The 113,000-nt window shown below is 40.2% G+C and overlaps 2 protein-coding genes, 1 long non-coding RNA gene and 2 pseudogenes across 5 annotated transcripts; 2 read left to right on the top strand and 3 right to left on the bottom strand.

Moving 5' to 3' along the window:
• Positions 1-13,763: 13,763 nt before the first annotated feature.
• LOC144581419 (adenosine receptor A2b pseudogene) lies at positions 13,764-15,040 on the bottom strand (annotated as a pseudogene).
• Positions 15,041-23,709: 8,669 nt separating this feature from the next.
• Positions 23,710-83,924, top strand: RHOBTB3 (Rho related BTB domain containing 3). 2 transcript variants are annotated; one of them, XM_035291189.3, is made up of 12 exons: positions 23,710-24,091; positions 24,268-24,493; positions 29,628-29,814; positions 38,654-38,805; positions 42,680-42,791; positions 45,510-45,875; positions 53,615-53,727; positions 58,118-58,238; positions 70,166-70,339; positions 73,844-74,010; positions 76,729-76,825; positions 80,544-83,924. In XM_035291189.3, coding segments are annotated over exons 1-12 (1,833 nt in total). In that variant the 5' UTR covers positions 23,710-24,089; the 3' UTR covers positions 80,660-83,924. The 2 variants fall into 2 exon arrangements, with proteins under 2 accessions (XP_035147080.1, XP_002744804.1); XM_002744758.6 differs by having other exon boundaries at positions 38,651-38,805.
• Positions 58,709-60,881, top strand: LOC144581529 (60 kDa heat shock protein, mitochondrial pseudogene; annotated as a pseudogene).
• Positions 83,925-91,850: 7,926 nt separating the features above from the next.
• Positions 91,851-97,912, bottom strand: LOC128931348 (uncharacterized). The gene is made up of 3 exons (XR_008479626.2): positions 97,869-97,912; positions 95,972-96,107; positions 91,851-94,497 (listed from the first exon to the last, which is right to left on the bottom strand). It is a non-coding gene; the product is annotated as an uncharacterized LOC128931348 (long non-coding RNA).
• A 1,591-nt stretch (positions 97,913-99,503) lies between these two features.
• Positions 99,504-108,914, bottom strand: GLRX (glutaredoxin). 2 transcript variants are annotated; one of them, XM_008991782.5, is made up of 3 exons: positions 108,644-108,914; positions 102,618-102,748; positions 99,504-101,070 (listed from the first exon to the last, which is right to left on the bottom strand). In XM_008991782.5, exons 1-2 carry the CDS (start codon positions 108,848-108,850, stop codon positions 102,635-102,637), a joined length of 321 nt encoding a protein of 106 aa, XP_008990030.1. In that variant the 5' UTR covers positions 108,851-108,914; the 3' UTR covers positions 99,504-101,070; positions 102,618-102,634. The 2 variants fall into 2 exon arrangements, with proteins under 2 accessions (XP_008990030.1, XP_008990031.1); XM_008991783.5 differs by having other exon boundaries at positions 102,629-102,748.
• Positions 108,915-113,000: the final 4,086 nt, after the last annotated feature.

Here is a 113,000-nt window from a genome sequence, read left to right as displayed (position 1 = left end):
GAGAAAGGGAGGAAAGGCAAAATGTTACCTGTAATGTTTGGGGGTTCAACAATTCTTAAAACATATCCATGGACCTCCTCCCACTCCCAGTAAAAAAAAAAAAGCCACATCCCAGACCTTCTTTTAGACTGATTAGTACCAGATCCTTTAATGTTCCATTTGATTCCATTAGGCTATGAAGTCATCCTGAATAAGGAGAGGATTCACTTACTTCCTAGAGGAACTGCTCAGTTGATATGTTCTGGATTTGTGTCCCCACCCAAATCTGATGTCAAATTGTAATTTCTGGTGTTGGAGGAGGGACTCAGTGGAAGGTGACTGGATCATGAGGGTGGATTTCCCCCTTGCTGTTCTTGTGGTAGTGAGTTCTCATGAGATCCCATTGGTTAAAAGTGTGTAGCACCTCCCCCTTCCCTCCCTTCCTTCTGCTCCAGCCATGTGAGACATGCCTGCTGCTTCCCCTTCACCTTCTGCCATGATTGGAAATTTCCTGAAGTCTCCCCTGAGGCAGAATCCTGTACAGCCTGCAGAATTGTGAGCCAATTAAATCTATTTTCTTTGTAAATTACTCAGTCTCAGGTATGTCTTTATTGCTTGAAAGAACAGACTAATACATCAGCAGATATCTAAGGTAGATCTCCTTGACATCAGACAGATAAATTAAGTTGCTTTCCTCCCTTCTCATTCCTTTCATCGTTTAAGTAAATTCTTAAATTCTAATGTTTTTTTCAGTAACTAGAAAAGAGGACAATTTCTCTCCTTCTCAACTTATCTAAACAGAAACTAATTCTAAACAGAATACATTACCCAAACCTTCAACAATATTGATTTTGTTTTATATAAACACACATACACATATGCATATATATGTAAAATTTTATATGCAACGTATGCCTTTACTAATATTTGTTTAATATTTCTGCTTTAATGTTAAAGAGACAATAAGATCCCTGCTATCAGAAGCAAATCTTATCAAGTTACTTGTATAATGTAGCAGAGCAATGTAGAGTTTGGTTTTGCCATTTTAACCCTACTGTTTTTGACCCTGAGGGTATTTTAGTGCAAAAGCACTTTTTAATACAAATATGTAAATCAGAGGCTAACATTAGTGAATCTTAGAACTCTATATTCAGCTAAGGTGTTATTCAAGAATAAAAGTGAAATGAAAAGTTTATTTTCATGCAGAAATAAAAAGAATTTGCCATTATTAGGCCCTAGTTGTAAAAGAACTACTAAAAGAGGAATTTTAGGGACAAGGAAATCTTGGAGGAAGAATGAATATGAGAAGGAATGATAAGAAAAGAGAGTGATTAATACATGGATAAGTTCAAACAGACATGGACCTTTAGAACAAGAATAATGACTAAGTTTTATGGTTAAAAAAAGAAAGCTGAAGTACTAGGCAGCAATTACATGTAAGTTGTTGGGGACAGTCACAGAAAATTTATATATTAACTAATAAATAATTGAGATTCACATGATGGCAAGCTGTGTCATCCAAGAACATGTCTGTCAGATTACATTTTCAAAAGAGACTGTAAGATGACACTCCTCTCATCAAGAAATGGGGTCTATGTCCTTGCTCCTTTAACCTGAGCCATCTTGTCTCTGAGTTGTAACCAGTAGAATGTAGCTGAAGTGACACTGTGTGAATTCTAAGGCTAGGTTACAAAAAGTGATGTAATTTTCTCCTTGTTCACTGGGACACCCACTTCTGCACACCTGAGCCACCATGTAAGCTGTCCAACTACCCTGAGGCCTTTATGCTATGAGGAAGCCACAAGGGCAGGGTATGAGTAGGGAATCTGGGTGTCAGCCCCAGCTCAAGTCCTAGCCAACAGCAAGCACCAGCTGTCAAACATGAAAGTGAAGATGCCTCCAGATGATTCCAGCCTCGAATCATTGGGCCACTTAAGGTTGTTGAATCACCACAAGTCATTTGAGTTTTCCCACCTAAGGCCTCAGACATCATGGAGCAGAGACGAGCCATTCCTGTTGTGTTCTGTCTAACCTCTCACCCACAGAATTTGTCAACAAAATGAAATGGCTGTTTTAAGCCCCTAAATTTAGGATGATTTTATTTGTTATCCTAATAGTAACTAGAGCAAACAGAGAATGCCTTTTTCATGTTCAGTTTTTTTTATTGCTTTTCTTATTAATGTTTAAAGTTTTCCTCATATAGATCTCATGCATTTCGAGTTAGTTGCATTCCAAGAGATTTTATCCATTTTATGACTGTAAGTGAAATATTTTCTCCTATTGTTTGTAAGTGGGTGCTGTTTACATATAGAGATTATAAATTCATTCATTTGTTCCCAGACAATTTTCTTAAGTTTTCAATATGTTTTAGTGGTTTTTTTTGTTGATTCTTTTGGGACTTCCAGGCATATAGTCAATCATATCATCTGAAAATGATGATTTTATCTCTTTTCCCTGATTTTTGTATCTCTATTTTATTTTACTTTTATATTTGACTTGGATAATTTAAGTTCTACACATGCTGAGTTTTCATAAATATATATTTTTAGATAAAGTTACTGAACTTTTATTATTAAGCTTCCTGGGGAATGATCAGCTGGGGATACCTAGGCAATTGGATACATAGGCTCGATGCTCAGGAGAGTAATATGTGATCTGAGAATTTGAAATCTGAGAATCATCAATGTAGGGGCAATCACTGAAGTCATGAGAACCGATAAAAGGGCTCCAGGAGGAACAATGTATAGCAAGAGAAGAGAAAAGAGTCTAGGACAGAACCCTCAGAAATTAACATGTAAGAGACTGACCAAACAAGTAATCCTGGAGCAGAGAAGTTGAAAAAACAAGAGTGTTTTGTAATAGAAGGAAAAAAAGATGGCATTTCAAAAAGGGGGAAAGGTCTGTAAGTTCTTGAGAAAGTGGTGGAATGTCCTTTGGATTGGGCAATTTGAGGGCTGTTGGTGACCTTGAAACAGCGGAGTGACTGAAGTGGTGGAGGAGGAAAATTAGTTTGCGTGAGTTGAGAAATGAATGGCATGCAAGAAAGAAAGAATTGGGGCTGGCCACAGTGGCTCATGCCTGTAATCCCAGCACTTTGGGAGGTTGAGGCGGGTGGATCAGGAGGTCAGGAGTTTGAGACCAGTCTGACCAACATAGTGAAACCCTGCCTCTACTAAAAATACAAAAATTAGCTGGGCGTGGTGGTGCATGCCTGTAATCCCAGCTACTCAGGAGGCTGAGGCAGGAGAATTGTCTGAACCCACGAAGTGGAGGTTGCAGTGAGCCGAGATTGTGCCCCTGTACTCCAGCCCAGTGACAGAGCAAGACTCTGTATCAATAAATAAATAAATGAGAAAGAAAGAATCATTTTTAACAAACTTTGAGGAAGTTTGTCTCAATTATTAGAATGAATAATGGGACTTAGCTGAGTTATGAAGGCAAATCAATTTCAAAAAAAAAATCAACTGTATTTTTATATACCAACAAGAAAGAAGTGGAAGATGAAATAGGAAATCGATTTTTTCCCATTTATATTCCCTTTTTATATTTCCTTTATATTCCCTTCATAATAACATTTAAAAATATCCAGTATGTAGGGATAAAACATTATTAAGAAACATTAAAGAAGACTTACATAAGTGAAGAGATATATACTATGTTTATAATTTGGAAAACTAAATCCCATATGAATTCATAGACAAATGCAATCACAATTAAAATCTTAACTTCTTTTCTTTGTGGAACTTGATGGTCTGATTATAAAATTTATGTAAGATTGCAAAGGGCCAAGACAAGACACATTTTTTCAAAGGTGAAATAATTAAGGCAGCATAGTATTGACAGAATAACCAAGTAGACAAATAGGAAAGCACAGGTCCATGCATATACAGACACTTAACATATAAAATAGATGGCACTGCAGAGCAATAGGGAAAGGATACTGTTTTCAAAAAATGAAATTCAAACAGTGGAATATCTATATGGAGAAAAAGAAAATTGTACTCCTATTTTGTGTTATGTATAAAAATTATTTGCAGGTAGATTAAATAACTACATGTGAGAGGCAAAATATGAAGTTACTGAAAATAATATAGAAAAAATGTTATAACCTCAGGATAGGGAAGAATTTAACAAGTCAGAAAAAGTCCTACTTATAAAGGAAAATATTGATAAAATTGATTTCGTTAAACTAAAGAACTTCAGTTCAGCAAATAATGAAATTAAAAGATAAACTACAGAATGAGAAACCATATGTAACAGATATAGCTAACAAAGATTTAAAATCTAGAATACAAAAAGAATTTGTTCAGATTAAAAAAAACACTCTGTAAAATACAGAAAAAGGATTTCAACAGATACCACATAAAAAAAAGGAATCCAAATGGCTAATAAAATCAACCTTATTGTTGTCAGGGAAATGAAAATTAAAATCATGATGACTCACTGCCCACCAGAACTGGCAAAAATACAAAAGTTTGAAAATAACAGGATGGTTACTTTGGTGAGGATAGAGAGTGACAGAAGTGCTGTGTACTATGGGTGCAGTATAAATCGAAGCTACCATTTTGGAAAATTGTCTGGCATTCTCTCATGAAATTAAATATACATGTTTTTGTGATGTTGTAATTCTAATCCTACATATATACCATAGAGGAAAATGTATATGTATGTATACATACATTTGATATATATATATGCATATATAAAAATGTTCCTAGAAGCATTATTTATGAAAGCCCAAATCAGGAAACAACACATATATTCATCAACACTAGAATGGATACTAAATCCTAATAAATTCATTTATTAGAATGCTATACAGCAACAAAGATGAATGAATTGTTACATACAACAACATGAATGAAGCTTCAGTAAACAACATGGAACAAAGGAAAGAAGACACAGGAAAGTACACACTATGACTTCACTTATTTCAAATTCAAAGGCAGGCAATTATACTGTTTAGGATTGCATGCTTGGAAAGTGTATTGGCATACTTAAGCTGAGCAATTAAGGACTATTTAATAAAAGGCATGGGCAGAATTTAGGAAAAGCTACAAGTAATGGTTCATGACCTCAGGCTTGTAACAGCCCAGAACCATAACCATCCCTAGGCCTGAAGAGTTGCATGGAAAGGTAAGTTTCATAAGAAATGTGGTCTTTTGGGCTGGGTGAGGTGGTTCACACCTGTAATTCCAGCACTTTGGGAGGCTGAGGCAGGTGGATTACCTGAGGTCAGGAGTTCAAGACCAGCCTGGCCAACATGGTGAAACCCCATCTCTACTAAAAATACAAAAAATTAGCTGGGCATGGTGGTCTGCACCAGTAGTCCCAGCTATTCAGGAGACTGAAGCAAGAGAATCAGTTGAACCTGGGAGGCAGAGGCTGCAGTGAGCTGCGATCACACCACTGCACTCTAGCCTGGGTGACAGAGTGAGACTCCATCTCAAAAAAAAAAAAAAAAAAAAACAGAAATGTGGCCTTTAGTTGGTGTGATGGTTAATTTTATGTGTCACCTTGGCTGGTGATATGGTTTGGCTGTGTCCCCACCCAAATCTCATCGTGAATTGTAGCTCCCATAATTCCTCCCAATGTGTCACAGGAGGGACCTGGTGGAAGGTTACTGACTCATGGGGGCAAGGTTTTCCCAGGCTGTTCTCATGATAGTAAAATGAGTCTCATATCTGATGGTTTTATAAAGAGCAATTCCCCTGCATTCATTCTTTTGCCTGCCACCATGTAAGACATGCCTTTGCTCCTCCTTCACCTTCTGCCATGATTGTGAAGCCTCCCCAGCCAGATGAATGTGAGTCCATTAAACCTTTTTTTCTGTATAAATTACAGTTTCAGGTGTGTCATTATTAGCAGCCTAAGAACAGACTAATAAAATAAATTGGTACCGATAGAGTGAGGTGCTGCTGTAAAGATACACAAAAATGTGGAAGCAACTTTGGAACTGGGTAACAGGTAGAGGTTGAAACGGTTAGGAGGGCTCAGAAGATGACAGGAAGATGTGGGGAAGTTTGAAGCTTCCTAAAGACTTGTTGAAAGGCTTTGACCAAAAATGCTGATAGTGATATAGACAATGATGTCCATGCTGAAGAGGTCTCAGATGGAGATGAGAAAATTTTTGGGAACTGGAGTAAAGGTAACTCTGGCTATGCAAAAAGACTGGCATCATATTGCCCCTGCTCTAGAGATCTGTGAAACTTTGAACTTGAAAGAGATGATTTAGGGTATCTGCCAAAAGAAATTTCTAAGCAGCAAAGTGTTCAAAAGGAAGCAAAAGCATAAAACAGCTTGCACGGTGCACCTGGAAAAGCAACAGATACTCAACGCCAGCCCATGAAAGCAGCCAGGGGTAGGGTTATACCCTGAAAAGTCACAGGGGCAGAGCTGCCTAAAACCATGGGAGCCTACCTGTTGTATCACTGTGACCTTGATGTGAGACATGGAGTCAAAAGAGATGAATTTAAAGATTTGACTGCCCCACTGGATTTAAGACTTGCATGGGGCCTGTAGCCCCTTCATTTTGGCCAATTTCTCCCATTTGGAACAGTATGTTTACCCAATGTCTGTACCCCCATTGTATCTAGAAAGTAACTAACTTGCTTTTGATTTTACAGACTCATAGGCAGAAGGGACTTGCCTTATCTCAGATGAGCTTTTGGAGTGGTAGGTGTTTGAGTTAATGCTGAAATGAGTTAAGACTTTGGGGGACTGTTGGGAAGGTGTGGTTGGCTTTGAAATGTGAGGACATGAGATTTTGGAGGTGCCAGAGGTAGAATTATATGATTTGGCTGTATCCCCACCAAAATCTCATCTTGAATTGTAGCTCCCATAATCTTTACATGTCATGAGAGGGACCCAGTGGGAGGTAACTGAATCACGGACGTGAGTTTTTCCCATGCTGTTCTCATGATAGTGAATGAGTCTCATGAGATCTGATGGCTTTATAAAGGGCAGCTCTCCTGCACACGTTCTCTTGCGTGCCACCATGTAAGACATGCCTTTGCTCCTCCATCACCTTCTGCCGTGATTGTGAGTCCGTTAAACCTCTTTCCTTTATAAATTACACAGTCTCAGGTATGTCTTTATTAGCAGCATGAGAATAGACTAATATGGCTGGATCATGGGGTCCATATATTTGGTTGTTACTGTGAAGGTATTTTTTTGGATGAGATTAACATTTAAATTGGTGGATTTTGAATAAAGCAGATTACTCTCCATATGTTGTTGTGACTCATCAAATCAGTTGAAGGCCTTAATAGAAAAAAGATTATTCTCCCTCAACCAAGAAGGATTTCAGCCAGCAGACTGCCTTTGAACTCAAATTGCAACTTTTCCCTATGTCTCCAGCCTGCCAGTCTACCCTGCAAATTGTGGATTTCTTTGAGTCTCCACAATTGCATGAGTCAATTTCTTAAAATAAGTATCTCTCTCTCCTTCTCTCATTCTCTCTCTATTTCTCTATATGTGTGTGTGTGTGTGTTGCATGTGTATACACATACATATCTATTTACCCTCACACACTACACACACACACACACACACACACACACACACACACACACACACATATACACACATCATGTTGGTTCTATTACTCCAGAGAACTCAACTAATACAGTTGATGACAAAGGAGATTCTGCAGGAGAGGATCCAGGGGAAGAAAATATCCTATCTCTTTCTGCTCCTTCTGATCTCTGCATTGACCAAACCTAACTGGAAGCCAGAAGCCAAAGGAACCTGTCAATATACAAGCTAGCTTTCCACTGGATGGAGCAGGATGGAGAAGAAGAAGAGTGAGCCAGAAGGGACAAAGAAAGTTACACCATAAAGAAAAGGTGAAGAATCATTATAATAAAACTCAGGATGATGGTTATCTCTGGAAGGGTGAGAAGATTGATTTAGAAGGGACATATGGGATAGGGACATATTTCCTTGATCTAAATGATAGTTAAGCAGATATTTGTTTTATAGTTATTTATTAAACTATACATTTATGTTTTATGCCTTTTTTATATTTTGTAATTTAAAAGTTTAAAGAAGAAAACAATGCTGAACCATTAAGAACTGTAAAATATTTGAATTCTAGGTGGTAAATAATTTTCCAGGTGAGCAATCTTGTAGCATTTAAAAGCAGTTTGCTTTAAACACTAGAAAATATGTTATAGACCATAATACTTAGCAAGTGAAAAGGTTAAAAACCCTGAACCAAAAGATACTGTCCTTCTTTTTCTCTTCTTAAAAAAAAGTTGCAGCCGGGCGTGGTGGCTCACGCCTGTAATCCCAGCATTTTGGGAGGCCGAGGCGGGTAGATCACAAGGTCAAGAGATTGAGACCATCCTGGCCAACATGGTGAAACCCTATCTCTACTTAAAAATACAAAAATTAGCTGAGTGTGGTGACATGTGCCTGTAGTCCCAGCTACTCGGGAGGCTGAGGCAGGAGAATTGCTTGAACCTGGGAGGTGGAGATTGCAGGGAGCCGAGACTGAGCCACTGCACTCCAGCCTGGCACCTGGTGATAGAGCAAGACTCTGTCTCAAAAAAAAAAGAAGTTCCTTCTAGCCATATGGGGAAGAAAGAATGATAGCCAGAGACTTGCATATGTTTAAATGCTAACAGCGAAGAGCAGTAGAGAGGTAAAAGTTGATGACACGGGAGGAGAAAAAGGAAATAGATGCAGTGCAGTCCCTCCAAGTTAAAGGGCTACAAACACCACTACCAGAGGGATTGGTCTGAAAGGAGATAAGCATTCTTACTGCATTGTGACTGGAGATAAAAAAAAGGACGGATGTGGCAACGTGCAAATGTGTTAGCTTAGTTGTGGGAAGCTGAGGGAAGTTTCCCAGCTGATGCCTCTGTTTTCTCTGTGACAGAAAACATGAGACTGAGGGAAGAGATATCAAAGTTAGAGACAGAGAAAAGTGAGAAGGTGTGAAACACTCTGGAGAGCCAGGCAATACCAAATGCCCAATTGAAGTTGGAGGCCATGAATTTATAGTGCCATCAATATGCACTATTTTGAGATTTTCTACAGCAATATTTTACAACATAGATATGGGTATCAAAAAATCACACACTAGGGTTGTTCCAGGGTTGGGGTTTTGGACTGAAAAACAATAGAGCAAGGGCTATGAGAACAGAGACGAGAGATGCAACATGGACTCTCAGTTGGATAGGGAAGAAAACGAAGACAGAAGAGGGCTAGCAGAGAGGGTGAAAGCAGGGGGATCAAGAGTTAGGAGGTCCCAGAAGAGCACAAGCAAGGAGCAACCGGATGATGGAAACAGGTAGAAGGCTGCGTGTCCAGGTTGTTGTATATTTGAATGCATTGTTTAGATGGGGAGCTATTGTAGGCAGTAATATTATCCAGGGTCTGGCCATGGTAAGGAAGCATGAAGTGGAGTGGAAGTGAAGGTCATCATGGAAAAAGAGGCTGAGATGTTGAAAAGGAGTTCACGAGGACATTGAGATCATGGAAGACCATGGACATATCTGGGGTTGACAGAAAGAGGCTAGATACTGGCATTTAATGAACAATATGTGTGTTGAGAGGCATTAAGTTAGGTGTTTGGGAGTTGGCTAAATGACAGCAACAGGAGAGAGAGATGGGAGTGTAGTCAATGTCTTTCTTGAATCTCAGAAGAATGGAAGTGCTTCCAGAGGATGAAAGAGTAACTATCTGGCTCTCCCTCTCTACCCAGATTGGAATTCCAGAAAGTGAACTAGAAAGATTCGGCAGGAAGCAAAGCATGGGTAAACCTAGATGGGTAAACCTAGATGGCCAAGATAAGTTACAGCTGGGCCTTAATAAGGCTATCAGGGAATGGGACAAGTTAGGTTAAACTGGCTATAAAATTTTCAAGAATTCATTTTAGTAATACCCTGATACTGGGTAGTGAGTATTGGTCTAGCTCTGGAGATTTCAACTTTTCACATCACTACTTGATAAGAAAATCTAATCGTAAAAAGCATATGTGCATTACACGCAATTATTTCCATACCTATTCAGAGAGTTATAAGATTTCTTTGAAGAACCATATTCAAAGACTGGCTTTGTGACTGTGGCTCTTGACTGATCTTTGTAGTTAATGCCATCATGCAGATAGATCACCAGTCTTTCCTAAATGGTTGAATCTGCCAATCAGAAGAGAAAATTTTAGAAAATTGGTCAAGACATAAATTGGCTTAATGTCATTTGCTCTGGAAATGATATCTCTCTGTGATAACTCAGTGTCAATATAGTTCAAATAAAAGTGTTTATAGATGCAAAACATCCTTGGGAGCAAAATGACCTGTACTCTTGGTGTTTAATAAATGTTTATTGAACTGAAAAGATGGTAATGGACTTCCCATCAAGACTTTCCTATAAGGGAAGACAGTGTTTGCTACCTATTGTAAGTTTCTATGCCTTTAATAGTCAAGAGTTCCATTACAAATGAGAAAAATAGTATTCTCGTTAACACACTGACCTCTTATGCATTGGGTTGGCACAAACCTAGTCCCCTGAGTGTGATCAACCTTGGGCACCTTGACAAAATTAAAGTTTCCAGACTTGCAAAACTGAAGAATGAGCCTTGGATAATGTGACTTAACAGGCAATGTCATCCTGAGGCCAGCCTGCGCAGCCCAGCTGGCCTCTCCCCATGACATTTCTAGCTGGATTGTTTTGAACAGCTACTCTATTTAGATCAATTTCACTTCCTGCAATGAAAATCTTTGAGATCATGATGGGGATCATTAGCAAAATATTGTTGTAATCACAGTTAATGCAAAAGGAATGAGGAATGTATATTAGATCATAGTGAGTTAATAAAATACATTGGTTGAAAATATCTCCTAATTCTAGAGTCTAGCATGGAGAGTTACTAATAGTGTACAATTTGTGGCTGTTTGTGGGTAGTGGCCTAGTAACAGACTGTTCCATTTCAAGACTAGCTAGTGAGTATTAAAATGCTTGTGCTGAAACAAACGAAGCAAAGTAAACTCTGCTCTTTTTTTGTCTGTTTTGTTTTGTTTGTATTACATCACACTTCATTGCTTCCTATGTTATACCAGGGCTGCACATTTCTGAGTATCTCATTCTTTTTATTCATAGATAGACTCATAAACTTTTCCCATGATTCAGAAGAGTTAGACATAATAATCAGTAAAAACAGAGTTTTGCCAATATGACAAGCATTCTAGTAACAATGACTGATTATTTTTTTTTCTGTGCACCTACAAAAAGAGTTTTGAACTAACTCATTCAACAAAATGTCTTTTGTTACCATATTTTACTGAAGAAAAGGATTTTCTGGCTCCTTAGAATTTAATAGGTTTTTCTTATGATTTGTCAATTTCTATAGTAGTAAACCAAAGTATATAAAAGTCACAGTATAAATATGGCACATTCTTTAATTTTACCCAGTGGTAATTAATCCTTAATTTTATATTAAATCAATAAGGATACACTATGACTTATAGGCAAAAACCTCAAGAAGATTTTGAAGAAATCAGGGCTTGCACAGCACTACTTAAGTTGCAGCCCGAATGGGAGTTTAGGGATGGGAGTATTGGAGGCTTTGTTCAGGTATCTCTATTTTAGTGGAGAAGTTTGAAAAGCTCTGCTTGCCACTGAGATTAGTCTAGAAACACCTTTGCTTGGCTGTCCATACTTATCACTGAGAAAGGTCTAAATGTCTTTTAAGGTAGATGGAGATTGCTCTTGGCCTACCCAGGTCCCAGAACTAGAGGGAGCTGATAACACGTGAACATGTTGAAGATGAATGCTGAACAAGCTCCCTCATTAGCAGAAACAGAATGCACCTTGTCGGAGTTGTGACAGTTACTGACTGAGAAGGGGGTTTGGATCTGGCTAAACAGATCTTAGCCAGGGGAAAGAAACTAGTAGTATAGCTGGAGAGATGGTGCGATTACACAAGTCCATACGTTTCAATTTGAAGATAGAAGAGGAAAGAATATCAATCAGAGATATTACTGAAGTCCTAGCTTAATATTTTAAATATTTAAAGAGCTCTAAAAAGGAATATATGATTCTACTGAGAGAGAGAGCATTAAAAAAAAAAAAGGAACATGAAGATCAGAATAAGTAAGAATGTGTACAAGGGAATCTCAGGAGAGGATGTCGAGCAGAAAAAACAGAAGTAAAACAATGTCCTTAAGATAAGCCAAAAATTGTTAAATGTTTCAGCTATGTGATCTATCAGAATGCCAAAAGGACTATTCATGAGGAAGTAGAAGCTGCCAACCTAATATATAATGGCATTATCAGGGCTTTTCTCAAAAAAAAAAATCTCTAAGAAAATTTCAATTGCTATTAACCGTAAAATCAAGTTTTTAACTGCAGACAGGATTTATAGAGTGAGAAGTGAAAAGATATAAACAAATTGAGAAAAATAAGAAGGAAATGTATTGTGTGAGGGCAGATGAGGTCGGGGGAAGTGATTTGTGATAGCTTTTGAATAAAAAAGGAAAACAAGTCAAAGCATATTTGTAAAATGTGTCAGTTGGGATAGTACCCAATAGATGGCCATCCACAAATGCATGTAAACAATACAGGAAGCAAAGGAAGTGCAGGAAATGAGGAAGCCTTTTAGTACAGTTAAAACATGACCCGGATTGTAACAATACTGAACAAAATCTATTTTTTAACATAATAGAGTTCCTTGAAAATAAGATATGCCAGCAAAGTGTTATCCCACTTAACTCTAACATGGTATATTTCTGTATGACTACAAGTGGAAAACTTCAAAAAAAATTATGCATAACTACATAATATGCAATCGATGATGCTTGATAACACTTGTATTTATTAATACACATTTCTGGGGGTGATATTTTATAATTTCTTTTCTAAGTTTTATTTTTATTTAACCTCATATACACACAGAGTTAAATAATTTTGCTTAGTAAAATGTTCGCACTTTGGGTTCTAAGAACTTAACCAAATTTAAACTTTGGAGTGAAGCAAAGTTCCCTACCTAGCTCTAAAAGGCAGAATTTTGTAGAAGAGGGATCCCATTTCACCAGCTTTTTTCCCTAGGGTAGTTTTCTGTATATGGAAAAGAATGGAGCTTAAAATTATGTGATCCAAATTTGATCAAAATAGTCTCTTAACTTAAGAGACTATCATTTCCTTAAATTAATACAGCAGTTTCTTGATTGAACAATTATACTTTTTTTTGAGATGGAGCCTCTGTCACCTGCTGGAGTACATGAGGTGATCTCAGCTCAGTGCAACCTCTGCTTCTCAGGTTCAAGTGATTCTCCTGCCTCAGCCTCCCGAGTAGCTGGGACTACAGGCACACACCGCCACGCCCAGCTGATTTTTGTATTTTTTAGTAGAGATGTGTTTTCACCACATTGGACAGGCTTGTCTCCAACTCGTGACCTTGTAATCCATCTGCCTTGGCCTCCCAAAATGCTGGGATTATAGGCATGAGCCACTATGCCTGGCCGAATAATTATACTTTTAATTTTTGAGGTCACCTTCAAGTATACATTTTTAGTACAGCCAACTTTTATTTTTCCATTGCTTCTAAGTTAAAAAATATTTGCATTATAATAGTTTGCAGTGTTTCACAGTAAAATAATTTCAGTAATTTTCCACCATAAACAAGGCAGACTTTTAAAAACAAAAGTCTGTTAGAATCCATTCAAGTTGTCAGCATCATTCGCACAGTGAAAGCAGCTGAATAGATCATAAATAAATTTGCCAACTCTTGGAGTCTACTAGTGACACATACATATTAGCTAGATATGTGGTAGCTCCAGGGAAGTGCTCAGGGGAGGCAGTCCATTTCCTTGTGAGGTGTAGCTATCTTTCACAGTGAGAATCCGCCAGCCGTGTCCTCTGTGTTTACTGTGGATTTATATCTTCTCCTTGAAGAGGCCAGAGCCTAGATCACAGGCCCACACCGATGGCAGGCTGTGCCCCAGTCTGACCATTCCCACTCTTGACATCTATTTGGCAGAGAAGATACCTGGAGATAATTTTGTGAAAAGTATAGCGGAATCCTCGGTTCCGGTAAGCATAGACAATAGGATTGACAACTGAACTGGCATGTGACAGAAGAATGGCCATATTCATTGCCCACTTGGGCTTATTTTTACCCTGAGCTGGCTGGAAAAGAGTGACACAGTTAAGGGCATGCACTGGTAGCCAGCACAGGGCAAAAAAACCCCACAATCATGGCTAGGGATTTGGCTGCATGGATCTCCCGCTGGAGGGTAGTCCTCGAGTGGTCCATCAGCTCAGTTTCGCTGAAGCTGCCTGCAGGCCACCATGAAGATCTTGATGTAGATCACCTGCATTATAAGCAGGGGGAGGGGGAGGGGCAGAACACACCCAAAGAAATTGAAATACACCATGTAGCTCATGGGTACCACATTCTCAAAGAGACACTTCACAAAGTAGCAGTTTTCATTCGTGGTTCCATCCCAGGGCTCTGGGCAGTTGCTGGTGGCACTGTCTTTACTGTTCCACCCCAGGAATGGTGTCAATCCGATGCCAAAGGCAAGCACCCAGAGGACAGCAATGACCCCTCTTGCTTGGATCCCAGTGACCAAAGTTTTATACCTGAGTGGGACACAAACGGCCAGGTCCCTGTCGACTGCCACGGCCAAGAGACCGAAGATGGAGCTCTGGCCTGAGCGCCAGCACGAAGCAGGCGAGGAAGAGGCAGCCGCAGAAGTCAGTACAGAAGCCCAGGCTGCTGGTGATAGCAAAGGGGTTAACGAAGAGCTCCACGGCCGGCCGGGGCCGCAGCCAGGGACACCAGGAAGTAGTTGGTGGGCGTCTGCAGCGCGCTCGCCGTGGCCACTGCGGCGCACACCAGCGCGTTGCCCGCCACCGACAGAGCGGCGATGACCAGATGACCAGCTCCACCGTCAGGTACAGAGCATCCTGTGTCTCCAGCAGCATGGCCCGGCCGGCCGGGCCCCAGGCGTCCCCTACCGGAGCCTGGCCGGGGGTGGGACAGCTGCGTGAATCCCGCCAGGCATGGCCACAGTGCCCGGGCCACACCTCCGCCGGCCGCTGGTATTTTATAATTTTAAAAAGTAATTTTTTTTTTTGAGATGGAATCTTGCTCTGTTGCTCAAGCTGTGGTTCAGTGGCGCGATCTTGGCTCACTGATACCCCTGCCTCCCAGGTTCAAGCGATTCTCCTGACTCAGCCTCCTGAGTAGCTGGGACAACAGGTTCCCGCCACCACGCCTAGCTAAATTTTGTATTTTTAGTAGAGGCTGGGTTTCACCATGTTGGCCAGGCTGGTCTTGAACTCCTGACCTCAGATGATCCTCCCCTCTTGGCTTCCCAGAGTGCTAGGATTACAGGTGTGAGCCACTGTGCCCAGCCTAGAAGAGTATGATTGCTTTTCAAGAGCTAAATAACAGAAGCAGGTATATTAAAGACTGAATTACCAGATTTCTTTGGAGTTCAACCCTTTGAAAAATGCTGGTAGAAACAAGCAGTTCTGATGCAAAGAAGCATGTGTTGTGGTATTTTTAAGTAATATTTTAACTGCAAAACCAAACAGTTGTTTTGAAAACATCACTGAGCACAATGATAGAGGTGGGTGGATAACAGAAATTCAAACAAAGAAACAAACATAGACATTTTCAGAAAGAGTTTAGGATAGTTGGATTTCACATGTACAGAATATTCTAGATCAGGGCTTCCCTGGGCCACACTGGAAGAAAATTGTCTTGGGCCACACATAAAATACACTAACACTAATGATGGCTGGTTAAGTTTAAAAAAAAAAAAAAAAACAGCAAAAGAAAAATCTTATAATGTTTTAAGAAAGTTAAAAAATATGTGTTGGGCCACATTCAAAGCCGTCCTGGGCGACATTCAAAGCCGTCCTAGGCCACATGTGGCCCACAGACCGCAGGTTGGACAAGCTTGTTCTAGATTCTCACTTCAGCTTCTCCAAACACAATTGAGATTACAGCCTTGCAATTTAAAATAAATCAACAATTTAGAAGAAGAGTGTAGATTTCTTCTCTGGGAAGAATCACCCAGGGAATAAAATGAGTAAAGTCAACTTTGCTGAAGACTGACTGAAAGGTTATTGGCCCTGATGAACGACTTTGCTTAGGTCACTCTCATGAAGTATGTGCAAACTCTTAAAAAAAAAAAAAAAAAAAAGCTAATCTTAAATTTTATAATTTTTGGGTAAATTTGCAAACCTTATCTCTCATTAGATTAGTTAAAACAATACAAATACATTTTTCACAGAGCTAATTTCTAGATAAGTGGGTCTGGCGCTTCTCTGTGTTGCTTTTCCCTGTTTGTCCTTTACTTCCTGTCTCGCAGCCTCCCTTACCACAGCAGCCAGCCCCAGTGCCGTGTTCTGCATTCTGGCAGCCCCAGCTTCACTGTGCTGTCCTTCTACATTTCTCCTCCAGAGCACAGCTCAAGGCACCAGCCAGGAGTCTTCGAAGTTTCTGAACCGAGTACCCCATCAGAAAGCAATGTGAGCACACTCCCAAGGGCCTTCTAAATTACATGCATATATTACTATAAATACAACAAAACACAAATAGACCATTTTTAACAGACGAGATAAAGATCAAATCAATCATAGTATAATGTATTAATAATGATACAAAGAAATTTTCCTCTCAAAAGTTATTGTCAATAAAGCTTTATAGAGAGAAGGATAATTGACCATGTCTCATTTTAAAATCTTGGTTTATACTTTATGGCACAGCAATACAGATATCTGGTTTTATGTTCAGTTTATTTTATAAGGCTCTCTGAAAAGAGCTTAAAAAGTTATGTGGAATTTAATGGAAGAATTGCTTCATGATTCTCATTTTTTAGTCCCATTATGCAAAGATTTTGGTTGATATTTGATGAATACATTTCTCTCTTGCAAAATGTTACTCATCTGTTTCTGAAACTAATCAGAAGTGTATTACATGTTTAACACATAGTTTAAAAATTGACTGAAATTATATTTGGAAAACGTTTAGGGAGTTAGAAAATTCTATAAGATAGAAGAGTTTTGATAGGTTACATGCATTGTTTTCAATCACAAACATTACATAATGAAGGAGGTAGTTTCAAACAGTGGGTAAGGGTACAGACCCTGGGGCCAATTGTCTGAATTGGAATCTCAGCTCCTCTACTCACCACTTGGGTAACTGGGATTACAGGCTCTAGCCAGCACAGTTGGCTAATTTTTTTATTTTTAGTAGAGACGGCGTTTCACCATGTTGACCAGGCTGGTTTCTAACTCCTGACCTCAGCTGACCCTCAAGTTTCTGTCCTCTTTTTTCAGGTGGGCAAGTTTCTTAACCTCTTTGTGCCCAATTTTCTCTCCAGTAAATTAGGATAGAAATAGAACCTACTCCATAGAGTGGCTGTGATAATTAAATGAGTCAATATTTGCAAAGCACTTAATGTAATGCCTGGCACATAGTAAGTATACTTAAGTATACAAAGAATTAAGGAGCTGGGCGTGGTGGTATGCCCCTGTAGTCCCAGCTACTTGGGAGGCTGAGGTGGGAGAATCAATTGAGTCTAGCCCGGTCAACAAAGTGAGACCTCATGTCTTAAAAAAAAAAAAAATTATGTGTAGAAAGTTGGACATACACATGCCATGTGACCTAGCACACCCACATACATACTAAATTTTGGAACAAAAGTGATCCTAGCAGCTTTGTTTATAATAGGCAGAAACTGGGAATAGCCCATGAGTCTATCTACAATGGAATGGATAAATAAATGGTGGCATGTATTTTCATTGGACGCAATTCAGCAATGAAAAGGAGAAAAACAAACAAACCACAGCTACATCAACACCACTGAATCTCACAAACGATGATGAATAAAAGAATCAAGACACAAATACATACAGGGTGATCCCACTTAGAAAGAATTCAAAAAGAAGCAAACCAAAATATCTGTTTAGGAATGCACACATAGGTAGTAAAAGAACAATGCAAAATGAGGAAGCATTACAAAAGCCAGGCTCATAACCTCTGAGCAAAAGAAGAAGAGGTCTGTAGCTGATGAGGGCTGCCATGTGTATACACACACACATGCACACGCCTTTGCATGAGCACTGATAATACTCTAATTTTTGGCCCAAGAGACTTCAGTAATGTTTATTTTATATTTATTAAATCATGTGCATAGCTTTTCTGCACTTTTCTGTATGAGTGTTACATTGCACAACAAAAACTTTTGTTTCAGGCTGCTACAAAATTCTTGTTTCTACAAAATTAACCATTTATATAACCTCTTACAGTGCTGCATATTCTGGCTCCAGCTTCTTTGTCAGAATAAATTGCATATGAGATATGCTGTGAATGAATTTCCTGTGGTTGTACTCGTTGTAATGTTAGCTTGGAATTCTTTTCTTTTTTAAAAAAAATGTTTAGTCAAAACAACTAATCCGTCAGTGGTTACAGGTAAACACGTTTTGCATAAAACACAGTTTTTTTTTTAAACAATCAATTATTGTTTACAGTATTGTCAAAAGATGGAGAAGAGAAAATGTCTTCTCTACTACAGCTCTTTTTTAGTGGGTCACAAAAAAAGTCATTTCAAAATGTAATTCATTTATTGAAAGACAATGTAATAAATACTACACTGAAACAGAATTTCTCAAATACCATAAAGTGGAACATATTAAGAACATCTGTGTTTTCAGTTTAACCTTATAATAAACTTCCCACATTGTTTAACTTGTTCAAATACATATGACTTGATGTTTAGCAAAAATTTATATGAATATCCTCAAGGTATTTGCTGACAAAGGAATGCAGTTTTTTTTCCCATTTGCGTTCTATGTATTATTTCAGATATTTTTATCTTGGCAAGAAGAAAACTATTTCCCCAAGAGTGTGTGGCTTTTTGACTTTGATTTTTAAGAAAGCTCTGAAGAGACTGTGTAGCATTTATTCTTGGTGACTTTTCTTGAAAGTTTTGACTCATATACAGTGTACTAGTTAAAAATTAGTGCCAGAAACATTGTTGAGTTTGCCTTCAATACTCTGATGTTTAGTTTTTACATTGCTAGCTAATTGCAATTGGTTCCGAATATTATTGTCTATTAACTATAATATGCTCTTAGGGTGAAATCAATGTTAGCAAGAATAATTGTAAATTCATACTTAAAAGTGTTCTTTATAATCCATTATTATGGTCAACTTCTTGGCAAATCTGATGAGTCATTGGTTTTTTACCTCACAATGTGGCTCCAGAGGAGTGTCAGAAACATCAGCTTGGCTGGTTGTGTTTGCTTGTTCTTGCATTTTTAACACAGTCTCCCTTGGTTCCTGCTGTATCAGTAGTTTACTTAATATCATTCATAAATCCCCTTAGATACAGAAACTGTAACATGTGGCAATATGTTGAAAGCGAACAAAGGAGGCAGCCCTACCGCACCCCTCACTGTGCATCCTGCTGCTGCCACACCCCCAGCACTCCTTATGTCTGCTTACTTACTGGTCAACCTGGGGTACCAGCACCAATCCCAACATTATTAGTAAAGGTTAATTTGTTTCTCCCTTTTATTTTTATTTTTGGTAAATAAAAAAAAGTTTGTGGTTAGAAGTTTATTCTGGAATTTCAGGGATCATCTTCAGTACCCCACCTTGAAGACTCTGGCTCTAGGTAAGTGGTGTTAAAACTTGTGTTTGTTTTTAAACTTAGAAAACCCATCTTTTTAATTAAAATGAATATGAAACTTTAATTTGTTTTTAAGATAGCAATAAGACTGCTCTAATTGGCTTTAAGATGCAGTGTCAGAGTTCAGATCTCACTGCTACTCTTTTTCTGCAACCTCCTCAAGCTGCCTCCTCTTTTTCTGCCACCTCCTAAACTTCTATGGAAACCTAGTTTTTCTTGAAACATGGTTGGAAAAGATCATCTGCTAAGCCTAGATCTCTAGGCCTGCTCTCACCAACCCTTGCTTCCTCTCCAGCTGTTGAGGAACCAAAATATTGTTTAATAGCTGGCATATGAATATTCACAATTTGGGGACTAGTAATAGCCCACCAAATTACTTTACATGTCCTCACTGTACCTTACGCTACATCTTATTTAGGGACAAGAACATCTAATAGAGTGAATCCAAAATGGTGGCATTTTAGCCACTGCAATAGGAAAAAAATATTGCTTGGGTTGGAAGCCTTTCCTGTGTGTTCCCCAGTGACCTTGAGGTTGGAGGACATGTGATATCCATTCTGTTAACACTGGTAAAATAAAATTTTTTAAATGTGCTAATGAGAGAAACTACAAATACACAAACCAAATAAAAGGGAAATGACCATAAAAAAGAGGTCATAAGAAAATTCTGAAAAGATCTTTAAGATATCAGGAAATGGACCATCTGTGATATTCTTTTTGCCAAGATAAATAACAGTAGCTGCAGTAATAATTGACCTCAAAATGTCTGGCTTAACTCACTGAAGATCTATTTCTCACTCCAATCACAGTACAATGCATGCTGTGAGGAGGCTCTGCTGTAACTAGTCATTCAAGGATTGGTTCCACACGGCAATGCTAATAGCTTCAAACACCTGGCTTCAAGGTTGACCTGACTTCATGTGGTTGGGACAGGAAGATAAAAGAGAATGGAGAGACACACTTCTTTACTGCTCAACAGGGATCATATTCCATTGACGAGAGCTAATCATGTGGCTCTACCTATATGCACAAAGTTTGAGAACTGTCATTTAGCTACCTTACAAGAGAAAACAGGTTGGGTGAGTATGTTACCAGGCTTTGTACCAGATTCTCAATCTGTAGCTTGAGTATCACCAGGTCTGACTTCAGAAATCTCTTGGGAAGCCTCCACCACTCTTTTTTCTTCCTGCTTTAATATAGAAGTCTTCATGCCAGCACTAACTTCACCTCTGTCTGTTCCTAAGACGGGATATGATCTTCCAGGTCTTTATAGTTTTGCATGTGATGTCTGTCCAGTTCTTTCAAATACTCCTTCCCTTCTAACCTTTTCTTAATCCAAATCTAACAAACTGTTAATCTTTTGAGACCCAAGACAATGTTTACTTCCTCTATGAACTTCTATCTGACATAGAAAGCACAGATCTCATCTCAACATTCATTGAACTTTATCTTTTATTTTGTACCTATTTTACTGACTGCATAGGCCTATGTCATAATCACTTAAGGAACTAGAATGTTGTGAAAAGGATTGAGTGTGCTAATATTCACAAACTAATTAATATGTCAGAGGCATTTAAACCAGAGCAACTCCATCTTGAATAGAGGTTGGGTACACTAAGGCTGAAACCTACTGGGCTGTAATCCAGGGGTTAGGCCTTCTTAGCCACAGGATAAGATAGGAAGTCAGCACAAGACACAGGTCCAAAGACCTTACTAATAAAACAGGATGCACTAAAGAAGCAGCCAAAATCCACCAAAACCAAGATGGTGGGGAAAGTGACCTCTGGTCATCCTCACTGCTCATTATATGCTAATTATAATACATTAGAATGTTAAAAGACACTCCCATCAGCACCATGACAACATACAAATGCCATGGCAAGGTCAGGAAGTTACCCTATATGGTCTAAAAAGGGAAGGAACTCTCAGTTCTGGGAACTGCCCATCCTTTCCAGGAAAACTCATGAATAACCCCCCATTGTTTAGCATATAATCAAGAAATAATTATAAGTACACTCAGTTGAGTAGCCCATGACACTGCTCTGCCAACAGAGTAGTCATTCCTTCATTCCTTTGTTTTCTTGATAAACTTGCTTTACTTCATGGACTTGCCCTGAATTATTTGCTCAAGGTCCAAGCGCTCTAGGGGTCTGGATCGGGGACCTCTTCCTGGTAACAAATTGCCTTAGCTTCTTGAGGTCAAGGACCAGTCTTAACCTGTCTTGGGATCTTTCATGCCTACTCAGCACAGGCTTGGCTCACATATTGAGTAACTAAGGAAAAAATGAATGCTTTCTCCCTTCCTGACACTTCCCAATTGTCAACAATTTCGGTGTCTTTTTTTGTTTCATTTTTATATTATTTTTTATATCATCATAAAATATAACAATATTTACCATGTTAATCATTTTCTAGTGTTCAGTAGTGTGAACTATATGCACACCTCGTGCAACAGATCTCTGTAACTTTTTCAACCTGCAAACCTGAAACTCTACACCTGTGGAACAACTCCCCTTTTCCCCTCTCCTCAGCCCCTGGTAATAACAATTATTCTACTTTCTAAGAGTTTGACTACTTTAGATACCTTATATAAATGGAATCACTTTTTGTGATTTACAACTGGCTGATTCCACTTAGCACAAGGTCCTCAAGGTTCATCCATGTTGTAGTTTATGAAGGAATTTTCTTTTTTAAAGGTTAATCATCCATTGCATGTATATACCACATTTCCTTTATCCATGCATCCATTCCAGTGTCTTTGTTTTTCATTTGTGGGTTTCTGGAAGAGACCGATGAGAAATATATTTTCTATTAGCCCAAGATAAAAGGTGATCCTGCATGCTGAAATTTTTAAGGATGGTTTAGGTTCTAGAGACTAAAAGAGAAATCATACAGAATGCAAAGGGAAATCAGATTTTTAAAAAATCAGTGACCACGTAAAGAATGTCTCATTATATTCTCTCTGAGCAAGAGAAACTATTAAACTGCTTTCAACTGAGCAAGTCAGCTGTTATCCTAGTCTTTTTTACTGCCTTACTCAATAACCCCCCTTTCATACCCTCAAAACAGCTCAGTTGAGAAAATAAAGTCCAATTTTACAGAAGGGGAAAATTAATAGAAAAAAGGATAAGCAACACTTTTCAACAGAGTAGGGTACTGGTAAGAATTTTAATACTGTATGGAGGAGTCTAACCCCAGAGTAATCAATCCCTGGCCCATTTCTGTGTTAGTAAGTGGATTCCAGTGTTCCTTTGTATTGAGGTAGTTTGAGGCACGTTGGGGATATTCATAACCTTTACTTCAGTGCATTATTATGAAACAGTCTAAAGTATCTTTGCATTCCCATGATCATTCTGTTTCAGTTGGTCTGCTAACTCACCAACACATTAAACCCCCATATGTAACTTCCTTTTAAAAAAATCACACTAAAAATCCCAGCCTTTAAAATCCTCAAGTTTTCAGTAGAATATGCTAAATATAGCTTGAAATAGTAAATAATCCCCCCAAGGCGACATTAGCAAATTAATTGGTGTGTGAACAAAGAACCCTTTCTGTGGCAGCATGAATGTTGCCTTTATTTTTTCTCCTGAGTGTGATTTTAGAAAACAGCTGTAGCGCATGTTGACGAATGACAAAGCGGCAGACGCGGTAAAGCACTTTTGGTCAAGGCCAAGAGCGTGGGGACTCGGGTGGCTGGAGCGGCGCTCCGGCTGGAATCCCTCGCTTTCCTAACCTTCTTTTTCCAGTCCGGAGTGAGCGGGGGCCCCATCGCCCCACCCCTCTTTCCTGGCTCTGGTTACGGCCTTGCAAGTTGAACAAACTTGCTGCAGGCGGATTGGCGGCCCGGAGCTCTCGAGCTGGGACCTTGTATTTATTAATTTATATTCCGCGACGCCCCGCGCGGGCCGCTCCTTTGTGTCCGGCCGCCGACGCCGGAGCTCGGGAGCCTCGGCCGGGAACGCGTCCCCCAGCGTCCGCCCGACCCCCAAGGCCGGCACGTGCTGCGCCCGGTCCGCCGAGGGGGCGGAGGCCCCGACCGATCTCCCCGACTGCCCCCGCCCCCCCGCTCTCTGCCTGGAGGAGGAGGAGCAGCGGCAGCAGCAGCGGGAGGCGACAGCTGCCGGCTGAGGAGGAGCGGCGGAGAGGGGACTGCGGTCAGCGGCGTCCACTCGGGGCTGCGCGGCGGCCTCACGCCCGGCGATGTTCCGGGGCGCTCCCTGAGTGGCGGCAGCGCGCCCCCCGCCCGCTTGCCCCGGCCCCCACGCCCCGGTTTCCTAGCCGGCAGGCGCGGCCCCGGCCCCGCTCTGCGTCGGCCCCGCCGCTGTGGAGGTGCGTGAGGGGGACGCGGCCGGGGATGAACGGATTGCGGGTGAACTCGCCGCCTGGGGGCCACGCGAGGCCGTGAGCCGCTGCTTTTCTCCGGGTCGCCGCCCTGCCCTTGGATTTGAAATCATGTACGTACGCGCCGCCGTCCGGCCATTGTCTGTCTCCAGCGCGTGCCGTGCGCCCCAGGGACAGGGGCTGCTGCCCATCCTGGCCGCGCGCGGCCCCCCGCACTTCCTGTTCCGAGGACGGATCCGCACGCTGACCGCGCTTCCCTTCTCCCCTCGCCCCCTCTCTGTCCTTGCAGGTCCATCCACATCGTGGCGCTGGGGAACGAGGGGGACACGTTCCACCAGGACAGCCGGCCGTCGGGGCTCATCCGCACTTACCTGGGGAGGAGCCCTCTGGTCTCGGGGGACGAGAGCAGCTTGCTGCTGAACGCGGCCAGCACGGTCGCGCGTCCCGTGTTCACCGAGTATCAGGCCAGTGCGTTTGGGAATGTCAAGCTGGTGGTCCACGACTGTCCCGTCTGGGTAAGGAACAGCAGCTGCTCCACGCCGGGGCTGAAGGAGCTTTTTTCCCTCCTCCTGCTTCTGCTCACTTCCGTGAGTGTGGAGTGTCAGCGTTACATGGGTCGAATTTTTAAACATTTTTGAGAAAATCTTTGGTCTTTTGTTTCACTGGGCAGGGGATAGCCCCGTCAGCGCACACTCTTGGGAAGATAAAAGGCCCCAGTGGGAGTGTGGAGCACTTACTGGTACACTTCAGGACTGTGGGTTGTCCCTTGGTAGGCAGCTGACAGTTGAATGTGCCAATTCCAAGGGATGGGGTCACTAAGTTTCACTAGCAAAAAGCAGTGCTTTTTTTTTTTTTAATGCCTACCCTGTGGGTGATAGTGTAATATTGGTATTCTAAAAATACACCCTCAAAGCTCAACACAGGCAAAAATACTTTTCACTGGGACAGTTCAGAAATAGTTCCTCTGGAAAGTGGAGGAAAAGGCAGGGACTGGGAATTAATTTTAAATGACTCATTTATAGCACTATTATTTGAGCTCTGAAAATTTTAATTTTAATGCAAATACTCTTTAAGTATTAGCCATTTGTTTTAGTAATTCATAAATCAGAACATTACTAATATTGCGTGGAAAACTTTTTAAAAAATTTTTGCAATAGTTAAACAAAATTGTAGTGAAGTGGATAAATGGTAGTCTGATTCTTGAGTGTTTGATGAAAGGAAAAGGGAATTTGCTTCCTGACACATGTAAGTATTTTCAGTATACAATAACATGTTTTGAATGTTTTCTTTTAATCTTATTTGAAAATCTCTGATTCTTTAGTGGTATTGGAGTTACCTACGTTTCAGCTAAATGTTATATTTAGTAACAGAAGAAAGTGTAGTGCCTGAAAAAATACAAATTATCATTGTGTGAGATTTCTTATTTAAACAGCAATATTAAAAAACTGAATCAGGGCTATAGGAAACTATCACATCATTCTAAAAAATGTGTAAAATGTACTTAGAAAAATTTCTTATGCAAATTTTCATATAACAGAAAGAAAAGATCATTTGCTCGTATAAGTTTTCAGTTAAAGAAGAAAGTTATGTTAATTTGGTAAAATTTAAAATAGGCCTTTTCAATTAAGAGATACCATTAAACCCCTAGTTATAATAGTGATGACGTTGTTCATAAGAAGTATTGACGGAGAACTTACCGGCCAGAGTCTATGCAGGCAAATGAAACACTTCTTTTGCTTTTGGTCTTTCATCGTGAAAGATCTTACAGTCTAAAATCATAATGGTACAACATGCAGTTGAACAAATGTTTAGTGAATAGAGTAAATAAATGGAGGGAAAATAAAATTAGCTACGTTAGAATGTTAGAATTGCTTTCCCTGTGTTTAATTTGAGCTGTTAACATTTTCCTGTTTATATTGTTAATTTCACGAACAGCAATGCTTGTGATCCCATATACTTTGTCTAGTCAAATGAAATCTTCCAAATGGATAAAATAAGCCTCTGTAGTCGGGATTTTTGCTATAACCTGGTTGTTATGGTTTATTATGCAAATCACTTTTTGTTTGGTTAGACTCTGGCCCTATTTAAGGCACCAAGTTTGTAACCCAGTACAATTTTCTAGGTTATAAAGGTCTTCGGACATGAGATTCCATTTCTAGGGTTGCTCTTTATAAGGTGCTTTTCTTCACTTGGTGGTAAGTAAAGCCCATCAGAGATATTACAACTGATTGCATTAATCAGCTGTTATTTGAGTATGTATAGAATCAGAATATTAAATATAGCAGAGCAGATAGAGTACAGCCTTTGATATCAAAGGATCTGATTTCGGATTCTAACATTGCCATTTCATGCCTGTGTGTCCTTGTTAAATCATTTACCTTCTCTCAGCCGTATTTTCCCTATCTACATCATAATCTGTCTCCTAGACCTGTGCTGAGAAGTGAATGAGAAACTAGCACATGTCAAGTTTAAGTATAGAGGCTGGCTTTTAGTAAGTGCCTGTAAGTGGTAGCTAATATAAAAATTAAGTGTTTGTTATAACTTTAGTATAGTTATGTATCACTTAATACTAAACAAAAGTAAGATTTTCACAGGTCATTCAAGATTTGTACAACTGCAGTACCAGTATGCTGGGGGCAGCGATGGTCATACTTCATACATGCAGCCCCACAATCAAGCAAAATAAAATAGTTTCACTGTAGAAATTCCGGTTTTTTTTTTAAAGATGAGTTCAATTCTCCAAATGTGGCTCCAAGCCTTGTGTTGCATAACCCCCTAGCGGAATACCTGGAACTGATTTACAAGGAGTGGGAGAATTTGATTTCCTTCATAATTCTTTGGAGTATTTTCTCTTTGATATAGTTTGAGAAGATCTGTGTTGTTGTTGCCTTGGAGTTGAAACGAGATAGCTGTGTTTCTCTTCCCTAGTTCTCTTCTATAGATCCTTAGCCTTACCCTGGATCCTTGCCTTATATACTTGGCACTTTTAAAACAAATGTGCTACAGATTCATGAAACGTAGCCCATTATTTAGTGTGTCTTTCTTTCTCATTTCCATCCGTATTTTGGGTATGGTGCATTATTATTTCATTTCACATTTCTGTATCTTTAACTGTTTATTAAAAATACTCCACAAAAAGAAGTGAAGTGGTATAACAGATTCACAGTTTTCTTTGCAGGGTTTGAAGCTCTGATTTGGATTACAAATAAAAGTATTTATAGTTTTCACATCCTCAATCCCACAGAGGTAACAATGCCCAGACCCATTTTTTCATAATATTTTCCCTTAAAGGTCTTCCTCTTCCCTGTATACCTCTCCAGTAACTCTGGAATTTTGAACTATTTTGAACTCTGGAATTCAAAAAGCAGCTACTTTTGATTTCTTTTCTTGGAGTTAAGTGGCTGCTTAATATTGGCCCCACTTTTGTTTAGTTTTTTATCTCGTTTGTCTTCCTTCTTTGTTAAACTTATGCACTCTGTTATACTTGTATACTTTGAACTTGAACGCTATAACAGATGCAGTTGGAACTGAATAAGTTGTGTGGTTTGGGATTTGGCAGTTTGAGAACTCTGCTGGGAAGCTTTCCCATTTTCTTGCACTGTATCCCACTTCCCTTCTCCTCCCTTGCACCCTCTACCAAGTTCAAGCCTTTGCCTTTGTTGTTTATAGTCCATATTTTGCCTTTTTGCTATTGTTGTTCTTTTACCTTCCTTCAGAAATACTCTATGCATCCCAGTTTTGATAGGGTATTCATGACTGAAAATTCTGCAGTTCGTGTAACTCTGAATGTACTTGTGGGAATGGGTGGCTGGGAGCGTATGGGAACTGGGGGAGGCACTGATGAGAAGAAGCTCTCTCTGCAGAAGGGCATTGCTCCGTGATACTCCTCCAGAATTTTCCATCGTAGGATAAAAGCTCTGTCACATAGACCTTGGTTGGCTGATTCAAACACTGTTAACCCTTTTTTAGACTCATATTTCAAACTGTGAACTTTCGTAGCTCAACAGCTTTTGGACCTGTTCGTCACAGCTAGCTGTTTCCTTAATCTAGCTTTATTACATCCTAGAAATATGCACCAGAGGCCACATAAAAGGACAAATGATTAATAGTTAACTAGAATGTGAGAGGAAAACTACGTGTACATATTTGGTAGTTGAATTAAGATACCTAAAGATATTTTCTTTACATCACTATTCATACAAAAACTTTGAAAAATTATATTTAAAATATCAACCCAGGCCAAGCATGGTGGCTCATGCCTGTAATCCTAGCACTTTGGGATGCTGAAGTGGGCGGATTGCCTGAGCTCAAAAGTTCAAGGCCAGACTGAGCGACATGGTGAAATTCCATCTTTGATAAAATACAAAAAAAAAAAAAAAAAAGGCTGGAATGGAGGTACGCACCTGTAGTCCCAGCTACTTGGGAGGGTGAGGCACAAGAATTGCCTGAACTTGGGAGGCAGAGGTTGCAGTGAGCCAAGATTGCACTACTGGACTCCATCCTGGGCCACAGAGTGTGAGACCCTGTCTCCAAAAAAAAAAAAGAAAAAAAATGTAAAACTCTATATACTTAAGGGTTTGTAATGACCCGGTTCTAAATAAATATAAATGTTATTAGCTGTAGCACAAAAGTAAAGATTTTGGAACTAGAAAGGTTTATCCTGAATTTTTAATTTATGTAAGCAAAATACATGAATTGAAAATATATTTCTTACCATGTTAACACCTTGTAATACACAGTACCTTTTTTTTATAAAGAAATTCCTCCCTCACCCCACATACATACTGTATATATACAGTAGTGTTCAAAGGATGGATAAAGTTGAAAAGTATGTATGAATTTTGAAAATATGGGCCAGGTATGATGGCTCATGCCTGTAATCCTAACACTTTGGGAGGCCGAGGCAGGCAGATCACGGAGTCGAGATCGAGACCATCTTTATCAACATGGTGAAACCCTGTCTCTACTAAAAATACAACAATTAGCTGGGTGTGATGTTGCACACCTGTAGTCCCAGCCACTCATGAGGCTGAGACAGGAGAATTGCTGGAACCAGGGAGGCGGGGGTTGCAGTGAACTGAGGTGGAGCCACTCTACTCCAGCCTGATGACAGAGTAAGACTCTGTCTCAAAAAAAAAAAAAAAAAAAAAAAAAAAAGAAAAGAAAATATGAATAAAGTATATGGAACTGCACTGAATTCAAAATGTATTGCAATTCAAAACACTGAAAATCCTGCAGTGTCTAACTGGGTCACAGAAAAAAAGCCTTTGAAGCTTCGCTACTCATACTGTTGCTCTTCCATCTAATGCCATAATGTTACACTTTTGAAAGTATGAGCTGATAAAAATATAGTGTAATTTTAAAACAAAGGGCTTATTTTTAAGTGCAAATATGGAAGAAAGTTGCTTATTTCATCCGACTCTCAGGAATTCCCAGATTCTCATGTTTAACCATTACATAATTGTCCAAGCTACAAGAGTAAGTAAACATCTTTAAAAAGACAGTTGGCAGACTGCAAACACTTTCAATTTTATGTATTTACCTATTTAAAATAATTTTTAATGAATTCCAAAAATTAATACTGTAAATTATTTCAGAATTGATTGGAAGATAAGTAGACTAAAGATTGCTATTTGCATTTTGGTTTAGGACATATTTGACAGTGATTGGTACACTTCTCGAAATCTAATTGGGGGTGCCGACATCATTGTGATCAAATACAACGTTAATGACAAGTTTTCATTCCATGAAGTAAAGGATAATTATATTCCAGTGATAAAAAGAGCATTAAATTCAGTTCCAGTAATTATTGCCGCTGTTGGTACCAGACAAAATGGTAAGTATTTAATATTCTTTTCATAGTAAGCATGCAAATATTATATATATTGTAAATTGGGCTAAGTTTATTAATGAATAATAGGTTGTTTTTGAAAATCAAAGTGACTTTGGTTCAATGCCAGCAGCTATGGCTTCATCATTTGATACAATAAAAAGACTACAAAGGAGAGGATCATGAACTTCTGTGATTCCAGTGGATGCAAATCTGTCTTCTAAATGGCTCTTCTACAGTAGTGATGGAAGTCAGCAATTGTGCTATTTTGACATATGAAAGGTATTAGGCTGATGCTGAGCCCTAGAAAACTCTTTTTGATGATCTAAAGGTCTACTCAGTTGGGAAGGATAGATTGTTCACATGAAGATGTGGGCTTGGGAGCAGGATTTTTAGGTAGATAATGTTGAGTGAGCTGAAAACACTGACAGTGCTTTCTAAGAGAAAGGATTGCTTATTACATGGCTGATAGATTCACTGGGTTCAGGCTGCTTCAGCCATTGCTGCTGTGCATATTATTGTCAGCTATCTTAGGGCCAACTCAGAATTCACTTTGATTTGGTGGTGTTTTATAGATCGTAGTGGTATTTCCTTAGTAAAGCTGTTTTGTAAATTTTATTTTTGTTCATTATTCTAAAAACTTTTAAGTTGAGGCATTGCAAAGTAAAGGACATAATGTTTACTCATCTTAGAGTGCAGCTAAATGCATTTTTACCTATGTATACAGACACGCAACTCACACAGATCAAGGTATAGAACATTTGCAGCACTTGAGAAGGCTCCCTCATGCCTCTTCCCAGTTAATAATACTCCTCCTCAGAGGTAACTGCTATTCTGATTTCTGACAACATAGATTAGTTTTACCTATTTCTGAACTTCATAAATGAAATTATACAGTATGTAGTAGTGTCTTGTGTCAGGCTAATTTCAGTTAGTGTAATACTTTTGAGATTTGTCCATGTTGTGTTTATCTGTAGTTTGTTCTTTTTATTACTTACATCATTCCATTGTATGAATCGGCCATAATTTACTTATCCATTCTTCTTTTGAGGATGCTTAGGTTGTTGCCCAGGAGAGGGATTGTTAGGTCAGAGGGCAGGTATATATTTAACATTAGTAGACACAAATAAGACAGGCGTGACCCACCCATGACCCCACATCCCCTGTACTTCCCTATCTTTCTTTTTATTTCTGGTGATGATTCATAAAAGAGTTATCCACACTTCCTGAGTTCATTTCCTATTTATTCTTCAGTCTACTACAATCTGACTTTGACTTTCGCAATCGCACCAAGTTTGTTCTCACTCAGGGTCTCCAGTTGCTGTGGTCTGAATGTGTTCCCCAGAGTTCATGTGATAGACACTTAATCCCCATGCAACAGTTTTGGGCCATGTGAGACCTTTAGGAGGTAATTTGGGCAAGAGGACTCTGCCCTCATGAATGGACTGATGCTAATATCTCTAGAGTGGGTTAGTTGTCACAGGAGTGGGCTCCTGATAGAAGGATGAGTTTGGCCCCTTCTGCCCTCTGTCTTGTAAGTTCTCTTGTCCTTCTGCCTTCCACCATGGGAAGATACAGTGGTCTCACCAGATGCTGGCATGTTGACGTTGGACTTTTCAGCCTCCAGAACTGTGAGAAATAAATTTCTTTTCTTTATAAATTACCCAGTCTGTGGTATTCCATCTTAGCAGCACAAAACGGACTGAGAAACCACTTACATGCTTGTTGCCAAGTTTAATACACTTTAATAATAATTATGTCTTATTGAAGAGATAAGAGATAATAGTTATCACTTATTAAAATTATTTAAACATACCTCTCCCTTCATTTAATAAAGCGTCTCTTTCTTTCTTTGTTCTTCTAACTCTCTGTCTCCTTTACCTTTCTCCCATCCTCCCACACACATAGCAGCACCAACATACCATGGAATTGTTTCCCAGGGTTCTATCCTTTGGCCTCACCTGTTCTTACTCTTCAGCCAGACCATTAACTTGCTAATCTGTTGCCCTGGTTTCTCCTGCATACACACTGATGACTGTTCAGTCTGTCTCTGGTTTTATTCTTGCTCCTCATGCCTATCTCCATAAAGGCCATCTTCCTCTGGCCAAATTCCTTTTGGTGAATGATGCCAAACCTATCCATTCACGCAAACGGGAATCAGCCTACACCCACCCCATTTCCTCATATCCAGTTAATTAAGAAGCCCTTTTGCTTTTACATTTTAAATAAATCTCAAACTCATTACTTTCTCTTCATCTCCATTGGATTTCACATCCTAATCATTTAATTAGCTGTCATGGTGGCCTTGTTTTTGGTCTCTTTAAAGGGTGCTTTCAGATTTTGCAGGGCCTCAAACTTATACAATTTGGGAGGTCCTTTGTAAGGAAAAAACACCCTATAAAATAACAGATAAATATTTGTACAAAATAAATTTTTGAATGATAAGTGAAAGCACAACAAATCACAACTAAAAAGTTGTCGAATACTACAAGCGTTTTTAAATATATGTATATATTTTTGAGATAGGGTCTTTCTCTGTCCCCCAGGCTGGAGTGCAGTGACATGATCATAGCTCACTGCAGCCTTGACCTCCTGGGCTCTAACAATCTTCCCTGCCTCACCCTCCTGAGTAGCAGGGACTACAAGCATGTGCCACCACACTTGGCTAATTTTTTTGTAGAGATGAGATTCCGCCATGTTGCCCAGGCTGGTCTCAAACTCCTAGGCTCAAGCCATCTGTCCACCTCAGGCTCCCAAAGTGCTGGGATTACAGGCATGAGCCACTACACCTGGCAACAGATACTTTTAACAGCCTGATACTTTTTAAGATTTTCTTATATTTTTTGGGTGACCATAGCCTTTGTCATCTCTTCATAAGATAACCACTGCTATGTTATGGCTGTATCCACACACAAATCTCACTTGAATTGTAATAATCCCCATGTGTCATGGTGGGAGGTAATTGAATCATGGGAGTGGATTTTTCCTGTGCTGTTCTCATGATAGTGAATAAGCCTCATGAGAAGTGATGGTTTTATAAAAGGGCAGTTCCCGTGCTCATGCTCTTTTGCCTGCTGCCATGTAAGATGTGACTTTGCTCCTTCTTCACCTTCGCCACAATTGTGAGGCCTCCCCAGCCATGTGGAACTGAGTCCATCAAACCTCCTTTTCTTTATAAATTACCCAGTCTCAGGTATGTCTTTGTCAGTAGAATGAGAATGGATGAATACAACCACTTTGTGATATTTTCTATAGAGAGAAGAGAATCAGTTTTTCTTTCAGCATATTTCTTCTCTTTCCACATCTTTCTGATCCTGAGCACCAGAGTTTGTGTTGTATTCCTATTTCAGCTCAGCATTCTTGTCATGACACCAAGTCAGTGTGCACTGTGGGTGACAGAAGCATTTCTAAAAGTCATACGCATATTAGGATAGTTATCAAACACTCAACTGTAGGTGGAAGTGATTATAAACAACAAATAATCGCTCACTAAGCCTAAAGTTAAATTCCCCTTAGCAGCTTCCCCAAAATGCCCATGGTTACTCCAGAGCTGTCTGACACAAGTTGAAGTGATTTGGAGTGGAAAGAGACAGTAGTATTGACTAAATATCTTATTTTGCAAATTTTACAAGAGAATATGACCATGTGAAGATATGTTGCCCAGGTTCTTCCTGGGGCTTGGAAAGGATCCACAAGAAAAGAGCCTTGAAGCTTGAGCTTCATCAGCCTCGTGGTAAATTGGCCTCTGGTGTGCTATTCCTGGTTTGTCTCTTTCTGAAATAAATTCTCTCAGAATAGTCATCCTAGAACACAAGTCAGATCATGCCACTCAGTGCTTTGAATTTTTTAGAAACTTTCTTCTTTTCCTCTTATTTTCCAAAATTTCAAACCTAAGAAAATTGACAAGAATGAGACATTGAACCTTAGGACCTTAGGTTTTATAAACACACACACACACACACACACACACACACACTCTCTCTCTCTCTCTCTCTCTCTCTCTCTCTCTCTCTCTTTTTGGCTGAACCACTTGAGAGTAAATTGTAAACATTGTGAGATTTCTTCATTCCTAATTACTTCAGCATGTATAATCTGAGAACAAGGCCACTATCCTATTAAGCCTAATATAATCATCAGTCAAGAAATCTAACATACTATTATATTTTTACTATTATTTAAGATATAATCCATATTTACATTTCTCCAGTTATTTATTTATGATGTGCTTTATAGCTGGGTTTTATTGTTGTTGTTTTTTTCACCAATCTGGGATGCAATTAAAGATTACATATTGCATTTAGTTGTTTTATCTCTCTGTTCTTTTCTTGTCCTCCCCCTTTTTTTTTAGAGACAGGATCTTGCTATGTTGCCTGGGCTGCTCTGGAAATTGGGCTTAAGCAATCCTCATGCGGCGGCCTGCCAAGTAGCTAGGAATGTAGGCATACTTCACCATATCTGCCTTCTACTTTCTTTTAATCTGGAGCAGTACCCTCACTGGTTTTTTGTGGGGAGGTTCTGAGTCTTTCATAACATTAACATTTTTAATGAACCCAGGCCCTTTAGTTCGCATAATTCCTTCATTTATGATAAATGTGCTTGCAAAATAGTGATGTTTCTATCATTCCTTCTACTCTTATTAGTTGATGTTCTTCTGTAGATGGAGCTTTCCTATTTCTCTGCTCCCAAATTTTTCTCTTAGAATCATGATTAATGGATTTGTATTTTAAATTCAGTATTATATAATCTATTCTGATTATTCTTTCCATTGCTTACATTGCTCCATATTTGCCTAGAGAGAGTCATTTCAAGATACCTTTAATCAGTTTTTTAAAAATTATTATACTTTAAGTATTGGGGTTACATGTGCAGATCATGCAGGTTTGTTACATAGGTATACACGTGCCATGGTGGTGGTTTGCTGCATCCATCGCTTTGTCATCTACGTTAGGTATTTCTCCTAATGTTATCCCACCGCCCCACAGATAACTTTGTGACTTTTTCAGATATCACCATCCCTCCATTTTCTCTATTCTCTTCTTTTGGGACTCTTGTTAGATTGATGTTGAAACTTCTGGATCTCTTCTCTGATTCTTTTATGTTTCTTTTATATTTCTTGTTGCTGTATTTCTTTGTGTTGCCTTATGGGAGAAGTCCTGGGCCTTTTCTTCTGGCTTACACATTAGTTCTGCTGGGACTGTTCTGCTAAGAGAACTAGCTAAATCTGGCTATTCAACTCAAGGACCTTTATTGGCTTCCCCTCTTCCATCCCTTGGAATACATGAAACTGTGCTGAGTGCTCTCCTGGTAATTCCCTTGGAACTCTTTTAACCATTTTTGTTTGTTTGTTTTTTGTTTTAAATAGAGATTACGGGGCTGGCCACGGTGACTCACGCCTGTAATTTCAGCACTTTAAGATGCTGAGGTGGGAAGATCACTAGTGATCAGGAGTTCAAGACCAGCCTGGAGAAACATGGTGAAACCCCATCTCTACTAAAAATAAAAAAATTAGCCAGGCATGGTGATGCACACCTGTAGTTCCAGCTACTAGGTAGGCTGAGGAGGGAAGGTTGCTTGAGCCCGGGGTAGGCAGAGGTTGCAGTAAGCAGAGATCATGCCACTGCACTCCAGCCTGGGTGACAGAGTGAGACCTTGCCTCAAAATAAATAAATAAATAAACAAAAATTTAAAAAATAAAAAATGGAGATGGGATCTTGCTATGTTGACCAGGCTGACCTTCAACTTCTGGGCTCAAAGGATCCTCCCACCCCAGCCTCCCAAGTAGCTGGAATTAAGCACACGCCATCACACTCAGCTTCTTGAAAATTCTTTTTAAAATTGAAAAGAATTCAGCAAATATAATTCAGCCTCATTTCTTTCCTTTGTTACACGTTTTTGACAACCTTGACTGAATGGATGTCTTCATCATACTTGGCTCTGAATAAATGTTTGGCTTATACAAAATATTGAATCTATCTTGAAAAACTATTTTTTTTCAGATTTTGCTTAGAATGGATTCACAGCTTTAAGCTCCCAAAGACAGGCATCCTTTCAGTTATTTTTGAAGCTCTGATTGAGCCTGATCCTTTACTAGGCTAGAATTTTTGAAAAGAATTTCTAAAACTGCCAAGCATTGGCAATGTTGTAAGAATTAACCTACAGGTTCCCAAAGCCACTACTTTTCAAAGAGATGCCATTTGTTTGAATGTCAGTTACATTGTTCTTGCTTTTAAAAAATAGACAGCATTGTATGACAACATCTTAAGCATGTAAGGGGACAAAATGTTAGCTAGAAGTGTACTACACTGATTCAGAGTCACGTGACCATGCGGCACCACAGTTTAAAATTATTTTGAGTCCTCTGCTTATTCTGATTAAATGGTTTACAGAAACTGATTTAATTCAGAATTGATTCTTATGCTATGACCAATAAAAGTCAGACTTTTTTACTTGGAATCTTAGGTCATATAGCTGATTGATAAAGGGAAGGTAGCTAAGTGGCAACTACTTACAGCATAATATGGTGTAACTAGACTAATATGGTGTAACTAGAATGACTAGGCATTTTTTTCCTTTCTGGTGAGTGAACAAAAATAAATGTCTTCAGTGACGTAGAGGAGACACGGGCACTTTCTAGGAATGTGCGTAAGTAAGATGCTTACAACCATGTGCAGTGGAAAACCCACCCTGCTGGTATAACCTGAAATTATTTGTATTTTCTCCCTCAAATCAAGATTGTTAAAAATTATTTTACATTATGTTCACTTTGTTTTTCTCCTTGAAACAATCCTGTTTCTGCTTGATTTCTGTCCAGAAATAAAGTTTAATAAGATGATCTGCCTGCCCACTCCATTCCATCAACATAAGGAGACCTTTGTAGATATAAGAAGGCCTCTGTCTTCAGAAAATCAAAGTCGCTGTTTACAAAGGCTTTGTAAAGAATGTGAAATACCAACACATTATTTTTCAAGACAGGCTAAGTTCTCTATGAAAGCTTTATTTGCTCCAAACTTAAAACAATCTTAGAAGAAGTAAAAGTAAAATCTCATATTAGAATTTATGGTATAATTTAGAGAACTCAAGCTTAATTTTTAAATCACCGTATCTTTGGAATCAATAATTCTTTACTCAAACTATATTTTTATTTTCCCTTTTGGTATCACTTTTATTATCAGGTGGAGGAAGTCGCAGTGTTTTGATCGTTTCTCTATCTCTAACCCACAAAGAGACTTGGAAAAGTCACATAACCTCTCTGAGTCTGTTTCTTCCTCTGCAAAATGAGAATATGAATAATGGTCTCTGAGCTCTACAATGCTTTCAGTGAAGCTAAAATTATCTAAGCCATGTGTGTCTGTATGTGTATGTGTGTTTTTACATACATGGTATACACATGCACTAAATATATTTAGCATGTACCCGATATTTACATATATCTGCTCCATCTCTATGCAGTTCATTCATAGGGAAGTTGCTGCATATACAATGAGGAGCAGCTCAAATGCCCCTTCAGGGCCAGTGTACATACTCCTTCAGTTACTGGGTCTTGTTGGCTGCTGGTGGTGCACATCTGAGCCCGTTTCCCTGCATTACTCTGTACTGATGGGAGTGCCTTGCCCAAGTTATGCCTGCTCCAGGGGCTCAGCCCTTGTCTGATTACTGGTAGATTTAGGGATAGGATACAAAGGCTCAGCTACCTCCTTTCCCCAAATGAGGAGCAACTCTAACAGGCCATCTTAAGCTCCAGAGCTCCCTGTAGGATCAGCTTTGGTCCCTGTTCCAATGGTACTGCGGTTCCAATATTCCCTCTACCCAGTCCTGCATCCCTTACCCCCCAGAGAAAGATTATTCCCAAGATCACGCCCCCGCTCACCTCTGCCACACCGCTCTCCATTTTAGAGTCTTCCTTCCCAAGGGAAGCCAGTCTACAACAACATGCATTTCTAGAAATGAATTTACCCTCTTTTGACCTATCTGCCTTTCTGAATGGTGTTACATTTGATGTTGTGGACATGATACATAACAGAGCTGGCTGACAAATGTGGAGTTGAACATGTATTTTTAGCCTTATGAGGGATGTTCTTATAGATAGATTGTTCTGCTACCTTCCTAGCCATAGATCTATACATGGTACAACTGTAAGTCTTGGGATGTTTCACTTTTTGAGTTAATGCTTTTTATTCCTTCAGTTTTTAACTTTTTAATCTTAAAGGAAAAGATAAAGAATCTTCATCTTTTCAGAGAACTTGTTCTCTGAAGTCAAATCATTTACATCATTTCCAATGATGGAAATGTCTGAATTGATAGGAATGTACTTCACACGAAGTTTATAAAAAGAGTGACGATTTTGTTGCCTTGAAAATCAGGTCAAATTGAAGGTTCTGTTACAATAGAAGTATAAGGTGTACTCAAACTTTGTAAATAGATTTAAAATTTATCGTATTAAAAAAGCCAATCCACTGTTCATGCTCTCCGTGGCAATCAAGTTGTTACATTTGTCTTCTTTTCTCCTGGCCTAGAAATATTGATATTCAGGATGTCAAGGTTGGGTAAAAAGAAGCAGGCCCATGATTACTGGTTGTTTGGTAATATCCATTCACCTACTTTTAAATTTTTCTATTTTATAAAATGCTGTTTATTATTCTTGCAGCAAATGCTTGTTTATTTAGGGACCTTTCTACGATCACTGACACTTTTTATTCAGCGTTTAGTGGATAGTGGATATACTGAATGCTTTTGAACTGTGGCTCTGGTATGAGCTTAGTTTGTTGTTTAACGTTCAGATTGTCTAAGTACCTTTTTTTCTGTTTAGTTTGAAAACTCTTTGTTTTAAAATTTATTTTCTCAGAAGAATTACCTTGTACATGCCCACTATGTACATCAGACAGGGGGAGCTGTGTTAGTACAACCGAAGGGATACAACTTGCCAAAGAACTAGGAGCGACCTATCTTGAACTCCACAGCCTTGATGACTTCTACATAGGAAAGTATTTTGGAGGCGTGGTAAGTGGAAATTCCCGTTATGTATAAAGTTATGTGTCTGGTTGGCTCTTTAATTATTTTCTAGAACATCAGTTAGAACTTCAGATTTAAAAGTATGGTTAGTCTTACTTAACCTTGAGTAATAAAATGAGAGGGAGTGGCAAAGCCTTTATTGGAATAAAATTATTATTTTATTTTTCTCTCCAAATGAAACCTTTTCTATTATCTAATATGATATTTTAGAATTTTACATTTGGTGATACTTTAGTACTTTTTGTTGTATGTGTCAAAAGCATGTTTACTTATCCAGACCTGTGATGCCAGTTTTAATAGTCATCTTTATACAGCTGAATGAGCCTGGCAGCCTGAGCCAGCAGGCCCCAAAAGTTCTCTTTCATTTCCATCTCCTGGTTGAAAAGAATAATTTTTCTTCCTCTGTCTGTGCTTTGGCAAAATTGTATATCCTCCTAATCTTACTGTAACTCGAACAGATTCAGAGGAACTACTTATGCAAATAGCTGCTTGTTGGATATGTGGGAGCAGACTTGCTTGCTCGGCTGCAGTGGTGCTTATTAGGTTCTGCAGTTGCTTTGATGCTGATCTTAACACACAGCACCTCCCATATGGTAACATATGGGAGACTGTAACATCCTTGGAGAATACTGGAGTTCTATCATTTAAGAATTTGCTGACACAGAAACTACATTTCCAAATGTCTTAGAAGCAACTCCTCTCAACAGACAAACATACATCATCGAGAAGTTAAAAGCAAAGAAAAGCTACCTTAAGCAGGAGCACTTTGCCACCCCCATCTGTTCCCTAGGTCCTCACCAGGTACTCTTGCCAATATGCCCCAATATTCATTATATAAATTCATGTTGAAATGTTGAGGTTCCACAGAGGACTACAGAAATATCATTTGTGTAAACGGGTAAAATAAAGACCAAATACAAATGGTGCTAATTTCCATCAAATATAAATGGCTTTTATTCACCCAATAATATAAAGAAACATTAATATTACAATGTTAAGGAAGTTATACTCACGGTATTGATATTATCGATGACTGTGAGAAACTTTTGCTGTATTCATTTACAGTGATAAGCAGTGAGTAGAAAGGTGGATAAGAGAGATTTAATCTTCCTGTCAAGCAGACAATATTGTAGTAGCTTTTAAAAAAAATCTTACTTTGATGAAAAATGGTGTATTTCTTAAAATACTTGGGGAGCTGGAGAATAAAAAGATGGTCTGGTTTTACTTGTTGTGAAGGTTCATTTGTCAGATTATTTGGTGCAGGATTTGGTTTCATTTGTTGAGGGGAGCTGTTCCCTTGGGAGCTGCAGTTCTCCTTGCTCCCTGTTCCAGGATCCAGAACCTGACATTCCCAGGATCACTCTTCCCACCTTCCCACTCCCACTTTCTCTCCTCTCTGTCTCTTCTTCTGGCTCCTTTTCTCTTTCTTCCTAATATCTAATGTTGCAATTAGGGTTAGAGGCATGATGAGGATTGATGTGGCCTAGGTTTGGAGAAAGACATGGCAGTTTCTTTTTTCCTTAACTCAAGACCTGATGAGAATATGGAAATAAGATCAGAATGATCTCTTTTTAGACGCTTTACTTTCTAATAAAGTACAGCTGGGATCTTGAGTGTAAAATAGAATGGCATTGGCAGACATATGGATGGAGATGATAATGTTAGAATGAAAGGAGCATTTAAAATCCTGCCTGTAAGGGTCAGGGATGAAGAGCTGTGCAGTACTACTCTCACACCTAGGCCAGAGAGAGGGCCGCCTGCCTTCCAGATTTAGAGAGCTTCATCTGGCGGTCCTCCAGTTGTACCCCTCCCCACAAGGCTTAAGTCAGTGGAGCTGAGGGCTGTATTCACCTGGAACTGGTGGACTTCATTCCTTTCTAGACCTGCACTGTCCAGTATGGCAGCCGCTAGCTGCATGTGGCTATTTATATTTAAATGAATGAAGATAAAATAAAATCAAGTAAAATTCAGTTCTTCAAGCATATGAACTATATTTTAGGTGCTCTATGGCTACAAGTGGCTAGTGGCTACTGTATTATATAATGCATATATTACAGAACATTTCTATCAACACAGAAAGGTCTAGGGAATAGTGTTTGGACTATGCTTCCAAACCCAGAACCCCAGAATTCTCCCACCATTGGTCCTGAGTCTGTTCCCTGGGCTTGTGCAGGCCATTTTGCTGGGTCTGTTCTCCTGATGGTGGCCTGCATTGCTGGTATATGCACCCCTAGTCCTGTGGTATGGCCAAAGGGTGACTCTTTATGGGGAATGGGAGAGGGGAGAGTGGACAGAGCTTGGAAGTCCACTTGTGTGCACAGAGCTCTTTAAGGCATGAGATAGAGCAGGAGGTGAGAAGAGAATGGGTGGTCCTAGGGCTCAGGAATTACAGACCAGTGCTCCCTTTGCTGTATGAATCTCTGAAGAATCTGAGAATGTAAATCTAAATCTTGCCTGGCAGGCTTTCATGATGATGTATTTGTCAAAGCGGGCCTCCCAAGGTGCTGGGATTACAGGCGTGAGCCACTGCGCTCGGCCAGGAGTATAGCATATCTTTTATGTAACAGTTTGTTTTCTTCATTTACAGCGTTTAAATATTTAGCTCTGTGGTGGGTGGACCTCCATTTGTCCTTTTGCCCCAGGCCTTGCAAGCTAGGGCAGAGGCCTGAAGCTATGTAAATGCACCTGAGTGAGATTTTTAATTTGTAAAGTAAAAGACAGATTTTAAAGAAATTTGTTTAAGAGAAGAAAGTGAAGTTTCTTGGCTGATGGAAACATCTGTAGACATAGCGGCAGATCTGTTCCTTGCCTTGAATTTCACTAGTATTAACTGTGGTGGTTGCCCACAGAGAAAATTATTAGCAGCCACACAATTGTAGTGCTTGGCTTACTTGAGTATTCAAGAAAGTAGCTGGGTGGGATGGCAGGCACTTATAATCCCAGTTACTTGGAAGGCTGAGGCGGGAGAATCCCTTGAGTCCAGGAGTTTGAGTCTAGCTTGAGCAACATAGTGACACTCCATTTCTAAAATTAAAAAAAAAATTAAATTAAAAATAGAAAACAAACAATTCCTTCACTTAAAAAAAAAACTTTTATATTTTAGGTTTAGGGGTACATGTTTGTTATATAGGTAAATTGCATGTCACAGGGGTGACATGTCACAATTCTTTCACCAACCAGGTAATAAGCATCATACATGGTAGGTAGTTTGTAGTTTTCTGATCCTCACCCTCCTCCCTCCCACCACCCTCTCAAGTAGGCCCTGGGGTCTGCTGGTCACTTTTTTGCGTCCATATGTACTCAATGTTTAGCTCTGTAGACATAGAGGCAGATCTGTTCCTGCTTTGAATTTCACTAGTATTAACTGTGGTGGTTGCCCACGGAGAAAATTATTAGCAGCCACACAATGGCTGTGGTATTTGGTTTCTTGTTCCTGTTAGTTTGTTTAGGATGATAGCCGCTGGCTCCATCATTTTGCTGCAAAGGACATCGTTTCATTCTTTTTATGTCTGTGTAGTGTTCCATGGTGTGTATGTGCCACATTTTCTTTATCCAGTCTACGCTGATGGACATTGAGGTTGATACTATGTCTTTGCTGTTGTGAATAGTGCATGTGTCTTTGTGGCAGAAAGATTGATAACAATTCGTTCTTGAACGGATAGCCTATGTTCAGACAAGGCACAATCTGCTTCACTAGATTCATTATTTTGAGTAAAAAAATTGTTTATATATGTTTGCTAATGCATACATATAAATGGTACTGACATTTAAAACGTTTGACAATTGTGACCTCAGATGCAAATTTTCATGTTGGAGATATAATTTCGTTCGCTCTTCAATTAAAATTTGATTCCTGTTTTAGTTGGAGTATTTTATGATTCAAGCCTTAAATCAGAAGACAAGTGAAAAAATGAAGAAAAGAAAAATCAGCAACTCGTTTCATGGAATTAGACCACCTCAACTTGAACAACCAGGTGCATTTATTAGCCAATGTCTAGACATTCATTCCTGATCTTTTCTCACAGGTCTGAGAGCAGTTGTTCTCAAACTTGAGCATGCTCAGAGCTTCCCTGACATTCTGATTCAGTCAACCTGGGATAGGGCCTAGATTCTGCTTTAATCAGCTTCCCAGGTGATGCAGAAGCAGATTGGTACTTGAATAACATTTTGAGAAATACTGCTTTAAAAATTGAACCTATGGACTCTAAAAATAGCGTGTGTCATCGTGGGGAGCTGTTCTAGATTAAAGTCTGGTGCTAAATGACAACTAAATGCAATGCGCATTAACCTTGATTGGCTACTGGTTCAGTAAAAACATCTAAAACATGTTCTTGGGACATGGATGAAATTTTAATATGGACTAGAAATTATATCATTTAATTACTGTTAATTTTCTTATGTATCATAATGGCATTATGATGAGTAGGAGAATGTTCTTATTCCTAGGAGATGAAGGTGAAAGTATTTTAGATCCAAGGCATTGTGATGATGGCAACTTTTAAATATTTCAGCTCTGTGTGTGTGTGTGTGTGTGTGTGTGCGCGCGTGCATGTGTGTGTGTGTGTGTGTGTGTCCGTCTGTCTCTCTGTCTCTAGAGATAAGGGAGAAATAGAATGTTAGTAATTGCAAAATTCAGGTGGCAGATATGAGTAAAGGGTATCTGTGTGTTCATTGCATCATTCTTTAAACTTTTTTGAATGTTTGAAAATGTTTGTAATACAAAGTTTGGAGCAAATAAACTTAAACATAAATAAATTATATCAACTGTTACCAGATTTTTGATAGAAATAGTGGAGTAGCACTTTATTGGATTAATGTGCTTTGGAAGTTAAGAGACCCCATCTCTTAAAAAAAAAGTGCAAATCTATAGACCATGAATAATACACAGTTGGCTCTAAGCTTCCTGGTATGCAAAGTGAAAGGGGAGATATGGTCTATTAGGTTGCAAACCCTTGGGCCTTAAATCCTTTCTGGATTAAAGATGAGTGGGAAATGACTAGCTAAATAACAGAGAGTTAGTTAGTTCTCACTTCTTATTAATCAAAAAGACAAAACATACCAGATCTTCAGAGAAAGCAAAACATTACATGTCACTTAGCTCTAAAAGAAATACATTGGCACGGGCGTGGTGGCTAATGCCTATAATCCCAGCACTTTGGGAGGCCAAGACGGGCAGATTACCTGAGGTCAGGAGTTTGAAACCAGCCTGGCCAACATAATGAAACTCTGTTTATACTAAAAATACAAAAATTAGCCAGACATGGTGATGACTCCTGTAGTCCCAGCTACTAAGGAGGCTGAGGCAGGAGAATTGCGTGAACCTGGGAGGCAGAGGTTGCAGTGAGCCGAGATCACACCCCTGCACTCCAGCAAGACTGTCTCAAAAAAAAAAAAAAAAAAAAAAAAAAAGAAAAAGAAAAGGAAAGGAAAGAAAAGAAAAGAAAAATCTTTTGTATGGGTCTTCATGTGGGAGTACTAAGTGGTATAGTGGCCAGGGCCTTCAAAAGGCCCTAGAGCAAATGCAGCCTTAGGGTTCACAAGGCTGTTTCTTATACTCTTCTGCTAAGAGACATGTGTATAACACTAAAGATATCCCAGGGGTTCAGGACAATACAGTCTGGGTACATATTTGGGGCTGATTTGTTCCAAGGATGGATCCTGGGCTCTGGGGTGCATAGTGTTTAGGGTTCTGTGATGGCGCCACAGGCAGTGGAAGGGAGGAGGATGGACTGGGATACAGCGCAGGGAGAGCCTGGCCTCCAAAGGACTTTGTTATTATCTGTTTTATGGGCTGGGGTTTGCTTTGGAATTAAGGATTTTTATTGCTAAAGAAGTTTGAATTTCACTGATTTAGATGGTTGCATACGCTTCAAGCAACCCTTCACAAATATCACTTTCCTCAGCTCCTCTTTGGATAAAAATGAGATGGCAGCTGTTTTGCAGTTAGGGTCTGTGGTGAGGGCCTGGAGTATAGGTATTCAGAGCTGATTGAGGGCTCATCTCTCTTTCCTGGTGATCAAACTAGTAAGCTGAAGGTTATATCCTCTTTTAGAAATGAGGGAGCTGAGTCAGCACTTTTGCTGAAGTGTTTTACTAGAAGGAAAAAATAATAGTTTTGGAATCCAGAGAGTGGTCAAAATTTTCAAACAATAGAGTTCAAGAGTTTGAGCCTTGACTTTGAGAAGTTGCAGAATTTTAACAGCTCTGCCCTCTACCTCTGCTTCTGATCCCAGGAAGAAAAGGGCTTCAGATGTGAGGTTGGGGTCTTCAGAACTTACTCAGTACTTTGAATTTTTAAAATCAAAGGTAGAAATAGAGTGATGAGTACAAAATACTGAAGTTGAGTATTTGGCAGGTTGTTTTATTTTGGGACACACAAACAAGGAGAAATGTTATTTTATTGCTCTGTACATCGTTTGTAGGTTTTCATTTGCTCTAATAAACATAGTATCTGTGTGTCTGTTATAAAATTCTATAGTCCCTGAGTAATTAGTTTATATATGTTTATAAATTAAGTTAAGCTATACAAAATTGCTGTTTTTGTGCATCAAAAAGTGGTTAAATATGTTTCTCATGTTTTAACCTAATAATATTTTTAAATATTATATGATTGTATTTCAAGTAAACATGAAATTATTTGATCTGTAAACCTGAAAGGAGTTTACTTTTTTTATTTTTATTTTTCAAAACAGAAAAAATGCCTGTCTTAAAGGCTGAAGCATCACACTATAACTCTGACTTAAATAACTTGCTGTTCTGCTGCCAGTGCGTGGACGTGGTATTTTACAACCCTGATTTAAAAGAAGTTATAGAGGCCCACAAGATCGTTCTCTGCGCTGTAAGCCATGTTTTCATGCTGCTTTTCAATGTGAAGAGTCCCACTGACATTCAGGATTCCAGTATCATCCGAACAACCCAGGATCTCTTTGCTATAAACAGAGATACTGCATTTCCAGGTGCTAGCCAGGAATCTTCAGGCAACCCACCATTACGAGTTATTGTTAAAGACGCCCTCTTCTGTTCTTGTTTATCAGACATTCTTCGCTTCATTTATTCAGGTATCTTGTCAAGTGGTTCTGGTTACTTACAATCTCATAAACTTTGGAAATGGAATGTGTCTGTGGTGCTCAAGAGTACTGGTTAGTTTTACAGTGATCTTTTTCTTACCATCTGAGATGAGGGTTATACATGAAATATTGTTTGCTTTATATATAGGAGTTGGTCCAAGCTTTCTGTTTTCCTTACGAATCTACCTGCCTGATTCTTTTCCTATCAAATTTGTTTTATTGTGGTAAAATATATAGAACATAAATTTTACTATCTTAACCATTTTTAATAACACAATTCAGTGGTATTAAACACATTCATAATATTGTGTAACCATCACCACCATCCATGATCATAATTATTTTCATCTTATAAAACTGAAACTCTATACCCATTAAACAATGATTCCCCATTCCAAACTCTTTCCGGCCCTGACAGCCACCATTCTACTTTCTGTCTCTGTAATTTTAATTATCCTAAGTGCCTCCTATAAGTGGCGTCATACAGTATTTGTCATTTTGTGACTGACTTGTTTTACCTAGCATAATGTCTTAAAAGTTCATCCAAGTCGTAGCATGTATCAGGATTTTCTTCCTTTTAAGGTTGGTAATAATTATAGACCTCATTTTGTTTATCCATTCACTCATCCATGGACACTTGGGTTGCTTCCACTGTTTCAGCTGTTGTGAATAATTTAGATGTTGTGAATTCACCGTTGTGACTAATAATAATGTACACATATCTCTTTTGAGACCCTGCTTTTAATTTTTTGCCTATATGCACAGAAGTGGAATTGCTGGATCACATGGTAATTCTATTTTTAACTTTTTACAGAATTGCCATACTGTTTTCCACAGTAGCTCTACCATTTTTCATGTCTACAAACAGTGCACAAGTGTTCTGGTTTCTCCACATCCTTGCTAATACTTGGTTTTTATTTTTTTTTAATAGTAACCGTCTTAATGGGTAAAACGTGGTATCTAATTTTGGTATTGATTTTCATTTTCCTAATGAGTAGTGATGTCAACCATCTTTTCAAATGTTTTTGTATTTGCCTTGGTTTTAAATCTACTTGTAAAAACAATAATCTACCAAACAGGTGTGTTTAGTAATAAATATTTTGTTACTTTAAAAAAAGCCAAAATATGAGATGTGAGAATTTATTATACAATTTAGTCTTAAAGAAATAAAATATTCCAAGAGTAAATGAAATCAAGTGTCTGTACCTTAAAACCTAGCTATTCACTCTTCAGTTTAACTCTTAGATTTTGTAGGGAGTCAAAGAGAATTGCATTCAGTTTAGGAACTGAAAACCAATATCCAGTGTTAGTTGAGGTCTGATCAAATTTGGCTATGACTATCACAGGTAGTACTTTTTTTTTTTTAGCTGTGCCCTTTTTAAGATTTAGCTTGTCAAGTATTTTTCTTCTTGCCCTTTTAAAAAATCGGTAGTAACTATATTTTAAAGATAGAAGTTATATCTGAGTCATTTTAGCAAATGAATTGAAGGTCTTTCATCTAAGAGTCCCATATGAGAATAGAAAAGAACAGATGTAAAATGAATCTTAATGTAAGCATCTAAATATAAGTTTTCTGAGAACTCCTCTCTTTAATTTTCTTTACCCACTTAAAATCATGTACGAATGAACTGTTAGCCAAGGTCACGCCTTCTCTGCAATGTGTCTGGAGAAACATTTATCATTTGATTTTAGGCTTCAAATTAAGCCTAATTGGAAACAGATAAAAAGTTTATTAAGGTTTGCAAAACAAGTATTATTTTATACAAGTTGGAAAATTGGGGGCAGCCTTTATTCTAAGTAATTGATGTTAAAAATAAGATATTACCTTTTTCATGTGGGTTGTGGTCATGTAATTGTATAAGTTAAAACTTAAGTTATGATTTTGAAACGTACGGTTGCAGCACACAGATTTATGTGGATAAAAAATACATATTGGAGTAGAACGTGGTGGTAGGTTAGTGAACATTGGCTTGGAAAAGGCATAAATTAAGCACCTGTATGGCGCATGCTCAGCACATTGCCTTCACTGGGTTCTCTATAAGTTTTAGTTGAATTAAAGAGTAGGCTCATCATATGAATAAGCCAAACTAGTTGAAGACTTCGTTTAGTACTGTAGATTTTAACATTTAAACTTGGAATGTCGCAGTTCAGAATTTAAGATTTTGGAAAACTAACATGTTTACATATTCAGAGAAAAAAATGTTTTCAATGATATGTTTAAGGAACTGTGAGGGATGTGTTTGATTTTTATGCTGATTTTTCTGTTGAAATTATGTGAATTATTCAAATTTCCCACAATTATTATTGACGACTTTCAAAGGCACACGAGCACTCTGAAGTCTTATATCCTTTTTAATACAGCAGCAGTAAGATAGCTAGATATTTCTCCAGTGACTGGTCCTGCCTAGCTTTCTCCTAGGGGGGGTGTTTTATTTAATTGCAAAGTTAATACAGGCAGATGGAAAAAAAGTGAAAGAAAAGAAAAAAGTTATCCTTTTACTCCAGACCCTTTTCCCAGAGTCATTGATCTGTTCTAAATTTTTTATGCATTCATTCTGATACTGTGTGAAAGTGATGAACATACTAGGGACATTTACATTAATAAAAATGCGATCCTAGGTAGCTGCTGCTTTCCAGGGACCACAGGTGGTTTCCCATGGCAGGAGCATAGAGTGGAAGGTGATGGCTGGTGGATGATATGGTGGGCAAGGCCTGTGGAAGCTGTTCCTGCTGCTCTTAGACTTGTGCTAGAGTTCTAAGCATGATCAGACTGGGCTTTAGAAAACTCATCTCTGGTGGTGTTTGGCGAGTGGAACAGTGCAGCCAAGACAGGCATTATAGTCAGGAGGTCCCATTACTCTGGCAATGAGCCTCAGGGAGGCCAACATTCAGACAGTGGGGTGGCCCTGCCACTGGCCCTTCGTCGTCTAGACTAGTATTTTTCAAACCTTAAAGTGTTTACAGATCATCTGAGGATCTTGTTCCCATGGAGATTCTGATTCAGTTGCTGGAGTGGGGCATGAAATTCTGCATTTCCAGTTGTCTCCCAGGTGGTGCAGGATCTCTGGACTACCAGAAGCAGCTGGAGCACCTGCTTTTGGAAGAACTGGGAACCAGCCAAATCCAGCAAATTTGGGCCGAGAATTCAGTGCAGAGGCCTAGAAAGGTTACCGAGTTATCAGCTTAGGATTCAGAGTAAAAATGGAGTGAGTTGCAAGGCTGACCGATGCAGAGCTATTCGGAACTGGGGCTCTACCAGCCCTGTTGTGTTTCTGCCTGACGGAAGGAAAAGTGGGTGCTTAGTGGTTGGGTGGAAACTAAGTAAACCTGGAGTAGGAAATGAAGGGCAAGCAGGCATGATGGTGTGGAGAACCTGCTGAGCTACAGGTCTTTCAACCAGTTCAGAGTCCTGGTTTCTTAACCTGACACTGACCCGTCCTATTTTGGCTGTGATCTCTCCTTGTACGTCATGGCCAGAGCTGGAGGTGCTGTCCAGTCTGAGCCGGGGCACAGGCCATTGACCTGGGGCTGCAAAGACCCAGATGCTTGTTGAGGAAAAGGGAAAATAACTGGTTCTGCAGGTACCTATTTATTATTCTTTAATTATTTACAGATTACCACCTCTGGCTCAAGGAAAAGTGTCATTTACATTATGTTAAAAAGATGTCAAAGCTGTGTTTGCACAGAAAAGACAATTTTGAAAAATGCAGAAAATTAAGAGAAAAAAAATTTACCCAGATTCTGCTGTCGACAGAAAATGTCTAAACATTTATTGTTTTGTTTTATCCTCTAGTCATTTGTTTGTATATGAATAAGTGACTGTTTTTGAAAAAATATATTTTGTAATCAAATGAAACAAAAATTTTAAACCTACACTCTTCTCAGAGACTTCAATAAAGGGGCCAGGGCTGTTTTTTGTTGTAGTTTTTCTTAACATTTTTAAGCCTGTGAATGGAACATATGTTAAGGCACAGCTAGGCAGTGGTTTCCCACAGAAGCGCTGTGGTCTGCCCTTGGGTTATGCTAGAGACACGTTGAGCACAGGACTCATTTGTCTGTGCTCTCATCAGTCGGGTTGGTAATGCAGAGGTTGAACTCCATCATTGGCTCAGGAATATTTGCCCTGAGCAAACATGGGCTAGAAAAGTACAATAAGCCTATCGCCTGTCCTTATCTTTTTTTTAAATAACCAAATTACAAAGAATATCTTTATTCTTTTTAAATAACATGGTTTTTTTTAACCTTTAGGCATTTGAAATTTGGTGTGTATTGTGTCACCATGAATATTTGGTTCTTTATTTAGGAGGGACCTGTTTAACAACAGTCCAGTTAACATTTTACACATACATATTCCTATTCAAATTTTTGATTCAACAGTCAAGGTATGTCTGTTTTGTATATGTTAGTTTTCTATTGAATAATAACAAACACTGCATAATGTATGAGTACTTAATGACTAATCCTAAGGAACAAGGCGTAATGTGATAAGTGGGGCCAGCCCTTTCCTGGTCTTCAGGGAGTAATTCTTACATGACATACAACTGTAACATTCTTATAATACTTGATACAGTCTTATGCTTACACATTCCTGAGTCACATGATCTCAGATGGTTAGGAAGTGAAGTATTTGTAAGAACCTTAAGAATTTAGCTTTGAGCTCTTCCTGCCACAGATGGCCCTTGGAGTTTCACATCACTTATTGAAATGCCATCCGAGTAGATAAATATGTGGAAACAAGCTTTCGTCTTCAGTTTGCATAGCATTCTCCAGTTCTTAGAATTTTTCCGTGGCATGCTCTTTTCTGTATTGCATAAAAACACAGGCTGGTATACATGAGTATACCATGAGCTCTAAAGTCTAAGTGAATTCAGTGCTTTAAGAAGTTAACTAAAGAAAACCCCAGTCAGTAATGCAAGATGTCATCCTGCCCTTGTCTGTAGTCAATCAATCAGTAAAGTTATGCAAGATGAGTAAGTTCTGGACACCTGCTATATGACATTGTGCATATTGTTAATGATATTGTATTATACACTTAAAAGTTTGCTAAGAGGGTAAATCTGATGTTACATGTTTTTACCATAGGAAAAATAAAAGGAAAGTCCCAGCCTTAGGAGTATTGGTTTATTAGGACCTAAAAGCCTCAAAGAGTCAAAGATGACTTGATTAATGTTTCTAGTTATGAAAACAGCCCAATCATTAGTGTGCTCTTGAAAATTAGTCTTACTTTCATTTTCACTGATTGGTTCTTCCTGTGAATGTTCTCAGACAGCTCAGTGGCCTGTGGGGATTTACCTGCTACTAATTCCAACTATTTAGATTATTTGATGCTTGCTTGCTTTTAGATAATCTTCTGAATGGAGATATTTCAAGGATGGTTTTTAGTTAATATGCTTTTGCTTAAATAACTTAATGTAACTTTCACATATGTAAGCATGTTAAAGAACACAGAGACAGTATTTGTGTTCTTCTTTAGACTGTATGAGTGTAGACAATAAAAAATACCTACATCTTCTCTTTCCTGCATACCACTAACTGTGTGTTTGGGTAATGGCTGAAATTTCTTTCCCTTCTTTCTTTTTCTTTTGAGACAGATCCTCACTCTGTCGCTCAGGCTGGAGTGCAGTGGCATGATCATGGCTCATGGAAATCTCTACCTCCTGAGTTCAAGCAATTCTCCTGCCTCAGCCTCCCAAGTAGCTGGGATTACAGGAGCATGCCACTATGCCCAGCTAATTTTTGTATTTTTTAGACACAGGATTTTCCCTTGTTGGCCAGGCTGGTCTCTAACTCAATGGCTGAAATTTCTAAAGGGAAAGTAGTGGTTGGCAGCAGCATACAATGCACACTAGGGTCACCAGAGAGGATTTTAAAACACTGATGCCAGAGGCTTCAGCCCCAGAAATTCTAATTTACTTGATCTGGAGATGAGACCTCCTCTGGTGGTATTTTGTAAAAGATCCCACCCAGGTATATATAATACACAGGTATGGTTGGTAATCACTGGGATAGAGTACTTTTCTTGATCTGGGATCCGTTGGCTTCCAAGGGGTTCTTATGCCCTGTGATATTGTTATACTGACTGTAACATTTGTATGTGCATATGAAATTTCCTGGTGATAAAATCCAAAGAATTTATCAGATTGGAAAAAGAAGATGTGGCCACAAAGTTAAAATGCATTTGTGCAGAAAGAGAAAAACAGAAATCACAGTGCTCTTCTAGACTACACAGCTTTGGGAATTTGAGGAGGAAGGCAACAATCAGTGAAGGCATAAAGAGAGCTAGCAAAGGCAGAAAGAAGCAGTGGTGTGCTAGAGCTGGCACCAGCTTGTGAGAGCGTAGTGTGCTTATCATTCCCATTTCCTTGTTCTGTGATGTCATGTTGGTAGCATCACAAAAATGGCAAATGCTACATATCATTTGATTCCCTCTCCCAGGGCACACTATAAGTATTAGGAAGGCCAGGTAGGGAGACAGTGAAAGGGTGCACAAGAGCGCTCAGTGCTGCAGGGCTCAGCTGTAAAGAGCCTGAGAGCTTCTGGACTTGCAGTCTGCCCCTTCCGATTGGATTTGGTTCCAGTTGATACAGACTGGCTGCAGTCACCTGATCTCATTGGTTTAATAAGTGTTTATGTGCCTGCCTCATTCCACAGTATCCGTGGAGGCATCTGGTGAGTGCTGAATACATGAAGGAAAACATGGGAATAAATAGACTGAGAGCAGATAGAACAAAGAAGTGAAGTGACTTGTCACCTAGCGGTTAATAGCTGAGATAGAACTGGATCCTAGGTCTCCTAACTGTACTGCCCAAGTAGGCTTCTTGAATTATATTTTTATGAGTTAGGACCTTCTTTAAATCATAGGATGGATGAGGGTAATCTCTTGGAATATCATGATCAGACTCGTGCTTTTGAAAACTCACCAGCTTAGAGTAATAGGATAGATTTGATGGGAAAATGGCCTTAGGGAGCAGGGAGGTTGGATAGGAGGTTGCTGTAGGCCAAGTGAGAGAAGTCCTTGAGGAAAAGGTCAGCTTTTGCTGACCGTAGAATAAGAATTTTGTAAGACATAGAGGAAAAGGGGCTGACAGAGTGGGAGAAGTTAAGTGAGACTAGGAAGAGGGTTTTGAAGTGGGCTGGCTAAAGGCAAGGGATGGCGGGGTGATTTTGCTCCAATGACATGATCATTTAGAGCATCAGGAAACGATGTAGCTCCCTTCCTTAGGCTGGTTTTGTAGAATTGGCTCTCAGACATTCCAGTCAGACCCTGACAATGCATGAGACCTTCTGAATGCATGCTGTTGCTGCTGCATGTTCCTCTACCGGATGATAGTCACTGCCGTCCATGACTAGTAAGATTTCATTCACCCTCGGGAAAGACCACATCTACCTTCTTACTCAGGGCAAGTAAATAATTTGGGTGCTGATCCACTTGTCATGGTAACTCATATTCAGACCACTGCTGTTGTCACTAACTGGCCACCTATTACAGAGAGGTAGCAGCAGTCCAGAAAGGAAGACTTCAGATTTTAAGAAATAATTTAGAGGAAGTTAAACTGGTTTTTTTTAAAATACGAGTGCTGTTTAAATGTTTTAGTATAATTATAAGGTTATATGCATGGTAAAGAAAAAATAAAAGAAAGCACTATATAGGGAGTGTTGATATTTAATAAGAGATTTACTTTTCTTCCTGAATTAAACAAAAAATTCAGCATGTACTAATTTGTTTACAGGTGCTTTTCAGTGGGAAGAATTGGAAGAAGATATCAGGAAGAAGTTGAAAGATTCTGGGGATGTTTCAAATGTAATTGAGAAAGTTAAATGCATTTTAAAAACACCAGGAAAGGTAAATTAATTTTCTGTTAATTTACTTTGACTCTCTGAATTATAACTCACATGCAATGATGAATACAAAATTGAGTGTTTAGAAGAGTCAAATACTATATAAATCTAAATGTTTCTTTTTTGAGATGGAGTCTCACTCTATAGCCCAGGTTGGAGTGCAGTGGCATGATCTCAGGTCACTGTAACCTCCGCCTCCCGGGTCCCAGTTCAAGCAATTCTCCTACCTCAGCCTCCCAAGTAGCTGGGATTACAGGCAGACACCACCATGCCCAGCTAATTTTTGTATTTTTTTAGTAGAGACAGGGTTTCACCATGTTGGCCAGTCAGGTCTTGAACTCCTGACCTCGTGATCCGTCCGCCTTGGCTTCCCAAAGTGCTGGGATTACAGGCGTGAGCCATGCTTCCGGCCAATGTTGTTCTTAAGTATATTTTGCCATTTGAATATTTAAAACATAAACATGGGTTATTTGCATTTTAGATTTTGTGTGTGTTGCGGGGTGGGATTGTGTGACACGGTCTCACTGTGTTGCCCAGGTGGGAGTGCAATGTCATGATCTTGGCTCAATGCAGCCTCCACCTCCTGGGTGCAAATGATACCTCCCACCTCAGCCTCCTGAGGAGCTAGGACTACAGATGTGCACCAACACACCTGGCTAATTTTTATACTTTTTGTAGAGACTGGGTTTTTCCACGTTGCCCAGGGTGGTCTCAAACTCCTGGGCTCAAGCGATCTGCCCGCTGTAGCCTCTGGGGAGCTGGGATTACAGGCATGAGCCATCACACTTGGCCCTATCTTAGATTTTAACTTATGCAAAAATTAAAATACGTATGAGTCATGTCTTTAAAATACTTGTTTATGAATTCTGCCTTCTGAAACATTCCCCTGGAGCTCTGGGAATACACCATCTATAGCAGGAATAAAAGGCTGCTTAATTTGTCCAGGTACAGTTAAAGTTATTAGAGGGGGTACCTTTGAACTCCTCACGACTTAAGTCTCATGTAATTTTTGAGAGGAAGGCAGTTTTGCATGTCCCTTTTCAAGTGTTCTGAAAAATCGATTCAACAGTGTGAACAGTTAAGGATTATCTCATCAATTATAGGTTCAAAATTATATTCAGGTTTATAAAAACAGACTGTATATTGCCATAGACTGGCGCACATTAGAACTCTAGTTACTTGGATTGTATAGTCTGTAGGGTTTTAAAAAAACATTTAAAAAATTTTAAGACATACAATTTAGCCAATGTATTCTTTTTTCTGATTTTGTGATATGCAAATTGACTGCAGTAGATAAATAAGGTTAAGTTATATGCAATGCTTAATGAAATATAGGTATATACTATGAGAAAAATGATTATTCCTTTAATTTTTAATACAGATGACTCCTCTACCCTCTAAAACCTATTATTAACATTTTAAAGTTAATATTTTACAAATGTAAAGCTGTACTAACTTTTAGTGAAGATTCTTGATTGTTCTTTATTGAAAAATAGTCTTTTTTTGTAAACAAAGTAATGTAGAATTAAGAGGTAAGTTTTTTTCTTTAGTTACACAGTGAAGCAGGTATACAGAAGCTGTCCAGTTTTACAAGTCTATGGCAGGACAGTAGCTCTTGCAATCTAATTCAACTAAATAATCCTTTGTAAAAATGTGCACATATGCCTACGTTCTCATTTTCAGCAGTTAATCTAGTTGTCTTGATTAACTTGTTCATGGACCAGTGAAAATGTATCTCACATGCATTTGTCTCCTCTCCAAACTTCTGCCCTCCCATCTTTTTCATATTCAAGACAAAATTGATGAGGGAATCTGATTATAGATTCTCTCACTCTCCAGTTCTCTCTCATACATTCATGTGTATTATACATCTATAAAATATTCTATAATATACATCTATAAAAAATTCATAGCCTGTATATGGCTGACAAGTACAGAAATGTTGCCTTTCCTTCTAACCCTGAACCTTTTCTTGAGTCTGATTCTGAACACATTCCTTTGAATACTGAGAATAAAACGAATTCTTGTCGGGAAAGAGGAAGGCAGGGTGATATGATTCCATGATACTGCACTGAATTCCCTCCTCTGCATGGGGGGAAAGAAGAGTTCTTTCACCCCTTCTTCCTGAGCTTTCCCAGGGTTAGGTGCTCTCTCATTCACTGAGTACCACACAGGGATGTAACCCTGATGGACTAGGGAAATATAGATCACAGTTGTGACTCTACCACAGTTATCTCTGTGGCTTTGAGTAAGTTAAGGCTTCTATAAAATGAGGGATAAATTGGATGGTTTCTGAAGCCTCTCTGGGCTCTCCATTTCGGTGACACTTTTTGACTGTTACTCTCCTGTATGCATGGCAGTCACTTGACTCCCATAACCAAATTTCTTCTGTGTGTAGGATGGTATGTTGTGTATAGGATCTGAGAATGACTTTATAGGACCAGGATTTGTATGATCCTGTTTTACCTCTGTTTTGCTCATGGGTCCCATTCTGGAATGTTTTCTTCTGCCTTAGGAGGAAGAATAGTATCATTTTCTCCCCTTCATCAAAGATTTTAAACTTCCCACCATAGTAGATTAATTTAGAGTGAAAAGTAGATGTCATTTATTCTTACTACTGCTAAGGTTGTATGTTTATTTCTTAGGGATAAAGCTTTTAGAGTTCCCTAGCTAGCCGAGCAGAGGGTTAGAGTTCTGACCAGGTCTGGGGTTCTGAGATTCAGCAGGGGGAATGGGTGGAGACTCAGAATTTAAAGTGAATAAAATATGATACTTCAATAAAAATCATAACTAAATCATTCAAAATTAGAGAACAATGTAGACTTTAGGCAAGATTGCAGTCCTAGTGAATCCTAGTATTTAAAATGACTTATTTTTTTTATCATTTGGGTAACACTACCTGAAAAAATTCATGCAGTTTTGTTTATCCACTGTAAATAGAGAGAGTAAACTTAAACAAAAAAAAAAAAAGAAAGAAAGAAAAGAAATGGGTGGGGGGTATGGAAAGGGAGGCTGGCCCTTGACTTCCAGGGTTGGCACAAAGGGGATGCCTGAAGACCACAGAAAGGATAGAGCACTGAAGCCTGAGTCACACAGAGTGGCTGCTCTTGGACCTGCCAGCTCCAGCCAGGCACGACAAGACAGACAAGGTGTCAAGGGAGAACGTCTCTGGAATGCCAAATCAGAAACCCAGGAAACTCTTTATAGGTTCTGGTGGACTCTGCTGTGAGTAGGAAGGACAATTAGGACTATAAGATTGGAGATTAAGATGGAGGTGAAACAGCTGGGTAAGGAGGTGAACCAAACCTGTAATCCTAGCATTTTGGGAGGCTGAGATGAGCAGTTGCCTGAGGTCAGGAGTTTGAGACCAGCCTGGGAGACATGGCAAAACCCTGTCTCTACAAAAAATTAACCAGGCATGGTAGTGCACACCTGTAGCCTCGCTTCTTGGGAAGTTGAGGCAGGAGAATCGCTTGAGCCTGGGAGGTAGAGGTTGCAGTGAGCCAAGATCGCGCCATTGCACTCCAGCCTGGGCCACAGAGTGAGACACCATCTCAAAAAAGTTGGAGGCGAACCAATTCATTACTCTCAGTTATTTTTTAAATGTCCACTCCTTTAAGAGAAAGTGTTAAGCTAGTAGAATATGGTGTGATAAGGGAAAAATGTATTTTTTTTCAGAGACAGGGTCTCACTCTGTCACCAGGCTGGAGTGCAGTGGCGCAATCTCAGCTCACTACAGCCTGCCTCCCAGGTTCAAGTGATTCTACTGCCTCCGTCGCCCAAGCAGCTGGGATTACAAGTGCATGCCACCACACCTGGCTAATTTCTGTATTTTCGGTAGAAACAAGGTTTCGCTATGTTGGCCAAGCTGGTCTCAAACTCCAGACTTCAAGTGATCTGCCTACCTTGGCCTCCAAAGTGCTGGGACTACAGGCATGAGCCACTGTGCCTGGCTGAAAAATGTATTTTTCTTAATTACAAATCAAGTGCTTTCTTAATGAACGCATTAGGTTACATGTGTAAACATATTTTAGTAGGCATTTGTATGGGGTTGGACTACTCTTGTCTGTTTCCCGACAGAGACTCACAAGGTTTCAGAACCTTGCATGGAGTTGAGTTTTCACTTAGGCAATTCATTTACTCCTGCGAATGCTGAAGAGAGCACTGTTGTTCACTGACAGGCAGCCCATAAAGTCCTTTTTTATTTTCATTTTTTTTGAACCCATACACTTCTTGAAGGTAAGTTCCCTTGAATCCTATGATCAGAGATGCCACAGATTGGGGAATCATATTTCTTTAGAGATTTAGCACAATTTTCCAAATTCTCAGCCTTGCCTATGTGTTATCAAAGCATATTAAACAACCTTTCTCCTTTATTTGTGTTTTCCCTATAGATTAATTGCCTAAGGAATTGCAAAACCTATCAAGCCAGAAAACCTCTGTGGTTTTATAACACTTCCCTCAAGTTTTTCCTTAATAAGCCGATGCTTGCCGACGTTGTCTTTGAAATTCAAGGTATGGATCAACTTTTACAAAGTTTATGATTCATTTTTATTTCTTATTTTCTTTCCTTGCTTTCTACTTCAGGTTTGAGTGTTTGGTGTGAAAGAATGATTTTTCCCTATTCCAGGATGTAAATTAATATTACCTTAATGTCAACAAAATCTTCCAGGTAAATAGGAAGTATTTTTAGTATTTTATAAAAATGAGAAAAGAAATTTATATTTCCCTTTGTATTTTTTCCTTTGCCATATGCTTCATCACTTTTAGGGCCTAGCAAGAGACGGGATGATCTGTAATATTTTATTATATATTTTGTGTGTAGAAGATCCTAGTGTTTGCTACATCTGGAGCTAACCCCCTTAAAATTATGTTACCTCTAGCTTATTTTATTCAGCTCTCTTCCTTTCTATTTGAGCAAAAGGAATTGGCCATTATTTTATTCCTCTGTCTTCTATTTCTTTTGAGCAAAAGGATTGAGAGTTATGCCTGGCACACCCCAGGCACCCACAGATATTGCTACATTTATTACTCAGAGCACTCTGAGAATTTCATCACCAAAGCAACTGAGAGCTGCTTCTTATCTCTGTAAGAAAGTAAGGCTACCTAATTTTAATGAAGATGAGCTGTTTGAATGCCCATTATTGATTACTCGCTTGGATAATTTTGTCACTTTAGTAGACTAAGATCTAAAGAATGTGGTGGGAGCTGCCAGCCTACAGGTGCCACCAGTCTGGGGGAGAGGTGGAGGGAGGGGACACAGGCTCATTGCCTTGTGCGTCTTGCACTCTGTCCCTCACTGGCCACTGACCTGCCTGACTTCACAAGCTCTGCCCCTGCCCGGCAGAAATACTTGGATTACCCACAGTCTTAACGCAGATGAGACCAGTGTCAGGATACTGGGTCCTCATCTCACTTGGGCCTATGCCAAAGATGTAAAATTTGGTGCAGGTGCCTGAGCCTTAATGCTTCAAGGTGTTGATCTTTTAGCCAATGCCATAGCTGCTACATTGGCACCAAAGGAAAGAACTATGATTATTGAATGGAGCTGGGTACGTCCCAGAATAACAAAAGATGATGTGACTGTCGCAGAGTCAATTGGCTTAGAGGATAAATATAAAAATACTGGAGCTAAGCTTGTTCGAGATGTTGCCAATAACACAAATGAAGAGGCTGGGGATGGCACCACCACTGCTCCTGTACTGGCATGCCCTATGGTCAGGAAAGGCTTCAAGAAGGTTGGCAGAGGGGCTAATCCAGTGAAAATCAGGAAACGTGATGTTAGCTGTTGATGCTCTAATTGCTGAACTTAAGAAGCAGTCTAAACCCTGTGACAGCCCCTGAAGAAATTATTCAGGTTGCTGCAATGTCTGCAAATAGAGATAAAGAAATCGGCAATATCATTTCTCAAGCAATGAGAAAGGTTGGAAGAAAGGCTGTCATCACAGTAAAAGGATGGAAAAACATTAAATCGTGAATTAGAATCACCATATCTAATTTTTGCATACCTTATTAATACGTCAAATAATTAGGCTAAATTTTCGATGTATTAAATTAACTGATTAATACATCGAAAGATCAGAAACATGAATTCAAGGATGCCTATATTCTGTTGAGTAAAACAGAAATGTCTAGTGCCCTGTCTATTGTACCTGCTCTTGAAATTGCCAGTACTCACTATAAGCCTTTGGCTATCATTGCTGAAGGTGTTGATGGAGAAGGTCTATGAATATGCTCAAAGTTGGTCTTCAGGTTGTAGCCGTGAAAGTTCCAGGTTTGTTGACAATAGAAAGAACTAGTGTAAAGATATGGCTATTGCTGCTGGTGGTGCAGTGTTTGGAGAAGTGGAGTTGACCCTAAATCCTGAAGGTGTTCAGCCTCATAACACAGGAAAAATTGGAGCGGTCATTGTGACCAAAAGCGATGTTACGCTCTGCAAAGGAAATGGTGACGCGTCTTGAATTGAAAACTGTATTCAAGAAATCATTGAGCAGTTAGATATCACAGCTAGTGAATATGAAAAGGAAAAACTGAAGGAATGGCAAAACCTTCAAATGGAGTAGCTAGCTGTGCTGAAGGTTGATGTGACAATTGATGTCACAATGAATGGAAAGAAAGACAGAGTTACTCTTAATGCTGTAAGAGCTGCTTTGAAGAAGACATCATTCTGGGACGGGGTTGTGCCTTGCTTCAGTACATTCCAATCTTGGACTCATTAATTCCAACTAATGAAAATCAAAAATTGGTATAGAAATTATTAAAAGAATACTCAACATTCTGACAATGACCGCTGCTAGGAATGCAGGTGTTGAAGGATCTGTGGTACTTGAGACAATTACACAGTGTTCCTCAGAAGTTGGTTATGGAGCTATGGTTGGGGATTTTGTGAATATGGTGGAAAGGAATCACTGACCCAATGAAGGATGCGAGAACTCCTTCATTAGACATTGCTGGGTGGCTTCTCTGTTAATTACAGCGGAAGTTGTAGTCACAGAAATTCCTAAAGAAGAGAAGGACCCTGGAATGGGTGCAGTGGGTGGAATGGGAGTTGGCATTCCTGATTCCTAGAATAGGGCTTTACCTTTATTAATGAACTGTGATAGAGAGCTCAAGGCAGTATTTCTCACCATTAACTACAGAGAAGTCATTTGAAGAAAATGAAGAAAAGGCTGGGTGATGTTTTGAAAAAATTACTGTAACTATCAGTTGCTGGTTTCAACTGACAATAAATAGCAATTTACTGTCATTGTCTATGCCTACTAATAATTTGTTTTGTATTTTTGATTAAAAAGACATTTGATACTGGGTGAAAGAGCCACGTCCCAATGTACTGCTTTCAGCTTAAATCACTGAGGCGTTTTTACTACCATGCTGTTAAAATCAGGATTTTAGTGCTTGCTAACAGCAGGTGAGAAGTTAAGGAGAGGCTTTTCTGTGGAGAGTAAAAATAACTATACAAAGTAAAGGAATACCCAATTATGGGACAGCCTTTACATAATACAAATTTATTTAAAGTTAAAAAAAAGAATGAATTGTCAGATACCTTCAGTTATGGAAGAAAGATGGAAGGAGCTGTTTTCCAATGAAAATCTAAGTAGAACTTTAGATGGGCAATTACTAAAAGGAAGACATAATCTAATTTTATGGTAGAATTGTGTAGCAGCTAACAGTAAGCATTTACTCTTAAAAATATTTCCTCAGAAAGATGCACAGTACTTTTAACTTTGGTCATATGCCAAGACAGGGAATTGGAAACTTTCCAGTGTACCTTCCAACGAGCCACTGCCAGCCCCATGTGCAGTGTGAGCCTGGGATGCTGAAAGTAGGGCAGCGAAAGTGACCTTGGGATACAGAAGAGTGACTGGGAAAAGCTCACAAGAGGCCACAGACTTTATAGCATGCTTTCGAAATTTTAGACAGACCTAAAACGGGCTCTAAGCCCTTCATATGATCACACCTTGATTTATTTGTTGCCTAAATACAGATCCAAAGTGTATATCTAAAGACAGCTTTCATACATTATTCACTATAGATAGGGCATGCCTAGTCAGGGATGAAGCTCCTGGTGATTACAGAATTCTCTCATTAGCTTCTAGGAGAAAAATCTCTGTTGATAAAGACATTTATTAAAAGTGCTTGGTATGCTCTATCCATACCAGAGAAACATAGGAATAGATAATTTGGTAACAAATCATCTAAGAAGCTTCTCATTTCAACAGAAAAGACTACATCTATTGTTAAGAATAAATATGATTGGTAAATTTAAAAGTATTTCCACCTTTCTAAAATGAATGTTTAGACAAGTCTGCTTTACGGAGATGGAGTCAGTTTCTGTGTTCTGAAAGGAGAAAGATGCCCCTGGAGGTGGCTGAATGCTGTCTTCCAAATGTCTTCCCAGGGGGCACCCGTGATTTAGGGTTGATTGGACTCATACTGAGCTGACTCCACCAGATGGAGATAAGGTGGGGGCAAACCATTCCAGTGAGCATGTAACAACCTAGGGCACTGCTTTTCGTAACCAGAAAAAGAATTAGCAATCTGAAGGTTATATGGTGAATGAACATATGAGAGTAGTGTCTAGTGGTGTTTGATTCAAACCGTGGTGCATTCTGGTAGATGTCTTCTGTCCTAACATAGTGTTAGTCTTAATCAGACCAAGCATCTCTGATCTTCCTGGATGTTCTATGCATGTTCTAGCTACTGGTTCTGTGGCCAAAACTGACCAATCTATTACCATTTGTATAGTATTTGATACAAATCAGATACAGTGTATTCGATTAGGTATTTACTTCCTAAGTCATGAGTATGTTTTAGTCCTCTGTTTTTTTTTTTTTAGCCTAGGTCCCCTTGATTGGAGTTTTGGATGTTCCCAAACCCCTCAATCATCCCCTAAGACTCTGGAATTTTAGGTTATTCTCTAAATGACTAATCTCATTCTTTGTGTGTGTGTGCTTTAGAAGTCTAGCTGTGAGAAGGAAGCCATAATTCCTGGTCGCAGGAAGAAACTCAAAATTTCCACAAATACAGGCTCAATGTTGTTACATTGCTGTGTCTCCTACAGTCCCTAGAACTGTGACTGGCCTTTAATAAATGGCTATTGATAGTAAGATTAATGATTCTGAACTTGGGAATCAACCACGGAAGCATAAATGTGCTTGAAGAAGACTTTGCATTGTAATAAACTTGTAAAAGGAAAGAGAATTCATCTCTTTGCCAGGGATGTTCATTTTGCAGCATAGTTTGAACGCAATATTTTTCAAGTAAATTGAATATGAATGCCTGGCCCCATGATACGTTAATGAATTACGGGTTGTCTCCCATCCCCACCATTTCTCTCTTGCTTTGTTATGAAAGAGCTACCAAATTTGCTTATAATTAGCATAGGACACATTGGCATCAAACATTATGTTAGCGTAACTCACTGAAAAGATTTTCAAAGGGAATATGCAACACATGAAAACATTTATCATAGAGAGAGAAAAGCAGTGATGTGGAAAATCCTTGCTCCTCCTAATCTCTTGCTTTTCTTTTGTGATTGTACCTGCTACAGGTAGGTAATCACTTTGTCCTTCTTCCCCTCCTGCCCTTTAGGCAGGGGCTGGGGTCAGGAAGGGCTGGCTGCATGCCTGTGCTGATGAGGTGCAGCAACTGCTATGGTGCTCTTTATTGCCTCCCTACCTCTAAAATCTAGTCTCCCTAGGAGTCGGAAGCTGGGAACAGCAGGAATGGTGGAGGCAGGATCTGGCAGCAGCTTCTCTAAAGTCAGCGGTAGGCGAGGCACACCAGCTCCTGTAAGTTGGGGAGGGGAGCTGCAGAAGGCAGCAGCAGTGTCGTTTTCTCTGGATAGGCCCCAATTCCGGCTTTGGCTTTGCGTCCTGACCAGTGTGACCATGGGCAAGTCACCTGACATTTCTTGTCTTTGAGTCTTGTTTGTGAAGAGAAGAGGGTGATGAACCACATAGATTCTAAAAGGTTCTTTTTAGTGTAGCCATTCCCCTTTGATTCTCCATGCACTGCTTGCAGGGTTGCAGTGAGAAAACCAAGGAGAAATTTGGAGCTAAAAGTTGAGTGAATTCTTGCTCCTTTCATGGTCAAAATATGTGACCACCAGCCCATTGAATGGAATGGAGCATGTTTAAATTCGCCTCACTGTGGTCACTCTGGCAGCAGGCTCAGCTTACTAGGGCCATTTCTCTGATGTACTTTGGGAATTCTTCCAAAATGTATAGGGAGAAGTAGAAAAACCAGAGGCATTCTGAGTGAGGAAAGAAGCAGATGACTCAGCGAATCACCAATCTACTTCATCTCCTTGGATAGGAAATAGTTGAATTTCATGAATAAATTTTATCTTTTTCTGATTATGAAAGTCATATATGATTGTTGTAGACAAGCGTGCACAGAATGATCACATTTGTAGAAAATGTCTGTTTTGTTCATATGTGAATTAAAAGGGTCAGAAAGGATATATTCCATATTGTAAACAGAGGTCATCTTCAGGAAATGAAATAGGCATGGTGATTAGAAAAATGTTATAAATGCTCATTGTAGGACAGTCAGATATAAAGATACAAAAAATAAAAAAATAAAAATCACCCATCATACTGTGCCGCAATAACAATCTCAGTTTTATTTTAGCATAATTCCCTCAAGTCAGTTTTCCTCTGCTTAGAAAAGCGGACTATGAAAATAGATACTGTCTACCCAATTGTGTGTTTTATTTTTAAACTTATGTCAAAAGCATTTTACACTGGATCAAAAACCCCTTGTTGTCGGGCGCAGTGGCTCACACCTTTAATCCCAGCATTTTGGGAGGCCAAGTTAGGCAGATCACAAGGTCAGGAGATCGAGATTATCCTGGCTAACACAGTGAAACCTTGTCTCTACTAAACATACAAAAAATTAGCCAGCCATGGTGGTGCACAACTGTAGTCCCAGCTACTCAAGAGGATACGGAAGGAGAATCACTTGAACCTGGGAGGCGGAGGTTGCAGTGAGCCGAGATTGTGCCACTGCACTCAAGCCTGGGCATCAGAGTGAGACTCCATCTCAAAAAATAAATAAATAAATAAAACACCTTATTAGCATTTGTAATGTCATTATATGGTTATATCCTTTTTTTTTCTTTAGGTGAAAATTTAGGTATCTCCTATATTTTCCTATTAGAAATAACAGCTACATTGAAGATTTATCGTAAATATCTCACTCTGAAATTAGTGCCATTCTGATTTCAGAATGGCACAATCATAACTGTTGCTCTATTTAAAGTCAGATTGCATCCTCTCATGTATCCTATTTTACATTCTTGTCATTATCTGAAAGTATATAAAGGTTGTATGTATGTATGTATCTATTTCTGGATTTATTTAGAGGCAGGCAGGGTCTCGCTCTGTCGCCCTTTTCTTTCTTCAATCTTATTTTCTGCATGCTGGTATTATATAATATTAATAATTGTAAGTACCCTTAATCTAAAAACCCAAAATCCAAAATGCCCTAACATCCAAGATTTTTTGAGTGCTGACATGTTGCTCTAAGAAAATGCTCATTGTAGCATTTCAAATTTTGGATTTTTGGATTACAGATGCTAAACTATTAAGAATATATAGCAAATATTCCAAAATCTAAAAAAAAAATGGAAACATTGAAACATTTCTGGTCCTAAGTATTTCAGATAAGGGGTACTCAACCTGTGCCAAGCAAGAAGATTTGCTTTTTAGATCAGGTTAATGCCTCTCAGTGTGACAGCCTGTAGGATCTATGGTTTTGAATTGTAGTTACATTATTAACAGACAGCCACATTTTAATGTCACTCTGAAAAATGAATGTCTAATTTTTGGGGATGTAAGTGGGAATAGCAGTTTGAAATGTGCAAGTACTTCTAACTTTGTCATTGATGTGTGATTTAAATGTTTTACACCAAAATTTGGGAAGGAAAGTATTTTTATATTTTAAATTTATGTCGTATTTAAGATAGACCCTCAAAGTAAAGATTGGGTAACTGGTCTCAAATCTTAATTATAAACCTTTTTTTTTAAGTTATAGTGAAGTCTTCAGATAAATTTACAATTTTTTTTGATATACACTTTACTTAAAATATGATATCAAATACACTTCAAAAAATTCATGGTTATGAAATAATTCACATTGGAATGTAAATCTCATATTTTCAATACAAATTTATGTGAAGTAATTGGAATAATAATTTTAAAATTAGATGATTATCCATTTAAATGTAATGTTTGGCTGGGCATGGTGGATCATGCCTATAATTCCAGCACTTTTGGAGGCTGAGGTGGGCGGATCTCCTGAGATTGACCAGCCTGGCCAACGTGGTGAAACCCCATCGCTAGACCAGCCTAGCCAACATGGTGAAACCCCATCTCTACTAAAAATACAAATATCATCTGGGCAAGGTGGCAAATGCCTATAATCCCAGATACTCAGAAGGCTGATGCATGAGAATTGCCTGAACCTGGGAAGCAGAGGAAGCAGTGAGCTAAGATCACATCACTGCACTCCAGCTGGAGGAGACAGAGCAGGACTCTGTCTCAAGAAATAAAACTTTAAATAAATAAATAATAAATTGTACTACGTAAATTATTGGTAACCAATAATAAATTAATAAATAATAATGATAAATGTGTACTAGCTAATTAAAAATAATACATTTGAAGTCACACGTAATAACTCTTTGGCTTCTTTACTCCAGTTTTGAGAGTGGATATTAACCTCATGAGAGGTTTAAGGAAAACTAAATGAGAATGGAATCTATGGAACAATTTAGACCAGAGCTGATATAGTGATTCATCTTGATGAGATGGTAATGACATGGGTCAGAAAGACCTGGGTAAGATCTTTGCTTGGATGCTTACTTACTATGTAGGTTTGGCTATGTTACTTTACATTTCTTGTTCTTTTGTTTCTTTGCCTATAAAATAGGGATACTAATTTCTACCTTGTGGCGTGGTCACAGGGGTTGAGCTAGTGCATACCAAGGGCTAGCAGAGGCTTCACCTGCAGACTCCACTCCCCTTCTCCTGCCATGGCAGCAAGTACTGGTGAATTAGCTGTACTTTTTCCTGCGGAACCCACGTTCTGCAGCCAGTCCTTCTTTTGAAGTGTCCCAGGCCATCACCAAAATTAGGATAGGATAGCACAGGCTGGAATTAGCATAGGATAGAAAATGGAATACCGTCCCTGTAATAAGTGAGCATCAAATATACATATTTTCCCTACCACTCCCAATTCGTTGTTTTGGCATGTAAAAAAAAAAAGTTACTATAGCAGTTCTAAAATCAGTCTTAGTAAATATTTAGGTGTTTAAAGGTGTCCTTTTGACACCTGAGTCTGTGTCACATGAAGAGTTCTTTACAAAATTACATTATTTCCCTGTTAGCTTAGCTAGTACATAGTGTGGATCTCTCTTGAGCTAGATAGGTATCCTTTTTTAGGAATGAAACCGAAAACAGTTCTGAAAATGTCAGTTTTAGAACTTGGAAAGTAGTAGTATGAAGAAAGTGTGACAAATGTAGTATTTTATTTTAGTAAACAGTACAAACCAAGATTCTTGATAATTTATGTAAAGTGACTAGAAAACCTGGGATTTTCATTTTTGTTTCACTCTTGTAGTTCTTTTCCTTAGAAAAAAATTCTTAAAATTGTTAACATCAGATGAGTACTACAAGAAAAGATAGTTTGGCCTTGACAGTTTCAAGGAACATGTTTATCTTTTAGCTAGAAAATGCTATCTTCTGTTTCCTTAATTTCTTTACCTGTATCGTATTGCCAGTTAGTATGTAAACCACATTATGTTCCTTCAGCATATTTTTATATACAGTATTGAAAGGATCTAACCATATTAAGGTATTATATTACAGTTTCACAACAGAACAACTTATAACATCAAAACAATAGGTGAAAAACTGAAGTTGATGTTTTCTTAACAGGAAGTGTAATGGTTTTTCAAACTAAATTCCCAGCTTGAAATAGGCTTAAAAATGTTTTAAGGTGCAGTTCTCGCTGGGTGCAGTGGCTCATGCCTGTAATGTAAGCACTTAGGGAGGCTGAGGCAGGTGGATTACCAGGAGTTCAAGACCAGCCTGGCCAACACAGCAAAACCCTGTCTCTAATAAAAATACAAAATAATTAGCCAGGCATGGTAGCACATGCCTGTAATCTGAGCTACTTGGGAGGCTGAAGCATGAGAATCATTTGAACCCGGGAGGTGGAGGTTGTGGTGAACAAGATTGTGGTACTGTACTACAGCCTGGACGACAAAGCAAGACTCTGTGTCAAAAAAAATAGTACAGTTGTTCCTTAGTGTCCATGGGGGAATGGTTTCAAGGACTTCTGCAGATACCCAGATCTGCTACACTCAAATTCCTGATAATGAAATGGCTTAGTATTTACATGTAACCTATACACATATCCTCCTGCGTACTTAAAATAATCTCTAGATTATTTATAATACCTAATACAATGCAAATGCTATGTAAATAGTTGTTATACTGTATTGTTTAGGGAATAATGACAATTTTTTAAAAAGTTTATATATGTTCAATACAGTTGCAGTGTTTTTTTTCTGAATATTTTCCGTTCTCCATTGGTTCAGTCTGTGGATGTGGAGCCATGGATGGAACCTATCCTCTTCCAGATTTTCACCAAGTACAGCTAACTGTACTGAGCATTTTTGTGCTGGTTTTGCAACACTGTTATAACCACATTATCAACAGAAAAATTCCTGTGAAAATTTCAAGGTTACTTATCAAATTCTATCCCCATCAACTATCTACTTGGTATTTTTTGGTAGATCTTAAATCCCTGTGCTTAAGCCAAGTTATAGATCATCCAGTTTAAATCATGCCTTTAATTTTGTAAAAAAAGATATATATAGCACCCTCTTTATCTTTAACATTTTAGAACCTTACAAGTCAAATGGGATTACCTGTTTGTATTCTTTATTAATTGCTGCATGCAAATAAAGCCAGCATGCTTTAATTATGGAAACTGGTCCTTCCCGGTGAAGGCACACTGTCACAGTGAGGCCAGGAGGGGAGTGTGCCTGCTGGGAGGTGAGTTGACGGAGTGGAAGAGCTTCTGAAGTTACTTTCCTGCTCCTCTGGTAGATGCGGCTGTTCAAATCACAGTGCCAAGCAGTATGCTCAGAGCTGGCAGTGCCAAGTGTGGCTTGTAGATCCTGAATGATTATTGCCTTTGAAGGAAGCCACTGGGCTTAGATGTAACTCTTTTCTTCTTTCCTGAGTCAGGATTTGTTTTGCTTGGATTTTTGGGTTGAAGAACCCAATAATTGTAAATGTTTTAGAGAAGAATATATATTCCCAGTAAGTATGAGATTTTAGAGATACGTAGGTAGACTCTTGGGCAGAGCTGAGTTTGGTTTGGTTGGAGAGTTACTTTCTGGAATTCAGCAGCTTTGTCACTCACACTGATTGTGGTGTCTTGAACAAAACTAAAAACTGCTCCAAAGCAGAGGTAGCTTTGTCTTCCTCATCTTTGTATCTTCAATTCCAAATGCAATGACTGGGACATGCTGATGCTCAGTAATGATCTGTTGAACGGATCCAGGCTGAACTGAAAGCTAGCAGCGTGTATTCATGGTTTCCTAGGGTGGTGGAAGTGGGGAGAGCCCTGGCTACCCGTAGCTCCATCCGGCGGTGCCTTTGTGTGGTGCAGCAGTAGCTAGAGAGCCTAGCAAGCTTTTCCTAGAGACAGTTCAGTTCACTGAGTTTCAGTGAGCACTATAGGCTGAGGGGCCCTCAAAATTCCAAGTAGCACTGCCTCTCCTAGCAGCAGGCATTGTTCCTGTGAGAAAGAATGGCTGCCTGGGGAGGCAGTGTGCTAGCGAGACTTCATGGATGAAGGTCATCCTCTTCCAGATTTTCTTCAAGTCTGAAATGCTCTCCTTGGCTCCACGAGAGATTTGCCATTACTACTGTGATGTGTGGACTGCTTATGGGTTATTTCTTACAGGTTCCTCTTTCAGATAAGAGGAAGCATGGCCCAGACTGTTCAGTGAGTCTGGCCCAGAAGGGTAATGGGGTTGTTTTCTTGAGAGGTACATGGGCAGGGGTGGTGTTATTAATATTTCAAGCCAATTGGAGTGGATTGATGTTGCATTATAAAAATATGAAGCAAAATATTTCATTTCAGTGTTTCTATTTCTGGAAATACAAGCTAAGTAACAAATAGTTGTCTGACTTGCAAATTGTTGGTTTCAAAGTCAACATCTAAACTTTCTTTATTGCTCCCTTGAAAATTAAGAAGTTTCTGAATTAATGGTAGCTATTACTCCCAAATTTAGATTCTGCATATCAGCCTATCTGTGCCTAATGTCGTAGATGTAATAGTATAATTAGAAGAAAAATTGCTGGAGTAACCTTGCTGGTTTATCTTACTTGTGCTTGTTTTCCTTTTGAACCTTTCAGGTGCAACAGTGCCAGCCCACAGGGCCATCCTGGTGGCCCGTTGTGAAGTGATGGCAGCCATGTTTAATGGTAACTACATGGAATCGAAGAGTGTCCTGATTCCTGTTTATGGTGTTTCCAAAGAGACTTTCTTGTCGTTTTTAGAATACCTGTACACAGACTCCTGCTGCCCAGGTTAGCAATACAAATGTTGATAGTATCTCATCATTCCTTCTTTCCTTGCCACCTTTTGGAAATAGATGCTCAGTGCTGCAAAGAAAAATCAGCACTAAGACAAAGGATCTTTCAGCAATACAATTTTTACTTCCTGTACTACAGCAGGAAGGGTACTCTCACTAGCCATCTTGCCACAAGAATACAATGAACAAAGGAAAAGCAGACAGACTTATCCCTTATGCATTTGGGGTCATCTTTACTGCTATGTCTGATCTCTGTTGATTGGAGCCAGACTGCACAATCTAAACTAAAACCCGATTGGCTAATAACTTAAAACTCTTCTAAACAGGTGAAAGCAATGGAGAGCGGGGACATGCCTGTGAGCACATCCAGCACAGATACCTTGGTTAAAGTAGTAGGACACAGAATGTACTACGGGCCTGTAAGCATGGCATGTTTAACAGCTACATAAAACAGGGCTTAACAAAGTTATTAGCACGCTTATTCTTAAACAAGAAAGGAAACTTTAAAAAGGAACTTTTCTACTTCCCACATGACCATTTTGTTAAATTGCATTCTGTGAAATCTATTTTCATTTAAGATTTATTAGTTGGCTGGGTGTGGTGGCTCACACCTGTAATCCCAGCACTTAGGGAGGCCGAGGTGGGCAGATCACCTGAGATCGGGAGTTCGAGACCAGCCTGACCAACATGGAAAAACTCCTGTCTGTACTAAAAATACAAAATTAGCCGGCCATGGTGGCACATGCCTGTAATTCCAGCTACTTGGGAGTTTGAGGCAGGAGAATTGCTTGAACCCAGGAGGTGGAGGTTGTGGTGAGCCGAGATGGTGCCATTTCACTCCAGCCTGGACAAGAAGAGTGAAACTCGGTCTCAAAAGAAAAAAAAAGAGTTATTAGTTGACATCATGGAATAACTAAGCAGTTGGAGGCGTTGCTGGAAGAACAATGAATTTTCATTCAATTCAAGTGGAAGTGCAGTGATTGGGTGCCTTTTATGGGTCTCTGATGCCAGCACAAGTTCACATGTCCCAGTCAGTACCTACAGCATGGGGATCACTGTAGGTACTGGAAATGGAGTTGTCTTGTGATACCCACAGCCACTCTAATTCTAGAGATTGAGGCAGATTATTACTTGGAGTGCTGTCTTTTCCACGAAAAGAGGAGAGTTGCGCAGCTGCTTTGATGCCTGTGACTTCTGATTGGGGCACTTTTAAGGACTTTCAATATTCTGAGACTTTTTTTTTAGTCTTCTTTCTGGCCCAGAGTATGTGGGATTTGTGAAAGCCTCCTTTTGACTTCTGCCAAAGTCAGAAACCCCTTAAACTGACTTCTCTGAAAACTTTTCTTGAGATGTTTAGGATGCCCAGTGGACTGTAGGATTTGTTTCCAAATTCACTGACCAAAGACTATCTTTGACCAAGAACCAAACATCTGTGGCAGCTCTAGGTGGAAACAGATCTTGCAGGGTTCTTCTAGCTTGAGGCGTTTGAAGAAATAGCAACATTTTTTCAACAGGCCTGGAGCCTTGGGGTGCTCCAGGGAAGCCCTCTGTGAATAGTCTTCAGCCTTTGGCCACCAGATGGCTCCCACCACAAGCACAACTAGATTCGGCTCCGTGAAGCTCAATTCAGGAGGCTGAGACCTTGATTAGTGAACTCGGTCAGGCACCCTAGTAAACGTAAAAAGCAAACACACATTTCAGGCCAGACCGCTCTTCAGATTCACTGCTTTAGTTTTTAGATTACAAAGACTTCTTACATTTGATATTGAAATAAGCTTTAAACAAGTCATGAGCCCTCTAGTGAAAGATTTTAGAAGTTCAAAAAGAAGCAAATTGATTTGTTTTGGTTAAATTAATTCTGGTTTTGCAGCCTGGTGTAGAGTATTTTGGAGCCAGTTGCTGTTGTTACTGTCAGTGTTAAAGACTGACCTTTGGCCAGGTACAGTGGCTCACGCTTGTAATCCCAGCACTTTGGAAGACCGAGGCGGGCAGATCGCCTGAGGTCAGGAGTTCAAGAACAGCCTGACCAACATGGTGGAACCCCGTCTCTACAAAAATACAAACATTAGCTGGGTGTAGCGGTGTGTGCCTGTAATCCCAGCTACTCAGGAGGCTGAGGCAGGAGAATCGCCTGAACCTGGGAGGCAGAGATTGCAGTGAGCCAAAATGGTGCCTCTGCACTCCAGTCTGAGTGACAGTGAGACTCCGTCTCAAAAAGAGCCTTATTATTTTTGCCTAATAAAAATGAAACCATTGGTTCTTTTTGGAAATAAAACTTATTATTTATTATTTCACTGTTGGCAAATTTGTATATTAAATTTAAAAATTCACCAGATTGGGAATAACAGGAAAATTTGATTTTCAATCATCCTCTCACTCAACTAATTAAAGTTGCTAATATTAAGTTTTACCTTGCTAATTAGAAGAAATTATGGAGGAAAGCAGTAAGAATGATAGGATTTTTAAAAATTGGCAAAAGTGTGTTAGGGAAAAATGAGTAAACATGAATAATTAAAAAGTTAAGCCAGATACTGGAATCTATGCAATGGGAAGATCACAGAAGACAGGTAATGTTATGTTAAATATTCACCATACATAGTGTTCTTGGTTCAATAGCTACAAAAGAATGTAAGAAATGTAAGAATGTAAGGAGGGATAAGAATGAGAATTACATGAAAACCAGATTTCTAGGAAGTAATTGAACCCCCCCCACCCCAGCCAAACTGGGTGGTTACCAGGGGCTGGGGAAAGGGGGAAACAGGGAGTTAGTGTTTCATGGATATAGAGTTTCAGTCTGGGAAGAAGAAATATGTTCTGCACATGGTGGTGGTGATGATTGCACAGCACTGTGATGTACTTCATGCCAGTGAATCATATACTGAAAAATGGGTAAAATGCTAAATTTCATGTGAGTTTATCACAATAAAAACAAAACAACAAATCAACCAACCTAAAGACTAAACCAAGAAAAAAAAATGGCAGGGATCTAGTTTTGCTAACAGAAAGATTTACCAGATAATCCTGGAATTAATTTTTAAGGGCAATTATAGAATCACCTTTTCTGAAGAATAATTTTTAAAAGAATAGATTCACTTCTGAGTATGAAGGTTTAAATGGATTTTTTAAAAATGGAATAATAGCGTGGGTGCTGTGGCTCCCATCTGTAATTCCAGCAGTTTGGGAGGCCAAGGTGGCAGGATCATTTGAGCTCAGGAGTTCAAGACCAGCCTAGGCAACATAGTGAGACCCTGTCTCTACAGAAAGAAAGAAAGGGGAGGGGGGTGGGGAGGGAGGGAAGGAAAGAAAAGAAAAGATAAAATGGAGTAATGGTGCAGAATGCTGACTCCCTTGAGGCTTTTCCTGAGCATTCTGTTCTATGATGGATGGTATGGTCAGCATGCTTTTTTGGTTGTTTTTTGTTGTGTGTGCATGTATGTGTTTAGGTCATTAAAGAAATGGGTTTATCATCCACTTTCTCTTATTTCCCTTTTCTCATCAGCTGGCATCTTCCAGGCCATGTGTCTCCTGATCTGTGCCGAGATGTACCAAGTGTCCAGACTGCAGCACATCTGTGAGCTCTTCATCATTACCCAGCTGCAAAGCATGCCAAGCAGGGAATTGGCATCCATGAACCTTGACATAGTTGACCTGCTCAAAAAGGCCAAGGTGATTGACTCTGTGTGCCTGATAGCCTGATTTTTTATAAAATACTTTTTAAATTATACTATTTTAAAATTTCTCCTTTTTAAACATACGTTAATACTAGCCTTAGTTTGCAAGTTTGCTTAATGAGGCTAAAGTCCTCCACAACAGTTTATCTGTGTAGATAATTTTGAAGCATTACGGTTTGTGTACAGTCCCTTTATAAGGAGGAAAAATGTCCCGATATGGACTTTTTCAACTAAATAGTGGCCCTTAGCATAGTCATTTGAATGTGGTGCTATACTGTGTCACACAGGCATTGTAGGAAATAGAATTTATATTGAATTTCCCCAAACAATCGCATCTTCAGGTTCCTAAAAGGAAAATGACAGAACTGGTCCATATATGCTGATAGTGATGGTTAAGCTAAACCCATTTACTTCTTCATTTTTTTCATTCATATAATGAACATGAAGTTTTGAAGTTTCAATTGGATGTAGGAGATGTTGGTGTACCTCATTTATTCTTGCAGAATGCCTTTTGTTTTCATGTCTTGCTGTATTAGGAATCACTGCCATATATATACATACTGCTTCTGGGCCTCTTGTAAACTCAGTTTCTTTTATTTTCAATAATTATATTGCTACTGATTTTAGAGAACAGAGGGGGTTACATAATTCAGTTAATTTTCAGTAACTGCAGTTACAGAGGCCCTAAATTATGAATTGGAGCCAGGTCTGTAAATAAACTAGGACTGCTTTGTTGAAATCAACTTCCCAACCCCTAGATGTGCTCCCAGTCAAAAACCTGCCAAATCCTCATTCCTGCCTTCTTTCATCCCTGGAAACAGAAAGCTTATTCAGATGGCCCGTCCTACTGTTGGCCATCCTGCCATTCCATCCACTGCCCAAGACAGTTTCAGGACTTGTAGTTATGGCACACGGTTGTGTACTCACCTGTGGTAAGCTGAGCCCTCTAGCTCTTTTTCATAGGAATATATTTCGTCAATCACTACAGAGTGTCAGTACTTCTTGAAATATTATCTGGCATCCAGCATGTCTATACCTACCAAAGTCAACATCCAGGGTTACGAAAACAAGACAACTTTTGTCTCTGTCCACATTGCTAAAATGGAGCCACATGATGGGGCAAAGGCCAGATCTGTGGCAGCTGAAAGCTTGCCTCCAAGCTGAGACAAATTCATTAATCAACACCTCTGTTTATAGAAGGAAATTTATTTAAAGCATCTAGGTTTTCCCCTCTATCTCCTTAAATATTTTGGACTTCACTTCTCTCATAATCAAGTCTTACTATCACATGTATTTAATATTAGGGATAAAAACAAATTTAAAAATTGAGAAATCTTGATCTCTCTTTGTAGTATATTTACATTCAGCTCATAATAAATAGCTTACCTCCAAATTTAGTTTACAGTTTTAAAAATTCTTTTTAGTAATTTCACAATCTCAGTTCATTCTTATGTATCATTTTCATACTATTCTAACAAGTTGTTCATACATTTTAAAAAGTTGAACACGTTTATTTTTTCTTATCTTTTAGTATCCTCTTAACTCATTTGTGTATAAGAGAACTTCCCATGTGGTCCCATTGATTTCTTTAGGTGCCTCCTCTCACTGCCCCCTACATGTGGTTCCTCATCAGAATCATTTTCGATTGCACTGTCAGAAATTCCTGACTTGTTTTCCCTGATTCTGTGGTTTCTGACTCTCTGATTATCCTCATCTTTTCCCCTTGAATTTAAAACAATCTAAGATACCAGCTCATATTGAATTTTGTTTCTGAAGACTTTTTATTTTCTAAGATTAAGCTTAAATTTACCAGTTTTTCTTTATTCTTTTGCTGGTGGTTTCTAATTTGGCAAATAGGAATTCCAGATAACAGACATTTTCTTCCCAAGTTTTCTTTGAAGTTCCTAATTTGAGGTTTCGTGTCACCAGTCAGTTCATCCTGTTGGTCAGAATTTGCCAACTTTTCCCTTGCCATTTCTTTGACTTTTCCCTGCCATTTCTCTGACTTTTAGGAGTGAAATTGCCTTTTAGCAGTATTAGACTCCCAGTAGCTCTCTAGATAATCAAAATTTCTGATCACTCTGCCAGTTTTGTACTGTGTGTCAGGAAACATCACTCATACTTTCATAAATAGATGAGCTGTGTGGGTATTCTCTCACTTCTCTGTCCATTTTCCCTTAACTTCTCTCAATTCTCTACCATGATTTACCTTCAGGTTTCCATCAAGGAGAACTCTTAAAATACAAGAATTGAGGTGGAGATTACTTATCTCCACTCTTGTTCAAACCCTTTCTGTTTGTCTTGCTCCTCAGGTGAACTTGTTTTAACATTGCTCACCATCAGCTGCTACACAGATACGGGTGCAGTTAGTGAAGTCCATAGCCTTAGATTAAAAGCTTAAATTAAATCTTCAAGAACCTCAAGTAGATGCAGCCATGCATTGCTTGAAGACGTTTGGCCACTCCAGCAGCCATGGATTGTTATTTACTGTTGGTTTGGCTTCTTCCGAGAATGATGTACTTTTAATAGTATTTGTTAATAGTGCTCCCTCATCCTGTCTGCTGTCACAGTAGACTGAAGGCTGCATCAGGTAAAGGCACATTAAACATGGATATGGGCTCTCCGTGATTGCTCCCAGGCCGTGATTTTGATCTAATCATCATACTGATGGCCATTATGTGCAATATTGTTTCACTTTTCATTTTTCCTGCAGTTTCACCACTCTGATTGCCTTTCCACCTGGCTACTTCATTTCATTGCTACTAACTACCTCATCTTCAGTCAAAAGCCTGAATTTCAGGATCTTTCAGGTAAAGTGCCAATTTCTGCTTTGAAAAGAAAACTTTATGTTCTTTGTTCTTAGATTTGAAACATGAGTTGTAGAAGTAGTAGTTTTAGCAAAATAAGAATAGTCAATGTAATAAATTTCTTGTAAATTTTTCAGCGTGGTAATTGAGGACACAATTTATAGTCACCTTTGTTACACAAGAGGCTTAACCTGTGCTACACAAGAAGTTTTCTAATGATCATTTTATAGTTATCATCCTTTTTTAAACGCATTCTTTTCCCTGAAATAGGTAAGGTGACAAAAATATGTCCTCAGGTGGCATTTGGTTGTGATAAATGGTATCTTAGTTTTAACTACCTAAGTCAGTAGCAAAGTTTAAACAGTAGAGATTTAAAAATTTTTTATAAAGGAATTTAACTGTTGTTAACTATATGATAGTTTTATTGTACTGGATATCTGTATTTACTAAGTATATCCATATGGGAATCCATTATATTACTTTGGAATAATAGTTTTTTATATATAAAAGAATGTTGTGAAACTTACTACTAAGAGTATATATAATATGCTTTCTAAGGTAAATTATAAAGATTAAAACCAAAGAGTGAACTACTGAGTACTACATAAGAAGAAAAAAATGAAAATATAATAGTTGTCAGAATAGACAGTTTAGATGCAGTGGTTTGCTCATATTACTATCTAGCATAGACTCAAGGAAAATTTGAGCTAAAAAGAAAAGGAAGGAAAAGATTACCTAGTCAAGGAGTTTCACACTCTGGACAAATAAATCTCCATGGAGATAACTGAAGTGTCTTCTAGGGTGGGGGAGCAGAAAGTAAGGAATCTGAGTGAGGAGAAGAGAGAAGGAGTAAGGGAAAGGGAAAGAGAAAGCTAAAATATACAGCTCTTGGACTCTTCCCTCCCTCCTTCAGTCAGAATAGTTCCCCATTGTTTCTGTTTTATATCTTGAGTTCTACCTAAATTTTACTTTGTAAAAGAGATTCTGCTGGTAAAAGATACAAAAATCATCTGGTTGAGATGGTGTACCCATCTTGGTGCAATCTCAGCTACTTGGGAGGCTGAGACTAAAGGACTACTTGAACCCAGGAGTTCGAGTCCAGCCTGGGCAACATAACAAGACCCCTGTCTCTAAAAGAAAAAAAAGTAAAACTTTTTTTTTTATTCAGCTACTTGTTGTACAGTTAAGGAAACCTAGGAACACACAATCAGTTTTTGGGAGATGCATTCAGCCAGTCAACAAACATTATATGTCTATTGGGAGCCTCCTTACATAAGTCAACTGTTAGTACAGTAGAGAAGCATAATCACATCAAAACAAAGCAACAGCTATTTATTAGCTATGTACTTTGTGCAAGGAAAAAACAAAGTCGGTTCATAAAGATGAGTCATGTTCCTTGCTGTCAGTTGGATGGAACATTCTTCTATAACTGGTCTTTAAGTAGCTGCTTCTATAGTTATTCTTTAAGAAGCTAGCTAAAAGTTAAATGAATTACACTTTGGTCCTAGAGCCACTTTCATCATGCTACCTCAGATCACTCTTATTTGTAAAAGAAGAATAATGTTATTTTCTACTTACTGTCTTGTATAGATATATGGTATACATGGAGTGCTATTGCAACCTTGGGAGAAAGATGCTCTATAAATCCTTTTCATTATTAATTTTTATCATATGTCACTACTTACCCAATTGCCTATTACGTATGTTATGACACATGGCAGAGTGCAAAGCAGGGCTTGCAGTGCAATGGGAGGTGGCAGGCTGAGGAGCTGAGGCTGTGTCAGTGTTATCTTCTGTTCCTTTGATGGGAATTTAAAAGGGAATCATGAGAGCTCTCATTCTGCAGTGCCTCTTCGGAGTCCAGGAGCCTGCTATGAGGTGTCGTCTTCTTGGTCAGAGGAAAAAAACGCCTTTTGGATAAGGGAGAATTTACTTGTCTAAATCAATAGTTACTAACTGGCCATCTGTGGTTTAGGTGTAGCCTGCCAAGGGGTTTTATTTGGACCCCACAGTATGTTTTAAAATACATAGTACTGGTATCTGAAAAGGCCATGTTTCTGACTTCTTTTGAAAAACTGGAAGATCTGGCTGCCCCAAGCCTGTCTTTCTACATGGCAACATGTGGCTTGGCAGTGGCAGCCCACTAAAAGGAGCATGTCCTCTCCAGAGGGTTGCAGTTACTTCTCTCTGGTACCTTTCATCTGGCCCATGTCACATGGTCACTTGAAGTTGGGAAAGGTTCTTGTCACAGTCAATCTACAACTTCCTTATAGAACTGCCCATCTTCAGTTTGAAAAGTTCTCAAGTTATTACTAGAATTCTACAACTTGTTTTCTGTTGACTGAGAATTTTTTATTTTTAGTGGTGTTTAGAAATTTAAAAAGTGAAACTAGAAAAGAGGTCATGTCGGTACAGACACAGATACATCAGAACCCAGTTAAATAGGTCATTAACTATTAGGATTTTATATACTGGACTCATGAACACAAACAGCAGTGCACAGGAATATGTTACCCTTGGTATTTATGAATTCATTCTTCTCACAGTTTAATTTAGCTCAGTATTATGTGTTATGTGTTATGGGGTTTTGTTTGTTCTGTTTTGCTTTGCTGGCTGCCAGAGCTCATCTGTAATAACTTCCCTCTGGTTTTTAATATTTACTGAAGGAGGAGCTTCATGTCACCTTTGCTTTCTATTGAAACTTAGAACTGATTTCCCTGAGTAGTTAGTTGGTATGGTCCTGCAGCCTGGATCAAGACCTTAATAATCTGAATTATAATAGATGAGGTTAAACAGTAGATGGAGAATGGAGATGGAGATTCTCCTGCCTCATCCTCCTCAGTAGCCGGGATTACAGGTGCATACCACCACACCCAGCTAATTTTTTTTTAATTTTTTATTTTTAGTAGAGATGGATTCACCATGTTGGCCAGGCTGGTCTCGAACTCCTGACCTCAAATGATCCACCTGCCTCATTCTCCCAAAGTGCTGGGATACAGACATGAGTCACTGTGTCTGGCCTCCAGCAAGATCTTTATAATCTTATCTTGCATCGACCTCCTATCTCATTTTGTAACCTAGAATGCCTAACCATCTGGAAATGCAGCCCAGTAGGTCTCAGCCTCATTGTCCCCAGCCCCTATTCAAGATGCAGTTGCTCTGGTTCAAACGCCTCTGACAGTTGTGCTTCACCAACACTAGAGAATAAACAAAGTGAGGATCTGGAGTTCAGGAATGGGGGGATCCAACCCCAAGGCAGGAAGTAGGTCCAGAAAGCAGGACAGGGCAGCAGTAACCACAAGAAAGAAGAGCTTATCTGATGACTATAGCTGGGTGGGAAACACAGCTGAGAGGACTGTAAGGACTTTGGAAGACTGAGTTAGCTACAAAGAAAACTGTTATAAATAGAAAAAAAAAAAAAAAAAACGAGTCCATTACATCCAGGAAAAACAAAAGCTTTATTGAAAAAGAAAAGAAAAATAATTGAATACTACTCAAAGCAGTGGACAAGATGTATATAATTGTAAGTCACATAATAACTTAAATCCTGATACTAATTTAACCAAAATGATAGAAAGTTGTTTTGGAAAACTTGCAGGAAGGGTAGGAGATGTATCCCAGAGCTTGGATCTCATCTATTAAAGAGGAAATCAATAGCTGATATCTTCATTGATCCACAATAAAACATATTCAATTAACATTCTTTTTCTTAAAACTTCAGTGGAAGAACGCAGTTTTGTTGAAAAGCACAGATGGCCATCGAATATGTACTTGAAGCAGCTTGCGGAATACAGGAAGTATATTCACTCCCGGAAATGTCGTTGCTTAGTAATGTAACTTGGAGCTTTTATATACTATATTTCTTTTTTATTATTATGAAGAATGGGATACCTCCAGGTTCCAGTAAAATTCTTCTGACTGAAACCAATGTGGGTGTTAGAAAAATTACCATGTAGCTTAATATGTTTATTAGTTCTCTTTGGAAAAAACTACCATTGTGGTCTTAAAAGGGAACAAAATATACCATAGGCTAAAACTAAGGCTTTCACTCTAGAATATAAAGCTGTTTTGCAATTGTATTTTCCCTTAAAGATGTCCTCTTGCTTTAGTGATATTTAGGCCCATCTCAGTTAAGAAATGCTTAAATTTAAAAAAAAATTATATAGGATTAATACAGAAATTTCATCATGTCTGATTAATTGCTCTATTAAAATAAGGGGCATTTAAAGACCCAGCCTAACTATTTGTATAATAAGAATTCTAGGGGAAAACCAATCAGTCCAACATGAGATTTTAGGAATAGAAATTTTCCTGCCAAAAGTGAAATGCCACTTGGTTCCCAACTGGTAACAGTGTTTGAATCACCATAAAAAAAAATTCTGCTTTTCACCTGGACAACCCAGCTGAGATACTTTGTCTCCATTTGGCAATCTGAGTAGGCAAGGAACCTAGGCAGGCTGGCTTTCTTAGTATGTAACTTGTGTAGCAGCACAGGGCCCCACATGTAGAAGGACCCCACACTTGGTTCAAGGCTCTGCTATAGCAGAAATTCTTTTTTTTATTATTATACTTTAAGTTCTGGGGTACACGAGCAGAACATGCAAGTTTGTTACATAGGTATACACGTGCCATGGTGGTTTGCTGCATCCGTCACCCTAGCGGAAATTCCTAATGTTTGAAGAAGGGCCCCATGATTTCATTTTTTGCTGAGCCCCCCAAATTATGTCTATTTCCTGGCAGGAAATATCCTGTGTTTTCTTGCTCAAACAGCTTCTCTCTGAAATCAGAAAAGAGAAGGGAATAAAGGAAAGAGAAGGAAGCTCACTGGAGGGAAGAGAACATAGTGAAGATTCCCGCCTTTGGGGAGGTCTGAACCACCCAGGGCCTCCACTGCCACCTTGACTGGCAAGGGAGACATGTGTTGTGTTGTCTTAGCTTTAAAACAGTCACAGTTCTGGCTCTATCATAGATGAACAGGTACTTTCTTGATCATTCTGTAAGACCAGGAGGTTGGTAAGAGTGACTAACCACCCTAACTTGAATACATATTTATAAAGATGCTCACAGAGAAAGATGCTCTGTTGAGAATTTGCTATTGAAGTTGGCTCAATAATTTTTTTTTAGTGTTATTTACTAAGATTATGACATCAGTGGCTTAAATTCTTTGACTTCTTTTCAAGGACTGTAGATTATTTGAGAAAGAGTAGCATGAATCTTGTCCTCTTAAGATTACACAGTAAGTTCAAAGAAAGGATATAAGTCTAAGACTTGCTTATATAGGGGAATGGACTGGGATAGAGGACAGAATGATAGTTTCTTTCTTTCATATTACATGTATAGAGGAATAACCATATCAGAAACTCACAAACCTAGAGATGGAAAAACAGATTATTATCTATTGTCAGCATCATTTTCATCTGTAAGTTAATACTGGCATATATTTTTCTTTAATTTCCAGTGACATTAGTATACACACCATTTTTCCAACTTTTCAAAAATTTGATTACATAGTTTTATAGTATAGTATTGGGACTCCATCCTGTTAGCCCTTGTTTGTATCCCAACACTGCTAAAGGAAACATTAGGCTGGGCATGGTGGCACAGGCCTGTAATCCTAGCACTTTGGGAGGCTAAGGCAGGAGGATAACCTGAGGTCAGGAGTTAGAGACCAGCCTGGCCAACATGGTGAAACCCCATCTCTACTAAAAATACAAAATTAGCCGGGTGTGGTGGCGCATGCCTGTAGTCCCAGCTACTCGGGAAGCTGAGGTGGGAAAATCACTTGAACCTGTGAGGCGGAGGTTGCAGTGAGCTGAGATCGTACCAGTGCACTCCACCCTGGTGACAAGAGTGAAACTCCATCTCGAAAACAAAAACAAAGTGAAATAGTAAAACTTCCCTGTAAATATATTCCAAGAAATATTTTAATTGGGCTGTATCAATGAAGATTACTGGAATAGATTATGTCTTTTGTATTTTAATCACTTAAGTTAATCAACCATTAGCAAATTCCATTTGACAAGGATTAGCATTGTAAAAAACAGATACCCTGGTAGATTTCTAGAAATTTATTCACATTTAAGACTTCTGAAATGCATTAAGAGCCTTTTGTTTTTCATGAGCATATTCTCACCCCTATATGAATTACAGCATTTAAAGTTCAAAATCAGTAACTTTTCATCTAGGAAATTGAAAAATACAAACTGTAAAGCAAAAAGGGTATTTTCTTGAAAATACTATTTAACATTTAACTAGACTATAGATAGTTCTTTAAGGTTGTTTGACCTGAAGTGGAATTGGGTTTGGAAACCAGTGCCCAGTTGGTGTGGAGCATGTAGTTTTGTTATGAAAGTTCTTACCACCTGTGTGAGTGACACCAATACCCAGATGTCACAGCTCTCCAGAGCTAAGTCAGAAGAGAAATCAAATTAGTGTTTAAACCCATTTGCATATAGACTCGTCAGTACCTTTAACTCAATTTAATATAACAAGAAATTGTGAAATACTTATAACCTATCTTAGAAAAATGAGTGCTGGTTTTGAGAGTTTTTTTTTTTTAATTGAAGGATTATTTCTAGATGAGTATATGCTTTGTGCTGATTTCTGCTTCCATGTATTTCCCAATCATTTTAATTAGAGAAGATACTATATTGTAGAACTAAGGCCTTTCCTTTCTCGGCCAAATTCTTTATCCTATTTAACTCTTTGTATACTTCTGACTACTCTGTTCATATTATAGGAGACTAGATTTGTAATATAGAACTTTCCATAATGCAAATGAAATTAATTCTGTCCAAGCCAGCATGGTGGCTTCATACTGAGTAGTAACTGAAGTCTGAACAATTGGATGAATTTGACTTCCAAGACAGCTAAACTTTTCAACTTCAATTTTAAAAACTACACTACATTGTTATAGTTAATCTGACAAAAATGTCCTCAAAGAGTACTTTATTTTATTTAAAGCATCTGTTTAATTCAACCTTTAATAATTTTGCAAAAAGGGTATGTGTGTATTTTAATATAGCCTGACCTGAATTTATATGTTTTTAGCTTTAGTATTTAACTTTTTGTAATGAATAAACCTTTTTTAAAACAAGTTTAATGAAGTGTCCTGTAGTTATTTTACCTTCCATGTTGAAATACTAAAATGATTTGGAGAATACTGCCTTGTATCTCTCAAGCATAAGTATGCTTCACAGATAATTTTCATTATGTGTAATATCTAAGATGTTGTTGATACTATAAATGGTTCATGTGTGGTGAGATAAATTTATATTGTCTTTAACTATCAAGATCAAAATTTATCTCAACATGGTAACTGCCTTTATTTAGAAAAATGCTTTGATAATTAAACATAGAAGTGAGCCCCTTATAGGCTTGAGTGTTGTCTGGGACTAAGGCTGGAGAAGTAGAGAAGCTACTCTGCATAATAGATGGAAAAGAATTTGGAACTTCCCAGGGCTGAGGAGTGCAGATAGGGAGGGGAGAGAGATGATGCAGCCCCTCCCCAGAAGCTTCCCACATTTTCAGGAAAGCCTACTAAACTCACGAAGGGCTCCACAGTTCCTTTGGAATTATATCCCTAACACAAATCTGATCTAGACACACATCTTCACAGAAGAGCCCTATTGCCTTTAGTTACCTCCAGAGTCCTCTTTGCCATTAGGCCTGTTATAACTTAACCATGCCTTTTCTGCCTGAGCACTCCTCCCCCAGGCAGAAAAGGTGCTGCCATCTTGACACACTGGACTGTCCATTAAGATTGTCTGTGTACTGGCAGACTTTAAACTATTCCAGTGGCTTGGGGTGGGTTGCCATTCCCTTTCTACTTTGCAAACGCCTGTATACCCTGAGAAGCCCATCTTAAAGATAATTTCTGTTTTTTCTGTGACTTTCCCAGGAAGAATTTGGGTTTTTTTTGTTGTTTGTTTGTTTTTGTTTTTTGTTTGTGTCTTTCCTTAGCTCTTTATTCATACCTCTGTTTTGGTGTTTATGGCATTTCTAGGTATTTGTGTGTTGGTGGTCTCTACTGGGCTATTACTTGAGGGGCAGGGACTATGTCTTGATTTTTCTTTGTGACCTGCTTCCCAACCCTCCATCTAGCATACAGCCTGGCATAACCTGTGTAATACATGGGACTGAAAGGCCAGACTGCCCCAGCTGGAACAATAATTGCAAACTTGCAAATGAAAATAAAAAGCATGCTAACACTTGAAACTGTATGCTCCATCTCAGGAGTAGCCAGTATCAGCTGGCGTGTAGGACCAGGGTGATCAGGGAGGCCAAGTGTATGGGGAGTTGATGAACATATAGAATGGAAAAGTGATAAGTGGTGAACCACTGTGGAGATGCAGAACAAGAACAAAATGGTTCTTGGAGACATCTTTGACTGGGAGTCTTCATTGAAGTTTGGGCAGTAAGACAAGATGGGGAGACAGAAGAGTTCTCATTGGGCATACCAAAGTTGGGTATGGTTTTGGTGGTATACGCAGTGTTTAACTGTATGCAGATGCTCCTTTAACTACATGCACTTGATTTCCCTGTCATGAGGCAGGCTGTGTCTTAAAATCTCAGTTGTCCTGCTTTATTGTATAGCATAATGTTTAACAGTAAACTAATGACCAGCATTAGAATAAAAGTGCCTGGCATTCTCTCACATGTTCAGAGCAAAGTGCTCTCTCTTATTTATTATTATTTAAGAAAATAGCATGCAATTTATGTCACAGCCTAACAGGTTCTTCCTGCCTGCTGCCTCCCAAAAAACCAATGCATTGAGAGCAGCAAGTGTTGCAGCAAAGAAAGAGCTTAATTATCACAGGGCCAGCCAAGTGAGGAGAATGGGAGATTTTTCTTAATCCACCTCCCTAACAATTCAGCTACTAGGGTTTTTAAGAATATTTTGGTGGGTAGGGGGCTTGGGAACTGAAATAATTGATTGGCTGAGGATGAAATTACAGGGGTGTCTAAACTGCCCTCATGCAGCTGAGTCAGTTCTGAGGAGGGGTCTCAGGACCAGGTGGCATCTCTTGTCTGCCAGAATGCTAAATCTGAAAAATATTTGAAATAACAGTTCTTTAGGTTTCAAAATAGTGATATTATCCATAGGAGTAGTTGGAGAAATTACAAATCTTGCAACCTCCAGTTGTGTAACTCTGGGGCAGTAAGCAACTTACAGAAAGCAAGTTAAGCAAACAATGAACGGTTATTGTTCACTCATGCCTATTCCTTAGCAAAGTTCAGGCCTCTACCACAATTCTAACCTTGTGACCTTTTGTTGGTATTTGCAAATATGGTTTCAATTTTTGAACAAGGAGGAGATCAGTTCAAGGAGGGAAAGGACTGTTATGATTTCCACATAAGAATGAGCAAAAGCACATTAGCCTGGTAGAAGCAAGTTGGAGTCAGTTATGTTAGATTTCCCTAACTACTATGATTTTTACAAAGGCGGTTTAGTGGACATAATACTTTGTTATTTTTTTCATTAAGGAGAAGGAATGGCCATCTCAAGCCCTCTTCCTTTGTTGGGCATCTGGAAGATCTGCAGAACTTTTTAACTCAAAAACATGAACAAAGTCCAAAACATTAACTTTCCTTGAAGGTCAAGCTTAGTCCCTCATTTTTGACTTAGTGCCTATCTTGTTTTGTTCATGCCCAAGCAAGATTCTATTTTTTTGCCTGCTACCTAAATCACCACTAAAATGCTTTTGCTTTCAATACTTGTAAACACTGGGGCTCCAAAGGTCACAGTGGTTTGATCTCTGACATGTTATATTCAAACAGAATGGTTCAACAGCCAGAAATTACTAAAAGGGGTCTCATTCTCTTTATTTTTTGGTGGTTAACATTGTGTAAAAGGTAATATATTTGCCTGGCTCAAAGCCCAAAATAATATAAAAAGTCAACTTTGAGAAGGAAGTCCTAGCTCCCATTCCTTCCCCTCTTACTCCCCATCCTTCACAGGTAATCAGATTTATTAGTGGTCTTGTGCATGATAACTGTTTATTTATGTGAATACAAGCAAATGAAAGTGCATATTTCTCATCTTCCTCTCTGTAGGAAACAGGATAATGGCCTCCCCAAAAATGTGTACATTCCTAATCCCCAGAACATGTGAATAGGTTGCCTTTCATGGCAAAAGGGATTTTGCCGGTTTGATTAAGTTAAGGATCTTGGGATACAGAGATTGTTCTGAGAGGGTTCATTTTAATCACTGTAATCACAAGGGCCTTTATAGAAGGCTGGCAGTAGGATGAGCATTAGGGGAGTAGGAAATGTGATGGCAAGAGATTTGAAGTGGCTGCCCTTTGAAGACAGAGAAAGGGGCCCCAAGCCAAGGAATGAAGATGGGTTCTAAAAGCCAGAAATGATGAGGTGATGGAGTCTCCCCACACTGCCTCCAGAAGGAACCAGCCTTGCTGAGATGTTGACTTTAGCCCAGTCATTCTGATTTTGGACTTCTGACCTCCAAAGCTGTAAAGAGAATAAGTTTGCATTGTTTTAAGCCACTGTGTTTGTAATAATTTGTTACAGCAGTTCAGTCAGGCCAGTAAACAGTTGGTTTCATGAATTGCTGTGTGGGGTCTCAGTACCTGAAACACAGTATTTTGTTAAACAAGTTGTTCTCAAACTGTAGTAGTCATCAGAATCCCCTGAGAGGCGAATTAAAACAGGGGCTGGGTGTGGTGGAATGTGCCTAGAGGCCCAGTTACTTTGGAGGCTAAGGTGAAGGATTGTTTGAGCCTGGGAGTTTGAGTACAGCCTGAGTGACACAGCAATACCTTGTCTCTAAAAAATAAAACAAATTTAAAAAGCCAGAAACAGAATGCTGGGCCTCAGTTGCAGAGTTCTGATTTTGTCCATCTGGGGTGGGGTCTGAGAATTGCATTTATAGAAGTTCCTAGGCAATGCTTATGCTGCTGGTCTGCAGATCATGCTTTGAGAACCATGAGACAATCCATTCCACTTCTCGGGTCTGGAGTAGCACCCAGCTCCTCCAGGCCATTCCTCCTCCTCCACTCTCTACTCCAGCACACAGGGCTTTCCCTTGCCCTTCCACCGCCAGCGTGACCTTTGACCTCTAGACCCCAGGCTCTTCCTTCTCCCTGATCGTTTTTTACAGTTCCACCACTCTACCCCCATTTTTCCAAATCTGACCAAAAGACCAGACTTCCCTGAGGCCTAGGGCAGCCTAGCAACTTCCAACTCCCAAAATGATCTCTCTTTATGGGGAGGTGGGTGGGAGCTGTGGGCTGACCTAGACCTTCTCAGGACCACACATTAGCCCTGTGCCCTCCCTTCACATTTTGTTGACCTTATAATCTCCTCTCCTGCTCATGGTTTCTCTGGGCTTTTACTGAGCACTGAGTCCTTGACCCTTTGGACCAGTCAATGACCTAGGGCTATGAATTCTCATGGAGTTGATACAGGAGCTATTAAAAATAACTTTTAGACAGATAGTAAGGGTAAAGGTTCTCAGTGGAATTTTTCCTATAATAATAATTATGGTTCTCATGGAGTTGATATAGGAGCTATTAAGAAATAATTTTTAGGCAGATAATAAGGGTAAAGTTTCTCAGTGGAATTTGTCCTATAATAATAATTATGGTTCTCCTGGAGTTGATACAGGAGCTATTAAAAATAATTTTTAGGCAGATAGTAAGGGTAAAGTTTCTCGGTGGAATTTTTCCAGTAATAAGAACCTCTGAACTGTCTCTTTCCTAACAGAAAAGGTGGCTTGAAGGGTTGGGCTGGCAAGCTTCCATATGCCAATCCAGGCCCTTAAAAACTGGCGATCCCTGCCGTCTTTTCCTGGTCGCCAAGTGTACCAAATGTCATGGCCACCTCCAGATAACACCAAGGGCTCAGAACATCATGGCGACCTACATTTGCATACTAAAGGGCTAAGGTGGGAGGGCCAGATTTTTTTCTGGCTAGGTAAATGATACATCTGGTCAAACCAATCCCCTGGGCCCTAGGCAAACCAGACACCACCTCCTTCAACATCCAAATATAAGCAGCCACTTTTCTGTGCACACAGGGTTTTCTCTTTGTTTAAATCCCTCCTCTCTCTGTCTCTGTACTGAGGAGCTATTTTCTTCTTCCTTCCTTCTTTCTTGCCTATTAAACTTTTCACTCCTTAAAACCACTCCACGTGTGTCCATGTCATTAATCCTGTCAGCTTGAGACCAAGAACCCTGGTGTTCTCCAGTCATCAGAGCCCTGTCAGAGTTAATGTAAAATTAAATTCTGAAAAAACCTCAGAAACAGTCTTATATGAATTTTTAAGGCACTTTAAACAGGAAATTTAAATTTCTCAATATTTTTTGTTTATAATGATAAAATTTTCTACTGTCTCAGAATATATTTTTTTTACCTGAGTTGTCTACCTTTTAGTTACTTTCTGATTTTTAAAAATATTCAGCTGCCTTATAAGAATGAGAAGAAATATTGGAGCACAATCATAAATAAATAATCTTTTTAAGCCAAAGGGCTTTGTAACACCAAATTTGGCTAAGTCAGTTCTAAAGAGAGTTACTGAGTAACCACTGTCCTCAGGCAGGCCAGTTTAGAACTTGAGAGTGCTTTTTCTTTCCTCCTCCCAAGTGGAAATATCTCACTTTCACCTTTACTTTTCATAAATTTAAGGCTGAGGAAAAATACAACATTCTCCATTTCAGTTTCCATAAAATTAAAATCTGTGTAGGCAATTTTCATTTTTCTTGAACTCTCTTGTCTAATTCTCTCCCCACTGCCAAGCCTGGGTCACTGAACATTGTTCTTGGGGCTTCTGTCCCATTGGCTGGAAGAGGAGTAGGGTTGGTTTTTTAAATTTAGTGACTTCCTCTGAGGAATAATGGCCTCAGAGGCAATAAAACCATTCTGGTTTAAAGTAACTACGTACCAAAATCCCTGAGAGGCCACCTGCTAGAACCCCTCCTAATGGGTAGGAAGGCTCATTGCAAGCTAGTGCCCAGGCAAGGTTAAAATGCTTTCTCTGACTAGACAGAAAGCAAAAGTTAAGAAAAGTCCTTAGCAAGATCAGATATAGAGACTATCATGTACAAAAGCTAATAGGTGCTATCAAGTATGCCTGGGCATTTTTCTAAGCTGCACATCACCATCACCACCACCAACAACAAAACTTTCTCTTTTATAACCCACACAATTTTTGTTTGTTTGTTTTGGGACGGAGGCTCACTCCATTGCCCAGGTGATCTCCATTCACTTCAGCCTCTGCCTTCCAGGTTCAAGCGATTACTCTTGCCTCAGTCTCCTGAGTAGCTGGGATCACAGGCACCCGCCATCACGCCAGGCTAATTTTTGTAATTTTAGTAGAGACAGAGTTTCACCATGTTGGCCAGCCTGGTCTCGAACTCCTGACCTCAAGTGATCCACCTGCCTCGGCCTCCTAAAGTGCTGGGATTACAGGTGTGAGCCACCGAGCCCAGCCTGCTCCTCACAAGTTTAATGAATGTGATAAAAAAGACTAAACTTGTATAGCACCTTAGTATTAGTAGGTGTTGGGTGGCCCTACGCTGCTAGAGGCTGTCCTTGTAAACATACTTGTTGCTTGTAACTTACTTTGTTTTTTGCTTGTTGTTCACAAATGCCATTTGCTCAGACATCCAAGGAAGGTGGACTACCATTAGCTCTTCCTTTATTTTTGTATGTCTTCTAGCACTCTCTCCAAAGTATCATACTTGCCTAGGAAATGTCTATTGAATGTAACAGAACACAGTTAGCGGGGAACAGAAAGTCACCAGTCTCCAAGTAGATGGTAGTGACTGTTTAGGCCCAGATACCCATTTGTGCTTGGGGTCCAGGGAGCTTGGCCAGATGGCTCAAGGGAGAGGCCTAGGGGATACCAACATCAGTGGCAGGGTGAGGCGCGACCTCGAGGGACTTCACAGGCAGGACCTCAGAGAGGGGCAAGTGTGGAAGAACAGGAGGTCCATGGGAGATGTCGGGGCCTGGTTTTGGAGCTGGCAAGAGGTGTTTGTATGATGTCCATAAGCTGGCGAGGCCTGAGGAAATGGAAGTATCATTTATTATTTCAATATCACCATTTATTGTGCTTTTGCTGAGGGCCAGACATTCTGCATACATGATTTCCTTTCGAAGAGCTAATATAGCACAGGAAAGTGGTCTGGTGGGGTGGTTGAGCATGTGAAGCCAGACTGCGCAGGCTGATTCACATCCCAGCTCCACCCCTTACTGTGTGACCTCAGACAGATATAGTGACCTCTCTCTGGACTTTATCTGCTCATTTATAACATGCAGCTAATGGACTGCTAACCCCATAGTGTCACTGGAAGGAGTAAATGAGTTCACACACATAAAGTGCTGAAACCAGTGCCTTGCACAGAGTCAGCACTCTGTAAGTAAAACCACTCTCATTATCGCTATCATTTTATTGTCCCAGCAGTCCAGTGACCACGGGCTGTCAGTATCTCTATTCTAAAATGAGCACATAACAGCCTAAGGCCACATGGTTAATAAGTGGGAGATCTGGAAAGAACCAGGACCTGACTCCAAAGCTCACATACTCTACTGACTGGCAAACCGCCTCTGTAAGCATTCTAAGAAAAATGTACAGTGATCCAGCAAACACTGAAGTCAATGTCCTCCTTTGAGGTTGCTGTTTCACTGCTGTCTTTGGGCCGTGTGAGGGAGACTAGGCATGTTGCCGGGAGACACATTCTTTTAGTTGACTTGCAAGGCTGACTTCAAGGTCAAGGAGTCATTAAAGTCATCCTCCCTCCCCACTTTCCTTACCACCCACCTCCGAGGAAACTATTCCAAAGTCTGAACCGATTAGGATTCTTCAAATGCTGTGACTTGTCAACACACCAACCCTGTGGTTAATATTTGATGTAACCCAAAACAGATAATAGGAAAAAGCAACATGCTTTTTATAGGTAGGAAGTGGCTGGGAGAATGGAGAGCTGGTTGTAGGGCCCATTCAGCCTTGGGAAGCCAGAGTGAGGTTTCTCTGTTTATCATCTTTAATTTTAATGTAATTAGTCAATTTAATTTTCATCATCTTTTATTCTGATAATAAGCCAAACTTGAGAGATTTGCTTACCTATAGTCACACAGTTGGGAAAATGTCTAACCAAAATTAGAATTCAGTCCACATGGCTTCTGAACCATGAAAGGAGCAGGAATTTTAGATTCTAGGACCAGTTCCTGTCGCAGCTTAAACATACTCTCATTGAAGAAAATATACTTTAATAAAGTTGTAGAAAACAGAAGAAAGAAAGAGAAGAGAGAAAAGAAAGAAAGGAGGTAGGGAGGGCAGGAGAGAAGGAAGGGAGGAAGAAAAGTATAAGTAGCTAGAAAAATGTGTTCTGACTGGTTCTGTAACCACTGTAGACCGGTGACATCCATTCACAGCAAAGCCACAAAAACCAGATAAAAATGGAAAAAAATTTGTTTCTGGGCAAATGCTTCTCACACCCTCCTATGATTACTCACCGTGACACCCACAATACAGCCTCATGACCACAGAATTCTGCAATCCATGACAAGCAAGTGTATCTTTTTGCATTTGCCTTTGCTAATGGTTTGCTGGCTACATTTAACAGAGTCATAGAATTTATGACTTTTCAGAAGAGTTCAATCTTAAGGATGCCATTTATATAGTTGCCAATGCTTGGGACTCTTGATAAATCAGCATTAACAGCTCTTGGCACAGACTTTGGATTATAATGATGCTTGAATTGAACCAGCAGATGAAGACTTGATGGGCTTTGTGTGATTATTGAGAAACTTGGGGCTTACACCAAATTACCAGCTGAAAGTGTGAATAAGTTACAGAATGCTGACATAGAAGAAATGCCAAACGTTGACATGATGCACCCATTCAGCATCTGTCTTAGTCTGCTGGGGCTACTACAACAAAATACCATAGACTGGGTAGCCTCTAAACAACAGAAATATATTTCTCATAGTTCTGAAGGCTGGGAAGTCCAAGACCAAGCTCCTGGTTGCTTCAGAGTCTGAAGAGAACCCATTTCCTAGCTTATAGATGGTGGCTTCTCACTGTGTCCTCACAAGGTGGAAGGATAAGCTAGCCCTCTGGGGCCTCTTTAAAAGGGCACTAATCCCATTCATGAGGGCTCCACCCTTATGACCTAATCACCTCCCACAAGGCCCCACTTTCTAATACCATCACCTCAGAGGTTAGGATTTTCACCTATGAATTCTGGAGGGACGGAAACATTCAGACCATAAGAGCATCCCTTGCATGAAATGCTGTTAACTGTGGAAGAGCAAGTGAGAGAGGCAAAGGGGAGAGAAGTGAAAGGGCAATAAATCAGCATTTCCAGTGTTTGTAACCCTTAAAATGAATTCTGACAGAGGTGTGTCTTGAAAAAAAGACAGGTAAAAACTTTGAGAGATAATGCGTACTTAGTCACTACTTTGGAAATTCACGATGCACGCTAACTAACATATTAAAGGCTCTGGCAAGTTCCAAGGTCAAGCTTCCAGCCCAGCAGTCTTCACAAGCCTGTGTGAATGTCTGCTAAGTAAATTTACCAAGCTTGAGGTTTTCCAGTGCTACCCCCTCGCTCTTCTGCTAGTGTCTGGGACAAATGAAACATCTACTTCTTTGTTTGTTTGTTTGTTCGAGATGGAGTCTCCCTCTGTCGCCCAGGCTGGCATGCAGTGGTGCAATCTCTGCTCTCTGCTCATGTACTGTAGACCCAGTGTTCTGAAGCAGCTACTCTGGAGACTCTGAGCTCAGAGTAGCTAGGATTACAGGCATGTGCCACCACGCCCGGCTAATTTTTGTATTTTTAGTAGGGATGGATTTTTGCCATGTTAGCCAGGCTTGTCTTGAAATTCCTGACCCCAAGTGATCCACCTGCCTTGGCCTCCCAAGATGCTGTAAATACCCTCTTTAAATGCCCGGGAAAGACTGCTGAAGATTCCTTGCACACTGACTTTGGTAAGAATGACCATTATTTGATACTACCCTCACATGGCAGCGATTTGCTAGATTTTCTATAAGTAGGAAATCTCAGAGCTACCACCATCAGCCACCTCTTTGGTTCAGGGCAGTAGTTTTCAGTATTTCCAAGTTTGTAGACTCTCCTTTTTTTGCCATAGTAAAAGATGAGGCAGACGACAGCCTCTCTACATATACTGGGTGTGCTTTTGCCATCAACTGAGAAAGCAGAATTGGTCAAAAGCTACTCTAAATACTGGGATGCTTTAAAAAAAAAAGTGAATTAAGTATTTTGAATAGATAATTATATGTATATGGCAGTTATCCTTGAACTGAGTTTATATTATATCCCTTGCTGCTGCCACCATACAAGAAAATAAACCATGTAAAACTTCTAACTAGGTAAATCAGCTGTTTACCTTTATTAAAATATTGGAAAAGGGCTGAGCATGGTGGTTCACACCTGTAATCCCAGCACTTTGGAAGGCCGAGGTGGGCAGATCACTTGAGGTCAGGAGTTTGAGACCACCTTGGCCAACATGGTGAAACCCCATCTCTACAAAAATTATAAAAAATTAGTTGGGTGTGGTGGCAGGCACCTGTAGTCCCAGCTGTTTGGGAGGCTGAGGCAGGAGAATTGCTTGAACCTGAAAGGCGGAGGTTGCAGCGAGCCGGGATGGTGCCACTGTACTCCAGCCTGGACTACAGAGAGAGACTCCGTCTGAAAAAAAAAATTGGAAAAATAGATGCAATTAAGCTTTGTAGACTCATACCTCTTTATGTATATGCTATGAAAAACAGGATATGTATATTCTCTGACCCTCTCAATAGGCCTGAGGACTGCTCCCCACCGGAGTTCTGCAGTACACAGGGGCTCAATCTCATAATCAAAAAATAATCAGAAGAGAAAAAGTCCTCCTACTAAAGCTTGTGCTCCTTAGTGGGGATCACTTTTACCTCGCTCATCAAATTCCCATAAAGGAGGGATTTTCTTCTCCCAGCTCAGGGATTGTTGAAGGAGCGCTTTGCATCCTTTGCTCCTTTTCTCACTTGGAGGAGGAGGATTCCAACGGTTAGATTAAGGACAGTCTGCCATTGAGCCACACCTTCACTCAGAGTGGGGAAAAGGATTCAAAAATAACCTAAGCTGTGCCCTCCCCTCCCTTGTGCTAAAGCCTTCCTGGATGGGAGGAGAACTAGGGCTCCTTGGTTTTCCTGTGGTTTACCTGTCTGGAGATGCCCACACTGTTCCCTTTCTGGGGGCAGCCTGTCCCTGCCACCCCCTGCACTTTTTAATCATACAGAGACTTCTTTGGTGAGGCTAAAGGAGATCTTCTATGCAGGGGGCTGGATAAAGGCACCCAGAGCCAGCTCTACACAAGGGTCACATTGTAGATGTTGGGGTACTGCTCTTGTGGCCACAGGTGCCAGCTATGGTCTTTAATTCTGCCTTCCCAGGAGCTGCTGGTCCTCCATGTCCAGAGTGGGTCCTCTGGTCCCCATTTAACACATCTGGCTAGAACCCTGGGCAGACTGTGTTAAAGATCATCCACACTCAGTTTTCAAGGATGACTTAGAAGAGTAATAATGGGAGGAAGAGCCAAATCTCCACCCCATAAACAGCTGGTAGTTTTACATATGAAGTGTTTTAGGTTTCACAAGGCACACAAGAACAGGAAGGAGGCAGCTTTGCTTGCTTCTGAGAAAGCTCAGCTGCAGGTCCCCAGAGGCCTGAGCCCAGCCAACTGGGAGGGAGGAGTTGAGTGTGCAGGAAGAGCCAGTAAGAAACCCCAGAGCCACGGGTTGCCCGATGTTCTGTACCGTCATTGGCTCTCCTACTTCCCCCTCTCTCTCCTACCTTCAGCTCTGCACTGCTCACCAGAAAAGTCGCCCGGGGACAGAAAGTATACACTTGTGCATAAATACAGACCTATGATTAAATATCACTTGTGCTTAAAGGGACCAGGCCAGAATTCTCTTCCCCTAATAAGTAAGATTAAATTCTGCCCCTTCAAACGTTCAGTGTATTTGATAAGAAGACTGCTATTAATACAAGAAAGAAATTCTAAATATTTCAGGAGCCCAGTTCATTACAATATTTCTCAGGACCTGTGAATAATTATTAATGTAGTAAATTAGGGAGCATGGCTTTCTCTGGCAACCGAATGTCAAGATAATGACTTCGTAATACTCACTGGGAATTGAAATAGTGTGGTGTGGGTCACACAGATCCATTTACCACCACTGGCAGTTCTTCCTCCTTAAGGGGCATCTTTGGACAGACTTGAATGGGAAGAAATGGTTGTCAGGAGTCCAGCCCAAAGAGCCAGGCTGGAGGAAGCAGAGAAGGTTGTTATTAAAATCAGCAACATTCACAGGAGATTGGATCACTTGCTTTCTTCAGTAAACAGAATAGAGCTTTGGCTGTAAATTTTTGGTTGGTTATTTTTATTGTTTTTTTTTCTGCCAGTCCCTAGTGACAATCTCTCCGTGCTGTTTGAAAGATCATTCTTCCTATCCTTGCATATCACACAGAATTACTCAGCAAGGAGCAGGGCAGAAAACAGGAGTTTACATGAGAGTCTGCACACCAGCCAGGGAGCTGTCATGTCCCTTTTCCCTGCTTGGCAGCCAGAACTCTGAAGATGAGGCACAGTTCTCCATCTGTGAAGCTGAAGAGACTAAAGTCTCAAAAGAAAAGGTGTCTAGGAGCCAACTATTTGGGGCTCTCCCAGTGAGACAGCCAGATCCACACCTGTTCATTTTTAATTTGTTCACTCAACAAGTATATCAAGTGCTTACTATCTGCCAAGCAGTCTTGATGCTGAAGATACAGCAGTAAATAAAATAGACACCAATCCATGACCTCAAGGCAGTTATATTCTAGTAGCGAAGAGACTGTAAACTAAACTACACAATATATTAAAAGATAGTCTGGGTGTGGTGGCTCATACCTGTAATCCCAGCCCTTTGGGAAGCCAAGGCAGGCAGATCACCTGAGCTAAGTTGAGACCAGCCTGGGCAACAAGATGAAACCCGGTCTCTACCAAAAATACAAAAAATTAGGTGAGTCTCCATGGAGCGTGCATCTGTGGTCCCAGCTACTCTGGAGGCTGAGGTGGGAGGATCGCTTGAACCCAGGAGGCAGAGGTTGCAGTGAGCTGAAATCAAGCCACTGCACTCCAACCTGGATGACAGATTAAGACCTCCATCTCAAAATTTAAAAAAAGATAAATGCTATAGAGAAAAATAAATAAAAAAAAGAGGGATAGGGAATGCTAAGTGAGAGTGGAAGGGAGGGTGTAAGTTTTAGGTGGGGGAATGGGGGAGCCCATTTGAACAAAGACTCTGTGGTGACGCTATCAGTTGGCGAGCCTAATCTATGCACACAAGTCTTCCAATCAGTGTTTTAGTGCCTCATTCTTTAAATATTTACAGATAGTCAGATCTCCAGACATTTGGGAAGGCTTTCAAATGTAAAACAGAGAAAGAACATTGGGGTTCAGAGGAAAAAGAATAAAAAAGAGAAAGACTCAGTTTGCTAATTTTCTTTCCATAGTCATTCTCCCCGTCTTTTGGTATAGATCTCCTATCTCCTATAGACTATAAACCTTCTATAGAGTTTCGGTGAGTTTTAGTTGGGCAAGAGGCTTCCTAGGCAGGGTCCCCTCTGCCTAGCCTGTCCTGCAGCTAGTGGCGCTATGACACTAAGTTCTGGCCAATGGGATGCCAGCAAAAGTGGTACCTATGACCCCTGGGTCAGTGGGAGCAAATGCCGCCTGCCTGCCTCTGGACTTTGTTGATAAAGATGCCTCTATTAAGCATTATATCTTTGTTCTACCAGCCTAGCATGTATTCTAACTCATACATGTGGGTTACAGGGAAGAGGAGATCCAACATAGGAGAGACAAAGGGAATCCCCAGAATGACAGTAAAGGGAGATCCCAGATAGAGAACTCTGCCTGCTTTAGGGACAGAGGGCACCAGAACACGTGTATTACACCAAGTGTAATTTTCCATGTTGAGGCTTCTCTGTTGTATAGTTTTAACTTGAGGACAGAAAGCTGAAATGGGCCTGAAGCAGATCCTTACCTGTACTTGGCATGCCTGGTGCTGTTGACATTTCTGTTCTGTTTGCTACAGAGCTGGCCAGCTGAGGTGGTGTGGGTGTGCTTTGACCGCCTCCTGAAAGCTGCGGGCGGAGCCACGCTGAGCTTAGAAGCAGAAAATGCAGAGCAGCCCTCTGCCATGGACCATCTTTCCGGGGACACCCTGTGCTTGGTTCACACTATAGCCTCCCTGATTGTGGGATGCTCTGTGTTTCCAAGGACTCACTCAGCAGCACTTCTGCTTCCCCAGAAAGGGCTCTGGAAAACTTGCAAGGGACGCTGAAGCCAGTCTATAACTCAGAGTCAGTGTTCAGTTTATCCCTTCTTGGGATTGTCTAACTGTGATGGCGCCCTTTTCTTACACAGCTGAGCTGGTGTTATTGTTTTTCAAAGGTGTATTGCTTAGAGTTATTATAAGGAGTAAAACTATAAAGTATCAGAATGACTACAACAAAAACGAACTAGTAGTTACCTCTATGGAGGGGTGGAGAGGGGATACTCTTGGGAGGGACACATGACCCTGTAAGGTACTTTATCAGGACCTTTACCAGGATCTGGGTTTGAGGCAGGTAGAGCAGGACAGACTTTTAGTACTATTTGGCTTTTTAAACCATATGTGTACATTGCTTTGATAAAATAGCTCTTCTATGCTGGGAACTGGGTTTCTGTAGTTAAGTCCAGGTTCTTGTCTTTAAGTAATTCTGAATTTGGCAAGAGACCAATACAGATGATTAACTGCAACACAGCCCATAAGAGCTGAAGACTATCTACGTTCACAGTGTTCTTGGCTTCCAGAAGAGGGAACGATGATTTAAAGGCCATGAAAGGAGAGAGAAAATATAGGGGAAAGAGTCTGTAAATCAGGCCTTGAACAAGGAGGAATTTCAAAGGAAAACAAAGGAGAAGAAAAGGCATCTCAGGAGAAATAAACACAATGAACACAAAGAAGGGTGAAAGGGCAGGCAAGTGGTCCAGCATGGATCCGGCACTGTGTGTAACCTCCAGGGGTTGCACTCATATTGTGCAGTGTGTAACACGATCAATCATCCATAGCAATCTCGGTTGAAGGGAGTGATTAGGGCCCACAAAAGAAATGAGAAGTACAAGTGCCTTAAGTGGGAAATGGAAAAAAGAAATGTGAAATGAAAAAGACTATTAAGTATATTTTATTGCACTTTAGGTTCTGGGGTACATGTGCAGAACATGCATGATTGTTGCATAGGTACATACATGGCAATGTGGTTTGCTGCCTCAATCCCCATCACCTATATCTGGCATTTCTCCCCATGTTCTCTCTCCCCAACTACCTATCCCCCGCTGTCCCTCCCCTAGTCCCCCTCTGCAGACCCCAGTGTGTGATGCTTCCCTCCCTGTGTCCATGTGTTCTCATTGTTCAACACCCGCCTATAAGTGAGAACATGTGGTGTTTGATTTTTTGTTCTTGTGTCAGTTTGCTGAGAACGATGGTTTCCAGATTCATCCATGTCCCTACAAAGGAACTCATCATTTTTTTATAGCTGCATAGACAATTATTGAACCCTAAGCATTATTCAGTAAGCTGGAGCTGGCATTTCAATATGAAATTTCAAAATTATATGAACCATTTGTACTCAGTGAATGACAGCAGCACATGTCTTTATTTATAACGGCAGGGTTAAACACAGACATAGTTTTAAGTCAGTGTACTTCACGTAACATTCCTTAATGTCTTGAGAAGAACATGGAAACAAATTGGACAAAAATCACTGAGTCATCTATAGGTATTTTTTTTATTAGAAAAGAAATTAAGTGTTCTCACTAGGGACTGAAGAAGGGAATTAACAATCTTACAGTTCTAGAACAGCCAAACTTCATGATAAGGGAGTCTTCAGTTTTCAAATTGTGTGGGGCTCTTTCACAGATGTACTCTTGGGGTAGGGAGCTGTTAATTTTCTCAAATGTTTTACATTTTTGCTTTAATTTTTGCTGGTACTCTAAATCAAATAGATACAGTGTTCAGGATTGTCTGGATGGCCAGCTTAAATAACCGCGTGTTCCACGTGCTCACAGCTTCTGAGCTTGTGCCTCTGATCCATGTGACACCAAGACCAACTATGCTAACTTTTCATGTGATTTCTCCAATTGGATCCTAAGATCATTTCCTATGAGATCTGTGAGAGGACAAGCTTGGGAACACTGGTTCAGAGCAGTGATTCTCAAGGTAGGATGGGATGGGGTGGGGTTAGTGGAGAGTTGCATGTAGTTTGAATGAACATTCAAAATACTCACTGATTTCATAACACAAACTCCATAAAATCAAGCAGCGAAATGATTTCAGCTAATGGACAGTAGCAGAAAACCAACTATGGATTCCTCATTGTAGAGAAGGAGTCCAGATAAACATACTTGAAAAACACTGGCTTAGCGGTAGAGGCATGCCGACACATGGAGAACAGTAAGAAATGTGTGCCAGGCCGGGTGCGGTGGCTCACGCATGTAATCCCATCACTTTGGGAGGCTGAGCAGGTGGATCACGAGGTCAGGAGATCAAGACCATCCTGGCCAACATGATGAAACCCCGTCTCTACTAAAATACAAAAAAATTAGCCGGGCGTGGTGGCACGCACCTGTGGTCCCAGCTACTCAGGAGGATGAGGCAGGGGAATTGCTTAAACCCAGGCGGCGGAGGATGCCGTGAGCAGAGATTGTGCCACTGCACTACAGCCTGGGTGACAGAGCAAGACTCCATCTGAAAGAAAGATTTCAGCTAATGGACAGTAAGAAAGAAAGAAAGAAGGAAAGAAAGAAAGAAGGAAGGAAAGAAAGAAGGAAAGAAAGGAAAGGAAAGGAAAGGAAAGGAAAGGAAAGGAAAGGAAAGGAAAGGAAAGGAAAGGAAAGGAAAAAGGAAAGGAAAGCAAAGAAAGAAAGAAATTCGTGCCCAAGAGAAAGAACAATTGAGGGTCAGTGAACGAATCCTAGCCGAGAACTTGTCATAGTCTTCTGAAAACCAAAGAGCGCATCTAGAAGAAAACGATGGCCTGTCAATCTTCTTGGCACTGTGGTTAAGAGCAAGTTGATCCACTTTTAAATAGAGCCAAAAGAAAAAAGCTGTTTGTGCTCCCAAATGCATCCACCAGGAAACACTGTCATCATTTGCAATGCCATCCAGCTCTTGAGGAGGGACGTCAGCGTGGGACCTGCTCTGCCTGGAAAGAAAGAATGGGATATCTCCTTGTAAGGCAAAATCCTTCCTTTCTCTCATTACCAGAATACTTACTCCTGCCATTTAAACCACACTGTTGCAGATGGCCTTGAGATGCAGCTGTCAGTATTTTACTGACAGCATAGAATGCTGAAGGAAAAGGCCAAATGCAAGTAAGGAGACTTTCTGAATATGGGGAACTCTAATAATGCCCACACCAAAAGAGAAGCAGTTGGAGAAATGACATTTCCCGTCTTCTTCCATTCTTAATCTAACCCTAAATTGCTAAACATGTCCCAGAATAGGAAACCTTTGGTAACACCATTAATTGGTTTTGAGGGCTTTTAGTATTGGTGGTAAGGCCAGGAAGTGACATAGGGTTCATTCAGACAGACATAGGGTTCACCTGCTGTGAGGATGTTGTAGAATTATGAGAAGATTTATAGCATTGACTATTTCATTTCAGGGAACTCAGTTGTATTTTTTCAGACCTTTTTCCTCATTCTGTTGCTATGCAGAGAAACCATTACATATTACGTATACTCATTAACCAAGGGACGAGTTATCGATTAGCAGGCACTAGATATCACTCCAAGAACATTTTGGTTAAAGATTCATTCATTTCTCCCTCAACTAAAGCAGGAGTGCTTGGATCTCTCTGTATACAGGTCTCTGAATCAGCCTGCTTGGGGGCTAGCTAGCACTAGCTATGCTGGGGATCTGGGGGAAGGAGGAGCTCAGATTCCAAAACCATCATGATTCCGTTCTAAAATGTTCATTATCCTGTGGTTTTCTACTGAGCCAAAGATCTTTAGGTTACGGATTTTAGAAAACTTTTGTTTTGGCTTTTGGGAAGCCAATTAAACAGTTGATTTGTCAAGTGAACACAGGTAAAGCCAAAATGACATCAGTTTCACATTGCATTTAGAATAAATCCAAATTGCTTACCACGGCCTGGGTGCTCTGTCCCCTGCCCACATTTCCCACTATTCTTCCTTCTTACTGCACTTCACTCACTCTATTCCTGCTTTCTTTCTGTTCCACAAACATCCCTTATCTGTTGCCACCTTGGAGCCTTTGCACTTGCCGTTTCCTCCACCTGAAAAGCTCTTCTGCTTCATCTCTACATAGTGGTCTCCTTGTCAACTAGGTCTCAGCTCAACCCTTCCTGAGAGATGCCCTTCCTTACCACGTTAGCTCAATTTTCTCCCCACCCCCTGACATCTTCTATTCTATTCTATTTCAGGATTTACTTGTTTTTGATCTGTCTACCTCTCTAGAATTTAAGTTCCAGGTTACCATTTTATGCATCGTTATATTCCCATGCGTCTGGCACATGCTTAATAAATATTTGCTATATGAAGGTTGAGTGAAAGGATTTCTCCCATTGACACAATCTCTTTGTAAAGTGTGATATTCATAAGCAATTGACATCGCGGTTCCTCAACCCACCCCAAATCATTCTTTCCCTAGCTAGAATGCTGTCCTGCAGTATAACAAACCATGGCAGAAGAATCCACGGTCTCGCATGTTCCCAGCCCAGCAGCTCACCTGCCATTCACCTGTGGTTACTGCAGAGCTCCAATCTGCTTCAGCCGCGTCTGCAGCTCCCCACTCTGTTGCATACTGACTAGATCACTGCATCCGCCTATGCAATCCTTACCGATAAAGACTCGAGGCACCTAAAAAAGCACATGACCCAGGACATAATTAGAAGATTAGAAAGAACATTTCTATCCTTCACTAAATGTTTCCTGTGATTCCAAACTTTTCAAATCACTTTACAACCTGTTCATGTATATGCTTACAGGGCAGGACTTCCTTACTGTTATAAGAGGTAACGTTATTAACTCAAGAATGCTTTTAAGACAGAAGAGTTTTCAAGTTGAGTATGCTATGCATGAGCTTGTCCAACTTGTCAAAGGGATCTACAAATTTCACTCTACAGAAACATGTTCCAGAGGGAGAATTTTGATTGGCTGGAATCAGACCACCCAGATTGACCTCTGCTTTCTCTGCATCAGAGACCACACCTAAGATTATAAACTGGGCCACAGCAATCAGGAAGGAGTGAGTTCATTTCTAAATACAGCTGGAAAAGTAATAGCATTAGGTCTCTGATTTTTCAGGTCCATGGTTTATTAAATACAATTATCTCTCTGTGTTGTTAAAACACAGGTGAGGGCCAGGCACCGTGGCTCACAACTGTAATCCTAACACTTTGGGAGGCTGAGGTTGAGAGGGTCACTTGAGCCCAGGACTTTAAGACCAGCCTAGGCAACATAGTGAGACCCTGTCTCTACAAAAAAATACAAAAATTAGCCAGGCACAGTGGTGCATGCCTGTAGTCTCAGCTACTCAGAAAGCTGAAGTGGAAGGATTGCTTTGATTCCTTCAAAGGTCGAGGCTGCAGTAAGCTGTGATGGTGCCATTGTACTCACACCTGCTTGACAGAGCAAAACAAACAAAACACAGGTGAACCCTGTCCTCAACCAGGTGGATGTAGTGGTATTTGAGTCTCCTTTTATCACTGGTTCATGATAAGATGGTTAAGTCACCCTGGATGTGGGTGAGTCACCCACACCAAGCCATAGTCATGACACTTGAATAGGCTCCTCTCTAGTACAAGCTTCCTCCCTGCAGCTAGGAGCAGACACATTCCAGAATTTCAGAGGGCTTTTAGACTCTTGAGGGAGGAGGAAATCCCCTCAACATGGCTGAATTTCCAGGCCAAGGGTGTTCCACCAAGGCTGCTTGGCAGTGAAGAGACAAGCACCATGGAGGTCACCACGTCATCAGAGCCAGTGGGCCTCCCACTGAGTGCCAGGAACACACTGAAGGGAAGGGAGAGGTGGAGGCAGAAATCAGAGAGACTATTTTTTAAAGCTCTGGGCTCTTCTCAGAGAGCATAATAATTTGAGCAAATTGTCGTAAAGAGTGAGACAGATGAGAAATGGAACTTAATTACTGCGGATGAGTTCTTACAGTACTTTTATTACAAAGGGGGTCTGGGCGGAGGTAGGCTTTAAAAGTAAAGTCTAAAAATTAAAAATAAATCTTGCACATTTCCGTGGCTATTTCCTGTGCTCTAACAGGATAACCAAGGCTTTGAAAACCCACAGCCCTGGAGCTGCCTGCCCCCCAGCCTCCTGAGACGGCCCTGAAATGTGACCAGGCTGCCCCCAGAATGGAGTTTTGTGCTCAGTGTCTGGCAAAGAAGCGAAAGGCTCCTTTACCCTCACACCCATCCTCACACCCAGTTTTGTGGACAACCAGAAAACTGCCTTAAATTGTATCAGTGAATGGCACCCCTAAAGGGAGCTGAATTGCAGGCTGTACAGGACGGTGTGGGAGGCTGTGGCAGTGAAACAGAAGCATATAAGAGGCACTGTTGATTCAGCTGAGCAAAGAAGAGGAAATACCCTGTGCTGCCTCTCCTCCTGTTCCTTCCCATCCCAGCCTGCTTAGGGGAACTCGAGAGTCCACTAATAGCAAAGAGAGGAAAGAACTGCCACCCCCAAAACGAGTTTGGTAATCCTGTGGCTCTTACTTTCCTGGAGTAGGTTTCCCCAGCCTCAGCCAGGTGGCATCTCCTGCACATCAGAGTTACTCAAATGCAACTATTCAAAGTGATTTCTCAACACTCTCTATCACAAGCCACCTTCATTTGTCACCTGAACAGCTGCTATAGCCTCCCAATGTCTCCTAGCTTCAACCTTTACCCTTGCCCTACTGTCTCTTCTCCCCACAGCTGCCAAGTGACCCTTTCAAAGCAGAGTCAGATCAAGTGACTCCTCTGCTGAGCATCCACCAGGGGCATCTCATCTCACACCGAGTACCAGTCACAGTTCTTCCAAGCTCCTGTTAGTGCTCAGATCTCACCTCTACTAACTCTCCTACTGGCTCACAGTGCCTCTGCCATTCCGATGCATACCGACCTCCTTACTATTCCAAAAAGACCTTTGCATTCACTCTATTAGTAAATTGTATATGCCCATCTCCCTCAGCTCCTGTAGATATTTGCTTGAATCTTCCCTTCTCAGTCAGACCCAAAGGCTCCATCTAAAACTGGGTCCTGCTGCCTCCTCCCTATTTTCCTACTTTTCCTCATAGCACATGCCATTCCCACCTCCCAACATACTGTATTATTACTATTCAGCTGTGCAAATAATCTGTATTATTATTGTATTTCTCTCCCCCAATAGAATATAGGTTCAACAAAGCAGAAGGTTTCTTTTCATGGGAGAAAAGGTAGACTTTTTTTTCCCCACTGTCCAGAAAACTGCCTGGTACATAGTAGATGCTTAAAAATATTTGCTGCATCCAGCAAAATCATCATTCAAATGTGAAGGAAAAATACTTTCTAAGATCCTCAAATTTTGCTTATCTTAGAAAGTATTTCTAAGATAACAATTTTTTTTTTTTTTTTTTGAGATGGAGTTTCGCTCTTGTCTTCCAGGCTGGAGTGCAGTGGTGTGATCTCTGCTCACCGCAGCCTCCACCTCCCAGGTTCAAACGATGAAGTAGTAGTTGTGATTACAGGCCCCCTGCCACCATGCCCAGCTAATTTTTGTATTTTTATTAGAGATGGAGTTTCACTATGTTGGCCAAGCTGGTCTCGAACTCCTGACTTTGGGTGATCCACCCACCTCCCATCGCGGCCTCCCAAAGTGCAGGCGTATACTTAGAAAGTATTTCTAAGATAGTACAAATTATTTGCTCAGCTGAATAATAATAGTAATACAGTAAGTTGGGAGGTGGAATCACCTTGCAAGAAATGCAAAAAGAAGTTCTTCAGAGAGAAGGGAAATGATAGAGGTCAGAAACTCAGATCTATGTAAAGACAAGTGCATAGAGGAGAAGGAAATGAAGGCACTAATGTAGGTGCTGTGACTATAGCAAAACAAAACAGGCTTCACCAAGTTCATGGCTTGAAGGCATTAACTTTCCATAACCATCTCCTGCTGATTACCTACTAGATACAGCTACTTTATGGAATAATTAATATCGCAGCAGCTTTCAGATGCTTTCAATACAAACCCTTCACTGTTGGGGATCAAACATACAACTTAAAAGATTTATTCTTCCCCTAGGAGGAATGCATTCAGGATTCAAGAATCTGTGAAAAATATTTTTTAAAAAATTAAAAATAGGCTTGTTGAGGTGGATCACATATGTAATCCCAGCAGTTTGGAAGGCTGAGGTGGGAGGATAGCTTGAGGCCAGGAGTTCAAGATCAGCCTGGGGAACATAATAAGGACCCCCATCTGTACAAAATCTTCAAAAATTTGCCGGGTATGATGGCTCATGCCTGTAGTCCCAGCCATGGGAGGCTGAGGGTCACCTGAGCCCAGGAGTTTGAGGCTGCAGTCAGCTACTGTTACACTGCACTCCAGCCTGGGTGGCAGAGCAAGACTCTGTCTCTTAAAAATATAAATTTAAAATATCACTAGAAGAAATATTATTGCTTCATAAAGAAATGAAAAAGCAATTGTTGGTCAAGCATGGTGGCTCACGCCTGCACTTTGGGAGGCCATGATGGGAGGTGGGTGGATCACCCGAAGTCAGGAGTTTGAGACCAGCTTGGCCAACATAGTGAAACTCCATCTCTAATAAAAATACAAAAATTAGCTGGGCGGGGTGGCGGGGGGCCTGTAATCCCAACTACTACTTGATCCCTTGAACCTGGGAGGTGGAGGCTGCAGTGAGCAGAGATCACACCACTGCACTCCAGCCTGGAAGACAGAGCGAAACTCCATCTCAAAAAAAAAAAATTAAATGAACGCATGAAGAGGTTTGCTTTACCTGCTGGAGAATAGATGCTGTTGGGCTGAGAACAATAATCCCAAATTTTGTTACATATTGGAATCCCCTAGGGATCTTTCCAAATAGTAATGCTAGCCAGGTGTGGTGGCTCATATGCCTGTAATCCCAGCACTTTCTGAAGCTGAAATGGGTGGATCACTTGAGGCCAGGAGTTCTAGCCAAGCCTGGCCATCATGGTGAAACCCCATGTCTACTAAAAATTAGCTGGGCGTGGTGGCATGTGCCTGTAATCCCAGCTACTCGGGAAGCTGAGGCAGGAGAATCATTTGAACCTAGGAAGCAGAGATTGCAGTGAGCCAGGATTGCGCCGCCATTACCCTCCAGTCTGGGCGACAAGAGTGAAACTCTGTCTCAAAAATAAATAAATAAATAAATAAATAAATAAATAAAAATAAATGCTTGGCTTCCACCTGTGATGTTGTGATTTAGTTATTGAGGGGCATAACTTGTGCATAACGGTTGTTTTAAAAGCACTCTGGGTGATCCTAATGTGCAGCAAAGTTTGGCTAAAATGTCCTCAGGGTGGCAACCACAGTAGGGCCCATAGTAGTGTTTGCACTGCCCTTTACATCTCTCAGGGCCTCAGCATCCTATGCAGCTAGTGGTCCCACTAGGCAGCAAGAGCCTCTCTTCGTTGTGTCTGCTCTAGGACCTCAGCACACAGCAATAGAGGAACACAAAGCCCTACTCTGCACCAAAATGCTGACTTCTTATTAGAGAGAAGGGGAGAAACAACCTCCCATGCTTTATACTCAGAACCCAGAGACAAGCTTGTAAGTCAAACTAAAACTGAAATCGGATGTGTGCTTGGGCCAACACTATGCTGTAGAATATGTATCCTAAAAGGGAACTTAGCTGAGTTGGTGGGACACTTCTCACCCACCTCGCAGCAGAACTGATACAGGTGATGTGGTAGGCATCCCTCCTGAAGCCCAGGACTCGAAGCCAATGATGCTGAGGACAGGGCAGTATTTTCAGATGGAGGAGAACAATTTTGAGAGAGTCCCATAGTCTATTCGTAGCAAATGGGACTTTGAGGTCACCTAACATGGTCTTGCAGCTGGGATCTTTGAGGACTACCGGGTGCTGCTGACTTGCCCAGGGTCACACAGCCAGCCATTATAAGAGCCGGGCCAGAACTCCAGCCAAGGTGGGGCCTGAACACATCCCTAAATAATTTAGAATAAGGGGCAGATAATGGTGTATTAGATTTTTCCCGTGGGAGGAATTAGATAAGGAAGAATTAGCAAATTAGAAAAAGAAAGCCTAGAGAAAAGAATGAAGAACAAGATTCTCTTGTTAAATTAACAAACGTCACACTCGGCCCTCCCCAGGTGTGATGTGTTAATTTAACAAGAACATGATTCTCTTGTTAAATTAACAAACATCACCCCAGCTTCCACTTACAGCCCTGTCCGCTGAAAACTGTCATTTCCTAGCAGTGCTTAAAACAAAGACGCTAAGTAATTCCCCAGGGACTTCCCAGCAAGCTGCTGGGCCCACTTACCCCCGCCGCACAGCAGACATCAGCTGTACTCCCTCTTCTGTTCTGAAAGGACCTTTGGCCGCAGTGCCGAGCTCATTCAAGTGACTGAGATCCTCTCTAAGGCGCCCTCCCCCTCTCTCCTCCAGCTCCCGTATAGCCCTCCGGATGCCTTGAAGGACGGAGCCCCAGCCTTTTCCTAAAGAAAGGTACCGCTCTGACAAGGCAATCCGGGAGCCTTTCCCTAGCCATTTAAAATGAAACTCACCGTTCTTGCTCCGGTGAGCTGTAGCAGATAATCCTGAATCTCGTTAGTGTGGTTGGTGGCTGTGATATCGACAAATTCCAGAAGCCCTTGTTTGATGGGCAATTGACTGAGGATCTCTTGGGCCGTCCTGCAGTATGGGCAGGTGGGCTTGATGAACACAACCACCTTCCCAGGCTGAATTTTGCAGTTGACAAACTCTTGAGCCATGCCGACCGGCTGCAGTCCGGAGAAAAATACTCAGTAGCAGGTATTGCTTGGGGTTTTGAGCTCTGACCCAGCCAGCTGGCTCCTGTTAAATAAGGAACCTCCCTGGAGGCGGAGTTTGCCTGATAGCTTGCTCGAGTTTTAAAGGGACAGCTTCAAAGACATTTCCGTCTGGTATACTTCACTAGTTAGCGATGCCTAGGAATGCAGTACTTGCTATTTAATCATTGGTAGCTATGAAAGACACTCTGGAGGCTGGAGGCGGTGGCTCACGCCTGTAATCCCAACACTTTGGGAGGCCGAGGTGGGCGGATCACAAGGTCAGAAGTTCGAGACCAGCCTGGCCAATATGGTGAAACCCCGTCTCTACTAAATATACAAAAAAATTAGCCGGTCATGGCGGCACAAGCCTGTGATCCCAGCTACTCGGGAGGCTGAAACAGGAGAATTGCTTGAACCCAGGAGGCATAGGTCACATGAGCCAAGATCACACCACTGCACTCCAGCCTGAGTGACAGAGTGAGATTCTGTCTCAAAACAAACAAAAAAAAAAAAAACAAAAAAAAAAAAAAGGAAAATAAAAGAAAAAGATTGGGAGTGCCTGCCCATTGACAATGATCAGAGTTAAGTCACCTCTGGGGAAGCATAAAGTGTGTACTCACACAGGGGCTGAGGAGGCAGTGAGCTCTTAAAGCAAATTCTTGTTTTCCTTCTAGGAGATACAGGTGTATTTTATATTATATTATATTTTTGAGACGGAGTTTCGCTCTTGTTACCCAGGCTAGAGTGCAATGGCACGATCTCGGCTCACCGCAACCTCCGCCTCCTGGATTCAGGCCATTCTCCTGCCTCAGCCTCCTGAGTAGCTGGGATTAGAGGCACGCGCCACTATGCCCAGCTAATTTTTTGTACTTTTAGTAGAGATGGGGTTTCACCATGTTGACCAGGATGATCTGGATCGATCTCTTGACCTCGCGATCCACCCGCCTTGGCCTCCCAAAGTGCTGGGATTACAGGTTTGAGCTACCATGCCTGGCACAGTTGTATTTTAAAATGTAAACAGCATCACTTAAGGAACAGAACACTTTGAAATCTCTTTAGAGGAAGTGAAATTGACACTGTGACTTTGCACTCCTTATGAAGGTTGGCCTCAGGGTGTTTTGCCAGGACTGTATGGTGGGTGTTCGTTGTGATCTTTTTAATGGAATTCATTCTCATTATTTAGAAATCTGGAGGTCTCACCAAACAACTGGACTTACAACTTACCTCTGAAAAGTCAAGCTGGGCAATACAGAGCTTGCACCCTTTAGTGGCAGCTGCTGGGGCTGACAGCTGTTGTCCCCTCTGGATAGGGCAAGTCGTGGCTTTGGTTTGCCACAGGTCCCAATGAACAGGCCCATGCCTTTGAGACACTAGCTTCACCCCATAACCATTTGAGCTGGTGACCCTTGAACAGCGGTTTAGTATGGAGACAAATTCCAGCACAATCTCTGATAAGAAACTACAGATGAAATGAGAATCTTTTTTCTTTGTGGTTGACCCTCTGTTTTTACTGTTTGTGAGTGGAAGTGACTCACATCATTACTAACTCACATCGTTACTAAAATTAAAATGGCAATATGAGAAAGTCAGATTCTGAGTCACCAAGAGGGAGCTAAGTGACAGCTCAGTCCAGAGAAAGGCTGTGGCAGGGCTGGAAGGCCACTTGGAGGCTCAGGGCTCCGGACTTCCCACTTTCCTCCCTAGTAGGCTCCACCACCCAGTCTGAGCCTCCTCTCTTTTTCCTTCTTTTCCCTCAGAACCCTGGTCCAGGCTCTTCCCAGAGGACCCCAGTAGGGGTCTAGGGTCTCTTTCAGGGCCCTCAGGGCTGCTGCCTTGTTTTCCTCAGCCTGAGGTTTATCAGCACGACTTGTACCTTCTACTCCCTCTGAGCCTTTCTCTTTTCCGGGTCTGTTGCTGGCTCCTCCCTTCCTGCTGCCTCTTCCTCAGCCTGCCACTGTTCAAGTTAAAAGCCACCACCACCACCACCACCACTTTCTTTTTTTTTTTTTTTTTTTTTTAATTTTTTATTGGATTTTAGGTTTTGGGGTAGATGAGCAGAGCGTGCAAGACCGTTGCGTAGGTATGCACATGGCAGTGTGCTTTGCTTTGCTTCTCCCCTTCACCCACATTTGGCATTTCTCCCCAGGCTATCCCTCCCTACCTCCCCCTCACACTGGCCCTCCCCTTTTCCTCCCAATAGACCCCAGTGTTTAGTACTCCCCTTTCTGTGTCCATGTGTTCTCATTTTTCATCACCTGCCTATGAGTGAGAATATGCGGTGTTTCATTTTCTGTTCTTGTGTCAGTTTGCTGAGGATGATGTTCTCCAGATTCATCCATGTCCCTACAAACGACACGAACTCATCATTTCTGATTGCTGCATAATATTCCATGGTGTATATGTGCCACATTTTTCCAATCCAGTCTATTATCAATGGGCATTTGGGTTGATTCCAGGTCTTTGCTATTGTAAACAGTGCTGCAATGAACATTCGTGTACATGTGTCCTTATAGTAGAACGATTTATAGTCTTTTGGATATATACCCAGTAATGATGATTGCTGGGTCAAATGGAATTTCTATTTCTAAGGCCTTGAGGAATCGCCACACTGTCTTCCACAATGGTTGAACTAATTTACACTCCCACCAACAGTGTAAAAGTGTTCCTTTTTCTCCACATCCTCTCCAGCATCTGTTGTCTCCAGATTTTTTAATGATCGCCATTCTAACTGGAGTGAGATGGTATCTCAATGTGGTTTTGATTTGCATCTCTCTGATGACCAGTGACGATGAGCATTTTTTCATATGATTGTTGGCCTCATATATGTCTTCTTTCGTAAAGTGTCTGTTCATATCCTTTGCCCACTTTTGAATGGGCTTGTTTGTTTTTTTCCTGTAAATCTGTTTGAGTTCTTTGTAAATTCTGGATATCAGCCCTTTGTCAGATGGGTAAACTGCAACAATTTTTTCCCATTCTGTTGGTTGCAGATTCACTCTAGTGACTGTTTCTTTTGCTGTGCAGAAGCTGTGGAGTTTCGTTAGGTCCCATTTGTCTATTTTGGTTTTTGTGGCCTATGCTTTTGGTGTTTTGTTCATGAAGTCCTTGCCTACTCCTATGTCCTGGATAGTTTTGCCTAGATTTCCTTCTAGGGTTTTTATGGTGCCAGGTCTTATGTTTAAGTCTTTAATCCATCTGGAGTTAATTTTAGTGTAAGGTGTCAGGAAGGGGTCCAGTTTCTGCTTTCTGCACATGGCTAGCCAGTTTTCCCAACACCATTTGTTAAACAGGGAATCCTTTCCCCATTACTTGTTTTTGTCAGGTTTATCAAAGATTGTATAGTTGTAGATATGTTGTGTTGCCTCCGGTGTCTCTGTTTTATTCCATTGGTCTATATCTCTGTTTTGGTACCAGTACCATGCTGTTTTGATTACTGTAGCCTTGTAGTATAGTTTGAAATCCGGTAGTGTGATGCCCCCCGCTGTGTTCTTTTTGCTTAGAATTGACTTGGCTATGCGGGCTCTCTTTTGGTTCCATATGAAGTTCATGGTGGTTTTTTCCAGTTCTGTGAAGAAAGTCAATGGTAGCTTGATGGGGATAGCGTTGATTCTGTAAATTACTTTGGGCAGTATAGCCATTTTTACGATATTAATTCTTCCTAACCATGAACATGGAATGTTTCTCCATCTGTTTGTGTCCTCTCTGATTTCGTTGAGCAGTGGTTTGTAGTTCTCCTTGAAGAGGTCCCTTACGTTCCTTGTGAGTTGTATTCCAAGGTATTTTATTCTTTTTGTAGCAATTGTGAATGGCAGTTCGTTCTTGATTTGGCTCTCTTTAAGTCTGTTATTGGTGTAGAGGAATGCTTGTGATTTTTGCGCATTGATTTTATATCCTGAGACTTTGCTGAAGCTGCTTATCAGTTTCAGGAGTTTTTGGGCTGAGGCGATGGGGTCTTCTAGGTATATTATCATGTCGTCTGCAAATAGAGACAATTTGGCTTCCACCTTTCCTATTTGAATACCCTTTATTTCTTTTTCTTGTCTGATTGCTCTGGCTAGAACTTCCAGTACTATATTGAATAGGAGTGGTGAAAGAGGGCATCCTTGTCTAGTGC

This window comes from Callithrix jacchus, chromosome 2 (genome assembly GCF_049354715.1).
Source record: "Callithrix jacchus isolate 240 chromosome 2, calJac240_pri, whole genome shotgun sequence".
Taxonomy (NCBI): Eukaryota; Metazoa; Chordata; class Mammalia; order Primates; family Cebidae; genus Callithrix; species Callithrix jacchus.
The sequence above is the reverse complement of the archived record's forward strand: the minus strand, read 5'-3'. Positions and strand labels throughout refer to the sequence as shown.

What these genes read in the sequence shown, in the direction of transcription:
- RHOBTB3 (XM_002744758.6), top strand. An exon ending in TTTTAAAAACACCAGGAAAG is followed by an intron (nt 53,728 to 58,117) that starts GTAAATTAATTT and finishes TTTTCCCTATAG; the next exon opens with ATTAATTGCCTAAGGAATTG. An exon ending in ACCTGCTCAAAAAGGCCAAG is followed by an intron (nt 74,011 to 76,728) that starts GTGATTGACTCT and finishes TTTTTCCTGCAG; the next exon opens with TTTCACCACTCTGATTGCCT.
- GLRX (XM_008991782.5), bottom strand. Translation starts at nt 108,850, where the DNA reads ATGGCTCAAGAGTTTGTCAACTGCAAAATTCAGCCTGGGAAGGTGGTT. An exon ending in AGCTCACCGGAGCAAGAACG is followed by an intron (nt 102,749 to 108,643) that starts GTGAGTTTCATT and finishes GTGCTTTTTTAG; the next exon opens with GTGCCTCGAGTCTTTATCGG.